Source organism: Lotus japonicus, chromosome 3, assembly GCF_012489685.1.
Source record: "Lotus japonicus ecotype B-129 chromosome 3, LjGifu_v1.2".
NCBI lineage: Eukaryota > Viridiplantae > Streptophyta > Magnoliopsida > Fabales > Fabaceae > Lotus > Lotus japonicus.
The window spans coordinates 92427942-92568757 of NC_080043.1; the positions used below are offsets into that span (position 1 = coordinate 92427942).

At 35.8% G+C, this 140816-nt stretch overlaps 16 protein-coding genes, 1 long non-coding RNA gene, 2 other non-coding genes and 1 pseudogene across 25 annotated transcripts; 8 read left to right on the forward strand and 12 right to left on the reverse strand.

The window, feature by feature from the left end:
• Nucleotides 1-2327: 2327 nt before the first annotated feature.
• Nucleotides 2328-4463, reverse strand: LOC130747453 (BURP domain-containing protein BNM2A-like; annotated as a pseudogene).
• A 2418-nt stretch (nt 4464-6881) lies between these two features.
• On the reverse strand, nt 6882-8078 carry LOC130747455 (uncharacterized). The gene is made up of 2 exons (XR_009022390.1): nt 7819-8078; nt 6882-7346 (listed from the first exon to the last, which is right to left on the reverse strand). It is a non-coding gene; the product is annotated as an uncharacterized LOC130747455 (long non-coding RNA).
• Nucleotides 8079-11436: 3358 nt separating this feature from the next.
• On the reverse strand, nt 11437-12926 carry LOC130747456 (BURP domain-containing protein BNM2A-like). Of its 2 annotated transcripts, none has more exons than XM_057600398.1 (2): nt 12764-12926; nt 11437-12653 (listed from the first exon to the last, which is right to left on the reverse strand). In XM_057600398.1, the coding sequence occupies exons 1-2, from the start codon at nt 12815-12817 to the stop codon at nt 11829-11831; spliced, it is 879 nt and encodes a 292-aa protein (XP_057456381.1). In that variant the 5' UTR covers nt 12818-12926; the 3' UTR covers nt 11437-11828. The 2 variants fall into 2 exon arrangements, with proteins under 2 accessions (XP_057456381.1, XP_057456382.1); XM_057600399.1 differs by having other exon boundaries at nt 12773-12924.
• A 5698-nt stretch (nt 12927-18624) lies between these two features.
• Nucleotides 18625-20200, forward strand: LOC130747457 (organ-specific protein P4-like). The gene is made up of 2 exons (XM_057600400.1): nt 18625-18780; nt 19351-20200. Exons 1-2 carry the CDS (start codon nt 18736-18738, stop codon nt 20002-20004), a joined length of 699 nt encoding a protein of 232 aa, XP_057456383.1. The 5' UTR covers nt 18625-18735; the 3' UTR covers nt 20005-20200.
• A 2888-nt stretch (nt 20201-23088) lies between these two features.
• LOC130747458 (SWI/SNF complex subunit SWI3D) lies at nt 23089-30392 on the forward strand. Its single transcript, XM_057600401.1, has 8 exons — nt 23089-23705; nt 24705-25240; nt 26277-26921; nt 27297-27460; nt 27555-28315; nt 28483-28679; nt 28769-29212; nt 29913-30392. Exons 1-7 carry the CDS (start codon nt 23246-23248, stop codon nt 29141-29143), a joined length of 3138 nt encoding a protein of 1045 aa, XP_057456384.1. The 5' UTR covers nt 23089-23245; the 3' UTR covers nt 29144-29212; nt 29913-30392.
• Nucleotides 30393-31838: 1446 nt separating this feature from the next.
• LOC130747459 (ras-related protein Rab7) lies at nt 31839-34972 on the reverse strand. Its single transcript, XM_057600402.1, has 7 exons — nt 34760-34972; nt 34529-34555; nt 34322-34421; nt 33213-33359; nt 33028-33108; nt 32759-32904; nt 31839-32144 (listed from the first exon to the last, which is right to left on the reverse strand). The coding sequence occupies exons 1-7, from the start codon at nt 34810-34812 to the stop codon at nt 32078-32080; spliced, it is 621 nt and encodes a 206-aa protein (XP_057456385.1). The 5' UTR covers nt 34813-34972; the 3' UTR covers nt 31839-32077.
• A 1171-nt stretch (nt 34973-36143) lies between these two features.
• LOC130747461 (coatomer subunit gamma) lies at nt 36144-43497 on the forward strand. Its single transcript, XM_057600403.1, has 18 exons — nt 36144-36365; nt 36849-36946; nt 37037-37087; nt 37210-37323; nt 37428-37628; nt 37710-37811; nt 39332-39439; nt 39519-39752; nt 39989-40239; nt 40341-40512; nt 40594-40749; nt 40849-40899; nt 41035-41169; nt 41248-41445; nt 41546-41677; nt 41767-41940; nt 42144-42383; nt 42992-43497. Exons 1-18 carry the CDS (start codon nt 36320-36322, stop codon nt 43184-43186), a joined length of 2658 nt encoding a protein of 885 aa, XP_057456386.1. The 5' UTR covers nt 36144-36319; the 3' UTR covers nt 43187-43497.
• Nucleotides 43498-44189: 692 nt separating this feature from the next.
• Nucleotides 44190-48130, reverse strand: LOC130747462 (guanine nucleotide-binding protein subunit beta-1-like). Its single transcript, XM_057600404.1, has 6 exons — nt 47804-48130; nt 47588-47682; nt 46654-47078; nt 45470-45824; nt 45235-45348; nt 44190-44499 (listed from the first exon to the last, which is right to left on the reverse strand). The coding sequence occupies exons 1-6, from the start codon at nt 47907-47909 to the stop codon at nt 44467-44469; spliced, it is 1128 nt and encodes a 375-aa protein (XP_057456387.1). The 5' UTR covers nt 47910-48130; the 3' UTR covers nt 44190-44466.
• Nucleotides 48131-49637: 1507 nt separating this feature from the next.
• On the reverse strand, nt 49638-49709 carry TRNAE-UUC (transfer RNA glutamic acid (anticodon UUC)). Its single transcript has one exon. It is a non-coding gene; the product is annotated as a tRNA-Glu (tRNA).
• A 1351-nt stretch (nt 49710-51060) lies between these two features.
• Nucleotides 51061-54426, reverse strand: LOC130747466 (probable receptor-like serine/threonine-protein kinase At4g34500). Its single transcript, XM_057600409.1, has 7 exons — nt 53732-54426; nt 52583-52687; nt 52357-52479; nt 52031-52201; nt 51805-51934; nt 51497-51706; nt 51061-51396 (listed from the first exon to the last, which is right to left on the reverse strand). The coding sequence occupies exons 1-7, from the start codon at nt 54247-54249 to the stop codon at nt 51301-51303; spliced, it is 1353 nt and encodes a 450-aa protein (XP_057456392.1). The 5' UTR covers nt 54250-54426; the 3' UTR covers nt 51061-51300.
• An 8653-nt stretch (nt 54427-63079) lies between these two features.
• LOC130747464 (BTB/POZ domain-containing protein At3g05675-like) lies at nt 63080-66740 on the forward strand. The gene is made up of 2 exons (XM_057600407.1): nt 63080-64316; nt 66131-66740. The coding sequence occupies exons 1-2, from the start codon at nt 63150-63152 to the stop codon at nt 66413-66415; spliced, it is 1452 nt and encodes a 483-aa protein (XP_057456390.1). The 5' UTR covers nt 63080-63149; the 3' UTR covers nt 66416-66740.
• Nucleotides 66741-68158: 1418 nt separating this feature from the next.
• On the reverse strand, nt 68159-71866 carry LOC130747467 (uncharacterized protein At1g01500-like). Of its 3 annotated transcripts, XM_057600411.1 has the most exons (4): nt 71313-71866; nt 70916-71053; nt 69680-70482; nt 68159-68639 (listed from the first exon to the last, which is right to left on the reverse strand). In XM_057600411.1, the coding sequence occupies exons 3-4, from the start codon at nt 70379-70381 to the stop codon at nt 68412-68414; spliced, it is 930 nt and encodes a 309-aa protein (XP_057456394.1). In that variant the 5' UTR covers nt 70382-70482; nt 70916-71053; nt 71313-71866; the 3' UTR covers nt 68159-68411. The 3 variants fall into 3 exon arrangements, with proteins under 3 accessions (XP_057456394.1, XP_057456395.1, XP_057456393.1); XM_057600412.1 differs by lacking the exon at nt 70916-71053 and having other exon boundaries at nt 71422-71866; XM_057600410.1 differs by lacking the exon at nt 70916-71053.
• Nucleotides 71867-73615: 1749 nt separating this feature from the next.
• LOC130747468 (protein NONRESPONDING TO OXYLIPINS 2, mitochondrial) lies at nt 73616-75670 on the reverse strand. 4 transcript variants are annotated; one of them, XM_057600414.1, is made up of 3 exons: nt 75488-75670; nt 75277-75395; nt 73616-74030 (listed from the first exon to the last, which is right to left on the reverse strand). In XM_057600414.1, the coding sequence occupies exons 1-3, from the start codon at nt 75625-75627 to the stop codon at nt 74011-74013; spliced, it is 279 nt and encodes a 92-aa protein (XP_057456397.1). In that variant the 5' UTR covers nt 75628-75670; the 3' UTR covers nt 73616-74010. The 4 variants fall into 4 exon arrangements, with proteins under 4 accessions (XP_057456397.1, XP_057456399.1, XP_057456398.1 ...); XM_057600416.1 differs by having other exon boundaries at nt 75270-75395; XM_057600415.1 differs by lacking the exon at nt 73616-74030 and adding an exon at nt 74255-74621 and having other exon boundaries at nt 75270-75395.
• Nucleotides 75671-76503: 833 nt separating this feature from the next.
• Nucleotides 76504-82653, forward strand: LOC130747465 (phenylalanine--tRNA ligase alpha subunit, cytoplasmic-like). The gene is made up of 18 exons (XM_057600408.1): nt 76504-76722; nt 76822-76944; nt 77048-77140; nt 77812-77868; nt 78687-78742; nt 78857-78949; nt 79085-79175; nt 79414-79451; nt 79547-79585; nt 80349-80425; nt 80508-80592; nt 80755-80851; nt 81154-81250; nt 81519-81590; nt 81756-81822; nt 81913-82038; nt 82209-82263; nt 82395-82653. Exons 1-18 carry the CDS (start codon nt 76576-76578, stop codon nt 82446-82448), a joined length of 1467 nt encoding a protein of 488 aa, XP_057456391.1. The 5' UTR covers nt 76504-76575; the 3' UTR covers nt 82449-82653.
• A 308-nt stretch (nt 82654-82961) lies between these two features.
• Nucleotides 82962-87196, reverse strand: LOC130747463 (transcription termination factor MTERF2, chloroplastic). Its single transcript, XM_057600405.1, has 8 exons — nt 86410-87196; nt 85805-86213; nt 85358-85573; nt 84987-85094; nt 84301-84575; nt 83901-84183; nt 83599-83793; nt 82962-83477 (listed from the first exon to the last, which is right to left on the reverse strand). Exons 1-6 carry the CDS (start codon nt 87054-87056, stop codon nt 83952-83954), a joined length of 1887 nt encoding a protein of 628 aa, XP_057456388.1. The 5' UTR covers nt 87057-87196; the 3' UTR covers nt 82962-83477; nt 83599-83793; nt 83901-83951.
• Nucleotides 87197-92597: 5401 nt separating this feature from the next.
• On the forward strand, nt 92598-92669 carry TRNAQ-CUG (transfer RNA glutamine (anticodon CUG)). The gene has a single exon. It is a non-coding gene; the product is annotated as a tRNA-Gln (tRNA).
• A 250-nt stretch (nt 92670-92919) lies between these two features.
• Nucleotides 92920-99027, reverse strand: LOC130747470 (probable LRR receptor-like serine/threonine-protein kinase At2g16250). The gene is made up of 5 exons (XM_057600417.1): nt 98514-99027; nt 96411-98307; nt 95366-95494; nt 94389-94411; nt 92920-94152 (listed from the first exon to the last, which is right to left on the reverse strand). The coding sequence occupies exons 2-5, from the start codon at nt 98213-98215 to the stop codon at nt 93536-93538; spliced, it is 2574 nt and encodes an 857-aa protein (XP_057456400.1). The 5' UTR covers nt 98216-98307; nt 98514-99027; the 3' UTR covers nt 92920-93535.
• A 7566-nt stretch (nt 99028-106593) lies between these two features.
• Nucleotides 106594-107589, forward strand: LOC130747473 (glycine-rich RNA-binding, abscisic acid-inducible protein-like). The gene is made up of 2 exons (XM_057600421.1): nt 106594-106781; nt 107064-107589. Exons 1-2 carry the CDS (start codon nt 106668-106670, stop codon nt 107436-107438), a joined length of 489 nt encoding a protein of 162 aa, XP_057456404.1. The 5' UTR covers nt 106594-106667; the 3' UTR covers nt 107439-107589.
• Nucleotides 107590-114558: 6969 nt separating this feature from the next.
• On the reverse strand, nt 114559-116953 carry LOC130747471 (subtilisin-like protease SBT1.7). The gene has a single exon (XM_057600418.1). It carries the CDS (start codon nt 116951-116953, stop codon nt 114728-114730), a length of 2226 nt encoding a protein of 741 aa, XP_057456401.1. The 3' UTR covers nt 114559-114727.
• A 3543-nt stretch (nt 116954-120496) lies between these two features.
• LOC130747472 (glycine-rich RNA-binding protein-like) lies at nt 120497-121515 on the forward strand. The gene is made up of 2 exons (XM_057600420.1): nt 120497-120690; nt 120969-121515. Exons 1-2 carry the CDS (start codon nt 120583-120585, stop codon nt 121353-121355), a joined length of 495 nt encoding a protein of 164 aa, XP_057456403.1. The 5' UTR covers nt 120497-120582; the 3' UTR covers nt 121356-121515.
• Nucleotides 121516-140816: the final 19301 nt, after the last annotated feature.

The following is a 140816-nucleotide window of genomic DNA, read 5'->3' on the forward strand; positions in this document are numbered from 1 at the left end:
TTACCGAATAAATATAAAAAAGAAAATGATGACCTATATCAGGTTCAAATTGGGAAGTTAGTTAATACATTATGTTTTCTTGCATTAATTTATAAAAGGAAAATGATTAATTATTCCTTGCCTAAATCAACTTTAAATCAAGGGAAAAACTTTAGGCATTAATGTTTGATTGATTCCAAGTTCAAAATAAAAGAATTTCGTTATTCAATGTGAGATTTTTGATAAATAATCACTATTTCCTTAATGAGATACAAATTTTCGTTTTTTTATATTTTATAAAAAAACTGAATTAACACATTTTTTTATTCAAAATCAAATATCAATATTATTTGTTTCAAGTTAAAAAAAATCGGAAAAATTCTATATCAGAGCTTCACTAAGGAAAATCAATGTGTCAAGTTAAAAAAAGTTTTATACATGAGTATGACGTTAAAAATATACACTCAATATTTTACTTAATTTTTTTTTAACAACATATTGAGTGTTGGGATAAAATCTACACTATTAACTTAAATAAGGAAATTAAATTAAATAAGAAAATTAAATTAAGTGAGAAATATTGAGTTTTTCTTTTTCATTTTGAGAAATAAAATGCATTTACTTAACTTTAATTTTTTCAGACTTACCAAATTTTGATAATCAAATTTGGAATGTTTTTAAAAAATTGTAGTATTTTTAACGTAATCAATCATTGCCCATTCAATAAACATAATCACCTTAATTATCATTTAACATTAATTAGTTAATTTTTTTTAAAAAAATATTGATTGTTGAGTTAAATAAGGAAATTAAATTAAATGAGGAAATTAAATTAAATGAGGAAATTAAATTAAATATGGAAATTTAATTTAATTTAACTTACTTTTTTTTAAGTAAGGAAATTAAAATAAATAAGGAAGTTAAATTAAATACGGAAAATAATTATAAATTTGTGATTTTTAATTATAAATTTTTATTTATTATTTGATATTACTTTGGATGTTATCAATAAACCTTCCTTTAATGTGTATATACAAAAAATCCGCCTATAATGTGTTCAATATATGTTTTTATAAATTGGGAAAAAACGCCTAAATTAAAAATGGGTGGAACCAATAGATCAAGGAAAAAATATTTACTTTCAATATGTTCTATTCAATAAAAAATGTGTGATCATTCAATATTAACATAATCATTTACTATATTCAATGTATATAAATTTTAAAAATATAAACTACAATTATATGCATTAATATCGTTGACTGATTTGTTAAAAATCATGATACAAATTACATTTGCTGCATTAATTACAATCATTTAATTGTTTAAGTATTGATTAGTTTTGCATTAATTAAGTGTAATAACCATAATAAAGCATATATAAACCGAAATCATATAATGCATAAAAAAGTACGAATCACTTGATTTTAATGTTTGACTTTTTTTATACAATTAATTTATAAAAATTAATTCATATCATAATTTTGCCAAAATTACTTTAATGCATTAATGAAATGAATATACCTTATTTCGCGGCAACATCATTTTTAAATGTTGTAATTAGCCAAAATCTGCGTAAAAAGTCATTTTCACCTATATTTAAATATGAAGGTATCTAATTCATTTAATATAATTTGTAATTAATGCATTTAAGAAATCCGTTTTTCACATAATGTTAATTTGTATCATGATTTTTAAAAATTCACTCAACGTAATTAATTTATTAAATTTCGTTGGAAATAAAATTACATTAAATGTTGGTGGTCAATACCTTTATACTCTTTTGTCCAATAACAATAAATAAATCAAAATGATAGTGGTTAATGCATTTAGCCTATTTTATGTATAAAGAGAATTTTTAGCAAAATATCACGTGATTTTTAATTTATTTCCATTTTAAAAAAAAGAAACGGTTGTACGTACCAATTTTTTTTTAACTATGTACCTATATTGATTATGGAGATTTGATTTTTGTGGTACTGAATAAAACTGTTTTAATTCCCCATATTTTTGTTTTTAAAGCTTGACTTTTTAGTCATTTAAATTTAAACTAATAACCATAAAATTGAAGGAATGAAAATCAGCAAAAAGTGTTCCTCAAATTTGACTTCTGGCATGACTCTTATAAGTTATAAAACCGGAATTATTCAAATGAATTAATTTAATTTATTTTGATTAGATCTGTCTTAATTCTCCAAAATAAACATTATTTAACATTTTGTTTTTGCAAGCAATTCGTAAAAACTTGGATTTATTTTACTGTTCATGTGTTGACATTGGTGGGTTATACAACATTTATTATTTAACATTTTTAAGTTGGTATATTCACATACATATTTGAACCTATTCTCTGTTATACAACTATTCTACATATATATCTACACAATAAACTTAATCGCCGTGCAACGCACGGGGTAAAAACGCTAGTATTTATAAAATGAGAGAAAAATACAATAATAATGTTTCACACATAATTATTATGTGACATGAGAGAATCTTGATGATAGCTGAAATCACATGGTTGAAAGACCATGAGCTTGCAATTTGGGAACCCAAATGAGATTATCTGCTGGGAAAAAGTGGCACACAGAAGAGCTTCCAGGTGTAACCCCAAGAATTTGAAAAGAAACATGACCAGAACCCCAGTGAGAGGTATCCAAATGACAAACAACCATAGCTTCCACCTTATCCCCATTATCACCAACAAGTGAAACCTTATATACCCTGTTCTCACTCTCTTGGCTGTGGCAGTAAAAAACAGCATAAGGGACGTAAGGCATGGTGTGACAAGCCACCATCTTAGGAGCTGAAATTCTCATGATGTTTTCTAAGATTGTGTAGTTCTGGAAAGTGACACTGGATTTGGTTAGGTGTGAAGTAGCAAAAACTTGAAGATCATCAGATTCCAATCCAAGAATGCTATGAGTGAAGTCAAGCATGTATTCTAAATAGGTAGCACAGAATTTTACCTCTCCTTTAATGGGTTTGCTCTCACTTTCCTTCAGTGTATCTTCCATGGCTTTGGCTGGGGGAGAAATTGGAAGGAAAGAGAATTTATTTAGAAGGTTTGGAAGTTGGTTCAGTGAGAAAGGAACTGAAACAGCTTCTTCTCTTGGCCAGAACTTTGGGGAAATAAATTGGCATTCTTTTCCCAACCTTCAAGTCTTTTAAGGTGAAGAACACCATCACAGAAGAGTCTACATGTGAGTGATGATGATGGTGTGTGTGTACTGTTTGATGATCTTCATCAGAGATTGTTACTTGGAGTTTGTTTTCTGTTCCACCATAGGAACTCTGCAAAAGTGAAATAAATTAGTAATATTAATATCTCTACAAATTGCTTGTTAATTAAGGAATTTAAAAGAGAAGCAAAAATTCAAGAATAAATTGAATACTTAATGTACCATGATTACTAGCAGATGAAGAAAGAGGATCCAAGATACAAGTTTTTCACCCATGTTTCTGCTTGCATGCACTGAACACTTCTGTTCACCTTGTCTACAAGAACAGAGAGCTCAATTGAACACCGTGGTGGTTCATAAGAATTAATTAATAGTGCATAACGTTCGAATCCAATATTTAATCCACACATTATACATAATTTTCAGCAGGAATGGATTTTACACATTGGAACCGAAATATTTTGTTGTCAAATTTTTTTCCACCAAATAAAATTGTGTTATGTTAATTATAATCTGATTATACCAAACAAAGAGCTAGCACCAAGAGAGGATACTGTTGATATCCATATCCGTGATGCTGCACCAGTAAACATAATTGTACAACACGCCCAGAGGATCAGAACAAGAGCAGTAGACCCCAGTATCATCAACTTAGCTTTATGAGATTGCAATTTTTGGATTTCCACTACCCTTTACACAAGATACCAACGCACAACCTGACCCACTTCCAACCAGCGAAGCTTAGCTACCTCAGGCTCAAATGGACAGCATCCTCAATTTTCCAATAATGGATCTTCCCCAACTCGCAAAGCAACATGCTGCATCATTACAATTACATCCACCAATTAATGCCAAGCACTATTGACCTCACAATCTCCCAATGAAATTTCCTCACAGTTAAAACATTGCAACCCTCCTGATCCACACCTGACACTTGCAGTAGGAACGACAAAGGCAAGGCCACTGCCACTGCCAACCCATCGTGGATTCCAATTACAGAAGGAAGATAACAGACTCAGCATGGGCATGTGGATGCAGAATGTAGATAAAGGCCAGAAACTACAAACCACCCCTTAGAATGACTTATCAGCAGGACACTGTAATGGGGTAGGCCCTTCATACTGTGAAAGCAAGCAAGGCAGAGGGTTAATGACTTAATGGACTACTTAAGGTGGATTCGTCAAAGTTCTTGGATTTCGCCTTCTAGTCAAATTTGAATTTAATCTTTCGGAGGAGAGACATAGGTTGTTAGGATGTGTACTCACACATTTTTTGGTCTAAGGCGAAAAATGTAATGTTATAGTGATTTTTTTTATAAGAATATTAAAGAGACTTATTATATCATGTAGATTATCATTTTTTATATTAATTTTCTAGTTTTTTGAGCTGTGAAACCGTTTATCAGAGTTTTATAATCAAGCAATTCTAATATTTTGCTTTCAATTGATATATAAGATAACCTACTCATTCAATCTATCTTGTGATATTGTTGACCTAAGGATTAAAGCAATTTTAATTTTAAGAAACTTATTTTCAATTTCTCTTTTTTTTCTTCGAATTTTCAAAATCAGATTCATATTTTTTATTTGACATTTTTTCTTGCAGAGAAAGAGAATAATAAAATATAAATTAAATAGTACCGTAAAAAAAATAAAAAGTGAGAACCTAAAACGTAAGAAATGAAACAATGAGAGATTTTGCAACATTTTGGAAGCTAAGGCCGCTGATGAAGTTTGCTAATTTGCTACTGGTTTGCTAAGAATTTGATGTGGCTTTGCTATCAAAACTTTGGTAGCTAATCCACATATTTCTTGTTGTACGACAACACTTTTTAAGTTTTTATCATAAGCGCTTTAGTGTTGCTTACTGGTCGATGATCCCCTACATCAATTTAAAAAATCCTTTTAAAGCCCGCCTTTTTTTTGTATTTTAAAGTGCTAAATCTCCGAAGCTTTCCAGTTTCCATGTATGAGTGGTCCCATGACCTTGGTGCTTGCTTAGAGGCATTGAAATGAGATTTTATGTACATGAGGGTTAGGGTCATATAGTGCTCGGTGGCGTGACTTCTGTACGAGTACTATATGGTTGTGGTGGCATGCGCTCTTGTGGTTCTGCATCATTCACATCAAATGCTAGGGTTCTCACATGAACGGTAGCTGTTTTAATAAATTAAAAGGGATATGCATGGCTGCAATTGTTGAGTACAAGCATAAGTGTATGCATTTCGTGCTAGTCTTATGGCAGAGGAATCTGGTGTGTAATGGTGTTTTGATCTTTTTTGCAGCTGCGTGTGCATTAGTTGTTAAGTCTTATTATCTTTGTGCTTTATTTCTTTTTATAATGGGTTGAAGTACCTCTTCTACGTACTATATTTTCAATATATATTTGACTTACAAAATAAATCGACTAGGAAGCAAATTTAAAGATATACATATGAACAGGAAAGGAAAAGACCATCCATTATTATTAATATATACATCAGCCATGATTTTACATATATTATTGAGAAACACAATACATTACACCAAATCAATTATTGGATACACTCACACAACACACAACTTACTTGGAACTGCATTAATTGATGTAGATGCATTCTTGTTCTAATTCACTTTGTCATTATATTTGGTAATGCTTGGCCTGGGTTCAAACTCACTATTCACTTGTGGTTTCTCACTTTTATGAGCATCTTCAATATATGCTGTGATAGGTTTTTGTACCCAAATGGTATAGTTTATTTTGGAAATTACAGCTTTGGGGTACTTTTTTTTATATTTACTAAACTAGTCTAAATCGCCACTGTCAGTGGCGATTTTTTTTTTTCGTTTTTTAAATAAATCGCCAACCATGTTGGCGTTTTCCTTTCTTTTTTTCTTCTTAAAATCGCCAACACAGTTGGCGTTTTCTTTTTATTTATTTTTTCTTAAAATCGCCAACACAGTTGACGCTTTCTACTTTTTGTTTTTTTTATTTTTTTTTAAATAGTAATTAAAATGGTATTTAATCAATTGATACTCACACACAATTTTGTGTCATTACTCAATTTTACAACACTTTGATCATAAATATTTGAACCGATATTTAAAGATAAACATATGCATTACATCATTTAGTTCAAGAGAAAATTATTTTTTATTCTGGAGTCGAGCAGCAATGGATTTTTTTCCGCAAACGTTGGGGTCGTTGCCTTCGAGGTTCTTCCAGCACTTAAAGTTGGAAGAATCGTTGATTATCCTCCTTATTTTATGTGCATCATATGGTGTTCATATGAATTGTTTATACAATTTTAAAACGTTATTACAAGTTATTAACAAATAAAACATTATTACAACTTTAAATTGAATTCACAAACCTCATTTATTACAGGGAACCTTGAAGGCAACGACCCCAACGTGTCCGGGAAAAAATTCATTGCTGCTCGACTCCACAATAAAAAACAATTTTCTCTTGAACTAAATTATGTAATGCATATGTTTATCTTTAAATATCGGTTCAAATATTTATGATCAAAGTGTTGCAAAAGTGAGTAATGGCACAACATTGTGTGTGAGTATCAATTGATTAAATACCATTTTAATTACTATTTTAAAAAAAATTAAAAAAACAAAAAGTAGAAAAAGCCAACTGTGTTGGCGATTTTAAGAAGAAAAAAAAAATAAAAAATAAGAAAACGCCAACACAGTTGGCGATTTTAAGAAAAAAAATTAAGAAAAGAAAACGTCAACATGGTTGGCGATTTATTAAAAAAACGAAAAAAACAAAAACAAAAACGCCAATAGCATTGGCGATTCTTTAAAAAAATTAAAAAAACAAGTAGAATCGCCACTGACAGTGGCGATTTATACTAGTTTGGTAAATAAAAAAAAAAGTACCCCAAAGTTGTAATTTCCAAAATAAACTATACCACTTGGGTACAAAAGCCGTTGTGATACTAGGTCTTGGCTCAAAGGTTTTCACGATTTCTTCACTATATGCAGTGATACTTGGCCTAGGTTCCAAATCCTCCACGTACTTCTTATTTCCCTTTGTATCAACATGGTCATCATCATCGCATTTGTGTTCAGAATTCTTTGCTGGTTTCAATTGAAGAAGGCCTTGAATTCCTTCTGGAATTTCTTGATCTTTCATGATCATTTTCCAATATTCTCCTTGATCTTTTCTTGATTCTATAGTACCAGCGAATAACTTCTCCAAATAGTATTAATAAGAAATTAAAGAAAAAAAGAAAAAGAAAAATGGTGGTTAGTCAATGAAGAAATACAATCACTTCATAAAGGTCTTTGAAATATATATATTTTTTTTTATCAATTTTGTCTTTAATTAACATTGTTGTTTGACTCTATCTACCATAGACCAATAAAAATTGATTCGCAAATTTAATTGCAAATTTATTTTTACATTAAAGTGCATATTGAAAATATCATATTTTATAATAACACAAACATAATTTATAAGTGGATTAATAACAACGCGGTAGAATTGGACACCCTAGTTTACTTCTTCTTTTTTCTTCATCTGAAAACTACACACGCTAGTTTACTGAGCTGATTTTACGGGCACATGCATGTTTAGAAATTTATTAGATAAAAACAACTAATTGTGACTAAGAAAGAACGTTTCATAAAACTGCTGAGACTAATAGAAAATTAAAACATACCACGAAAAGGAAGAGCAAAGGAAGCAATGCAAGAACAGGTCTCATTTTCTACTTCGAAGGAAAGGCTCAGTTTCTCTTTGTGGTCTGTTATGGATGGTATTTCGCTATGTAATTTATCGCCAAATAATTAACATGTAGTTAGTACCCCAAATTATTTGTCAATTAAATTTTGTTGCATTATTGGTTATTGGCGTCCAATAATTAACATGCAGCTCGCCATATCTGCATGCACGGATTTTGTTACAATGAGCATATTCTGGTTCTGCAAGCGACACCCGCTAAAGTTTGATTTACACGTCTAGATATGTATTTATTATATAATTAATTCGGGGGAATAAATAATACGACTATAATAATAATTAGAATGATATTCATATTGATGTCATGGTACTAATAGACAAGATTTTGGGATATGATCTCATAAAAGCAGGGCAATCATAGCTGGACAGTATTTATAACTTATTCGCTGTTATTTAGACGTTTAATTACAAATGTTAGAATTAACTTTTCATTATCAAATAATTTTTTGATGTTTAAGTATTTTGTTTATAATTAATTTCATATTCAAAATCAATTTCCTTCACATTTCAAAAAAAAAATCAATTTCCTTTAAAATAATTGATTTTGCTATTATGTTAAAAAAAATGGGGTTGTCTAAATGACACATGATGAAGTTTGGGTTAAATAACTCATCATCCGATCACATTGAAGATAAGTAACTTGGAAATAAATTAATAAATAAAATATAGAAATTACAACTCACTTATCTTCAATGTGATTGGATCGATGATGGGTTATTTAACCCCAAACTTTGTTTGGGTCATTTAGACAACCCCTAAAAAATTAGATAAATCACGACTGTTAGATCTAATTATCAATGGTCAAGATTAAAACACAAAATTATGTAATTTTAATTTGTCATATGATATTTTTAAGTGGTCATTGGACCCAGGGACGGACCCAGGCTTGCGGAAAAGGGGTGACCGCCCCCTGCTGATCTGAAAGAGTTTTTAATACCCATACTAAATATCAAGACTAGCCCCCCACCCCTAAAGTGAACCATCCCCTATCACAAAAGATAAAATTACAAAAGGTTAATCCTCTCATCAAATAGAAGACTATGAAAAGTGAATCCTAAAATATGTTAAACATGATTTTCAAAATAATGTAAGTTTTGTACATTTGTCTTCAACAACCTAGTGAGTCAACCTTATCTTTTGACTTCTTATATGTTAAATATAAGTGTAAAATAAAATATGTGAAGAGGCATACCCATACAGAAGAGTGAAATTACTCTCCAAAAGTTTTGAAAAACATCACTTTTCTTCCATTGCCTCTTCGCCTATTCCTACCTAATGTCTTCCATGTGTGGGCAATTGATGTTGTTCAACAAAGCCATTCATCTTCCCAGTTGCAGTTTGTTTTTGTGTCTTTAAGCACTAAGCACCTTTTTTTTTTATCACTGTTAATTAGCAACTTTTTTCCTTTCATTTCAAATTCAAAGCCCACTAATTTAGCATTTATATGTTTTAGATCTATTTAAGATTTATATACAGTGTATTCCCTTCATCGTAAACTATAAGTTGTTTAAGGTTATACACAGATATTACAAACCCATCATTTGATAAATAATTTGACTTAAACACCCCTACATATTTAGTTGAGTTATATTAAGGAAAGAAAAATGTGATTATTGTTTAAGTGCGTAGTGAAAGTTGTGATAAGTGAACATTGAAGTAGGTAAGAGATATACCAATATTAAATGAGGGTGTACAAGGAAGAAAATGAGAAACAATGCTTTAAATTTGAAAAATAACATGTATTTTTAAACCTAGTACAAATGCTAAAACAACACAACATATATTTTGGATGAGAGAGTAATACATTAGGGAAGAGTTATCAAATTAAGAATCATAGAAGAACAAAGTTCGGATGATTGAAATGAGGTGCACATTTTTTGTAGGTGTTTTCTTTATGTCAAAATTTGTCTTGTTTGGTTTTATAAAATATATGCTATTTTGTATGAACTTTTATATCATTGCTAATAGCAAAATTAGTCACATTGGATTTTGTTTAGAATGCATTAAATTTTTGCCCCCCTTACTATATTTTCCTGGTTCCGTCCTTGATTGGACCATTAAATTATTTTAATATTGATCATTTTTTTTGAACGAATATTGATCATTAATCATAATTAGATTTAACAATAATGATTTATTCTCATATAAAAACTTTATTCTCATAAGATACATCTTCTTGTACTGAAAATAATTAATTGTAGTTTTTTACAATATTATCCTACAAAAATTATTTTCTTTATAAAATATTAATTTAATTTTTTCTCACATTTAGTCCACATATTTTCAAAATTAAACAAAAATGGTCCTAATCTGGCAAGGAGGCGTCATTTTAATTTATTCTATTTGCACACCATTTAATTTTTTAAACTTACTTTTATACCTCCTTTTCAAACAAATTCAATTTTCAAATTTAATTGTCTCAAACTTTGTCTTACCTAACTCTAATTAAATAAATGTTATAAAATTTAAATAGTAGTAAGCTATTATAACCGGTGATGTTCTAAAATCCCATGAGATTTCAAAATGGTCAAATATAATTTTGACAATTCCCAACACTTATCACTTATGTGGCCGAAATGTACATAGTATCATGGCATGAATTAATAAAAATGTTAGGGATAAAAGCAGTGGAGAGTTTTGATAAACATTTAGGGTTACCTATAATTATTGGTAGTCAAAATCTCTTTTTTTTTCCAGCTTTGTTAGAGTCAGAGATCGTGTTTGGAACCCAAGGCAAGTAGAGAGATGAAGTGTTTCAACCTATATAATGAATGAAGTGTTTTCTGCTTTCTAATTCTCTGTATGCCCAAATTGAGCAAATGATTAACAATTTTTTTTGGGAGGATATATGTCATCAAAGAAGATCCACCGGATGAGATAAAAAATATTGGCAAGGTCCAAAAGGCATGGCAGTTTGGGTTTCACAATGTTTAAATCTTTTAATCTAACTTATTTACCAAGAGAAGCTGACCGAAGCCACATATTTACCAAAATCCTAAAGCGTTGGGTATATTAGTCACATCTCTTATAAAATACATATTTCAGTATTTCACTCATATTTAACCATTGTGAGATTTCAACTCACACTAAAATTCTTGACAATAAAAATAGTAGAATTCTTCAAATTTCCTCTATCACTATGATTGAGCGGAAATTAATTATTTGCACGAGCTCAATCCACTCACTTCACAATGTTTTAAATTAATATTTATGTATGATTCTTAAAAGATTCTTGATATAAGTCATATAAGATTTTTAATTTTCAACATACTACACAAATTACAACATCGTGATAAAAAATCATATGATGCTCAATTATAAAAATTTGCTGAATCAATACTTTATTATTCAAATATGAACTTTGAGTCTTGTAAGTATATTTTGTCCTGTGTTTTCATCGTACTCGATCAAAATTCATGTCAAAAGCTGTTCAGCACCTTGCAACTCCAAATCCTAAATTAAATGCATGGCGGATTCAAAGCAATTGAAATCCTTAAGTTAGCACCATTTGTTGAAGATAACATAACATAAGCATCAATTAGGCTAGCAGGAGAAATCATGTATTCTGAAATACAAGCCTGTAGTTTGCCCCCTTTATGGTGAGCTTATTGTTTATACAAGACATCACAAGCAAACACTAAAATGCACCCACAAGAAATTTTACATATTTTTTAGATCTATAGATGGTACCTTATTCAACAATCAAAGTAAAACCCAAACCAGACAACTCTGAGTTACACATGTCAGCATAATAGTATTAAAGTCACGGATCACAATCCTCTCATGTGTAAACTTTACATGACACTGTCATGTTAAATTATGTGTCTATCTCTACCTTCATAAGTATTAAATAAATGAGACTCTCAAAATAATTATAGAGATAGAGATAAACACAATATTTCACTTGACATTAGGATGTTGATGCTGAAATCACATGGTTGAAAGACCATGAGCTTGCAATTTGGGAGCCCAAATGAGATTATCTGCTGGGAAAAAGTGGCACACAGACGAGCTTCCAGGTGTAACCCCAAGAATTTGAAAAGAAACATGACCAGAACCCCAGTGAGAGGTATCCAAATGACAAACAACCATAGCTTCCACCTTATCCCCATTATCACCAACAAGTGAAACCTTATATACCCTGTTCTCACTCTCTTGGCTGTGGCAGTAAAAAACAGCATAAGGGTAAGGCATGGTGTGACAAGCCACCATCTTAGGAGCTGAGATTCTCATGATGTTTTCTAAGATAGTGTAGTTCTGGAAAGTGACACTGGATTTGGTTAGGTGTGAAGTAGCAAATACTTGAAGATCATCAGATTCCAACCCAAGAATGCTATGAGTGAAGTCAAGCATGGATTCTAAAGAGGTAGCACAGAATTTTACCTCACCTTGGATGGGTTTGCTCTCGCATTCCTTCAGGGTATCTTCCATGGCTTTGGCTGGAGGAGAATCTGGAGAGAAAGAGAAAAAATTGAGAAGGTTTGGTAGTTGGTTCAGTGAGAAAGGAACTGAATCTGCTTTTTCTCTTGGCCAGAACTTAGGGGAAGTTGCAGGGTCTCTTTTGGGGAAATAAATTGGCATTCTTTTCCCAACCTTCAAGTCTTTTAAGGTGAAGAACACCATCACAGAAGGGTCTACATGGGAATGATGATGATGGTGTGTGTGTGCTGTTTGATGTTCATCATCAGCAGAGATTGCTTGGAGTTTGTTTTCTGTTCCAGCCAATTCCCTTGCTCTGCTTCCACCATAGGAACTCTGCAACAGTGAAAGAAAATTATACCATTTCTCAACAAATTGGTTGTGAATTAAAGAACCTGAAAGAGAAACAGAGATTCAAGAAGAAATTGAGCGCTTAATTAATGTACCATGATTACTAGCAGATGAAGAAAGAGGATCCAAGATACAAGTTTTTCACCCATGTTTCTGCTCTCAGGGATTGAACTCTTTTGTCCACCTTTTGTCTACAAGAACAAAGACCCCAATTGAACACCTTGGTGGCCCATAAGGAGTAAGAGTACATAACATAATGTTAGAATCCAACATCACTTAGTGAATAATTCAATATTTAATCCACACATTATACATAATTTACAGCAGGAATGGATTTTACACATTGGAACCGAAATATTTTGTCTCATTCGTTGTGTAATTTTTCCCATCAATTAAATTGTGTTATGTTAAATAATAGACATTTCTTTTCAGTTGACGCTCAATCAACATATATTTTAGTGGGGTTTTAACCACCGACACTTCACTTATCAATATCAATGTTCTAACTTCAAATGAATATTGTAATTATAAACTTCCTTGTTTATAATAAGAAAATAATTTCTTCACACTTAAATTTCACCTCGACGATAAAGAGAGGAATAGAAAAGACCTAAATAAGAGAAATGATAGTGAAAAAAATGTGCGCCTGAATGACGAAGGTTTAAAGATCAATTGTGTATGCTTTTAACTCATCTGGCCACGATTGATTATGAAACGTCTCCAAGTTTGTTTCTCTATTATTCACCTCTATTCAAGCAATCACATATGCATGATGGTTGCAACTGGGTAGTGTCCTTGTGTAGGTAGTTTGGTATAGCATAGTGGCTTATTGGCATTTGAGAAGTATATTAGAATCGCATGGGAGTCTTAAGTAGCCTACATAAATTTACGGGGATATGATTCAATTACTTAGCAATCCCAAGATTTCTTTTATCTTTTTTTTTACATGGAAAAGATAAATTGCAGCCTCCAGCAATTGTTCACTGAACCGCCTCCACCCAACCTATATGTCCCCTAGCTTTTATCTGATACATTAATCTTATTTCATTAATTTTTTTAGTTATTTTACTTGCATGATCGCAACAAATTAACCGATATTTGATTGCCTCAACAATGAGATCCCCTATGAAGTTAGACTTCATGTCTTACTCTCTTGGGTTTGATAAGTTAAACTTGACTCCCATATACATTACTTTTGTGATAAAGTAGATTTGCTCTTTTTCGTGTGTATTTGAAATGCAATAACTAACTCTTCCAATAATATTTTTTCCATATACAAAACTCAAATTTATATTACTTAAAAGAATGAAATATGGTTATAAAAAGTTTATTATAATTTACTTTTTTTGATAATTAGTGATTGATAAATTTGAATTCAGTTAACTTGTAACAAAACTTTATCAAACATAACTTATTTAATTGGAGTTAAAAAACATGTTTTAGTGTCTAAAATTTCATTTGAAGTGCTAAGGTAAACGACATATGGCTCAATCAATGTATGTTGCCATTCATTTTGATTGTCGAGTACATGTCTTTAGTTATTGTCATGATGCATTATTGCATATGCCTGTTCTTCGTTTAATTATACATGAATGGCCCATTTTGATCTTATGATCGCCAATTTTTGTCCTGTTATTTGTTAGCAGGTATATAGATTTACCTTCCCCCAATAATAAATAATATATATCTTTTCACCTATTATTTTAGTTTTAATCTAATAAACAGCCTATGCGACATGAAATCCTTAATGAAACGTTTAAAGTCTGCTTAACATCTCAATGGTGGTCAACATCATATCGTATTATTTTTTCATGTTGCTGCTCTGCCTCTATTAACTTTTGCATTATTAAACATTTTCTTCAATAAAAAAATCAATGATGACTTCAATATAGTACACCTACTTTCATTTCCTCATGTAACAAAAAATATATAGTACACCTGCTGCATTAAAAAATGTCAGCTACTAATTATAGTGTTAGTTTAAAATTTATTTAAGCTCGCGTTTAAGTTAAAAAAAAGCGTCCTCAATCAATGAATTGGTTTTGTATACTTGATTGTCCAATATAAATGATTTTTTTATGTAGGAAACATAAATTGTATCCGTCAGAAATCAATCCCTAGAACTTCCCCTATCCAATCCATATGTCATCCCAACTCCTACCACTTGAGCTATCCTACGGGGACAAATGATTTATTTTATGTCCATGGTGCTATATAATTTGTATAATTATATTGTATAAAACGTCCCACTTGAATCTAATGATTCCCCAGCAGACTAGCTAGCTAGACAAGGAGCGGCCTCCTTAGACCTTGGCTTTAGGGAGCTTGTTAATTCTAGACCGGAGCTGGACCTCCTCCTTTTGAAGGACCGCCTAGCGGTTCCTTAGTTTTGTTTTCTTTCTATTAGTTGTCAATTTTCCGATGTATCAAAAAAAAGAAGCAAGTACGTCCAAGTTTTTCAAATCAAGCACGGCCTCCGGAACTTCCTCCACCCATACTTGAACCGCATAGGTGAAGGCGTTCTTAGCCAGAAAATCCGCTACCAAATTACCAGAACGTCTAAGAAAAGACAATAAAAAATTAAAAACAAATTAAAAGAAGAAACAAAAGAGTGACAATCTTTAATAATATTATCCAGATAGCACCACCCACCACATCCTTCTCCCACCACTAATAATAACTGCAAATACTTAAAGTGAGAAAGAATGTTAAAGAAGAATAATTAATGTATGTAATGTGATAAAAATATAAAATTGGAAATTTAATAATGAGGTATACCGTATATGTTTTTTTTTTATAAGTCATAAGAAATATATTGAATAGAAGTACAAGGGTACTTCAACCCAATACAAAGAGAAAGAAGTAGATAGAAAGAGACAAGCTACAAGCTAACTTGAGCAAGAGCAAGGATCCTAAGGAAAACGAAACTACCCCACCTAATACCTCAATGAAAATAGACTAAACAAAACGAGCCTCATTAAAACCTTGATAGGATAAAACCCCCTTGGGAAAACCTATCAAGGAAAAAGAGTACCAATTTTGAAGAGTCAAGAGTAAATTTTCAAAGAGGTTTAAAAAAAAATCTAACAACCCACCCCACACCCTGCTACCAATCCTTGCAAAATTTAAATCACCAATTAACGAACAAGTCCATAAAAATATTAGATCAAGATTGCCAATCAAACAAATAGCTTCTCCAAAAAACCGACTCAGAATGCAGACTCTGTGATGCCCTTCACGCCTCATGCCTTCAAAATCAATGCAAAACCAAGCCTTCTAGATATTGGAACAGGTAAGAATAAGATGCACCCAATACAGCTTCCATCCAATGCAGTTTTTATGTTGAAACCATATAAATGGCATCACCCAACCAACACGAACAGTACTAAATCACAAGAAAAAGCCAGCAAACTACTCCAAGCAACAAAAATATTCCAAAACTTCAAAAGCCAATATGAGGCCCCAGTACACGTGTAATGTGTATAATTATTTATAGACTCAATTTTAAAAAATTGCAAGCGCAACCACAATTACAACCACTACTTTCACTTACACTATGTTTGGTAAAGAAGAAAGAGTAAAGAAGAGAGAAGATGAGTAGAGAAAAATATGTGAGAAATAAAGTGGAAAAGAGGAATATTGATGTAAAATCTCTCTCCTTTCATTTGGTTGAATAGAGAAAGAGAAGTGAGAATATTATTTTATCACAAAAGACAAACTTACCCATTAGTATAAAAATATAAAAAAATAACCAAAAGCATTAATTGAAGTTGGTGAGGGGTGTTAGTCTAAATTTAAAAAAGCATGCACACTCTCTCCCAAATTCTTCTCAAAAAGAAAAGATGAGAAAAAGCTATGGGTCCCACGTAATAATCAATCTCTCTTCTCTCTCACTTGGCAACCAAATGGAGGTAGTTCTCTCAACTTCTCTCTCCCTTATTTCTCTCTTCTCCATCTCTTGTATACCAAACAAAGTGTTACTGTGAATAAAACGTGTTTTTTTTTATACATCGGAAAATCGTGTTCTTTTTTTCTTGAATAATAATGGACCTCCTGCAAAAAAAGTAATAATGGACCTGATAATTCTGGGCGGGGTCTACATGGGCAAGAACAGTTCTCCAATCAAGCATATTTCCTAAATTACACTATCCTATTTATAAAATGCGGTTTTTTGGAATCCAAATATATTACATTAAATATAATAAAAATGGAAGAGTTTAAGCTCAGGAATATGACAATGAGGATACAAAAACAAAAAAAACTCCGTAATCCACCAATATACACAGTCACTCAACCATCCTAAAGGTATAAACAACAAGAACCTCCCTAAACAAAAAAAATCAAAGGAATAAAAAACGAAGACATAAACCATAACTAAAGACAAACACCAAGAGTAGTATCAACACTTAAGGAGGCCACCACTCCTCCACTTCTTGTGTCAGGTCGCGGATAGCCGTTTCATCCCCATCGTTAAAAGTACACCCCAAGCTTGCCAACCATCCACACCTTCTTAGCTCGCGTCTAGTAACGACCACCTGGAATGTTCCCTGAATCCAACGGAGCAGCACAAACCAAAGGCATGATCTCACTTGAGGAGGGACCTCCTCCATCAACCGCAACCGAACCCACACAAGTCGTCGGGGGCACCTGACGGAGCTTACATCAGGAACAAAGACATCCAAAGACGACGCATCCAAATGAACTGCCATATCAAAGAGCTGGCGTTGAGTGACCTCACCATCTTCAAACAGAACCAGACACTCGACCCTAGGAGGAAGAAACCCAAGCACATCATCAGTAAAGCTAGGAAGAATCGAGTCAAACCCGTTCAAACTTTAAAATTGAGAAATAAAACTTAAGCATGCTATATTTATGAATTTAATTTATATAACATTGAAAGTATAAATAGTTTTATAAGTACATTTTTTTGTTGTTGCGTAAAGATGATAAGTACATTCAATTATATTTTAAATGTTTCTTCTTTTATATTTTTATTTAAAATTGTGGTTGTACTTTTAGTCCTCATTTATATCTTTTGTGTGCAAAAATGATCCATAACAAAAAAAAAAGACTAGGTTTGATCCTGCACATTTACCCAAGCTTGCAGTTTTGATTTTTCGTCAGCTTTCCGTCTAAAAATTAATATTTTTAAGGATGTGACATTTTTTATTTATATTTTAATTAAACATTTGTTTATTAAATAACGTTGGGTCGATCTGTTGCACTTTTTGTCCACACTATCACAACCTAGCAGCCACCATATCCTCTCTGTCTACTACCATTACTCCTCCTCCTTCCTCACTCAGAAACCAAATTCTTATTAAGAGAAAAAGAAAATTTAAAAAGAGAGAACAAAGGAGGTGATCATAAACCCCTTTCTTACAATCAACTTATCAATCTCGATGGCTTCTTTCGCTTTCACGGCGGAGCTGACATCCATCTTCTTCAGCGCTGCTTATCGAAATCCCAAACACTTCCTTCCCCTCCAAACTACCCCTAATTCCTCTTGTCTGCACCACCACCAAAATTAAAACAATAACCCACTTCTTTTCCACAACAATCGCTCGCAAAGCCTTCATCGTTGCCGCTTCCACCACAACACTACCTAACTTTGAATTTTTCGATGTCTCCACCGCGATTCCGCTTTCACCGACTTTCTCGGTTTCGACAATGTATCTTATTTCCTCATCCTCATCTTCTTCTTCCTCTTAGCAAACCTGAAGTTATTTTCTCTCTTTGATTTTTCATTCTATTTTACCTTCTTTTTTACTTAATTAAACAACTCAAAATGACCTCATTTTTAGTCTATATTCTTTTTTCTTATATTTTTCACTTATATTATATTCTTTCCTCTCATTATCACATGCATCCAAACAAATCATAAAAGTGGTATTTGAGATACAAAATTGTTGACAAACGGTTTTTCTAAGTAAAACATGTTTTACCCTTAATGTATAGAAATGATATAATATATGCTATCTTACATTGGCTAAAACGGCTATAAATAGATAGTGAAATTCCAATATCCATACAAACAAATAAGCAGAAGTGAGACTTCATATTCAAAATGAGACCTGCTTTACCTTTGCTTCCTTTCCTCTTCCTTTTTTTGGTATGTTGTAATTTTCATAGTTTCACCATTCTTAGTTATACCACTTTTTAAATTTTATACTTTTGTGGAATATTTTTGTTCAGAAAAAACTAGAGGATCTACAAAATTCTCGAGCACGTACACTTCCAACTTACATTTTACCAGATTTTTTAACCACTACAAATGTTTGTGGAGGTTAAAAACCACTACTAATATATATGTCAAATGAATATTAGGAAAACTCAGTATATCTATTTGTCATTACTTTTTTTTCAGCTCATGACAAACTCTACATAATTCTTGGTCATCCTTCAAATTTACATATTAGCAGAATTCTCGTGCACGCGCATCTAACCACATCCTTATTTCATCATGACACGCATCAAAATGATATTTTTGTGGCATATCATTAATTTAAATTTATGAAGTATGATTAAATGTATATAATTGAGTGGTAGTGTGTAAACTTAAGATAATAAATTGATTAATATAATCAATATTTGTATTTTTTTGGATTAATTAAATAGAGAGTTTATATGTTAAGCTAACCACCATTTTTTTTTCTTTTCTTCCCACTACAATCCGGAGAAGATTGCTGCTACCGTGGAATCAAGAAAAGATCAAGGAGAATATTGGAAAATGATCATGAAAGATGAGGAAATGCCCGAAGGAATTCAAGGCCTTCTTCAATTGAAGTCTGAGATCAAACCAGGAAAGAATTCCGAACACAAATGTGATGAAGAGCATGTGGTTACAAACAATGAATATATCATAGAGAAAAAGGTGTTCACTGAAGAATTGGAGCCAAGACCCAACATTTCAGCTTATGATGATGACCATGTTGATACAAAGGCAAATAAGAAATACATGGAGGATTTGGAACCTAGGCCAAACATTTCAGCTTATGATGATGACCACGTTGATACAAAGGGGAATAGGAAATACATGGAAGATTTGGAGCCTAGGCCAAGTGTCACAGCATATAGTGAAGAAATCGTGAAAACCTTTGAGCCAAGGCCTAGTGTCACAGCATATATTGAACATGATCATAAAGGTGAGAAGCTAGCGTTGAACAGTGAGTTTGAACCCAGACCAAGTGTCACATCATATCGTGAACAAATTGTGAAAACCTTTGAGCCGAGACCTAGTGTCACAGCATATATCAAAGATGGTCATAAAGGTGAGAAGCTGATGGTGGCTAATGAGTTTGAACCAAGACCAAGCGCTACCAAGTATAATGACTAAACGTAGAACAGTAATGTAACAGTCTTCCCAATGTATTTTTTTTTAAAGCGTGGTGTGATGTATTAGTCTTTAAATAAATGCATGTAAAATAATGGGTGTTCTAAAAGAATAATAAGGGAGGGGTGCTCTTTAGTTGTTATTATTCGTGTCTTTTCACTATTGAATGAAAGATTATATATTGCCATGTTTTTCTATAGTTTTCCGATGCATAAAAAGAAATGACATCTTTTTTTATAGTCTATCTATTGATGCTTTTAGCAATTTTAAATCGTGAATACTTAACTCATTCAAACAAACTCATCTTTGTTTTTTCATTCATATGTAATTAAAAGGAATTTTAAATAATTAGGTAACTAAGATACGAAAGTTTGATTTGAACGATGGTCCCATGTGTTTGAAGAATGAGATTGAGTTGTTGACAACATATTTACCAAAAGTGATGATTAAAAGGAAAGTGGAAAGAATAAAATTGATATAAAAAGTGTAAGTGGAGTGATAATGTGTTTGGAGGAAGAGAGAGAGGAAGAAGGGAAATGGAAGGAGAATGACAAAAAATGATTAAAAAATTAGAGTCCTAATCGCATCCGGATTCGATTTAGTCTAATGATATTCTCTTTTGTTTTTACTCATATATCTGTTCGGACATTCTACGATTGATTTTCTAATGGAATCTCATTTTATTGTTAAAAAAAAAAGTTACACCACACAACCACCACACAACCAGTTGCAATTAAGCTTACTCATTTGCTAGATCAATAGGTGTTTTTGAGTTTGTTTTTGTCAAAAGGTATATTTGAGTTTTTTTTTTTTTTGCCTTTCAAAAAAAAATCTACTATTTTTTTTTTCAGAATTTTTATTCGTTGTTAAGCTTGTTTTTTATTTCTTGAGCCCAATGTTATGCTTATGCGTGAACATGTTTTGCTCCTTTCTTGGATTCCGTAATAACCGAGGCCCATGACAACCAATGCAATAGTAGATTTTGGGAGAACGAATATTGTGGGTTTGTCCACTCCTTTTGGGCTTTGGCTCACTATCAATGAACCTTATTTGTTTGACCAAAAAAAAAAAAGAATAAGCTAATTTGGCGTAATATACTACTCCAAATTTATTATTGTGTTTATCATTTTTTAATTGTTATCGTAAATAATAAGCTCCCACCATTTTATTTTCAGGGTTATCTAAATCAGTCATATAAAATTTGATTGAACGTAATTATAAGTGGACGTGGACCAATATAATTTAAGAAAAGTGTGTTAACTTTTTTCTTTATTTTTTTATAATCTCCCACCATTTTGCTTATGTTTTGTCTCTTTTGTCTTCTCTTTTTTTTTTTCATTTCAATCTACTAAAAAAAAGGTTAGGTCTCCAACAGAGTTTATCAAACTCATAACCGCTAACCAATATGCGCAGGAGTTGGTCTTCCTGTGAATATGTCGGAAGAAGATACTCCAAGAGCAAGAGGGAATAGAGAAGATTTCTGTTAAGATCAAATCCAAAGGAGGAGACGCATCCAACAAATCACATTCACAAGTGATCTTACAAAATCTCCTATCCAAAGCCAAAAGATGTCTATACGTAATCACCAACAACTTAACATGTAAAGAACTGAACTTGAAAAACCCACAACCTAATAAACTCTTTTTGAAAGGACGCCCTAAACACCCATGAGAATAGTGCTCTCCCGGAAACTCTAATTTGCATTAGTATTAGCAATGATGACCCTGTGAACTTTATTTTACTCAAAATCCACCAACAAATTAAAATAATATATTTCATATAATTTGGTTTAGAAAAATTTGAACTCCCCCTCTTCAAATCACAAAGCTCAATTTCATTTCTTATAAAATCATTCAAATTCAATATTTTTTCACTAAATCTTTTATATTTAGGCTTTCAAATTTATATTATGTATATGAATTTGACAAATGGACTGAATATGCTTTGTTTATAAAGTTCGATTGAAAAGAGTTATACAAATAAAAATCATGCAAAGTCTAGACTAGAAGTAGTAAAATCATTAGCTAATTGGTTGGCTAGTGTGGCGTTACATTTTAGTTTTAGTACTAATGTTTTTTTTTCTCCATTTTGGGGGTTGTCATCACTTCCTTTAGTTCCTTATACTAGATTGTGGTAGTTAGTGTACTTTTCTTTCTCTGAGGCTGTCATGTTACTAAAGAAAATACACCCACACACACGAGAGATATTGTATGAAAGAAAATTCATGGGAGAAAAATGAAAAATATGGTATAAAAAAATTGTGTGTGTATATTAAGAAATATGCTAGCAATAACTCTTCTCTTTTCAACATTTTTTTATTCATTGATGAAAGCTGCTATATCGTACGAAGCGAAACAGCCGATAGTGTTTAGGTGGCTTTTAAAAAAATTAATAATAAAAAAATAATAATTTCATTAATTTGTGTAACTACATCAAAAAACCAGATTTGGAACACTCTCACTTCCCACTCCAAACCCTCATCCATCATAACCACCGCTCTTCCTCTCGCAAGACCATCCTCTTCTAGCCACCTCAACATCGAACGTCCACACCACGTTTCACGCCGCTACCAGTCGACCACCACCCCCATCCCTTCTCTTCCCACCCTCTTCATCACAATCAAACTGCTCACATCTCAACCCTCATCGTCATCTCATCCAACCACAATAATCATAACCGTGCCGCCAACCTCCACCCACCCAACCACTGTATCCACACACAAATTGCCTACGACATCGCTCCACTGAACCACCAAACACCCACTTCCACACAGAGTAGCGAAGACATGGCCAACAAAGTCCAAGCAATTAGATGGCCAATGGAAACAAAAATAAGTACACGTGACATAACCTTTTTATTCTTACCTTTCGTAAAACTTATCCTTCGTAAGATTTAGCATTTTCCTTAAAATTCATTTGGAGTCTACTAAAAATATTAATTTCACTTTCAATCTAGTTGAACTCACATGAATTTTAACCGATCAATCTGTTAATACTATCCATTTTGAGAACATATACTCACAAACACAAAGATCAAACTTGACTTAAAGGGAGTTTTGAGTTTTGCAGTTTCACCCACACTCATGTTGTGTTCCATCTTATTTCTCATTTTCCTTTTTCTTTTTTTCATCTCTCTTTCTAGAGTGTGGAAATAGAGGGATTGTGATGACGTATATGTAGGAAGCAAACCACAGTTTCAGTGAACAACAACAACACGAACCCTTTCCCTTCTTCTCCTACTCTCGATGGAGGAGAAACGCCGCGAAACCGCATCTCAACCTCCATCAACCACCGATTCACCGGCATCGGAACCCGTTCCACCACGCCGCCGCGCCGGAGGCAACAAGAGGAAGGCCAGCGCCTCCAATTCCTCTTCCATACCCTCCAAACGCGCCACGCGCGAGAAGGCCTCGCCTATTCACTTTCCTCCTCTCCACAATGGCCCTCTCACCAGGGCTCGCCAAATCCCTAGCAATCTCTCCTCCGCCGCGGCATCGGAAGGCGGAGGTTTCGCATCTGCTCCCGCTGCTGTGAAACACTCGGAACGCGCATCGCAGGGACAAGGCTTGGGCGGAGAGTCGTCGGCTCTGGCGGAGATGCTCAAGAAGGAGAGCGAGTGGGAGTCTCTGGAAGCTGCAATTGAAGCTGAATTCGAAGCTATCAGATCTCGTGGTGCCAATGCTCACGTTGTTCCTACTCATTGCGGTGAGATTCTGTGCCTATTATGGAACCCTAATTGGTGTTCCGCGGAATTCAGCTGCGCTGGTGTATCATGAATTATGCCATTTTCTTTATTTCTTTCTAATTTTACAGTTATTCACAATTTATGTAGTTGCTTTTTCCAATTTTCATTGCAGTAGTGTTAGAATTGGTGAAGGAAATTGTGTGTGTTTGTTCTTAATTCTGAATTTTGATTAGTCTAAGGGAACCTGATGTTACATTGCAACACAATTGATGGAAACTGAGACTCATTGCATTCTGTTTTAGGTCTACTCATAAATTATCTTTTTCATGTTTTTTTTCCCACCTTAATGTTGTAGATTTAGTCGCCCGTTTATTGTTGTTTCGATCCTTTTCTTGAGATTTTGTCTTGATAGTCTTTAGAATGTGTAGGCTTCTGTAGATAATTGTAAAGAAGACAAGTAAGAACTGTATGTATACTTATTGAGTATTTATGTTTAGTTTATAAGAACTTTCTTAAGTATGAAAAAAGAGAAGGTAATTGTTTTTCCCACCCCCGCTCATCTAGTTACACCTCCCCCCTTTTAAGTGCGTTAACATCGCACTTTCAAGTACGTGAACATCACACTTTCAAGTGCGTGTAAAAAAAGGGAGGTGGAACTAGATGAGAGGGGGGCGGGAATAACAATTACCAAAAGAGAAACCATACTGCATATTGTGTTGGAGCAGGTATACTGCAAAACCTAAAGGGAATGTTATAAAAATTAATTGCATTTGTTTTTATCATATTGTTGTAAGGATAATGCTTCTGCTATCCAACTATATATTTGTAATTGTAAGACAATTATGCAAATCCCTGGTGACCCCGGTGTCCCTTCGGATCACCCCAAATTTAGAAAAATAATTCATCTGGTTGATTTTCCATTATTTCAATATTTAATTGCAGTAAGCGTATTCAAGTTGACTCAAAGGTCAAAGCTTCGTTCCTGAGTTATCCATTTTATCTTTGAAATTGAATTTCAGGTTGGTTTCATTGGTCTAATATCCATCCGATTGAGAAGCGTATGTTGCCTTCTTTCTTTAATGGCAAAAGTGAAAATCGGACTCCGGATATATACATGGAGGTACGAAATTGGATAATGAAGAAATTTCATTCAAATCCAAATGTACAAATTGAATCGAAAGATTTGTCAGATCTTGATGTTGGAGAATTGGATGCTAGGCAAGAGATAATGGAGTTTCTGGACTATTGGGGTTTAATTAACTTCCACCCATTCCCTTCGACGGGTTCTGCGGTGCCCACCTCCAGTGATGACGGGGAATCAGAAAAGAATTCCTTGCTTGAAAAATTGTATCACTTTGAAACTCTCCAGTTAAGTCCACCTATTGTTCAAAAGACTAGCCTAATGACTCCAGCTATGACCTCTGGTTTGTTTCCAGAGTCTACAATTTCTGAAGAGTTGGTGAAACAAGAGGGCCCTGCAGTTGAGATGCTTGAGTACCATTGCAACTCTTGTTCCGCTGATTGTTCTCGCAAACGTTACCATTGCCAGAAGCAGGTTATTTATTTATAACTAAATAAATCATTGTAGTTCGTTATTTAAAGGTTTATTGAAGATTTGGCTTATCTGAAACAGTTGTTTATGGTTTATTGTGTATTACTCAAAATTCTATGCCATCGCAAACCTGGTGTTCTTGTAAAAGCTGTAGCTGTAGTTGGTAGAATTGAACAATTCAATTCAATTTGGCAAGCTAGTGATTAATATTATACGGTTAATCATAGATGACAATGAATTGTGTAGTACATATATAATCAGTGTGATTCCATCTATATGAACCACATGATTTAACCATTCATTTTTTAATTTTATTTTTTTGTTTCTCTTTCACCAACTCCTGTCAAAGAAATGGTAAATCTAACATGTTTAAATTGTGAAATGTAAAAATACTGAAAACACACTACTAAACGTACCCTATTAGATTATTCTACTGCTCTGTTTTTTATTTTCTGAACCTGGGACTTCACACTCACTCACTCCATTCACCTTACTTCACTGCTCTATTACTCGATTTTCATTCTTCTAAAATAGAGGCTTCTCACAGTCACTTGCTCACCCTATCTGCACCTTATTTGACTTTATCCCTTGCAGCATTATTTCCCTTGTTTGGTGCATTAATAGTTTAGTTCCCTCCATCAGTGAGGAGTTAAGGTGTTTTCACATTTTGCTTCTAGGAATCTTATTTGGTAACTTTTATTTATGATGTCTCCAAGAAGAAATTACCATTGTGGCTTTATGACAGAATCAGTTACAATCTTATATGAACTAAATTAGATATTTCAAAAGTTTTTTTATTAGTTTGAAGTAACATTTCTGGAGTAGTAGAACAACTGAATTTAATTTGTGAAACGTGTGTACTTCAAATTACACATGAATGCATTCATCAAGAGAGGCCACGTGTTAGCTGATTTAAAAGGTCAATTTCCTTGTTTTTTGTCTGCAATTCAGCTAGTAACAAGCCGGTTAACTATTTCACTGTTGGTTGAATCATCACCAATTATGTTGTATATTTTATCAACTCTGTTATGTCTACCAGGCAGATTTTGATCTCTGTACGGACTGCTTTAGTAATGGAAGATTTGGCTCTGGCATGTCTTCGTCAGATTTTATAGTCATGGAACCAGCTGAAGTTGCTGGGGTTAGTGGTGGAAACTGGACTGATCAGGAGACCCTTCTGCTCCTTGAAGCATTAGAACTTTATAAAGAAAATTGGAATGAAATTGCAGAGCATGTTGGAACAAAATCAAAAGCTCAGTGCATATTGCACTTTGTTCAAATGCCAATTGAGGATGCCTTTGTTGATTGTGATGATGATGTTGATGCTAGATGCAAAGAAACTGCAGATCCAGCTGCAACAGTCGATGCATCTGTAGACAAAGGTGCTTCAGAAGCTGTGGAAAATGACACTAGTCATAGCAGCAAAGGCCATGATGAAAGTCCTGACACTGAAGATGTTAAAGTTAATCAGGAGGAGACTCCAAAGTTACAAGATGCTACTGATGTGAAAACTAGTGAGGGAACTTCTAAATCAGAAGATGCTGTTAATGTAAAATTTGGTCAAAAAGTAGGCAATGATCGTGCTCTAAATGCTCTTAAGGAAGCATTTGAAGCTGTTGGTTACTCTTCAGAGCCCGTAGGCCCTTCTTCACTTGCTGAAGTGGGTAATCCTGTCATGGCATTGGTAAGTTGAATGCTTTCCTGTATGAATGGTAGCTTGTTTTTTAATCTTTTGAGGTTTGGATACAAGTATCTAGTAAGTTATGTAATGGAAGACTCTTCTCTTCAGAACTATAATCTTGAATTAATTATCATATTTAACTGTAACTGCTGGCGCTGACCCTCTTGCTTGTGCACTGTGTCATGTCTATTGCTTGCAGATGAGAAACCTTACAAAATTGCTTGTGTTTATTATGCTATCAAATACTCGTGTTTACTAAATTATAGGCAACGTTTTCCTTTCCTTTCATTGTATCATGTCATGCCATCTATATGTTTCACATGTTTTTAGCCTTGTGGATCCCATCTTGCTGATTAATGTCATGTTGCTCTTCTGCAGGCAGCTTTTCTTGCACAATTGGTGGGTTCCGATGTAGCTGTTGCTTCAGCCCATAGCTCCATAAAATCCATGTCTGGAAATTCTCCTGGAACTGAGCTTGCTGCAAGGTGTTGCTTTATTCTAGAAGATCCACCAGATCATAAGGAACCAACTTGTTCTGAGAGGTATGTGATTTATATGGAGAGTTTGTTATTAGGCAGTTCCATAGCTATTCCAATTGTTTTTTATTGGGACTTACAATTATGTGTATGATCGTAGGGATTCTGAAAGTAAGGGAGTTCAGGATGACACCAATGAAAAACAGGATAAACTGATGTCAGATGATAAAGCTTTAGCAAATGATCACAAGGACATGGAAATTGAAATTAACGCTTCAGAAGACCAGAGACAGCTGAGCTCTACAGATGATGGTGCCTTGAAAGATCCTAGTTCTTCAAAGGAGCAAGCAATGATTGATCATGAGTCTGAGCTTGACAATTGTAATGATCCCACCAATTCAAAGACACCAAATGATAAAGTTCCAGGCACTCTGCAGGATTCAGATGGTTCAACATCCAAGAGTGAAATTCCACCTAATTCAGAGGAGGTTCGGGAGGGAACTTTAACTGAAGAACCTTGCCATCTTGTGGAGGAACTAAAGGACGGACCTGTGTCTGAATCAAGTCCGTCAGAAAAGAAAGAAGTTCAGCAGTCAATTAAATCCAATTTACCAGGAGAGCATTCAAAGCCAGTAGATACACCAAAGTCTGCTGAGATGGTTTCTGATTCTATATCTTTAGATAAGAACCAACCTCAAACCCCATTATCTACAAATCCAGTTCTCGAGTCTGGGAAAATGAAGGACTCTGAAATGGATGTTGATATTGGTTCTAATTCGTTGCCATCAGAAAAGATTGACTCTCAGCCACCATTTACACCAATATCATCCCAATATAATGGGGCAGAAAAGGATGTAGATATGATATCGTCTTCGCATCCAATTAAATCAAATTCTGGTGCTGAAAATGATGCAACTACAGGTCTCTCTCTCTCTCTCATCCACAAACATACACATAAAAAAGGAATGCAGTAGTTATTCATGTACTAAGAAATGCACTGGAATAAATAGGGTCTCAGTAATTGAGGAGTCTGTCATTAATTCATTTTACAAATTTAATCCATGAAAATGAATAAAATCTGCGTACAGGGACAGGTGAAGATCATGTGGAAAATGCTACGAAAGTGAAAGATGATGGTGCAAAAACTAATTTGGATAACAATTTTGAAAAATTGAAACGTGCTGCAGTTTCTACACTTGCTGCAGCAGCTGTAAAGGCAAAACTTCTAGCAGATCAGGAAGAAGATGAAATCCGACAACTAACTTCTTCGTTGATAGAAAAGCAGGTAATCTCATGGCCTTGTAAACCTTTTCATTGAATTATATGTACATGCTTTGTTCTTCTAACTTTGTTGGTAAATCTATCAACTTGCAGTTGCATAAGTTGGAAACAAAGTTGGCTTTCTTCAATGGTATGGAGAATGTGGTGATGAGGGTGAGGGAGCATTTAGATCGATCACGGCACAAGCTTTATCATGAGCGTGCTCTGATAATTGCATCCCGGCTAGGTTTACCAGCTTCCTCATCCAGAGGTGTACCACCATCTGTACAAACCAATAGAATTCCTATGAATTTTGCAAACTCACTTCCCAGACCTCAAATCGCCATGAATCCCCAAAGACAAATGATATCTAGACCTGTGGGCACTGCGGCTTCGACTCTTCCAAACCCCTTTGCATCTGCAAATCCAGCAGGAAATTCAGTTCGGCCATCCAGCCAGGAAAATCTTTCTTCTGTTGGGACAAAATAAATGTTGAGTACGCATGAAAAAAGGTTCATGTCTTCTTACTTACCGATCACCTGCCACCATTTTGACAATGTGAGTATGCATCTTCTTTTGGTGGATTAGTCTGTTTTTGTAGAAATTGTACTTATCTGTTCTCTTTTTTCATTATACGTATACACATGCTCTAGATAAGAGTTAAGTTCTTTGTGGCAAAGGAGTACCTTTGTTTTCACTGAGCCGCTAACCTAGTTTATGGTTGGCTAATAGGCAAATAAAAAATCTGATGTGACTTCCATCTTTATTTATTTTACATATATATATATATTGATGAAAATTGTTTGGTTGCCCTTATATAATGCCAAATAGTACTGATCAGTGTTGTGAAATAATTTGCTCCCCAAATTGCTTATTTGTTTCCTTCACTTAACTGTATCATTATTTCAACAATTAAAATGGACAATGAGGACCCGATTGAGAACAATTATATATTTTGTATAAGAACCCGAGTTGAAAATGAGTGACATGGGCAGGGACTAAAAGTGAAGTTGGATACTTGTTAGAAATGGGAAAATAACACTTCCTGAAGTAGTAGTAGTAGTAGTAGCACTAGCTACTACTTCACAGCTTCAACAAAAAATGTCCGGGATGTGTTATTGTCTCATTTTCATAGTTCCTAACGAGTGTCCAAACGAGCATAAAAGTATATTCCTAGTTTAAATGCTTGTTTCTAGTCTTACTAGATCTTGTTATATAATAGCTTGCAGTATTAATCTGTGGTTATTGTTTGATCCAGAAAATTCTTTTGAAGATCATCAAGTGCTGTTTAGGACTAACTCGAAATTGACAACTATTTGGAATTCAGTGGCCAGAAGCCCAGAATAGTGCCAGAGATGTGAGGATGGAAGTTTAGTAATATATTTAAAGTTGTAGAGCGGTTGCAGTTGTTTAAAATTTTGAGGTGTTTAACTTAAAACAAGTGGATAGTTGTTCAATCTTGTAACTCAATACTATTCACTACTTCATATTGAAATGTGGATGGCTTTTTATAAAAGGATATATAGCTATTACTAGTGCTTTGTTTGGATCTGACAAGAAGTGGGAAGGAAATATGTAGGAGACGAGAATTTGAGTAGAAAGTGATTTGATTTTCAAGTTGTTTGGAGAGAGAGAAAAAAAAGAATGAAGGAGGAAAGGGTATTTGATACATAGAGGTATTTATCCATGTATGAAATATTACTTACATCCCATTTGGTTTGATGTTTATTTTGGCTTATTTTGATTGTTATTTCACAATACTAACGAACAATTAGATGGTTTTGGGTTAAATCTGTTCTAATCTCATGTGAAATACGCATCATTTGATTTTAGTCTATGACTTTAATATATATATTTATCATTTTGATCATTCATTTTTTTGTCAAGGTCATTCATTTTCCGAAACAATTCATTTTAAACCTTGAGATCAATAAAATAAGAGTGATACCATGTCATATTTTTTTGAACTCCCACACACCTCATTTGTCTATTTTCGAACTAGTCAAATATGTCTTCCACTTATTAAAACTGTGTCGAGTTTTTTAAAAAATAGACCAATGATATTAAGTGGATGTGAGTGTGTTCAGAATGGTATAACTTACATTTTTTGTGTGGATTAAATTTTATTTTAAACATCAAACAGAATGGGATGGAGTGTGCTTTATATATGAAGAACTACATCTTGTTATCAAATACCATATTTCCTTTCCTTTTCATCTAATTAATTAACATGAGAGATTAAGAAAACAAAAAATGCATTATAATTTATAGTAAAACTAAAATAGTCTTTTATAAATGAAAAATGCCACAATCATTTTTTTTTGGTACATTAGAAATATAAATTACACAAATTACACCCTCCAGCCTCCAGGGATACGCCACAATATTAATTTCGAACAAATGGGGTAGTATATATGAAAATGTGGGAAAAGCAAGGGAGTAAAGTTGATACTTTAAAGATTGTCTTTGACTGGGCACACCAATTTTCTTCATTCTTTTAACATAATAACATCTCACCAACTCAAAACGAGTGAAGTGCTGAGGTCCAGTGCCACTTTATTTCTTCGCTAGTTTTATTGTGCCCACTTCATGCGAAATATAAGATAGCTTCCCCTTGTTGACCGGGGTGGAAAAAAAAAAGCTCTCTTTCCCCTGCTCTTCCCACCTCTACTCTAAAGTTAAGAAATCATACTTGTCATTGGAGTCTTTATCTTTAGCAGCTTAAAAAGGTTCAGATTGTTGATGTTCGTTTTCTCAAAATTAAGGATGTTTGGTTTCGTTTTTACATGATTGGAATTTGTTTGAATTGCGTTGGCAAAACTTCACACTTACTAAGCTATTGTGCCACCTTGTTTCCACTTCACCACCACGGTGAATTGACAATTTTAATCCTCCAGTCATCAAGCATGATTCCATTTCCACGCTCTTGGAGCATTCTCTTGGACTAATGCTCGATGGTGATTTTGTTCCTCCGGGGTCGCAATTGAGGTTCTCCGATGATGTTGGCACCAAGTACTCGGATTTGATCATGCAAGGGATTCACCAGTGTTGGAAGAGAATGGGTGCATTTCTTTACTTCAACGTTCAAGCCACACTAATGTAAAGCGACAATAACCACAATGGATACACATGAGTTTGTTGTATAGTGATGAAGAATAGACTTACAAATTATTGTTTATGCAGGTTAAGAAAAATAGGCAATGAAATAAATAACTTCGGAATGGTCTCACACAGTTACTTCACAATAACGGAACACCTTACAAGATTGATGAACACAAACCAAACATGCACCCAACAGATAACATAGGACCAATTTGTTTCTTGAGGAATGTACAATGAAAGCCTCATAGACAGCAATGTCTAGACGGAATCACATTTAAGTAATATAACTTATTTTTTGTATTGAAAAGAAAATCTATACATTCAGCACTCGCATCCTGATGCCCGCTGTTGACTGCTGTTTCCAACATCAATAGTGTCTGGCAGATATCTTCAATAAGCACCAATTACCACATGGGGAAAAAAACCAAAAAAACATGTATCAGTAACATAGGAACAAATCAACTTTCAAGCAATAAAGAGACCCATAATCTGAGTAGCTATCAAATAATACTGCAATTGAAATATAAACTGATACCCATTCACAGGGCACAATTCTAAGATCAGTTGTTATAGTATCACATTGAGTAGTGAGATTATTGGAAAAAAAAAAACTGTTCAATTACTCTTCCTATTATATGTACTGTTTTGTTGCAGAACCTACAAGGCTCAAGAAAGCTGCTCAATGACAACCAAAATTTATGATGCCAATGCCAATTGCCAACAAAAAAAAGCAGAAGCACGCACTTCACAAATAATATCAGCTAGCAACTAATAATGTATGCCAAAGCAAATGGTTTGTCAGCATAACTTAACATTAATCATACACATATGTTCAGATTCAAAGAGACAACATATATAATGTAAGAACACTAATAGGACCAACTATGCTCCCCCAATCCGATGAACACCATTACATAATGAGAGATATCATTTTATGTATTTGTACCGCATTGATTTAACATATATGAATGAAAGAAAAGATGTGCATGTTCAAGAACTTACAGTTCTTCCTCTTCCCCACTTTTCAGGGCATTCTTCGCTATGCATTGGAATGCTTCTTCAACATTAATACCTTCTTTGGCAGATGTCTCAAAATAAGGGATATTTCCTTTTGATGCACACCAAGCACGAGCCTTCTTTTCTGAAACCTGCGCACAAGAACATATTTGTGTTCATTGTTCAACGGTATATGTCTAGGTATTTTACAAGTGAGTGCATCTGATGCATAAAAGCTTTTGAGAGATAGCAAACGTAAGGGGTAGAACACATACCACTCTACTGTTCCCACCATCAATATCTATCTTGTTTCCTATAACAACAAAAGGAAAATTCTCTGGATCGGAAGGACTAGCCTGTCAAAACGATCACGGATTTCGTAAATTATAAAATGTCTACAACATAGCTTGTAATGATAGATAAAATAGAGACATCTATGTAGAGAGAAGCACAAACATACTTGAATGAGAAATTCTTCCCTCCAGTTGTTAAGGTTGTCAAATGATTTCATTGAATTAACATCATATACAAGAACACAGCAATCAGCACCACGATAGAAAGCAACTCCTAGGCTTTGGAATCTTTCCTGGCCAGCTGTATCCCAAATCTGTAAAGGTTAAAACTATTAATAATCAAAATGAAAGAAAAGAAACCTTCAACTATTGCAACTTAATACTTTCAATATAAAACAGAGATTGATATGAGATGTAGAATAGGAAAAACATAATAACTCCACAAGGAACAGAGTTACATAGAGAGCTCAGTCACTGCAAAGTGTGTAATATGCTGACACATGAATCCACTCATAGTGTAATACCCAGAAAACTAAAACAGCCAACTCAGTACTAGTCTTCCACCGTATAGACTCTCTAGAGGCTCTTATGAGAGAAACAGAAAGATTTGACCATTAATCACTCAGAATATAGTTATTATTTAAATAGATTTCGTTCTCTATCCCATCAGATTCAATGTATACATCACAAATGCTTAAGTTTAAAATTCATTAAAGCCATGTATCAGATTTCCATACAGTGTACACGAATACTATAGAGTCCACATTGAGATAACTGGTGAAAAATGCACTTCATTTGAAAGTAACATGTCCAACAAATTCTATCATAATCTGAAATCAACAGGGGAATAAATGATTTCTCAGACATGATAGGAATCACCATCTTGCACTACCTAACATCTGGTGCACGTGCCCGTATTAGAAAAAAAAGGTTTCAAGACACTTTGAATTTTACGCTTTCAGACATTAAAAGAAGCACATAGTAAATAAACTTAACCCAAGACACCACTAGGCATGTGCATGTGATGCATTTGTAACTAGATGCTCTGCTCTACAGGCAATCAACACTATCCAACTTCAACTAGTTCAACATTATTCACTTCAGAGGTTAAGATTTACGACCTAAGAACGCTTCAGCATAAGCAGCATATATCAGAAAGATAATACTCCAACATCAACAACAACAACAACAACAAAAATACGCTTTGCTAATTTTAAATCTGGCCTGTGATTGCAAAAACAAGCTAAGCACAACACAGCGTGATCGATTCACAAACCTGCAAGGTGAAAAGCCTATCTTCAAACTGCACTTCTTTGGTTAAGAAATCGGCTCCAATGGTAGCCTTGTACTGATTGCTAAACTTCCTATTCACATATCTAAAATACACAGGTCAAGGGAAAACACACACAAAGTCCACACATAATCAAAGCATAAACCCTAATTGCGAAGAATAAGGAGTTTCTGAAGAAGAAACCAAGGATACTGGTTCATCAAAGAAGTCTTCCCAACCCTGCAAATCATCAACAACGATAAATCTCAGTAACTGAAAATGAACTAAGCATGATTTGAAGTGAATTACGCTACGATTGACATGATCCAAACAAAAACAAGCAGAAGAGGGAAAATTCATGTGAGGAATTGAGTGATTGGAGTGAAGCATAAAGGGATCTGCAGCGGAAACCCTAGAATTGGAAGGGGATTTGAATTGAATTACCCGCTGTCACCGAGAATGATGACTTTCAACAAGGTTCTTCTCCGGGAAGGCATGGTCGTGCAGATCGGAGGAGGAGAAAGGAAGAGTTAACCGCTTTTCTTTAGTGTTCAACGCCGGCGAAACCAACCTCTTTCTCTCTTTTCGAGTTTCGAGTCTACTCTTGTTCCTCGCTCGCTCTAACTTTCTTTGTATGCACTGCGGAATATTCCAATGCTGACAGCTGTAATTGATGCACATCAGGCCCAATAATAGGATTCGCTTTTCATAATTGTTACATTACATTACACACATTTTTTATTTCTCACTCATTTTTTAATTTTCTTATATTTTTCCTTTATCTATTTTCTATTTCTACTTTTTTTTTTCTGGAAGTCGGTGTATTTGTAATGTGAATAAATTTTATTAATAATTTCGTCAAATATTTGTATTGTTAATTAAATAATTTTATTGAAAAATTATGCAAAGAAAAAGGGTGACTTGTGAAGAATTCTTATGACATCCTCAATTCATGAGTTAGTTTCTGACAAAAAAAAATAAACCATATTTATGTTTCTTGATCAGGAGCCATCACTCGTATAATTAAACTTATGATTATGTTCTAATGAAGTTGTTTTGCTTCATTATGTTTCATCACGTTCGATTCAGTCGTCAAACACTGCCCAAGACTTTTGTACGATGAGCAATCCTTGGGTACTAAGTGGAGGCAGTGGTGGAAGGTATGGGGGTGGCAATGACGGTGGAGGATGAATGGTTGTGGTAATGATGAAGGGTTCCATTTGATTGTGGGAGGTATTGAGCGATAGTGGCAATGGTGGTGGAAAGTTTTAGGCACCGTAGATGAATTTATGGATGGATGTTGTTGAGAGGCGATGACAACACCATCAATGTATCAAATGGTGGTGTCGGACAGTACAATATGATGATAATAGTGGAGGTGTTGGGCAGTTATGATAGTGATATGTGCTAGACAATTACAATGTCGGTCAAGGGTGAGAATGTGATGACGATGATTAACGGTGATGGTGGTTGAGGCGGAGGATGTCAAGTGATGGTAGAAGGTGTTGAGCGGATGGCAATAACATAGAGTGCCAAAGGGGTGCTGAGCTGACAGTGGTGGAAAAAAGTCGAGTGACAATAACAAAGGTAAAAGATAAGATGCACGAAAATAAATAGAGATGAAACTTTTACGCGTTTAAAACTAAAAATCATAATCACACCTTTCAATTTCTTTTTTTAAAAATAGAGTAAAATAATTTTAATAATAGTGGATCACTAGATCACCCTATACTATAGGCCTATATACCTTGAGAAGGAGCACCGTAGTCTATTGTAGAGTACCACATCCGATTTCGTACGATATCACATCTACAAGGGGCAAAGACCCTTTTATTTCGTCCGTTTACACATAACATAACTAGAGCAATTTTCTACTTGTTGTTCGTCGTTCTTTCCTCCTCTGTAAACTTCACTGGTGCACTCTCAGAGGCACCTAACAAATCAAAAAAACACAGAGAGATTGCGTAGTAGCTTCTAGATCTCACAGATTCACCTGCTCCGCCGATGGCTCAACCGCTCGTGAAGAAGGACGATGACCGCGACGACGAAGGTAATCCCTTCCTCCTCATCCCCACCAATTCCCCATCCCATTCGATCTGCCCTCTGTTACGCTTGTTCTCGCCATTTTCGTTTCCGCTTGTTGCCACTGCTGGATCACCGTGTCTCGGTTCCAGATCCAATGTTTAATTTCCGTTTCGAATTGCTCAATGCGCTAGTAGATCACGATACTCACTCGGATTCGATTCGTGCCTTGTTGAACTGTCACTTGCCTCTAGTTTGATGTGATTTCGATTCTTCCTCCCTGTAGAGACTTGAATTGATTAAATTATAATAATCTGCAATGCACATCGTTAATTGCCTGCAATTGCTTGTTTGATTGAAAAGGTTTATGGTGATTAGTTGATACTTGATAGATAGTTTAGATTTTCATTTCACTCTTTGTATTCTGATGAATGCTACATATATTATGATGAATTGATGATATAGTACTCGTATTTCAGAATTAATTATGATCTTTTTGGTTGTTTAACAGCTGACTATTCCCCATTTTTGGGAATTGAGAAGGGGGCTGTTCTTCAGGAGGCCAGGGTTTTTAACGATCCGCAACTAGATGCTAGGAGATGTTCACAGGTGTGTGTGTGTTTTTCCCCTTAATAATGTTTTCTTTGTGTTATTCAGTGATTGCATTTTGACATGGTATTGTTTGTTATGCTTTTCCAGGTTATCACAAAACTCTTATACCTACTGAATCAGGGAGAGTCATTTACAAAGGTCAAGAGGTTTTCCTAACCATTTTTCTTTGTTACATATCGTTGCTTATTTGTAGATTGACTTTACGGAATTATGTTAGAGTTATCCTTTTTCATTAATTTGTTCTTGCTGCAATTTCATAGGTCGAAGCCACGGAAGTTTTCTTTGCTGTGACCAAGCTTTTCCAGTCTCGAGATCTTGGGTTGAGGAGAATGGTCTACCTTATGATAAAGGAACTCTCCCCCTGTGCAGATGAGGTTACTACTTCTCATGAAATTTTTACTACTTGTCAGATTCATGACTATGGTCTGTGTATTACTAACTTAAATTCTGACTGTTCTATCTCCTTTTTTTTTTAAAGGTAATTATCGTCACAAGCTCTCTCATGAAGGACATGAATAGCAAGACTGATATGTATAGGGCAAATGCCATTCGTGTGCTCTGTCGTATTACGGATGGAACTCTCCTTACCCAAATTGAGAGATATTTGAAACAAGCAATTGTAGATAAGAATCCAGTTGTTGCAAGTGCAGCCCTAGTCAGTGGCATTCATATACTCCAGGTATTGTTAATATCTATTTGTAATTCCTTATAACTGTAAATTCCGTTTTGCCGCTTTCTCATTTAATGTCCCCCATTTCAGACCAATCCTGAGATTGTAAAGAGGTGGAGCAATGAGGTTCAGGAAGCTGTTCAATCAAGAGCAGCTCTTGTCCAATTTCATGCACTGGCTTTGCTACATCAGGTACGCTGGACGAATGGTTTCATAATCTACAATTTCTTGGTGTATTAAAATAAATTCTACTTTTCCATAAACTATTTTAAAACTTCATAGAAATAAGTTGAAAATAGATTATAAATAAGCATAAGTTCTTTTTCATAAGCTATTCTGAAGAAAAATAAGCTCAAAACGGCTTATAGGTAGGTCATATGTTATTTACATAATCTCTCCCAAACACTCGCATAAGCGCTTATGCTGTAAGATGAGCTCAAATAAGCTCTTCCATACGGGGCCTATGCCATTCTCGTAGTTCATTTAGTAAACCAGTGCTGTTGTATAATTCATCATTTATGTATAGCAAGAACACTTTCTTACATGGTCAGTTTTTTGCTCGTGACAGTTAAAATTCATTAAAGAGTCAGTATGAGCTAGTGTTTCATTTTATTTTTAATCCTATTAGATATGAGAAATCACTCATGTGCCTTCACCTAAGTCCTAATAGCTTAAGCTTTCGAGATGCTTAATTTATGATCTAATATCAGTCTCTCTATGACCAATAGTGTGTTTCAAAACTCGTTTGGAATGGACTTCGAGGCACATCTGTCCATAAGCTACAAGTAGTAGCTTTTTAAGTGGTCTCCTTGTTATCCCCATTTTTCTAACTAAAAAGTTCAATTTCAATACAAGGTAGATCCTTGTAACCTGTGCAGTGTTCATTGTCTATACTTGGACGTCAAAAGACTTTTCCATAAGGGGCATGTTAGATACAAAAATCATTTATATGGCCTAAACCACTTAAGCTTTTGGGATAATTAGTTCATGTCAAAATCTTTCACCGATTTACAAATGAAATGAATTTTTCCGAGGGATTTGACTTTTGTACAAGCTTATCAAGGAAATGATTTTACCGCAATAAAAGGAAGCAAAACTACTTGAGGTGCAACTGCAGAAGTTGATAACTGCAGAAGTTGATATTTAATTGCTTGGTTTGTAGACTACCTTACGATATTTTGTCACCTACTGCATACTCCTGTTAATAATCTTGCTGCAACTTACAAGTGGCTGCATTCTGTGGCACTGTGAAAAGTTTTCAAAACATCCTTGTGTGGCTGAATGTGGCAAAGTTTGTATATGCTCTTAACCTCTTGTGGTAAATTAGTAGAAACTTTCCTACATTGATTGTATATGATTGTCATCTGTAGATATTGTGTGAGCATGATCATGATGGAAATTCTATTTCATTAATTTATATTACTCTAAAGTCCTCCTATGAGTTTAGGGTTTACTCTAAAGTCCTCCTATGAATTTAGGGTTTAAACCCTAAACCATGATGGAAATTCTGTAGATACCGTGTGAGCATGATCATGATGGTGATGGAAATTATATTTCATTAATTTATATTACTCTAAAGTCCTCCTATGAATTTCTACACCATGTAATTTTGATTTGACATTCTGAGTATCATACTTTGTTAATCACATAAAACAAATAAATTATAAAATATAAACACAGTTATTGACACATGGTGGCTTAAAACATTGCAGATACGACAGAATGATCGGCTAGCTGTTAGCAAGCTGGTTACCAGCTTGACAAGAGGAAGTGTTCGCTCTCCTTTGGCCCAATGCCTTTTGATCCGCTATACAAGTCAGGTGTGTGATCCTCTTCTTATACAGCTGCCACTGACATGGTGTTTATTTGCATTATATTTATGTATCATAATATCTGCAGGTTATACGGGAGGCAGGAAATAATACACAAGCAGGAGACCGCCCCTTCTTTGATTTTCTTGAGAGTTGCCTTCGTCACAAGTCCGAGATGGTGATTTTTGAAGCTGCTAAGGCAATTACAGAGCTCAACGGTGTAACTAGCAGAGAATTAACTCCAGCAATTACTGTTCTCCAGCTCTTCTTAAGCTCTTCTAAGCCAGTCTTGAGATTTGCTGCTGTCCGCACCTTAAACAAGGTTGACCTTCCTTAATTCCATAAATTTCAGTAGAAACGTCTATGCTTAAGAAAGGATCTATCGGAATTCCCTTTCTGTGGGAAGTGAGCATTTTGCTTTTCTTCGTGCTATGGTTTTGGGGGAATCGAAAAAAATCGTAAAATTTTGTCAAGCTTCTAATTATTGCTAATTTTTAATGGTTAAACTTTATCTTTATTTTTATTTATTTTTGTTGAATACTGTTTTGAACTCGGCAGGTGGCAATGACACATCCAATGGCAGTCACTAACTGCAATATCGATATGGAAAGTTTAATCTCTGACCAGAATAGAAGCATAGCCACACTGGCTATTACTACTCTTCTAAAGACAGGAAATGAATCAAGTGTAGAACGTCTTATGAAGCAGATTACAAATTTCATGTCTGATATTGCTGATGAGTTCAAAATTGTTGTTGTTGAAGCAATAAGATCATTGTGCTTGAAGTTTCCGTTAAAATACAGATCCCTGTGAGTATATGTGTCATTTTATAGGTTTCTTTCTCCCAGGTGTTGTCTTTCATTTGAATGGTGTTCCTAGATATTGGTCTAAATTACTGCTTTCTGTTCAGGATGAACTTCCTGAGTAGCATTCTTAGAGAAGAAGGTGGTTTCGAGTACAAGAAAGCAATTGTTGATTCAATTGTAATTCTGATTAGAGATATCCCTGATGCTAAGGAGAGCGGGTTGCTTCATCTTTGTGAGTTCATTGAAGATTGTGAATTCACTTATTTGTCCACACAGGTTGTTTTCGCTCTTTGTCATTTACTGTTTGTGTTTTTGAATTTACTTTATGTTGTTAATTTTCTTCCCCTTGTAATTTAGATACTTCACTTCCTGGGAGTTGAAGGACCCAAAACATCAGATCCCAGCAAATATATACGTTATATTTATAACAGAGTACATCTTGAGAATGCAACTGTTAGGGCCAGTGCTGTGAGCACACTTGCTGGGTTTGGTGCTGCAGTTGATGCTTTAAAGGTATTAGTTGTCCCTGTTTATTATTTAATTTCCCTAGTAGATTTAACTAATATATTTTTTTTGGTGACAGTATTAATATTTCATAATTTCTCTTTTCAGCCCCGCATATTTGTTCTGCTAAGGCGATGTCTTTTTGACAGTGATGATGAGGTTGATTTCTCTATCATATCTTCCATTGCATTTCTATAATTATGTGATTTATGAGATCTTGCAATTTTGCAACTCTGGAAGTGTAAACCTATACTTGCTTTGATTAATATTTGGATGCTTTTGATTTTTTTGCAGGTTCGTGATAGAGCAACACTTTATCTGAACACCCTTGGAGGTGATGGACTTGGGACTGAGAATGATCGGAAGGACTTCCTCTTTGGGTCACTTGATGTCCCACTTGTCAATCTGGAGACTAGTTTGAAAAACTATGTAAGTTCTCTAAATTTTTCTTGTTTTTCATTAGTGGAGGACATACCTCATCGTCTCATATCTTTAATGTTAATGCAGGAGCCTTCGGAAGAGGCTTTTGATATTAATTCAGTGCCAAAGGAGGTCAAGTCTCAGCCCCTTGCAGAAAAGAAAGCTCCTGGTAAGAAGCCAACTGGTTTGGGTGCTCCTCCCAGTGGCCCCCCATCTACTGCAGATTCATATGAAAGGCTACTTCTTTCCATTCCTGAGTTTGCAAACTTTGGGAAGTTATTTAAGGTTCTGTTACTCGATTCTTCTCTCACAGTTCTATAATTTTATATTTTTCTTTCCATTTCTCATGAGATTATATGTATTCTGATGTTATATTTCTTACCAGTCCTCAGCACCTGTGGAGCTTACTGAAGCTGAGACAGAATATGCAGTTAATGTTGTTAAACACATTTTTGATAGGCATATTGTGTTTCAGTACAACTGCACAAACACAATACCGGAACAACTATTGGAAGATGTAAGGGCTGATATAGATACTGTATGATTTCACACAATAATGCAACTCCAGGTTTTTCTGTATAACCTTTCCTCTTCCTCCTATTTCAGGTTAATGTAATTGTGGACGCTTCAGAAGCAGAAGAATTTTCTGAGTTGTTCTCCAAGCCTCTCAGATCTCTTCCTTATGATTCACCCGGGCAGACTTTTGTGGCATTTGAGAAGCCTGAGGGATTGCCAACCACCGGAAAATTTTCTAACACTCTGAAATTTATTGTGAAAGAGGTACTTGTCCCCTTTATCCTTTGGGAAGCTCTGTGGTTTGATTTTTGTTCGTCTCAGACCCCCAATGTATTTATCATGATGTGTATATTTCAAGCATGAAGCTTGTTTTGTTTTTCTTCGCCATGGAATTTGTGGAGAATAAAACCTATGAAGAGTTTTTTGTGGAAACTTCTTCATTGCTTCATAAATTGAATATTGACCAGGTTGACCCAACCACTGGTGAGGCTGAAGATGATGGCGTTGAAGATGAATATCAGCTGGAGGATCTGGAGGTTGTTTCAGCTGATTACATAGTGAAAGTAGGGGTGTCTAATTTCAGGAATGCATGGGAAAGCATGGGCCCTGATTGTGAACGAGTGGATGAATATGGTCTTGGCGCAAGGGAAAGCTTGGCTGAGGCTGTAAATACCGTCATCAATCTTCTTGGCCTGCAGCCTTGTGAGGTAAGCCAATGATATGAATTGTTGCTCTAGTAAATGTCCGTTGTTATTAAACCCATCTCTATTAAACTGGTTATGACCTGTTTGTACGAATTTTTTTTCTGCAACATAAGGTACTGTTCTGCTTGTTATATGCCTGCCAAGAGACCAATATAATGTTGATAGCATTACAGATTCAGTTCCCGCATATATTAGAGAGCACAGACAAAAACTTGGCATTTTCTCATAATTTTAGGTCTAATATTACTCAAAGGTGCATATACAGTTGATGCATATAAAGACTTCAATTCTTGCAATTAGCTTACTTCATTTAAAATATTTGAACTTGAACTGTTTGCCAAACTCAAGCATGTATGCATCTAAAATGCTGTTGTTTGGACGGAATGCTTTTGTCTTCATGTGCATGCACACATGTGCACATGATGTTAAATCTGATATGATGTTAGTTCTGACATCATCTAGAATTCTAAACATTTGGCTTATACCTTACCATTGAGCAAGTGATTTTTCTAACTCCGTGATACCTTGGAACTTCTCGTAAGAGGAGAGCGTCTTTCATTAGTGCCTGTTGACGACATCTTTCTTATTAGTTTATTGTTCACTACTTGCAGGGCACAGAGGCAGTACCACCCAATTCAAGGTCGCACACATGCTTATTGTCAGGTGTATTCATAGGGAATGTGAAGGTACTTGTGCGGTTGTCTTTCGGACTTGATGGTCCAAAGGATGTTGCCATGAAACTGTCTGTCAGATCCGACGATGAAACTGTCAGCGATGCCATCCATGAGATTGTGGCAAGTGGTTAGTTCACTTAAGTCAAGAAAACTCGGCCTGTGTTTTTTGTTGAGAAAATTGGTGTGAGACAGCCACTTAGATTAGATAGGTGTGTGTAAAGAGTTTCAGAACTGTATGCTTGGATTTAGTATATGCAATTTATTTGTTACTCACAGCAAACTTGTTAGACTAGCAACGATACACATCAAGTATCATGTTGGGTTTATTGGAGTAAACTTCCATAGTCATTATTATACTTCATTTTCTTTGTAGCAAAATGTAATATGAATTTTGAAGATTTTTCATTATATTTGTTTTGTCAATGAATTGGATATTTTTTAAATTGTAATTGTTTAGCCCAAAAGGTACGCCTCTTTTATTTGCCATAAGCCTGCCTTTTCTGTTTCATGATAAGGATGCGTTATGGTTCACTGACGTTGATGTGCTGCCCGTTAAAGCTTTATGCAAATGGTTCAGAAGTCAATTAAACATCAGATTATTCAACTCACATTACAATTTACATAACTTACAGGACTTAAAGTATTTACTAGAAGATATGCATCAGACCTCTTTCCTTATGATCGATTTTGCTCTCTGGTTGCATTCAACGATAACACCTATGTAGAATCACTAGTTTATTTGAGACTCAACAGTCCAAGTCCAAGCTAAATCAACTAAGTAGAATCATAATCAATTCTTATACCTAAACCCTATTCACAGAAGATTCTCCTCAGACTTTATATTATCTTCATATCAAATATAAAAAGATTTTCAGACATGCACTTAATTACTCAACTTACATGTACACAAGTTGTATCTAAGATTTACGACAAAAATGTGAGTCCTTTTCTGTTTCTAGCTTATAATAAAGCAAACTCCGATAGCAGATTCTCTCTTAAGTTTTGCAACCGCTTGGGTACGGTTATTTCTGGTAAAATCTATGATGTCATTTTGTTGAAATCGTAATGATAAAGTATAACAGCATGACAAATTTGACATTTAATTTACTTAGTTCTGGACAATTTGAAGCAGGTCTTTTAAGTAGAATCATTGTCATATTTAAAAAAGATTGGCATTTGGCACACTGTGCTACACTGACGACACAAGGAAAATAGTTCTTATTTTCGTTCCAGGTATAGTTACAATGGAAAAAGTACTAGATCACACAAGTGGGTAAACAGATATGAGGATAAACAAATTGCTGCATAAGTTTCAGGGCTACAAAGTTTAAACTTTGCATTCCACGCAATTTGTCTCGATTCATGTTGGATTGTGAGGAACCATAGGACAAGTGTTTGCCTCCCTCCTTGGCTCAAGTTCTTCTATGCCCTCCAAATGCCCATATCTGCATCCCCCAAGTAGTTAGTTCATATGTTATAGTCATGAACAAGAGCTATCTCCATGTAACAAAGTAACATACCACACCTGCTCTTAATATGAAGTTAATCCCTAAGCTTTTCTAAGTGATAGATGACACTCAGAAAATAGCATATCCAATGGAATCCGTAGGCCGTAGCACCCACATTGTCACCACTGGACACAGTTGATATATCATACGAGAGAAATACTTGTAACACTCTTTATCATTAGCCTATTTTTTAAAAATCAACCCATTTGCCTCACCAATTTATTACTTTTCAAAGTGTTCTTTTTTAAATAATAGACCGATTATAAAGAGTGTGTTGCTAACATACTTGCCTGGCTCAACATGGGTCTTGCCAGTGCCTCAGATAATATGTTCTAGTATATGTCCATAAGTTTGACTTCTATAAGTTACAAACGTATTAAATCTCTACTAACTCAGACATGATTTGAAGAATCCTAAAGAACCATGATTTGAAGCCCCAAGCCTGTGTGCTTGTTGTTAATACCCTATAAAATCATAAGCAATCTACCAACATGCCACTTTTGTTTTGGGCCTAAATTATTTCAACATTAATTTTTAGAAGAATGGAAGCTTATCAGTTCAGTTGCTTTAGTGTTTTTCATTCTATAATCTAGTCAGCAATAAAATAAGACAGCACCCTATTGTGTATCAGATAACCCAAAATTATTCAATAAGGCCAAAATGCATGCTCACCTTCAGGTTTGTGTCCCAACCTCCTGTACACAAGGCGCTTCCATCAGCTGACAAACCTAAACAGCTGATCCTGCCCTCATGAGAGTCTTGGAGAGATCCTATATTCAAGACCACCTGCAAAAAAAAAAGTAAGCAAGCAAATGTTCTTTTAGAAAGCTAGCCAGCTTTAGTCAAGGTGTGACCAGAACGAAAGCAATCTTCAGCAGTCATATGTATCACTAAAGCACCCAAGTACCTTTGCCAATAAAGTGTCCCAAACATAGCAATCTCCATTTGCATATCCAGCAAAAAGAAGTCTTCCTGATATGGAGAATGCAATTGAGGTCACAGGTGGGATGTCGTCACCGTGTTGCTGATAATACACTTGAAGTTGGTGTCCAGTCCTAATGTCAAACAATCTGCAAGTTCCATCTTCTGAGCCAGTTCCAAATCTATTTCCATCTGGGAAGAACTTGATGGCATTAACATCTCCCTCATGCCCATGAAATGTCCGCACCGCTCGACTTGCCACGCGAGTATCCCACAATCGAGCAGTTGCATCACAAGAACCAGATGCAAACATTCTTGAGTTGGACCCATTAATGGAGATGCTGAGATGACAAAGTATAAGATATTTCAAAGAAAGGCTTCAGTACTGACAAATTTATATGGAAATAAAACATGTTACTTATGCAGAAATTGATCACCAACAAGACTCATAACTTTATCAATATGCATGTAGAAGTAAAAAAATTAATTTATGCAGATGCTTTGCATTTTGAAGCTGGAGTAGCCATTCTTTTGCAGACTAGTTTATTCAACAGATTAACAGCAACAAGAGTAAGTTAATATCCCTTTGTATTTTGCATCTACAAGACTACAACTATACCAGACATCTTCTCTATTATCAAAACCAGCACATAACTCCATTGTATCCATAAAGATGCTGAAACTGAAACTAAATCCAATATGCTACAATGCCTAACACATTCTTTAACTGAGATATCTCACTAATGTCTTTTGGTATAATGCCATTCCTAGTTTCTACCCTTTTTCATGCCTGTGTATTGAGAAAAGATAAGAGCATCTTGATTCACCGTAGATGAATCTTTAATCGAATGGCTTCAAAACTAAGACATATACTCAATTGACTTGCACCACCAAATGAATGTGCTCTTGCCTATTTCTCAACTGTAAGGCTGAGCAATCATATTTTAGTTTGATCACAGAACATCTAACAGTTCCTCTAGACCTGACAGCATTTTAGAGTTAGCTGTAATGTTTTTCGTTTAGATGCAGGAGTTTGCTTCCTCTTTTTTTTTTTTTGGTAGGTTTTCATAATAGAGTGGACCTAGGCAAACACAAAATACTACAGAAGAGGGGATGGTAATTTGCTCAAACAACATATTGGCTCAAAATAATTCAGCAATCAATTAATACCTAAGAACATCTGCAGCATGGCCAGACTGAAATTCACCTCCAAAGACAGATGTTTTAAGACCAGTGGTAACATCCCATAAAACACATGTCTGGTCACCAGAACCAGTGATTAAGTGAGCGGCTTCATCTGGAACATACTGACAAGAGGAAACATAACCTTTATGTCCGCTAAGCATCCGGGTAACAGGTACATTTCCATCCTTATCAGTGGGGGAACTAAGATTGAAAATAGAGCACACACTGTCAAGACCACCGCACGCAACAGACTGACCAGTTGGCGAGAAAGCACAGCTCATGACCCATGCACAAGGCAGCTTTATGGCATGAATTTTCTGCCTTGTTAGAGCATTCCACACTATTAACCGGCCATCCTGGGACGCACTAACAATCTGATTCCTCTCAGAAGTCCAATCCAATGAATACACCTGCATAGTTGGAATGACTATCAAGTTAACCTAAATCTGCAAATTTGATGGTTAGAAACCTACAAGTCACACAACGAAGACTGTCCATATCACAAAGTAAATCAAAAGCACGACTGCTGTATATGATAACAATATGGAGCCCGTTTGGATAGGGGCTTATTAGAGCTTATTGGAGCTTATCTACTAAAAAATGCACTAAATAAACTCCAATAAATGCTCTTTGATTTGCATTCAACCAGGTAGCAACTAGTAAGCCTATCTCACAAAAAAATGTCCAATTTCAACATTCACATCAACTAGATTTCATATGGACCAATCACCAATATCAATAACACTATTGCAGCTATCATTTAGAATTGGAAACACAACACCTAGGAATGGTTTCATAAGTTATATAGTGGTTTCCATAATCTTTTGACTACTTACTAATAGATAAGTGATCAGTGAAATTGTAACAAGCTCCACATTGCATTTTACAAATGAAAGGGGGTAAAGATAAGAAAGAGTACCTTTCCAGTATGACCCTGTAAAGTTCTACAGCAAACTAGATCCGTGGGTCCAAAGCTCACAGGAGTTCTACCCTGAGACCGAGCATACCCAGAAACTGAAAAATTCCCATCAAACAGTGAGCTCAACTAGATCTAAAACCAACTACATGAACAAGACTTAAACTTCAATCACAAAAATAGCATTTTCTGAAAAGAAAAAAAAATTGAAAACTTTACTATCAGTATCAAGCAAAGAAAGGCGTTTCTGCTTCAACCGGTCCCTGAGATTGTTGACAGTGTCGGTGGTAGCTGAGTGACACTCCTTGAGCTCCGTAACAGACATTTCAGCTCAGTGACAGTGAATTCTATTGTTTATTCAATGAAGAAATGGTGGTGCTGCATTGTGGGGGAGAGTGCAAGATGTGAAATTTAAGAGGTAGAAATGATGGGAATGGGGAATAGTGAAATGGGTTTGGTTCAATTTTGCTCGTGATCTTCCTCACTTTTGGTTTGGAGAAGAAGAAGAAGAAGCAAGAGCAAGTGGTGGTTTCTGACACTGTAGTGTAAGAAAGAAAGCAAGCACTTTGTAAGGAAATTGCTGACCTGGCAACTGTTGTCTCACTCACATTCCTGGGCCCACTTTTGTCCATCTGTATTTTTATTTTTATTTTTTTATTTTTTAACAACTTCTAGAAAGTTTTAAATATAAGTTTAAGAAGAGAAAACTGTCAGCTTAATGAGACCAACAAGTGATTGAATCTACTAGTAGAGGTTTGAACGTGCGACTGCTCTAGAAAGTTGAATTGAAACATCTTTAGGCACCCATTGCATATCAAAATTTTCAATTTTTCATATAGAATTTTTGCTGATGAATCATCGGTTAAATAATGTTTTATGGTTGATTAATAATTACCAATCCTTTATTAACTTGTCAATAACAAACTTCACTAACTAACTCTAGCTACCAGATTTTGTCAAGTGAAGTATGGATATATGATTATTTGGCATGTTTGGATTTGCACCATATTAGTAAAAATTGATTCTCTTGTATAGAAATTAAGGGAGTAGCTTCTCATTTTAGGCTTTATTTCATAATCAATTCTACTCAAACATAGGAACTTCTTAAGTTCCAAACATGTAGAATTTATAGTGTTCAACAATTTATAGGTTTAAATTTCAAAAATCCAATAATTAATGTTTTTAAAAGATGATATTTGAACTTTAGAGAATTATATTTTATTTCGCACATTTTTCTTTTTTACTTTTTTTTATCATATCATATGTTATATCTCTCAATTTGGTATATTTTATTTCTATCTCTCACTAAAAATAGAGGTAGAATGAACTTAATTTTTTTCCCCTGATTTGAATAATGTTTCCTTAATAGCAAAACTTCATGTACCAAAAAACAAGTGATTTTAACTAATATAGTTCTTTAATCAATGATTAAGACTATTGAGAAGACACACAAACACCAAAATAAAGACACTATTGATAAGGTAAAAATAATATGAACATTTTAGATTGAAGGAGACAATTTCCATTTTTCTTATAGAACAAGAAGTGAGTCTTAGCAAGAGCAATTTAAAAAGTGAGAAGTTCTGAATTGTAATATGCAAGAGAATGCAACATAGAAAAAATGAACGTGAAGGCTGAATTGCAGGTTCAACTTTGCCCCAAGCATTTAACTCATCAAGAAGAGGAAAGGTTTAGAATGTTGCTTCTTTGGCTGACTTTTCTTTCAACTTGCATCCTCCAATTTCAAGCACAAATAAGGATAAGAACTGGAGTGAATGGAATATTCAAAAACTGCTCAACATGAGCTGTGAAATGAGAATTTCTCGTCTAAAACGTCAAAAACTTTCCTACCAATATTATATTAGGGTTGACCTCGTATGATCTCATCTTTGATTTGTTTGTGAATAGACCAGATAATTATCCCCTCTTCAATATATTTTTAGTGGCTTTCATCATCTACCGGGTATTGTATTATCAGAAAAAGACAATTTTCAATTGAGGTTTCTTCATGCATGCTGCCTGCGTATATTCTAAAAAACAAGAAATAAAAAAGTTCCATTGCCGGGAATCGAACCCGGGTCTCCTGGGTGAAAGCCAGATATCCTAACCGCTGGACGACAATGGATGTTGTTGACAATTATTAGACTTTTTATCTAATGTTACTACATAAAATTGACGATATTGCCTAAGTATCATGAATTTTCTTAACAAAAAATGCTAACAACAATTCTCTCTTCTATTGATTGAAAATTATATAGGGTCCACTAAAAATGTGGGTTTCGTTTCCAATTGAACATATATGAATTTTAATCAATAAAATAGAGTGTTGAAAAGTGAGTGTTAAAGTGAGTGTTGGTAGCACTTCTTTCAACTTAAATTTAGGAAAATAAGAGTTACATGTTAACTTTTGCATTTGCAAATTCTAAACTATGATTTAAGTGTGAATTAGTCTCATAATATGTCCCAACTAATGATAAGGGTGTAAACCCTTAATCCTAATTTGAGTAATTTCATTGCTAATATAAGAGTATTATATTTCATCCTAATTTTACCTAGTAGACTCTTATCACCGATCATTGTTGGATCTCCTATGATTGGTTTTTTTACCCAAACGAGATCTTGATTCGCTGTAGACATTTTTTTGGCACAGGTCATTGCAGTCACTCAATATGAGTCATTGAATTTAGATCAAACCGTTAATAAATACATGTTAAAAACATGATCCATCTGATTTTAATGAAGCAAACTGCATTTGCGACTGCAGTGCTAGTACCTCAGCAAATCCTATTCCCTGATCTTGATATTCACTTTTAAACATTTCTTCTCCTATGAACACGTGCATGTTTCTGTTTCCATCAAAATCCTTATACTAAGACATGTACACGTTCAATGCTATAAATATTTGGTGGTGTTATGTCTTTCTTATAAAGCCATACTATCATATCTTACCAACTAGTCAGTTGTCACTTACCAAAATATAACTCAGAAGATAAATACCAGACCCTACAACTCATGCATTGTATACCATAGCTAGAAAGGCAATTCTTTTTCTTGTTACAGCAACTTGCCATGAAGCATGCTTGCAGTGGCAGTAAAGCCATGAAAGTGAATTATACCTTGATTCGTAATTTGTGTTCCATATTAAAAGTGGTAGAGCTACCACTGTTGCATGTTGAGATCACTATCTGTTTGTGAATTTACAAGTGGGGAACAGAAAAAAAGGGAAGACTTATTATTGGTTGCTTTTGCAGGGAGAGTTGGCAGGGAAGATTCACCTACATGATTCTCTAATTTTATCAAGCATGAATCAACCTGTTCTGTTTTGGACATTAAGACTATGTTTGGTTATCCGTTTACATCGGGGCTTGCACGCATTCAAGATAAAAAAGTGAACGGAACTCTTCTTTTACGTTGAGATAAAAGCGAGTTCACGCAATAGAGCACTCAACTGGTGTCCAAACACACAATAACACATATATGTCAACATGTAGACAGCAGATAAAATTGCTATATAGAGAATTCATATTTACAAGCCTCACCTCTTCCTTCCCATTTCCCATGACAATGCTATTACAAATGGTGTAAAAAGACACTGAAGGAAGTAACTACTAGGCTGTGTAAGCTATGCACAATGACTCATAACTTGTTCATATCATAACGAAAATCATAAGAACAAAAAACTCGAATACTATAGTTGCATGACCAATTAAAAACAATCATCTTCGTGTTGATTCTGCATCCTTTGGTGGAACTTTCATGGAAACATCTGCATGAGAAGGCACATGATCTTTGTCCCTAATTGTACGCAGCTCCTGTGCAATAAATAAAAAAGTTAGTCATTTAAGGAAGTTGAAGTTCCATTTTAAGTTTCAGAAAGTGTTGTATTTTATAACAGAGGGATCTAGAGCTTACAGAACGAAAGGGGAAATCATCTGACTCAAGCATATGAACAATTTGACCCATTTTCGGCCGCTTAATGACATCCAAGTCTATACAACGCAGACAAACCAGTAGAGCTCTCTTCAGAGATCGTGGAGAGGGCTTAATCTCAATCAAAGGATCAACTAGTTCATCACTGCGGCGACTTGCTACCATTGCTTTGAACCAATCAACCAAATTCATCTGAAGCACATCAATGATTAAACAAATACAAAGGTAAGAAAGACTCCAAGGTGTTATAAGAATACACAAATGAAAACATGCTCAAAACCCAGAATCACCTCTGCAGGTGCTCTTGAATAATCAATGGGGCTTCTTCCTGTAATTATCTCCATGAGTAGAACTCCAAAGCTATACACATCGCTGCGCTCATTCAGCATCCCCGTGCTTGCGTACTCAGGTGAAACATATCTGCAGAAAATTAGCACAGAGAATAGTTATCTTCCATCTCTATATAAAAATAGATGTTGAAAATAACTCAGATCCTTGAGAGAAAAAACTAATTACCCAAATGTTCCCATTACACGAGTAGTTACATGGCTTTTCTCAGATCCTAAGAGCTTGGCAAGTCCAAAATCTGATACTTTAGCATTCCACTTTTTATCTAAAAGAATGTTACTGGATTTTACATCTCGGTGCACAACTTTGGGTTCTAAGCCTTCATGCAAATAGGCCAGCCTGTTTCATATCGAAGAGAAACATCAATTGTCATGGAAGATCTTATCATTCATCTACAAGAATTTGATGTGATCCTATGCAGGGGAAGGAAACTCCATAAACATAAACATGTTACTATGAAAGGAGACATAAAATTCAATAAACATTGAACACACCCTTTTGCAGTCCCAAGCGCAATCTTCATTCGGACATCCCATGTTAAGGGGCTAACAGGTCCTACATCACCATGCAGCCACTGCTCCAAATTTCCATTGTCAACATATTCATAAACAAGCATCCTGAATTATCAGTAAAAGTTCCATTAAAAGAATTTAGAGGAATACTGAACCTTCATCATCTGAAAAAACTTAAAGAATAACATCCATGTGAACAGAAGAGTACCTTCGAGCTCCTTCTGCACAATATCCGACTAAACGAACCAGATTCTTATGCCTTACTTTCCCAATGGCTTCAACCTCCACCTTAAACTCCTTCTCAGCTTGTCCCCTAGTCACCACACAATAATTGAACATGAATTTTCAATAGGACGGGATGTGACAGAAAGATTTTACAGTAAAACAACATACACACGATGATGTTGTGTTGCAATGTCTGGAGAAACTAGACATAAATTTGCAAAGTTTCAACTGTGAAAAACAAACCTTGTGTGCCCTGCCGTTGCAATAACTCTTACAAATATATTATGGACAACACAGGTGTTTGGCTAAAGATAACTTTAATTTTCAAGTAACAAGGGCGAGACATTGCACAATGAATGGACTAATATGAAATATTTGTTATTTACTAGTATTTCTCTTCTTTAAATGGCAAATCATACATTTTACAAATTCCGAAACACAGGCAAATCGAGTTATAGTTTATGTAACTCATACCAAGACAAAGTAATTACTATTTTCCCTATTTGTTAAGTTAAAGGCTTCTCGGGATTAAGATAGTATCTTATCTTGTGTAAAGACAAAGTTAAAACAGCAACTAATAAAGCAGATTAACGAAAAGAAAAAGTAAAGAGAAAAGCAAGATTACCTAGGCCAGAATAAAATAAAATACCATCTACTCTTCTTAACACAGCAATTATAAACAACAAAATGGAAGGTAAAAGAACAAAGAGAAGAAGTAACATTATTTATAGCATGTTGGGATAATCTCTTCAATCATAATCAATTTTATTCTGGATTCAGAATCACTTGTAGATGAGTTTCCATATATGTGCCTACTAACTCTCCTTAACACAGTTCAAAACAAACATAGATGAAAAATTCCACCCCCGTTGATTCATTTCTAATTTTCCATATTTGTCCATAAGAATCAAGACTTAAGATTTCAAGAGCTGCAACCAATTTCATAGTTAAAACAAAATGAGTTAGAGTAAGTAGCCTAAAATTGTTCTACAACTCCTAGATGTTCACACTTCACACAGCTAGAACAAGTGCAGTAAACAGAAAAATTGCAGCAGAGTAAACATAACAAAGAAATTCTTAAAGAGTCAAATTCTGATACAAAATTAGAAAGAAAATTTTAATTTTGACATACTTGTTGTTGTGAAGATTCTTGACAGCCACCACAGAACCATCTTGCAAAACTCCTCTGTACACAACCCCATACCCTCCTTCTCCAATCACATTCCTCTCTGCAAATCCACGCGTTGCAAGCTCCACTTCATTCAGCGTATACCACCTTCCCCACCCTATATCAGGATCCTCCACCAGCGTACCACCACCACCACCACAACCGGAAGCGTCACTCTTCCTCCCCAAACTCCCAACCTCCACCTTGATCTTCGGATCCATGACGTCAGCATCACCTTCAACCTCAATCCGCGTCTGGTTGAGAGCGAGATCCAAGGCTCTGACCACTGCGATCTCCTTGGAAACCAGTGGGATAGTGCCGGAGCTGTGCTTGACAAGCAACTTGCGCTTCTTCTTGCAGGTTCCGCGGAAGCAGAGGAAGATCAGGAGCACGATTATCACCACAACGATGAGGAAAATTCCGGCGAGGACGATGACCTTCAAGCTCACGAGTGGGGTGGAGTCGGTTTTTCCGGAAGCCATTGGTGTGATGTGAGAATATTGTACTGGAAGAGTGTGAAGAAGGATTTAGGGTTGTTCAGAGGAAGTTATAGTGGAGTGACATGGTTGCAGTTTGGAACTTTGAAGCGTTGAAAGCGGAAGAAAAAGATGGGGGAGAAGGGTGGCGTTGCAGTGGGATTTCAACGGATACAAATTGGGAAACATAACATAACGAAAGTTGTTTTTCACTCTCACTCTATTAAGGCCCAGTTTGGAAGAGCTTATTTGAGCTTATCTGACAGCATAAGCTCTTATGCCAGTGTTTGGGAGGGCTTATGCAAATAGCTTATGACCTGTCATAAGCTATTTTCAGCTTATTTTCATAAGCTACTCAGGATAGCTTATGAAAAACAGCTTATGCTTATATACAACTTATTTTTAATTTATTTTAATAAATTTGTAAAAATAGCTTATGAATAAGCATTTATGTCATAAGCACTTATGATCATAAGTGCTTAATTAAGCTGTTTTTCCAAACGGGGCCTAAGAGTAGGGACATTTGTTGTTGTAATTTATATCGTCAAACTTCGGATGCTGACTATTCTAGATTCAAACTCAGATGCACCTAAGGCTCTTTCGCGCTGATTGGCTCAATTGGTTAGAACGCATATGTCCATCTCAAAAGATTGCGTGTATGATGTGGATTGTGTTGGTAAAAGCTCGGATGTTGACTATTTCAGATTCAAACTTGAATACACCTAAGACTATTTCCCGCTGATTGACTCTGACTCAGTTGGTTAGAAGGAATGCCTCCTTCTCGAGAGATTGCGTGTTTGATGAGGATTTTGTTGGTAAATGCTCTATAAGTATCTTTGTAATTAACTATAGTCCAAAAGATATGTCTTGATTCGTAGTGGTAATTAGAGTTGAACTCATCCAGACTTTTATTTTGTTGAAAGAAAAAAAACTTAAGGCTTTTTCCATACATTATGTTTGTGTTGTCAACTGAGGTACTCTTAGACGGTTTAAAAGTGGTGATTTAATTACTGTAATGCCACTCACTCTATTGTTTGTTTTGTTTTATGTGTTGGGGCGGTGACGGAGGAGGAGCATGGAGGATCCGTTCCAACGTTAATTGAGAATGTGTGACAGTGGGGTTGGGAACTGTTGGGAAATGGGAGACCTCATTATTATTGGTTAATGATCTGCATATGTGTATGTCTGTTTTATTTGGCTTTGGTCCTTTAAAGTGAATATATATTTTTTCTAGTCGTTGTGGTTAAATAACTTTTGTTAAAGTGATAATATGAGAAACACTCAATTTTTTTTTAATTAGAAACACTCAATTTGGTACCATGACTTATATATTAGAAATATTGATTTGGTTTCTTAGATGGTTGGTTAGTCATTTGAGTTTGTTATTGCTGTTGTGTTGCATAAATAATGCTCGGAGTGTAGCATTTCACTAAATATTTCCTAGTCTACACTCTTTTAAGAATTCTATATTTCTTAGAGTTCCACGGCAGAAAATCTATATTTTGGTCACTAATATTCCTCCTAAACTTAAAAGTGCACTATCAGACATATAATCAATGAAATATTTTAAAGTTCCACGGCAGAAAATCTAAAAGATAAAAATGTGTCAAATGAACAGTGAGTGGAAGCACATTCTAGTGTGTACTGTGGAGGCCCCTAGTACTAGTATCCTGATATTCTGGTACGTATTATGTTTAATGAATATTATTTTTCTAATCTATTGTTTTATATTTATTTCCTAAAGCGATTTTTTTGACATACTTGCAAGTTTCTTGAGAAATATTGTATTATATTGGATTTTGTGTATCTATTTGAGTATGACTATGACTTCTATTTGTATTAAAAACAAATGAGATTCGAAACGAGACAATGCTAGAGGTTAAGCTTGGAATGCATGTAACCCATGCGTCTTCATATTTTGATTCCGTGTTGACCAATGAACACCTTTCTTGGATCCTAATCTGCCATCACCATTTACTCCCAATTGGATTTATGTATATGTCGAATGAAATTGACCCTGAGATTCCGCGCTAGCGTGATTATAAAGTGTAACCTAACTCACCACCAAACGATTAGTTTATTGTTTATTTTTTATGGTAGTCATTATTCCTTCAATAAATTATTGCATGTTTTTTAATAAATACTAGTACTTTTACCCGTGCAGGGAGATTTTAATTCTTATTTATTGTACGAAAATTTTAAATTTGTGTTATGTTTATTTAAAAATAATTTATGAATTAAAAAGACAAAAATAATTTTGATTATAAAAAAACACAAATTTTTAATTGTTTTCAATGAAGAATGTGTTTGCTTTTATTTTGTAGAAGAACAACTATTTTATTTATTCTTGGCCTTTGTGTTTAATGTTGCACTATCTAATTTAGTTTCTTAGAGGAAAAAATTTCTTTTGTTTCCCTGCGTTGCACGGGGTATTCTTTATGTTTATTGAGTTAAAATTTAATAAAGTAATGTTATCTTTATTAGGTTTATAAAAATAAAGTTATGAATTAAAAAATTAAAATTAATTTTAGATGTAAGTTAACTTAAATGTTGTAGTGTTTTTTTGTGTGTCACATGTGTTTGTATTTGTTTTGTAGTAATGTAATAATTATACTAATTTATGTTTTTTGCGTTTATTTTAATGTTGAACTTTTTTTTTGATAGGAAAATGTTAGTTGTTAATTGTTAGTAAATTAGTTCTTTCATCAGGGTTTGCTTCTAGCCCTTCACCCTTCAATACCCATCATTTTCCTTAGCTCACCAAGTGAGCTACCCATCCCACCCCAATGTTGAACTATTTAATTTGGTCTTTTATATAACAATTTAATTTTTTATTTTAGTGAGATAAAATGTTATATGAGTTTAATGGATGTGCATTTTCAATGTTACCCAATTATTGTATGCCACGTGGGATAAATGATTATATTTTTCATTTATTTTAATAAAATTACAATTATAGTTTCTGATGTGACAGAAAACAATTGAATGTTTGTGTAAAAAAATGTTTACACCAACGGTGTATCTTCCATTTTCTCATATTATATATGAGCTGATAAAAGAAATTGAATAAGTAATGATTATACTAATATTTTTTTGCAAATAAAATGATTACAACATTGAGAATGTAACTTGACATTTTGATTGACCCTCTGGCTTTCCCGAAATATAAGAAAAAAATAGAATAAGACAATAATTAGTATAATGGGATAAATATATTTGGATTTGTTTTATATTTATTAATTTAATTTTCTCATTCATTAACTACATGGATTAGGAAGGTTACAACTCTTTTTGTTGTAACAATTTTTTTATAGATTAATAATAATAATATTATTTATTATATTCTATAATCCTAATAAAATTATAATACATATTCTATGGATTTCCGTAACTGATATTAAACATTTTAATTAGTATGTAAATAATATTAACTAAACACCAATAAAATATCTTATGAAATTCATATCAAATTTAATTTTAAAATTTCAAAATTAATTGCTAAAGAATAATATTAATATTTATTTATGTATTGTATAAATTTGATAATAATTTTCGACGTCTTGTGAAATTCCGTAACCGATATTATAATCCTCAAGAAAATTTATCATGTCTTTTGGAATTTCTTAACTAATATTTTATTTTTATCTGATGTGTAAATAATATTAACTAAACAGTTACCAAAAAACTAAGTGGAAGCGCAAGGGTTAGTAAATTTTTTATTGTTGCATGTGCATTGATTTATTAAATTCCCATCTTACCCTCAAAGTTGCAAAAACTTCACTTTTATATAGTTTATTGATAGATAGATGTTACAATAGAAAAATACTAAATTTTTATTAGGGTACGATGTACTATTCTTGTTTTCCGATGAAGCAAAAAGAGTATCTTTTATCTTCAAACATCAAATTAATTTAACCACTCTATCCTTATAATTAACCATAAACTAATACCATTTAACCAACTAATTAATCACTTATAAAAAATGATATAATTTACCGTTATCCTCTTAGAGTATGATAAAATCTGTCTTTCAATTTATAAAAAACAAATCTCTCTTCAATAATAAAGTTGTATCTTTGTCTATTCACCATGAATAACGCAATTAATATTGAATATAATTGATAAATTGTAATGTTGGCTAGACAAAAATTGAGAAAGCTTAAACTTTCTGATGCAATAACATGATGTTCATAGCATACCCTTAAATTAAGTATAGCAAACAACACTTGAAAACAACATATCAAGAAAGTTGAGGAAAAAAAAAAGTCATTTACGACACTATTGTTGTCCTACTGCTCAGAATCATCCTTTTCTTCTTCTTCCTCTTCAAACTCTTCCCCCATCTTCGTCCTCTTCAATAGGCGTTGTACCACCTGACTTAGGTCTTTCCCTTTCTCACTCTTGTCAATATATGCATTCAACAATAAAATCAACTTGTGTATTGAATGGCCACAAATAGAGAAGAAAAATAGTTAGACTTATAAGAGAGTTAGTGGAAAGTTAGTACTTGTAATTGTTGTAGTGGAAAGGGTTAGTGGAAAGTTTTTATTGGCATTGATGTCAAATTTAATGTTTAAACTGTCAACTTATTTAGGATTAATGTCTTGTATATATCCTAACTAACTAATCATGCCCTCTGGAATTCCCTAACTGACATTAATTACTAATATGTAACCACTAAATTCCTCAATAACCACATATAAATGAAAAAGATGTCACATTTGACCTTATTAGAGAGCTCTTCCAAAATGAGGGCATTGAAACTTGTAAATGTATGAGTGGCAATTCTTGGCCATAAAAAATTAAAATGAATATCTTTTTAATAGAAAGTAGAAGAGATGTTTAGTAAATAATTAGGAGAGAATCAATTGAGATAAAAGTATGAGGAGAGAATAAAATGAATTATAATATTGAGGAACTTCTTGAGCCCGGGGATACTTCATTTTTGAAATCCACTGCACCCATATGAGGAATAAAATAAAGAAGATAGCAACCTAATGTGAAAAAAATTTAATTGAGGAATAAAGGCTGTATCTTAATGGAGTGGAAGAGGAGAAATGAGAATAAAGAAGACAACAACCTAATGTGAAAAATAAATTGTAGAAAAATAAGTCTGATCTCTGAAGTCAAAGTGCAGAAAGAAGGGAAAAAAAAAAGAAAAAGGTTCTTACCACAGTTGGAGAGAACGATCTTGCTCTTTGTGGATCTCTTCCCTCTCGCTTCGTTTTCCACAAAACAAATGGTAGAAAAATTAGAAGAATGGTTCTTACCACAGTTGGAGAGAGCGAGCTTGCCCTTCACCGTTTTCTTCCTTTTCGCTTCGTTTTCTCGAGACGGATATGTTGGGAGACAAAACCTCTGCTTCCTCCCCGCAATCAACAGCAGAAAGTAAAATAAAATTGTGCTTACCTAAAGAGTCATTTTTAGGAGACAATGAAACAATAAAAAAGTACATAAAATGCAAGAAACTTACATTTATTCAAGATAGTACATTGGAAGAATGGAAACAATAGAGGCAAAATCTGAAAGAAGAACAAATTGAAACGAAATCAGTTACATATAAAAGGAGAACAAAGGCTACAATGTATTAGATTAGATGAAAAGACAATCATTTGGTTGATTTAGTTGATAGTAAAACAATGAAAATTAAAAAGCACGAAACTTACATTAACTGAAGTAAATTAAAATGGGACGACTTTAACAGTTTATTGTTACCAATGGAAGTAAAGGAAGTTTACTTTAAAAATGGAATAGAAGAAAAGAAAAGATCATAATAATGTTAATAATTCATAGAATAAGAACAAAACATGCATCAATGACAAAAGTACAGTAAAATGGGTAATTTCTACCGATTGAATTAGTGATAACAGTATGCATATCACGAATAAACACTGAATCTTATCGCAGTGGAAGATGAGGAAGGAGAAGAATAAATGGAAAAATGAAGATCAGTTGAGAAGAATGTAGCTTGAGAACGAAATGTGAAGAAGAAATGATTATGAAATCATAATAAATAAATCAAAAGGGAGATAAAAGGAGAAAAGTGGGCTCTTACCGGATGGACGATGATGATGGAGAAGAACATTAACGCCTAAGAATTAAAAATGATGAAGAAGAAGTGGTTGATGAAGAAGAATTTTTTCTAACCTGATGGAAGATCTTCTTGCGCAGAAATGGTGCTGTTGGAGAATCCAGAGGGAGAGATTTCTTGCATATAAATAGAGGTTAGGGAGATCAAGATGGGAAAGATGAAAAGATTTTGAAAGGAAATGGAAAGACTCAAAACTTAATAAAATTTATGGGAGAAAAATGAAGAGATTCTTGCTGATATTTGTAACCACAATCAAGAGTTACAAAAGTAACAAAAAAAAAAACCAAGAATATGAAAGGGTTACTCAAAGTGTTTCATAAGAAAATGATGCAAGGCTAGGATTAGAAGCAATCAACGGTCAAGATTGATTTCATAATTAATTACTTTCAAATTTACATATATGCCCATGGAAAAATATTCACTCATGTGCATTGATTTATTGAATTCCCATCTTACCCTCAAAGTTGCAAAAACTTCACTTTTATATAGTTTATAGATATTTACTGCAATTTAAACTTATGTTTTAATTCTTACGATAGGGTTGTCCATCATGAATCAGACTCGATAAAACCGAGTTGTTTTATGTGAATTCAATCCTGTTGGGCCAGTTCACGGGTCCAGTGGATGAAATAAACCGAATTTTTTTAGGTTTATTTTGGTCGGTTTCAGTTTGAGCTTAAGCCCGACCGAAGTAACTTTAATATAAAAGAAAAACCAAGCCAATCAACTCAGGGCCACTTTCTCAACCCTAGGTTTAAAACCCTCACACTACCAAACCATAGCAGACCCAACCGTTACACACCTTTCTTCTTTTCTTCCCCACCACGAACCACTACCACCTCTTTCCCACCCCGAGCCACCACTACTATGAGCCGCCACCACCTCTTACCAACCGTGAGCCACCACCACGCACAACCACCATGCATCCACTATTCCTTCTCTTTATCTCTAATCGTCGTGTTTCACCACGCCCCACCACCATCTCCTTTTCCTTCTCTAAGGTTTCTTGTGCCTTCACCGTGACCTATGGAGATCTAGCCCTGCCACAACCATTTCCTTTTGAGGTCCAACGCTGCCTCCGTTGACAACCACGACGGAGGTTGAAACCTCATATTCTTTCTTGTAAGTATACAATTTGGATTCCCGTTGAACTCAATGTAGATCCACAGTGAAGCTAATGTGTCAAAATTTTGGTTCTTCGGTCCACATTAAATTCAGCGTGACAAATTCTAATTTCTTCATTTGTGCCTTGAGATACTTGAAATTGCGTTTGTATTGACTTTAATGCCAAACCAATCATACACTAAGCCAAGGAGTGCATGACATCTAAGATTAGAGATGTCAAAATTACCCGCACCTACGGGTATTCATGAATTTATTTAATGAATATTTTCATTATCATTTATTAATGGAGCGGGTACGCATATTAATGTATCCATACCCATGGATATCCGCACGATACATAAAGTGATAAATACCATATATATATATATATACATTAAATATAATATCTAATGAATTTGTGTTTAAGTTATAGTTATCTTTCAAGTAAACTTGTACAATGCTACTGGTGAAAAGAATCCCTTAATTAGACCAAAAAATGGGAAAGAAAAAAAGTATTTGTCTTTAACCGTGAAGTTTAACCTTAAATTTTATTTTCATTTGAACAAATATATGTGAATCCATATATGTTAATGGGTGCTCATGAATATCTACAAATATTTTATAATCCGATTAAAACTTACCTAATGGATATCCATGTGGGTATGAAGCGAATACGAATATAAATTTTTACTAGCGGAGTGAGTGATGAATATATACTATGATTACTATCCATGTCTACCGGTACCCATTAATATTTCTATATAAGATGGTTGGTCTCATTTCTAGGGCTTTTAGTTTATTTTTTGACAGATTGGGCTCTTATTTATTTCTCACTTAACAAGGCTAATGTACTAGTTTGCTTTGGTAGCTAAGTCCACAGGGTTTGGTTTTTGGCCATATATGAATGTCAGGCCCAAGAAAAGTTCACTAATTGGGACCCACTGGCATTATAATACTCATCAACTCAACTTTAATTCAACCTTATCCAGACCACACTACTAGAATTCAATCCTAAAGTTTTTTTTGAAAAGCATTCAATCCTAAAGTTAATTAAATCCTAATGGGGACCCATTCTATAGTATAGTCTACCTTTAATTTTTTTTGAACACAAATAACCAAATCAATTAAGAAGAAGCAGACGGCACAGAGGCCAGTACATTAGATTGGACAATGTCAATAAGTTGAGAAGGAACCTCCTCAATCCACACAACCTCACCAAAAGAAAAAGATAAAGAAGCTAAGGTAAAGAGAACACCTCAAAGTTTGAAAGCAAAAAATTACAATCTCTAACAATAAAATCTAAAAAAGAGCAACCACCAGTCCGTTTCCATGCTTCAACTAACGGTAAGCAATCTGATTCAAATTCAACCCTCCGAAAACCAAGATCCCTCGCCAACGTCATGGACCACCGCATGGATAAAGCTTCAGCCACTATAGGGGTCATAACCGGGCCATAGTCTACCTTTAATTCAATCCTATAGTTATCCACAAATTTACATATTTCTTTTTTCTAAACTTAGAAAAATAAAATACAATTTATTTTCTCAAGAATTAGAAAATGGATAATGTACAAAAAAATCTAATCCATTCTGATGATGTTGACATCGTTGTGGCCCCCGCATTGTGTTATTCTATTTTCCATTTCGATTTCCATTCTCCCAAACACACAAAAATCGTTTCATTTTCCCTCACATTTCTATTATTCCCAGAAATGATTCCGACCACCGGCGTTCCCAAGAAGAGGCAGCGCACCGCCGCTACCCGCCATTCCTTCACCGCCGCCACCACCACCAACAACAAAACATTCACCCGAAACTCTCCAAGCACCACCACCGGCGACGCCCTCTACTTTAACGACGCATCCACCGCCGACATCATCCTCCGCCTTTTCATCGACACTGCCGATTCCCCGCTGGAATCCTCCCCCTCCGTCGAGGACTCCGACCTCCACGTATACCTCCACTCCACCATTCTCCGCCGCGCCAAATACTTCTCCGCCCTATTGTCCGACCGCTGGATCGGCCTCGTCCATCCTCATACGTCTTCGCCGGAAAACTCCTCCTCCTCCGGTTCCGATCGCGGCGAACTATTCCGCCTCAACCTCGGAGTTTCTCCCACTCCAGGCTCGATCCAGAACCACCTCACCGTGCTGGAGCTTCTCTACACGAGCGATTTCGCCAACACCGTCAATAACGCCTCCACCGCGCTGGATCTGCTCCCGGTGGCGCTGGAATTGCTGTTCGAGGAGTGCGTTCGCTGGTGTGTAGCGTTTCTGGAAGCGGTGCCGTGGACGGAGGAGGAAGAGAACAGGGTGGTGAGCTTGATCCCTTTCCTGAACGAGGAAGAATCGAAGGAGCTCGTGGCTAGGGTTTCTCCTGTCGGTGAAGATGCATGCGAAGCGATGCTCGAAGGTCTGATCTCTTCGGCGATGAACAATTACCAGAACACGGCGTTCGTGAAGGCGTTTGTGGGGAAGATACTGAGGGATTTGTCGTCGAGGGAAACGGCGAAGAGGGTGTTGGAGAGCGCGTTCAGGAGGAGCTTGAAGACGGTGAAGGAGTCGCTGGAGGATTATTCGAGCCCTGTGTTCAGAGGGGACCATAATGAGACGGAAGCGATTCAGAGGTTGAATCTGCATAAGGCTTCGACGAATGGGAAGCATCTTCTGTGGTTGGTGGAGAGGATGATTGAGCTGAGGGTGGCGGATGTGGCGGTGCGTGAGTGGAGTGAGCAAGCTCCGTTCACCGCTGATTTGCAGAGGGCTTTCCGTGATGATGCCTGGAGGAACATTGTGCCTGGTCTTCCTGCTGTTATTCTTCGCTGCACCTCTAAGCTTGCTAATGCTGTTTGTGCTGGTACAATTTTGGCTTCTACTCAGGTACCTACTTGCTCATTGTTATTGTTTTTCTGTGTTGTTTCTGATACCTGTGTGTGCTTGAGTGGAGAGTGTGGGGATTGGGGGAATTGGATTTGAATGTTAAAATAATTTGAATGTTAAGGAATAACTATTTCCAATTACTGGCCTCCTGGGATTGGTTTTGAAAAGTGAACATTTCTTTTATGGTTTGAGACACTGTAAGTTATTATAGGCTTGACTATCTGAGTTGAGCCGGTAGGGCATTGCCTATGTTTGGACATTGAAAGGGTAGTAGAAGAAAATAGAATATAGGATGGAATGAGTGGAGTGGAGTGAAATGGAGCGGAATAGAATTGTTGTGGTTAGGATCTTGGAAGTATGAACTATCCTATTCCGATAAGACAACTTGAGATTGGATAAACTGGATCGGTTACAATGAAGAGTGGTGGTGTACCTGCATAAAACACTCTGACATGCTTAGTTAAGAGTTTTGGTGCGATTATTATAGAATGATTAAGTATACCTCAATGGGTTAGTTTGATAGATATTCCAGGTTGTTCATACAGTTTCTCATGCGCTAGGCAGTTAAGCTTGACATGACTGTCTAGCACGTGCGTGATTCTGTGGTGGCTAACCGCCTGGGAATCTTGGCAAAATGTTATATGCTTACGTGTCATTCTTAGTGCGAGCTTGTTAGGGAAGATAACTTATTGGGCTTTGGATTTATGTTGTGGCCTGTTTTGTAGTCTGGGCCTCGAATTCGCGTAGTTGGATCCCGGTCAGGAATAAATTTATCATCGACATTATTTGAACTTTAATATCAGTTATGCTATATGGTATGAGTGTATTCTGAACGAATTGTGCAAATTTGATGATGTGTGTGTGCGTTTTAACAAGCAGTCCATCCTAAGAAGGTAATAGATATTACAGTCTCATCACCCGCTTCGCCGGAAAACATTTGTGTCACAACTCACAACCCTCTGTGCTAAAGTGCTCTCCAATCTCAAAATTTGGAATGAGGCGCATCATCTTTTTCTCTCCAGTCAATGGTTATAGCTTGTTTCATTCATTGAATTGTAATTGATGCAATAGTTGTGATTTCCATTTCAAGTTTAGTACTTGGAAGAGATCGTGGAGTTGATATCTCGTATCTGTACTTAGTTCTTTATGAACCTTATTTTCTTTACATGTGTGCTGGTGGTTTGCATATCTATAAGCTTTTATTGCAGAATCCACGCCATTAAAAATTCAGCGGTGATTGCATTTGTTCATCCTAAAAGGGATTTGTTCAATGCTGGTGCTCAATTTCTTCTCTTTGCAAAAAATCCAAAAATAGGCTGCTTAATTTATTCATTCACAAACATATACCTTTTGTAAGGTGAATTGAATTCCTTATGACTACAACATTTTAGTGCATACTTGTTTACGGTTTATACAAAATTCAAAGCTATGTTAGCACAAAAGTAACAAAGAGCTGCTGCGGGAGTAGGGGAACGTTGCTAAACCACAAACATACTATTATTTTTATTACCAATATTATGCTTGAGTAGATTGCTTATATACCTCATTAATGCACAATATCCAAATATTGATTGTTTTCTTCTTTTTCTAATGGTCTTTCCTTTCACAAATGCCCTAGCCCCCGATGCCTTTTTTTTATTTTGAATGAAAGGTTCTGTATGTTTCCTTTTCATTTGAGATTGATTTTTCATTATGTGATTTTGATGCCTTTATTTTGTAATTTGGTATGCTACCTGCGGCCATATAGTTTGCCCCCCATTTGAAGATTTTCATTTTCATCAATCCTGATTCATGCTTATTTCTGTTCTGTTCAGGTGAGAAGGAAGCTTGTAGAAGAATGGCTTCCGGTTTTGGTTGTATGCAAAGACAATGTTTCACCAGTATCACCCAGCAACAAGTCATTATATCTAGAGCTGGAAGAAACATTTTTACGAATCATCTCCACCTTGCCCATGTCAGATGCTCAAGAATTATTGCAGCGGTGCCTCAGCTTTTCAACCCGAAATGTCGAAGATTGTCCTCACTTGGTGTCAGCATTCAACACCTGGTTCCGGCGGGCAGCTCAACCCCTGAAACCAGATTGTCTCTTTGATCAGTGAGATATCTGTTCAGTTCTGTTGCACCATTGTTGGTTGGCTTCACAAATATTGTGCATATGTTTATATACTAACTCTGTTCAGAAAGCTGTAGTTTAACATTGTACAGATGCCTGTCTTTCTAGGACAAACAACAACCCAGATACTTAGATCTTGTTTTGAGGTCTCTGGTTGTTGGCAATGGCTAGTTGGTTCCCTGAAATGCAAGATTTTAGTTGCTTGTATTTCTTAGTTGAAACTTTAAACGATGGTTTGGGAATCAGAGGTCAAAATGAATATACCAGCTTTGATTCGACCCTTTTTCAAATAAAATAGTTCATTCTAAAAATTCTTTTCTTATAAATAAGGTTATCATATGTAACACATGATAGTAAAAAAAATGATCATATGTATAAGTAATATTTGATATCTTAGCTTCACAATATAGTAAATATAAGTAATAGGAAAACATGACATTATACTTGATTCAATTGTTATACTTAATCCTACACGCTTCTATGGCTCAATAATATTAAAAAAATTGGCTTCTTGTTACGAGAATGCGAAAGATGAAACGCAAGAAAGTCCAAGATTATCTTAATTTTCTAAAGCTTGAATTCTCACAAGTTTGACAATAAGTTCCTTGCAATTTAACTTGTTTTTGTGTCCCACGATCATACCTTAATGAAGCTTTAAGAGTTCAACTTGAGAGCTTTGAAAACCATGATTACGAGATAGCTTAACATACTGCCTTGTTGACCACATTCAAATCTGCGTTGTTTTTTTTTTTAATGGTAAAATGGGGACGAAATACCTCTTGACTACCGGACAAACAGGGACAGGGCGCAGTGGCATGTTGAGGAATACCAGCAGAGGACTGCTCCTAAATAAGAATTAAGAGCATCAAGTGATCTTCTTGAAGAGTTACCCAACGATTGAGATTTTATAACGCAGTGGAGTTTAAACCTTTAGCCTATGGATAGATGGAAGTTAAACCCGAAACCTATACTCAGTTGCGCCATCTAAGTGGTCATTATTTACAAGGTAGCAGATTTTAAGAAGATCATGTCAAACATAACCAAATATATCAAAAGAAATATTCATAACATTCAATATTTTAACTTCTAATAATGTAAATAAAAGTAATCAAGAAAACATGACAGTATACTTCATTCAATTGCTATATTATACTTTATCCTGCACAACTATAGCTCAAGAATACATAAAAAAGTTATGGCGAAAACATAAAATTTAGTTCATGTTTGGAAATTCTCATATTCTCCTTGTTCGAAAATTCTCCAACAATTGATTCTAAAGTCAATTAATTTTGGATATAAGCTTCCATGAATAGCTTGTGTGTTAGAATTGATTCAAAGGAAAAATAAGCTTGATACAAACGTGCTATTATTCATGAACCACACCTTTTTTGGCAGAATAGAGGCAATTCAACTAGAGCAAGGTTGACAGGCCACATGAAGTGTTGAAACCCCAAATCAACTTTCAATTGAAAATTAGTTGAAGAAAACTCTGACATTCAGTTATGAGATAAGGTTGAATGTTTGATCCCCATAGCCAATATACATGCCTTCTTCATGATGTTTGGTCACTTTTTTGAGTGAAGCTCAAGCAATTGATAAAGAGATTCAATATGTTTCTATTGTAAGGTACCCCCTGCTTTGGACTAGAAAGAAGGGAAGTCAAAACTGAACATGTTTCCCCCTTACTTCAATGAATGTGGATTATTATGATCACTAGGAAAATCGAAACTGAAACTTAACTCCCCCTTAAATCAAACCATGTTATTTCCACCTCAGTAAGTGGAGAAAATAATTGAAAACTTTTTGTTTTACTCAAGATCACAACTAGTATAAAGGCACTAAACATATATTACATACAGCAAACAAAATAAATAAATAAAAATCTTGCACTCAGTTGAACAAGATATTAACACATTGTCTTTGTATAGAGATGGACAAAAAGAAGAGAGCTTGAAGGTTAAATAAGACTATAAGAGCACCGATTAGAATGGCCGTCTTCTGAACTGTCGAGTGGTGCCTTGGTAGGTTTTAACTAGCACGCCAACTCCAATGCCAATTCCAAGACAAACACTGAGTCCAATACCAACACCCACCCTAACACCAGCATTAAACCATGAAAGTTCTCCATCTTCGCCCTCAGCATATGCTGTTCTTGAGTATAGGGTATTATAATCCTCATCTTCATGTTTGTTGTAAAGGTAATCTGGGGCCTGCAGCATTGCATATAAATATCAGGTGAGTGTTTGGATCAGCGTTGCCATAATTGATTTTGGATAAAATTGATTATAGTAAGAGTGAGTTGAAAGAATGTTGTTTTTGTAGATTAATTGTGTTATGAAAAAAAAAGTTGTTTTTGTAGGGTAATGTTGTGAAATACAGTTGTAAAATCTCACAATTAATTATGTTCAACGCAGAAGCAACTACTAACTCTAGCTTCTAATCAATTCTCTGAAATGACTCTCAACCATCTATATTGTCATGCAAATTTAATACAATTAGTGTATCAGAATTGATTCAGAGGTTCCCAACAAGGAACCAAACACACTCTAAGGATGCTTTATAAATTGTGAAGAAAAGAGATCATCTACATATTCCACATCATGTCAAGGCAATTAATTTAAACCCTAGTGGGCATGTGATGTTAACTTTCCATCTGAATGTGTTCAAGGGGGGCCAAAATTCTTAAATGAAGGACGGGACATGAATGAGATTCTTTTCAGTAATGATACTTAGACACCCCACAGCCAACCCATTTTTCTACCCCAGATCTCTCTCCTGTTATCACATCATATCATATAACGCGTCCATTACTTGAATAACCTTTTTATAAGGATTATTTTTGTCCAAATCATTTGCTTCATGTTTTTGAATTTTGACCCATGATTCTGGATAAGTTGCTCTAAATAGCTTCTGGTTATTTAAAAAACTTGTACAGACATCTTAGTAATTCTTAAAAGTGGTTTTTTTATACAAAACAAGTGATAGTATTACGTTCCATCTTCTACTCTAAGAGGTCCTGGCATCCATCAGATAGAAATGCTTATATATCTGTTAAACCATCTCATGTTTCACATGACTCAACGAAAGTGCATTGTGGCAGTAAAAAAAAGTCAAGCAAGGCATAAACAAGCATAAAGTTAACCTAGGCTGAGGAACTGGCCTAACAAAAAATGAGAGATGCACACCAACAAAAGTCTTATCCTACTATGAGAGATAAGCACAGCAAAAACATAACCGAGCGAGCAATTACCTGCAGAGCAAGTTCTGAAGAAGGATCTCTCCCATCTTCAGTTGCTTCATGCTCCGGAATTGCATCCAATACCCCCTTCCTCGCATGCCTTTTCTGTGAACTAAGCTGCAGGGTTTTTGTCAAGATAATCGGAGTACCCGAGAAGGACCCCGCAATGTAGACCTCAACTGTGGGGAGCTTCGAGTCCGGCAACAAAAGTTGCTTTCCTTTAAAGAAGCTGGTGCCATGAGTTATATTTGACTCACAGTTCATGCTCCACCTTTGTCCATTATAACTTGATTCCCCAACATCACCATTGCTATGACATAACTCTAAAGCCCCAGAAAGCAGTAGAATATCTTTATCGAACACCTCAAATTTCACACTACCACTCATCCTTATGCTATCAGTGCTCACGAATGTCACTTCTTCTGATTTCCTATCTATCCTGTCTCTTTTAAGAAGGGTTGAGATCCCATCAGAGTATATACTAGTACGAACGCCATTAACTTCGAGAAGGGTATCAGGATTTAAAGGAACATGGCTCAGTGTAAGAATCTCAGGAGTGGAGTCATCAAGCTCACACTTGCAAACTCTTACATAAAACACCCTAATGTCGAGCCAAGGTAATGATCCCTTTATGGAGGGTTGATAAGAGTGCCTTGCAACAGAGTATCCATTATCAGTTGGTCCATTTCCATTCGCCTTGTGAGAATTCTCCATTGCCAGAGATTCCAAATTCTCTTCTTCTCAGTGAAACTCTTTCATTTCAATTGAACCACTGACTTGTGCCAACACAAATCCTTTAAATTAAGCACACAAGCCTGTAGCAGCAAAGTGGATTCAGCTCAATTTACAGAAGAAAATTCAGAAATTTGGAGCACTAAACAAAGGCAATCACCAAAAGTTTATATATCAAGATAAGAACAAGGAACAAGGAAGGGGGTTAATCTAACATAAGGAAAATAATCCCCCTTTTGCCTAGAGAACTGAACTAGATTTGCGAATGAAACCAAACCAAGTAAAAACAATTAAGCTCACTGCTAGTATGCTACAATTAGACTCAAACAAGATATTTTCTGGAGGAGACAGAACTAGTTGAGGATTACAGAGAAGATGAGAGCAAACCTCAGTCAATCAGTTGAGAAAACCATGAATACAGTAAACCAAAAATGAAAGAGATCTAAACCAAAAACATATATAGTATAAATGAAATAAAGAATGGAATTAAAAAGTGAGTAGAAAATGAAACAGTACCCTGGAGCTGAAAAGCAGAGAAAAAGAGGATAAGAGGGAGTGAAGGAGATAAATCTAGAAACTCCTCGAATATATCATCATCTATTCGGTGACCAAATCTACAGCAACAACAAGTAGATAGCGTCTCTCTTCTGTAATCTGATTCATACCATTGAACATGACACAATCCACCAATTTGCCAAGGAAAAAAAACAAGAAAATCTAAGAATTCAACAACATGCAGAGACAGAGTGAACCAACACGGATCAAAGCAACAGAACTAATCAAAATGAAACTCTGAATAGAAAAAATTGAGAAATTAGCCGGCAAAACACGACAGAGAGGAACCCGACAAAAACCGTGACCAGGATGAATGAATGAATGACGCAAAATTGCAATATATAAAAACCGCACTCACCACAAAAATATCTCGTGGCTTCAACTTTCGCTTTGCCAAAAAGGAGAAAATAAAATAAAAACGGAATCTGGATTATTATTTGAACAAAAGAAGGCTTTTTGAATCAGACCCAGAATCTATTGGAGCTCAGAGACGAAACCCATGTCGGAAACAATCTCATCAACGAAGATTCGGGCTTGTTTCATGTCGGGATCAATGAAAACCAAACCGGAATAACAGAACAACCCAGATTCTAAAGTGAATGATAATCCTTTGAAACAAATCATGTGTTCTTCTTCTTCTTCTTCTTCTTCTTCTTCTTCTTCTTCTCCAACAAACAATGTGGTGAGGTGCAGAGAGAAGAAGGTGTGGATATTGTTAATTTAATGGAAGATGTGGGTCCCTCTGTATCTGATATTCTCAGGATCTTATCAAAAACAGAGAGTGTATGTGTGTAATGTGAATGAAATTGTGGAGATGAAAAGGATGTTTTGTGTCTTCAAGGTTTGCAATCGCAGGCTTTTCCTCTCCTTCGAGTGGATAACTTGCGAGGCTGGATTTGCAAAGTACGATTTGTGTGATTCGGATTTGGTTAAATTTTCATATATCATGTAATTAAGTCAAAGTTTTCATTTTTATATAAAATTGGTAAGGTAGGTTTCATGTGGGCTTTTTTTAAAACGAAGGAAACATGCATAATTCGCTAAAAAAGGGCATGATGTCATTAAGACCCTCAAACATACACAAATCGCTAAAAGGGCGTAAGACACTAGAACCGCCGGGTGTGGGATCGTCAAGACTCTCAAATCGTCACAAGGATGTGAAGTTGCCAAGACCCCCCACCCCCATCTTATGGTCTTTGTGAGCTCGCCAATAAGCCTTGATTTTCGTTGGTCACCGTAAGTGAATTGAGGCTCAATTCTTCTAACACGTCCATCAGTTATTGAGGTCCAAATGAGGTGACTATTAGCTTGGGTCGCCGTATTTCAGTCCACAAGACATCTTGCCTGAAGCATGAAGGTAAAGTGTGTCTTCATTAAGCACTCGCCATAGCGCCACCTCACCAAGCTAGTTCATCGGTCCAGGTCCTCAAGGCATTGAGCTTGAAACCATGAAGGCAAAATGTGTCTTCAGTAAGCACTCGTCATAGAACCATTTCGCTAGCCCAATCCAAAACACATTGATGGGGTGGCGGGGGTGATAGCGACGATTGTAGTAGTGACAACTATGAAGACTAAAACAAAAAATCAAAACAAACATATTTTCTAAGTTTGAAATTTTTAAAATTGAAAACATAAAATATTTTCTCAAACCAAACAAACCATAAGCTATTGGGTAAATGCAATATGACTGGTTCTATATTATTGTTTTTAACACGTTTTTCAAGCAAGAACAATTTTAACACATTCTCTCATACAAGAACATGTTTGAGCTTGAAGCATAGACAAAGCACATGCTCACCTGTCATGTTTTGATATTCAACTTTTTACTAGCAAAATCGGAGGCGCAAACTCTAGACTATTTGATGATAGATGTTTTAATACTATGTTAAACAACCAACTATCCCAAAAACTTAAACTAGGATTAAAAAAAATGTATATTATTATTTTCAACAAACAGGAGGAATATAAAAGTCAAAAAAAAGAAAATTTTACAATCTCATGCAATTAAAAGTTTAGAACTAAAAATAATTGTTGTGATAATTTGCAACCCATGTTTGATTGCATGTGAGAGTAGTAAAAGATGATCAAATATTGTGGCTCCCCCATTTTGCAAAGAAACGTGAAGAGGAGGAGGGGGGCCATGCTTTTTTTTTCTTCAAAATATGCCCGCATCTTCTTCGATACTCTATCTTATGCGTTTATTTCGATTCGATGGTTGAGCAAAAAATGTCACTTGACTTAAAAAGTGATTTCTGCCTTTATTTCTCTATTTAATCAAATGAAATAGAGAAGACTCGCCTAATTCTCTCTCCTATTTGTCCTTTACTTCTATATCATATTAGATGACTTATAAAATCTTTTTTTCTTTCTCACATTGTTTTCTCTATTCACTTTTTATTTACACATTTTCCTCATGAACCAATTAGAATAAACAAGTTTTATATTAGCTATCCCAACGCATTACTGTTGGTGGGTCAACCTGCTCCACTTAAGGCGGGTTGAAAGTGGGTAAAGTTAGGGGTTGATCAATGTTATCACTTAAATACATTTCATCGTTTTATTGCATGATGCGATTCGACACTTCCCTAATGGACAAAAAACACCGCATTATTTTATAAAAATTTACCCAAATAACATTTAAAGTATTAAAAAAAACTAGAATTCAAAAGACTGGGAAGTGAGAGATGACTAATCAAATTTGAGGAATCATTACCTTGTATCACAATGTTTTGTGAATAGAAAGGTTTACATTACAAAAAGAATAGTATTAGTTTCTAAAAGAGATTGTGATCCTGAATGATAGGAATCCAAATGAGCAAATGCATGTTTGAAATATCTTCTATGATTGATTCTTAAACAAAAATCAATTTTAGGGAGAAACTTCTGTGAGTAGTTTCTGGGTTCCATAATTGACTGTAAGCAAAGAGAAGCAGGTCCAAACATGCTACAAATCATGAGACAGACATGAGGGAAAAAGGCCAAGAGTAGGATTGGAACTAACATGAACTGTAATGCAACCCGACTAGGATCGAAATGATTGAATCCTTTAGTCTTTGTCACCGAGGAACTGCAAAGTCTAGGACAGCGAAAAATATGGATTACAATCAGCAAGAGGAAGTAAATCTAGGGAATTAAGTTTCAAGGAATTTTCTTTCTTCTCCCAGTATAAGTGTGAAGGAAAAAAATTCAGCAAAGGGAAAAATCAGGACAGTATCTAATTTAAGGGGAAGATGACCACATTATGTCCTCAGTGAAAAACTATTGAACACAATCCCTAGATTCATTTGTACAGCCAAGCAATAAAAACTGATATGGTCAATAAACACAAGAACATCAAATGAACAGGCATGAATCAAAACTATTACATCCCTTGAGGCATCATTTTAACATCCCTAAGGAAACTTACATCTTAATCCTACCAAATCCATTCATGAAAAATTTGCAAAGTGTAATTATTAGCACATTGGTCATCTATTCCCAGGCAAATAAGGAAATTCAATGATACAAGATTGCAGTAGGCGCACAATACAGTGACCAAAATTTTAATGTTTCAAGTTCTTTTCTCTTCCTAGAGTAACACAAAAGAAAGCCTGTGATTCTTTCTCTAATCATTTTATCTTTCATCTCGAATGAATCCAGCAGGCATGTCACAATGTTTTTTCAAGTCCTATGCAACAAAGTAAAAGAAGATGTCAGGATGAGCATAAAGAAGACAAAGGTTATTACCATATTGGATGCCCATCTAATAGTGAGACCACTAATATGAAGGTATTTGGCCTATTCTTATTTTAACACCAGTAAGTAAATCAACCAGGAATCTTTCATCTCTACATTTATAATGTTAATGTCAAAGAAAAATGGGAATGTAGGATATTCAAGGGACTTGAATATCCTACATTGTTTGTATCCAAGGTGTTAAGTTATGTTGCTTTGATATTTCTATACAAATTAGTCCTTGAATTGATAACTTCAAAACCAATTAATTCCTCCACTGGTCAGTGTTGGTGACACATAACAGAAATACTCATGAAGAAGATTAAGTACAAATGTGCAACATTACTTGTCCACTAGATTGGTTACTTTGTACATTGGAAACTCATATAAATTGACCAACAAAGCTCATCTTTCAGGATTTCTTATTTATAATTCCAATTGTTAACCGTGGCCGACTCGAAAATGGTGTTATTAGTTTTCCAATTTGGGGCAACTTAAGGACATAAGATCATACAAATTTGTCAGCTAAACAATGCCGTGAATAACCATGGCGCCGCAATTATCACATTTAATTATGGAAAATTGAGTAAAACAGACTCACTAGGTACCTTGAGAAAGCATGCTCCAGCAGGTGGAATCACAGGCCATGTTGGATGTGAGCCTCGCATTAGCAATTGCGCTGTGAAGTGGCATCGTAGATTGAACACTTCCAATTGCAGACAAAACCCTTCAATCAAAAACAGAAATGACACAGATTAACACCAAAATGCAAGTCCACAACTGCAAAAAAAAACCCAAAGCGCGTTCATTGTGATGTACCTTGATGCACGAGAAATGCCGGCGGAGGAAGGTGAAGAGAACAGAGACGGAATCGACGATTTCTGAGCGAAGGTTCTGGAACGATTTGTGAGGGACCTGGAAGCTACCCTCAAAGCTGAGTTGCAGAACATGGAAGCCATTTCTGATTTCTGAGCTTGAAATGAACTGAACCCTAACTAACTGGAGGTAAAACCTTTCCAATATTCTTTTTTATTGGGCCGACCAAAACAAATTGGGTTAGGGGCAGGGGCCCAATATCTTATTGGGTTTTGAGCTTAAACTTCAAGTACTCTGGATTGTTTTGGCACTCTCTCTCTCCCCTTTGATTCTTCATTCCCCTTACTATGTTAGGATTCTTTAAGGTGAGTAAGAAATTAAAAATAAAAAAAATGATACACACATTGACCGAAAATGTGAGTATTGAATAATATATAAGTGAAATGATTAATGTACTCGAGGTCTTAAGTTTTTTTGTTGAAAGATGAGGTGGTGTATGTCACTAATGTGGTTTACTCTTTACCAAATTAAGAATTTTTATCTATTAAAGTCAAGAGAATAATATTATACAACATGGCTGGTTATAATAACTGCAAATGTGATGTGAATCTTCACGTGGAGGCTCTAGTGTTGCGAAAAATTAGTGTAGCTTGGATCCCTTGAGGTGGAAATGCTGCGTCGGATTGACTTGCTAGGAAATGAGTTCGTAGTCGGCTGGCGATCATCAGAGTGATTGATCGACCTGATGTTGAGTTTGGAAATGATCATGTTGAAGGACTCATTGGCGGTTCCGTAGTTTTTTTTTTGTCTCTTATTTGTTTTCCAAAGGAGAAAAAAATTAGAATGATATTAATTATTCCTAAATCAGTATTACATTTAAAATCAGGATCTAGGGTTTCTGTCTTGATTTGCTCAGTTGTTTTTTTTTTTTGAAAATATGATTGCTCAGGTTACTGGGCCTTTTTTTGGGTTCAGCCCTTTTCAATGAATATATTTCACTGTTTCGACCCAAAAAAACAAAACAACTCATCTTGTGTTCTTCTGTTTCTTCTTCAGCTGCCAGTGTCGCAACGCAAGAGAGGAGGGTGACAATGGCGGAAGAAGCCGTTCTGGGTTACCTACAAAACAACGACGAGATTAGAGATTCCGGCGAGTTTGCAGCTGAACGCGGCATCGACCACAATGAGATAGTGAACATCATCAAGAGCCTCCATGGTTTCCGATACGTCGATGCTGAAGTGGGTAAACCGTATCTCATCTTCTTCTTCAGGTAACCTCAATTGCAAATTGAAAACTCGGTGTTGTTGAAATGTGTGGTTTTATTTTTTTATGGACAGGAAATTAAGCGTGAGTCATGGATGCTCACTGATGAGGGGAAGACGTATGCTACTGTGGGATCCCCTGAAATGCAGCTCATGTTGGCAATTCCACCCGAGGGTATCTCAAAAGATGAACTTCAGGTCATATTGCAACACCCATTTTCTTTGTTTCATTCATTTTGTACTTAATTTGGGATGAATGTAATTTTGTTGAGGTTCTCTTCTTTTTTTTACCTGATTGTAGAAAAAGCTGGATCCCTCGACTTTCAAGATAGCTTGTGCTCAGGCTGCAAAGAACAAATGGGTTGAGATGGGAAAACAACTCATAACTAGGAAGGTATGTAATGAATCTAATGATTCAGTGTTGCCATTATATAAGATGAGATGAGATACTATGCTGTTTTGGTCATTGATTATAGAATATTATGTTAAGATAATTGAGTGTTAGAAGATTTTGATTTGGGTGTTTGATTGAGCTGAGCTCAATTGGCTTAAGTAGTAATGAGTCATTACTCATTAGTGATACTCGTTGTTGTTGGAAATTTAAGTGTAGGTGATGAAGTCAGACATAGGTTAAAAATGAGTATTAAGTGTAATGTTCGGATTGACTCTGAGATAACACCTGAGGGGGAGAATATTGGAAATTCTAGTTGGAGTAATGAAATCCCACATAGGTATAGAATAAATTCTCCGTTCTTCTCGGGTTACCCCTCATACTCTAACAAAGTAACAATTAGTCAATTACTCATTAAGAAATTTGGTTTCCCAAATTTACTTGCATTCTCATTATGTGCATGCACATGCCCTTGGAAGCAAACTGCATATCCATGCTTGTCTTTTTTCTTTATTTTTTCACTAACTGTGGGTTTTCACTTTTCAGTATTTTGTTTAATGCATATTTGCATGTAATTGAAACAGTTATCTTGATGTTCAGCGTACTCTCCCATTTGAGATGAGAATGGCTTTATGATTTATGAATATTTCTTATAAGTCAGATCCTTGCTGCAGGTCGAGCACGTGGATGACAGGGTTAAAGACCTCCTTCTTCAAGTTCAGCAGGGACAGGTGTGTACTAGTATGAATATTTTGATCAGTAAATTTCTTATGTGTGTTGTGTTAAGAGAAGGCATATGGAGGAGGAATGCAGGTCCTTCTTTTTTGGGTTGGGGGGCCTGTCACTATTAAATGTTTTGTTTTTGCTAGGATGAGTTTTGTTGAAAATTGAGATGACATGCTGTGATATTCAACTATGATAATTCCAAAATCAGATAATAAAGAATGCATCGTGAAGTGTCATGTATTATTATAGTCAATCGCCAAAACCTTTTTTATATTCGACTAATAAATTCTTCTCATGCCTTTTTGGGATCTCCTATTAACGTATTCTTTCAGCATAAATTCAATAGGAAACTATGAGCTCATTTCTTCCAGTCTTATACTTCACACACACATCCATCTGGTAACATGCACTTGCTGATTGGGGCTGATGACAGGGTAGTTACATTAGATGATATCAACTTCTTCTTAGGCTACAGATTGGGTTTGCAATGATACCTTGGGGAAAATCGCAAGGTTTTGTATGGAGCACAGATTCAACATAACACATGAGACAGTTATAGGAAGTGGAAAGGGGCCAAGGGGGGATTTTGAGATGTTTCATTTCCATTTAGTTATGAGGTGTACCTGCACTTTTGTCCATAAGTGGGTGGGTGATGGCTAAACAGTTCTATGAACAACTATTTGTTTGGAGGGACTGTTGTTCTTGACCTTTTTGTTTCCTCCTTATGTTATTCTTTTATGGGTCACTTATCGTTTTCTAAATCAGTTTTCCTTGTGAAATTCCCAGATCTTGTTAGAAACTTTACCATATGTTGTAAATGCAGGGCATTGGCTCAGATGATATCAAAGCACTCAAAGCAAGAAAGCTTATTGTTCCACAGTAAGAACAATTTCACCTGATTGTGCAGAAGAGTTTTGTAGAGATGCTGAATATGCTGTAAATGACTTGACTGTTTTTCATTACTAAAATTCTTCTTGATATCTTGTGATCTAGGACATGGAAAGGTTACTCGGTTAAAAAAGGTCCTAATTATGCTCCAAAAAGAAAGAAGGTTGTCACAGATTTGACGCGAGATAATTTTCAGAGGTATTTTTTTTTGCTTAAACTGAAAAGTAAACTGGAAAATAGGGGGGGGGGGGGGGGTTAAACCTTTTGTATTTTTTGTGGATCTGTTGCATCATATCCAAAGAACTCTAACTGTAATGCATTACTTTATGGCAGTGGTGAGTGGAAGGCGTTAGAGTTCAAAGAGTACAATTACAGCGCTAAAGGTCAGCCTCTAGAGGGTGGCCATCTTCATCCATTGCTGAAGGCAAGCAAATATATAACCTGCCCCTTCTTCCTCCTCTCCCCAAATCAAATGAATATCAAAGTAGTACACCATAGAAACTCCGTGACAATTAAGAAAAAGAAAATCCATATTCAGGAAATATAAGAGAAAGTATATTGTGTTTTTGTCGCTGTTGATTATTTTTCTTAAAAAAAAAAAAGAAGTTCGACCATTGCTGATACTATGTATTTAATAATTTTGGATATCTCTTTATTTTCAGGTACGGGCTCAACTGAAACAAATTTTCCTCTGCATGGGGTGAGTGCGATCTTTGTTTTGCTGGAACCTGATATCTTTTTTGGTAAATGTTTGTTTCAAACTTAACATTTTGTGATGATATTCTGCTGCTGCAGGTTTGAGGAGATGCCGACAAATAATTTTGTTGAGAGCAGGTAATTGTTGTTTCCAAATCAATACCTTTCTATTGTCTCTGATTGAGATGCAGATGCTCTACCTTAAGGTTCTGATCCCTTTCCTACCATATCAAATGACTAGTGGAATCTGTTGTATACTTTAGTAAGTAAAGAAATACTCACGGAATGTATAAATAAGTATAAATAACGATAAACTTAATGATGTTATAGAATCGACTAATAACAGTTGAAATATGAAAAGAAAAGAAAAAAGACTGTCAAAATCTCAATGATTAAGCTTTCTAACCCCCCCCCCCCCCCCTCCCCAAAAAAAGAGGCTCTGGGCTCTCTAATGCTGCTTTCAAGCAAGCAGGTGAAAATGTGTGACTCGAATATGTGAGAAGGAGCAATGCACAAGATCAGACCTAGGGGAGAGAGCATAAGAAAGAGATCCCACCTAGTAACTAACTGCCTAGCTAGTAGTAGAGACAAGAGCACGAGGGGGTTGATTGTAGCGGAGGGTAAACATTTAGGGAGGAGGAATGGAGAGAGGAGTCTGGAATTTGGCTTGGAGTTGGGAGAGATTAGGCTCTCTCGAACTGTCTAGGGACTTTACATTTCCTTTTTTTCTTTCTGCATTTGTACACAAACTATACCTGCCACCTGAATTCCTTTGAGTCAGGCTTGCTACTTGAAATAAATTACAGATATTCTTCTCTGTTTCATTTACTTGTGTATTTGGATAGTAGCAGGACATGACCACTTCGCTTTAAACATCACATCTAAATCTTTTATTTGGCAGCTTCTGGAACTTTGATGCCTTGTTCCAGCCCCAGCAACACCCAGCCCGCGATTCGCATGACACATTTTTTTTGGAAGGTTAGTAAAACCTTGATATCTTCTATGCTATTCTAATCTTCTGTGTTTCCATTTTGACTACATGTGACACATACATCTACAGCTCCTTCAACAACACAGGAACTTCCTGAGGATTATGTTCAGCGCGTAAAGCAAGTTCATGAATCTGGTGGTTATGGGTCTAAGGGGTATGAGCTTTAACACCCTCAATGCAAGTAGCATAGGCTATTTATTGATCAGGAATGCTACCAATATTCAATATTTAGTGTTGGTAGTATTTCTTTTTGCTGATAGACAAATAAATTGCAAACTGTTTTCTGAGGGAAACCTGACAATTTATTACTTGGTAGTTATGCATATAAATGGAAAAGAGAGGAAGCAAATAAAAACCTCCTGCGGACCCACACAACTGCTGTTTCTTCCAGGATGCTTTACCAGCTGGCACAGGTTTGCATCTATATCTGAATTTGTACGTATAATGTTCTTGTGGGTGCATTTGATTGTGTGATGTTTGGTGCCATTGGGCTTCCTACTATTCAAATTTTCCTGTATGAATCGCATTGAATGATTGAAGTTTCTGACTGATGTATTTTTATGTGTTTTAGCTGGATTGAGCTATTTTATTGTGTTTCTATATTTTACTTTTTACTCACCCCTCCTTCCACACTATTCAGTGATTATACTTTCCAAGTTCTTGCTATGAGTTATCGTTTATATCATTCTATTTCCCCATTTTAATGATTCTGCAGAAACCATTTTCTCCAAAAAAATATTTCTCTATAGATCGTGTATTCAGAAATGAAGCAGTTGATCGAACACATCTTGCTGAGTTTCACCAGATAGAAGGTATGTGAGAGCTAGTAACTTACCAGGGTTGGGATTTTAGTTCTTTTCAAATTGTTTTACAAATGAAAACATTTCACATTTGATGGTCCTCTTACACTTTTCATTTCATGTCGTGGTAAATAGGGGTTGGGGGTATTACTGGTATAGATTACATGTGATAATTCAGCTTCTTTTTTGGTTTGATCCACCAGGGGTTTTAATCTCAACTGAAATTTGTCAAAAATATATACTGGATTTTGTGATTCTCATGTTTTGCATTTTGACTCAGGCCTTGTATGCGATAGAGGACTCACACTGTGTGACTTAATAGGAGTTCTACATGATTTTTTCAAACGCATGGGTAATGCTCTCTTATACCAATTACCAAAATACTATATGATTTAAATGTTGAATGCAAGTTGGAAACTTAAATGAACAGCCCAAAGCCAAGCTTATTAAGGACAAGCTTTAGTAGAACAATTAATATGTTATTTATCTTAGCGGAAAATTTTGTTCTTGAGTTCAGGCATGACAAAGCTGAAGTTCAAACCTGCTTACAATCCATATACCGAACCTAGCATGGAGATTTTCAGGTGATTCTTTCTGTAAATGATTATTTGAAATGTCATTCATTATCTTGATATCCTGAGATGTATTGATAGTTGATCAAGTACTCTTAACAGTTATCATGAAGGCTTTAAGAAATGGGTAGAGGTTGGAAACTCTGGCATGTTTAGACCTGAAATGTTGCAACCAATGGGACTTCCTGAAGATGTCCAAGTTATTGCATGGGGCCTTTCCCTTGAAAGGTGAGAAAAAAATGAGAACACCGTAGTTATTTAGTTACTGCTGAGAATAAAATGAATTGTTTTGTTAAATGAAAAATTTATGTTCAAATCTAATGAAACTATGGGGGAAGTTCAGTACAACATATTGATGGACATCACAGATTTTAACTTGTTTTTTTACTTGGAAACAGGCCAACAATGATTCTGTATGGGATAGATAACATCAGGGATCTCTTTGGACACAAGGTATCGTTAAGGGATAATTGTAGCAACTCTTTTTAATTATTATTCTTATTATAATAATAATAGTTATTTTATTATTATTTTGAGTTAATGAAGTGATATTATCCTAAGCTTGTATTTTTAATGTTTTGCAGGTGGATCTTGGCCTTATGAAGAAAAATCCAATATGTCGTCTTGGAATTGACTAAAATGATTCATTCATGTCTATCATTTATAAATTTTTGGCTCTTAAGATAAACTAGTGGACTAGTTCAATTTCTGTATGAAGAATTTTGATATGTAACAAGAAAAAAAGAGGTTCCTTGTGGTAATAGCATTTTTTTTACTGTTGAATTATGATATAACCTACAGGATAAACCTGTCAAATTGTGATAAGCCTCCATTTTTTTTTCCCTTTGGTCCTCACCTGAGCAATGGTTTACATACTATTTATACATCACATACTATGGAGAAAACTAAGCCTTGTAATGATGTGTTTTGATCTTCACCAATTGAATAAACACTAGTTAAAAGTGGGGAGGCAATCCAATACATATTCAAGTGTTTTCTTTTGTTAGGCTACATTTGTGCAAGTCACACAAAATGTGAGTCACGCTTACGATAAGGACTTGCTTGGATTTTCCGTGCACTCACTTGTGCAAGAGTCTTAAAAGTTGACCAAATGAATAGAGTAAGGATTACTATGATAGCGATAATAGATAGTAGTTCAAAAGGCTTATCCAAAATCATTTGTTGGCAGTCTTCAATTTCACTGGTACGGGCAGTGAAATCAAGGACTCGTCCAAGGATTCTACACAACTCATAGGAAAATGTCACTTCTACTGTCATAATGCTAGTGACACAGAATTATTACACGCATTGGAACAATACATGATTGATAAAATAGCTTAAAGACAAAAAACGAGACATAATAACTGCAACCATGTTATTTATGAATACTAACTGATTTATATTTACAAAAAATATCTCAAGGGCTGGAAATATTTGTTATGCCTTGGAATGATATCTTGTCCTCAAAGAGCATGCAACAATGCTGCTGTTAACAGAAATGCTGATCAAGATAGATTTAACTGGGTTTTGTATATAAATTTGAGTCTTGATATTCCATAAGGGAAAAGTTTGGTGTTCAGCTCCTCTCTAGCGCAAGAATGGCGACCATGATTACATGTTCAGACAGATTATTCAATTGCACAACAGTCAAATGTTTTCCTGCTCTCCTGTTGGGGGAAAATCAGGTCAAAAATTAAGATAAAATGAAGAAAGAGCAAAACCGACATGTGACAAAAATGAACATAGTAACAAGTAGTAGAAGTACATTTGTGTGTTGTGAGCATATACCTCAAATCATTGCAAGAAGTACATAGGTCAGGTCTCCAAAACTCTATTCTGCAGTGGTATGTTTCATTAGCACACTCTACAGCAGTTCTATCTTTACAAGTGATGCCGTGGATGATAAATTGCAAGCTTCTTTTTGTTTACTAAGACACAGGAGTTCCTTTTCCTCCACTAAGGTGTTTCTGCTGCTCTTGTCATCTGTTACAGAATCATTTAGCACCTCCATCTTTGAGAAGAACAATCATGATTTTCTGATACTTGTCTGACTGGTGAAGACAGTAAAAATAGTATATGGTTTTACTTACCAAAAACTGAATTACCATTTGGCTATCCACAGAGCCATTTATTGTTTTTTTTCATGTCTCGAGTGTTGTAATCTCACTGGTAATAACTGATTGTGGATGATTAGCATCCTCCTCCATGACAGAAGATTGAAATTTCTGGCGTTTTCTAACCATAGTCTTGACCATTTTGTTAAACTCTTCATCACTGCAAGCCAACATGTATCTTAGCTTCACATTAATCTGATTCTCCACCAGAACCTTGTGCCTTGGGATAATTCGGCCATCAAGAGAATAGCTTAAAAACCTGTTAACAGCAAGGGAGTTGGATAGTTGAAGGCAACCATGCAATTGAATAAAAAATGTTAAGAATCAAACAAGATTTTTACAAATTATCTCTGGTCAAAATATCATTCTACAATACCTTGGAAACTCGATGAGATCTTGCAAAGTCCGGACCATGGTTCTCCGCAAATAACTATACTTAGGTCGAAGGACATCTATATTGTATCTGAGCAGCATTGGAAAATCCGCAATCATTTCACCCAATTGCGGAAGGCGTATGCCAAGAGACAAAAAATATTTCACATTTACGTCAAGCTTATGTACTATGCTGCATCCCAAGAGCTCAGGTCCAAGAGCTACAACCTTGCCAATATCTTTGTCCCTGACTCCAGCCTTGGTCAACAAGAATATGACCTATACAACAAGAATATTTCAGCAGATGAGACAAATGAGGTCTCTATATCAGTCAGTTTATTGATATATGATTATTGTGATTTATTATGTCTGAATAGAAATCACTGCTACGTGACAGGAAGAACATGTTAGTAGCACTTGCTGCTTGAGTTCTCATTTGCAACCCACCAGTTTATCATTTGTGGAGATAGTTTCATGTGCGTATAAGGTATGAGATTGGTTACTGACATACTTTTATCACAGCATTGAAATGTAAAACTGAGGGGCCCCAATCACATCGTAGCCGGTTTTCTTCAACATTATTATGCAGACTATTCTTTTAATATTAAAAAAAACACTATTAAAACAGTGAATCTTTGGAAAAATAACTTAATAGTAACAAATTTTGTAGCTGTGAAGTAAAGGACATACCACTGGCCTAATCTTCTTGAGCAGGCTGTAAGTGAGTAGAGTAGGAAATTTTACAAGCATGTTGCCAATTGCTTCATTTCGAACCCCTATGTCCTGAAAAAATTGTACCTTCATGATAAAATAAGCAACAAATTGTCAGAATTATCATCAGAAATCAAGACAAACACCATCGGAAATTTTAGTTTCTGAATCTATTAAACATCATATTTACGAATACATTAACATCTAGATTTCAGGAGCTGGAGGAATGAAAATGATGATAATAAAATGGAACCCCAGTATGAAATACTACTAGATTGTACCAGCTTCCACCTTAACCACAAGCCTCACACAACTGATAAGGGAAACAAATAAAAACGGTGTTTGCATACCTTTGGCACAATAGTCATCTGCAAGTCAGCACAAAAGACCATTGGTTTAAGGGTAAGCATTCTCTTCATACCATCTCGGGTGATCCCATAATAGTAGAGATACTTAACAAGAGGTTTCCATTGTTCTTCAATGCTGCACGCCATCAGTTGTGGTCTAACTGCAAGCAATTTGCCAACATCCTTACTTTCAAGCCCAAATTCTTTTAAGTAATCAACCTGAAATTTATAATTGCACAATCACACTTTATTGTACATCTACATATCAGAAACAATTACCAGCATGCATATCAAAATAAAGTATATCTTTAAGCTGGCAAACTTGCTTTATGTTCGACTTGGATGCTACTAAAACTGAATAAACTGGTAAAGTATGGGAGAAGAAAATGAGGATATATTGCCAGATGACTTTGAGTTTGAGACTTGAAAGTTTGTTAAAAACTTATGTACCTTTTGGTTCATTTCCTCCAGAGTATAGAAACCAAGTGCTTTAGGAAATTCAAAAACCATTGTGCCAAAATCCTTCTCATCCAAACCCATATCTCGATAGAAATGGACACGTGCCTTCACTTCTTCTATGCTGTAAGACAACAATTGAGGACATCTACTCATGACATAACCCCTCCAATCCCTCCTGACTCCATTAGATTCTAAATACCCAACAATCTCATCCAGCTCCTCATTGCTGCGCTGCAAAATATTATCTCCAGCCTTCAACATTGCTTCCCCGATAAAGTCTCCTTTCACAAGCACCGACTTCAACCACTCAACACGGTTCCTTATCAACTCAAGGTTTCCTCTTGACATCAAAATGAGCTTTGCTATCTGAGGATATGACATTGCATTATGCTTCAACCATCTAGAGAATTGAAGAAACACAATCAAACACAATCATTTAAAGCTAAAATCCTACACATGTAACCCCATTAAGAAACAACTAGCACACATGAAATCACCAAACACACAATTCAGTTTCACAATTCACACAAACAATTAAACAAACAGCTTACAAACAACTTCAAATGGCAACAAACTTACATCAATCTAGTTCATACCTGACAAGTGACACAACCTGAGAGTCATCAATGACGGTTATAGCGCGTAGATTGAAGGTGGATTGAGAATACTCCGGCAACCTTTTCAAATTAGCAGCTTCAATCATGATGAAATCAATGAAACCACCCAACCTGCGAGTCAAATTGTTGACATACGTGATTCCAAATTTCCCCTTTTTCTCCATCACTTCCTTGAAAATCTCTTCTGTAACCTTCCTACGAATCTGAAGCGCGCGCATGATCATCTCCTCTTCCTCACCCTTATCTTCACCATCACTTGACCGAAACAGAGTACGCAGAGGGGGAAGAGAAGAACCCACATCAGGGTCACTGGGAGATTGAGCATAGATTGAGCCAGGGAATCGAGGGGTTCTCTTCCTAACGAGTGAAAGTTCCAAGAGCTTCACCTTTTCTTCATGGGGTGTTGTGTCTTGAAGCTCAGAGAGTGAAGGGTGATCGTCGTCTTCCTTGAGGGAAAGGTTGTGGAGGAGAAAGGAGGAGGACTTGGAGTTGTGTGTGCGGATAATGGGGTGGTGCTCGTTTTGGTTTTGGCAACTGACAATGGTGGATGATGGGTTGGAGAAGTTGGAGGAGGAGGAGGAGCATGGAAGGTAAAGGTTGTAGAATTTTTGACATGAAAGAAGCATCTCTGGTTCTTCTTGTTAGCTGAAGGAAGCTAAAGGTGGTTATGAATGGAAGAGATGGTAATGGATAAGAGTTTGCAGTTAACAGTGACCACTCTTCATTTCGAGATTTCGTTTGTTCTGGTTAACAAGAACATCATAAACTTGGATATCTCCTAGATAGGAGACAGACAAAGATATTTTGCATTTTACTTTTTTCAAAAATTAGTACAAATAGAGAGATGAAAAATAAAAATAAAAATAGTGGATTTCATAATATGATTGATCTTGAGTTAGCTTGTTTGATCAAAATATAAATATTTGTTAAGGAGAATAATGATTTGTACAATATAGAAAGCAAATGACTATATTAGTCCGATGAAACTCCATCTTAAAACTGCGATTTCATCAAATTATTAATATTTCATAACATAGTAATTGTGAAGCGCGTAATGTAGCGCTGCCAAATCATCATTCTTATTCTCACATAAATTTGCCACATCAGACTTTTTAATTACGTGTCATACTCTTGCATCTCCTACCATTTTACACAGCATATTATCAAATATCAACTGAACCCTTGCCATTTCTATGCTTCGTTTTTTTGCGTTCTTCTATTTTCCCCTCTCTTGCAGATCGAGCAATTATTCAAGACTATTTTTTTAGGGGACGCGCTGATATAGAATGCCACCTCCTCTTAGCTTGCGGCGCTGCCGCCGCCACTTCCATTCTCTCACAAACTGAGCTACAACCACCAAATCGCTTTCACAACCGCACTCCTCTCTCTTTCCAAATCGTGCTCCCTGCAACCTCGCGCTGTCACCTTCACCCAGCGCTGCCTTCGTTCGTCCAGCGCCGTCGCCGCCTACTCTCGCTAGGACAAAAACCACCGCCGTTCACGCATCTGGTTTGCTTCCTCTTTGACGTTTTATCTCTTCCTTCTCTGTTTCAAAATGATTTCACCTGCTGATGAACAAATTGTTATTGTTATTCTTTTGTTAGTATGTTGTCTATTACCATTATGCAGAGTGATGCTCTGAGATGCTTGCCAGTTTTGATACAATTAATTTAATTTGGAAATTTCACTTTCATTTTATAATTTTTCTAATCTTATACTATTATCATCTTGATCCCTCATCGGATTTTGTATACATTTTTTTCCATAAATAAATTTGCAGTCATTTGAAAAGAGTCTTGCAATTCAAGATGGTGATTATTGCACTCAAGATGGTTATTATACATCAATCTTTTATACACTTTCTAAATGGTTTCTTGCACTAATTTTAATTTCTAGATGTACATATGTCTATGCTTTCAATTTATGAATTTTCATTTCAAAAACCCTCAGGTTGTGTTTGGATGAGGGATTGTAGAAATTCGAGGGATTTTAAATGCTAGGGAATTCAAATGATTCAATTGAATTCCCTTGAATTTCAAATTTTATTGTTTGGATAAAATGTTGAAATTCGCTCAATTGTAAAATTCTTTGTTTGGGTAATATAAATGAATTTCCTTCATTTAATTGTTTTTATCTTAATATAATCGGCCGAAAACCCTAAAAATCAGCCCGACTCTCAAAAATAGACCGAAACCTTAAAAGTCGGCACAAAACCCTAAAAATCAACCCGACGCTCAAAAATTGACCGAAAAACCTAAAACCCGACCTTTCGGGTTTTCGGCCGATTTTTAGGGTTTTGTGCCGAATTTCGAGTTTTCGGCCGATTTTTTAGAATCGAGCCCATTTTTAGGGTTTTGGGTCAACTTTCAGGTTTTCGGCCGATATTTAGGGTTTTGTTCCGATTTTTGAGTTTTCAGCCGATTTTTAGGGTTTTGGGCCGATTTTTGAGTTTTCGGCCGATTTTAGGGTTTTGGGTTGATTTTTGAGTTTCGGCCAAACTTTCACGTTTTCGGCCGATTCTTAGGGTTATCGGCCAAATTTTAGGGTTATGGGCCGATTTTGGGTTTTCGGTCAATTTTTGTGTGTCGGGCCGATTTTTAGGGTTTTGTGCCGATTTTTGAGTTTTTTGCTGATTTTTAAGGTTTTGGGCCGATTTTTGAGTTTTCGGCCGAGTTTAGGGTTTTGGGTCAATTTTTGAGTTTCATGCCGACTTTCACGTTTTCTGCCGATTCTTAGGGTTATCGGCAAATTTTTAGGGTTTTGTGCTGACTTTCGAGTTTTCAGCCGATTTTTGATAGTCGGATCGATTTTTAGGGTTTTGGACCATCTTTCTGTTTTCGGCCGATTTTTGAGTGTCAGGCCAATTTTTAGGGTTTTGGGCCGATTTTTGAGTTTTTGGTTGACTTTCGAGTTTATGGCCGATTTTAAGGTTTTTAGCCGAGATTAATTTTTTTTACTGAATTTAGATAGGGTTAAGGGAGAGATGAAGAATTTGAAATTCCTCCTATTTTGAGGTGATTTCAATTACCCTAAATCCTATTGAGTAAAATACCTCATTTAATTACTAGTAATTTGAGAATTCTCCACATTAGATATCCAAACAAGGTATTTTAATTGAAGGGATTTAAAATACCCTCTAAAATTACATTCCCCTCAAATATTCCCCCATCCAAACACAACCTCAGAGAATCAAGGTGGAGGAGGTAAGTCTAAAAGGGTTCAGTTGAGTGAGCTTATGTTTAGGATTTGTGGATGCAGAATAGAATCTGTGTCTATGTTAAATTGGGTATCCATTGCCAAATCCCAAATAAAAACTGTCTAAATAGCATAGACTATGCCCTCATGCTTTATTGTTTTGCTATTTTTCTGTTCACTCTCTATTTACTGATTCAAGCTTTTCATATTTCTATTTTTTTTCCTGATCTCTATATATAGCAGAATCTTGAACTTTCCTTTTTTACAGTAGGACTCAACTTTCTTTTCCTGCCAAGGTCTTCTATTGCCAGGCAAAATCTACTGAGCATTTTCTTTTTCAAGAAACAAGGTTTGAGCAACGAGGTTGCAACAAGAACCATCAGCAGTCAGATATTTTTATTGATCATTAGTATTGAAATTTAGTGTTACTTTATAGTTGTGTCTAAACAATTTTTTCCTCCAACTCTTCAGGTTTACATGTTGGCAGAATGGTACAAACCTGGATCCTGTCTTGAGTACCAGACTACTAGCTTTCTCGGACACCAGCTATTGTTGATGGTCTTGTAGGAGAAGAGAAGTTTTGCGAACAGATTTCTCTTCAAAGTCATCTTGAGAAGATCGTTGTCATAGATATGACTTTACCTTGAAGATATGATGGTATTCAAGAAAGTAGCTTTGCCTAAATGGTATCTCTTTAAGCAGAAAACCTTCATTTTTTTCATAATTTTTATATTATTATAAAAATAAGGTGACGTGTCTCTATCTTCCTTATCTTCCAACTTTGCATCAAATTTTTTATGCCCCATGTTATGATAGAGTAGAGTAGTTGCTTACAAAATAAGTTTATTAAATTGTTCTCTAAAGAGTTTATTTTTTTAATACAGTCATCCTCACCAGTTTATGATTACTTGTATTCACACTGACATTCTTGATCAACTCATGAGAGATGGGGACCTTAAGTATAAACTTAATGATAAATAGATAATTGATCAAATAATCACATTCTTATACTCAAGTTATGAAACTGTATCAGCGTGCTACTGCAATGATGGTTGTCAAGTATCTCCATGATAATGATGGAGTTCTTGAAGAAGTCAGGGCGAACCAATGTATAACTAATTTCAAATATGTTTTCTTCTTCTAGCAAGTTGGAGGAAATTAATGGTGTCAAGATGCCAACTTTAATTTCGATGAAACTCGTGCATGCAGGTTTCAAGTTCAAATGTAGTCTTTAGGAAATGTTCTAAGATGCAATTTGATGTTGAAAGGAAAGGGGATATCTTTAATCTCTCATGTCCTGAAGTGAAGTTGAGAAAACAAGAAATTGCCAAATATGATCAGTATTATGACACCTTAGCTTCATGTCTAGAGACATGTATAACAGTTTATACATGTACCATGTCATTCTTAATAAGAACTTATGATGTAATCCTTTTTACTTTTCTGAATACTAAACCATGTAATATTCAGGTTACTTGTGAATGTCACGATGTAGAAATCTAGATTGACATTAAGAAACTTGGATAAAAGTTTTAGTTCCCATCTTAAATTGAAAAAGGAAAGCTCAAACTTCCTTTTATATCTGTGTTTGTATTGCTATATATGTTTGTACTGCCACGACTTAGAAACCCACATGCTTGCTACATATATGTGTTTGTACTGCCATGAAATTTCCTTAAAAACCAATGCTTGGCTAAGGAATTGCAATATAAGAGCCAAAAACATCTACTATAGGAGCAAACAAAATGCAAGGAAGGGCAAAAGTGCAAAGAAGGCCTCACCATAACATACAATAGGACATAACATTAATTAACTGTCATTTTTGTAATTTACACATTTTAACTTTTGAATGTTGCACATCTCATCTTCTACCACCTTACAAAGGTTGAAATTCAAATTCCCTTTCAATGAAGTATTTGCTCTTTTTTACTGTCTTCATATCATATCTTATTAGTTAAATGAAAAATTATTCCATTCAATACATGTACAAAGTCATTTAATTTGTTTAGGGTTTAGGGTTTAGTCATTTAATTTATGATAAAATGAAAATTTGTTTCAAAGTCATTTAATTTTCTTACTTCTAATATATTAAGATTAACTAAAGTATAGCTATATTTACAAGACTGCATGACTATTTCATATAAAGTATCACTTTTGACTCTAACAAGAAAAATAATTCATTTCATCCACCGCGCATCGCGCGGGTCTTAGTCTAGTTAATAACTTAATTGTTCAATCTGATTTGGAATTGTGATCAGGGCTATGAATCTTCAATGTGGTCCCCTTATATAAAGGTTGCATTGTCATATAGGATTGTGGATCTTTAGCTTTAAACTTGTTCTTAATTTTCTTTTCTCATGTGAGACACCATGTCAATGGTGTTGCTCATTCTATAGCTTCTCTTGCTTGTAGTTTTCCTTCTCACTTGTGGGTGGAATGATCCTTAGCTTCTCTTGCTTGTAGTTTTCCTTCTCATTTGTGGTGGAATGATCCACCCTCTTGTGTTCAACATGTTTTTTCAAGATACAACTTTTTCAGTTTAATATTATGAGTTTTACTTAAAAAAAAAAGGTGAAACTATAGTATTTGCTTTAATCATATAGTTTAATCACTTTATATCACTTTGATTTATGTTAAAATAATTGAGAAAGAGCTGATACCTCGTTTCCTGAATAAATTTTTTAAATTTATAATATAGATGTAAATTCAAAATTAAGTTAAAAACTAAAATTATAATGAAAAATATATTTGTATTGTAAGTACAAATTAAATAAGCATATCCTTTCTAGCATTTTAAATTTATCAAGTATTTAGAATTTCATACTTTTGTTAAAATTAATTTGTCAGCTTTAATGTACTTATTACTTTTTTGTATTTTTCCAAACATAACTAGAAGTGAAAAGCTAGGGAGCGGCGAGGAAATTTAAAATTAATAGTTGTAATATATTTATACGAGACTAAACAAACAACAAGGTCCTATGGTCTAGTGGTCAGGACATTGGACTCTGAATCCAGTAACCCGAGTTCAAATCTCGGTAGGACCTCTTTTTTGATAACTTTGTGATTTTTTTTTAGAATTGCAGTTCTTTTGGCGTTACTTACCCATACAAATTTGATGAGGACATAAACAGTTAAAAGTAAATTTAAACTGGTTAATTTATGTTCAAGGTCAAATTGAGATTTGCCAAAAATAAAATAACCATAAACTTATGGGGAAAGAGCAGAATAACTGATTGCATACTCACATGACTGAATTCACAACAAAGTTTGGTCACTGCTCTTAATTCAATAAGCCAACAAATTGATTCAGAGCCAAAAGAATCTGTATAACATTTCTTTATGCTGTCCCTTTTTTCCAGAATAACAACAAATAGGATCATCCAAATTTACATTCCAAGACAAGACTCTAGAGTCTGACAATGGAGTTAATCAAATAAAAAATCAATTACAAGAGGAAAAATTTGTGGCTTGTTTGTTTCTAACAAGCAGCCGAAGTGTTCTAATCTACTATAGCACTCTGCCTTCTGGCTCTCTATATCTGTCAATACACCCAAGTTTGTGTGTCCAAAACTCACTTATAAAGAAATACAAGTATCCTTTGAATAGGGACAAGTTCAAGAAATCTGAATGCAACTTTGACCACAGAAATGTACACTATGCACCTTCCACTTCCAATACACAAGCAATGCCCAAAACAAATAATAGCATGTTTGGATCAACTTCTTTTTCCTCAGAATTAATTCTGACACCTTGAAGCTACTCACATAAGCTTCTCCCCTTAGTTGATTTTACCTTGAAGTTTATTTGTAAGAAGATTTCCAAACATGTACTAAAGAGCATGTGGTATTAGCAAACAGCAATGGGAATGGAAATCCTGCTGTAACATGTTACTGAACAATGTTTACTTCAGTTACTCCAGCTCCTGCCTCTCAACATCATCAGCTCCAGGTGGTTCTGGGAATATCTCCCTCGAGTGCCGCCCGCGAGGTGATGACACGTCACCTCCAGTGTTCGGGAAGCTACCCTGCGAGCCGGTAGTACCGGAACGCTTTAAACTGCTTCCTCCTTCTACTCGTGTACCAGAGGCTGGTGGAATCACTGTCACATCCGATGAGCTATGGCGCCAACTACCAAACAATGCAGCATTCCAAGAGCTTCTAGAAGAGGTTGTTCTGAGCCGCGATGAGCTGAAACTTTCTTCCCTCACAACTCTGAGAGGGTTTTCCAAAGCCCTGAGAACATATTTCATAGGGGGTCTTCTTGAAGATTTGGGATTTAGGCAAGACTTGGCAACAATCGCCATTGCCCACACTTCCTCTAAGAGATCATCATCCACCATCAGAGACGGATCCACTATTTTTGTCAAGAGCTCCTTGTCATAAATATGAATGTGAGGTAGCACCTGATCCAACCATTGTTTTTCTTCAGCAACACTGGAGGCACTAATTCCTAGCTTGCCGGTCACCAGTTCAAGTAACACTTTCCCAAAGCAATACACGTCATAGGCACAAACTGATGTTGATGTACCTGGTTTCAAGTACACAAACTTTGTCAAAAATTCATAGAAAAAAATCAACTCTTCTATTCACTCAAGTATCAACACAATCACAACTTCAAATGATATTAAAATATAACATGTACCGAAACAAATCATAACAACAAGTGTCAAGTAAGAAAGAAAATAATAAGAGGTAAAGTCAAGAGTCAAGACATAGAACTAACTACAAATCTGTGCCAAAAAATATTCATGATTTTCTACTTACCAGTTGTGGCTTGTTCAGAGGGCCTGCATATTAACATGAGAAATAAGATATTAGATATACATTTTTATGAGTAATAATACGCATTTGCAAATAAGATGATATGCACACATCAATATAAATTAATGCAAATGAACCACAAAGCAATAGAGGAAGAAAATGAAAAGGAAACGAAAACTACTATAGTAAACTGCTACATGGTATTAAGAAAAGTATCATCTTTGCCGGGGTAAGTAAGACACAAGACACCGAGATGCAGAAATTTGAACAGATTTCATGGTTTTACTGAGAATAACTTTGCAAGGACCACAAAGGTTTTAAGGAATCAGCTTTTGATAATCCAAACCAACAGTACTAACTAGCCCCCAGTACACAGGGCTCAGAACAAGAATTCTTGAAGAGCAAAAATCAAGGAAACTAACATGTTACAGTCAGATGCAGATTTTGAAAACATGCTAACATTATACACTAAGGTAGATTCTAGGTAAAATAAACCTATTCAGAATAATGCATTAATTTGGTCCAAATAAGTTAGTTAAATTTATTTTATGCGGTGAATTAGGAAAACCAAGTAAGTGGTTTCTATTATTAGAAGAGGAATGGTAGCAACACACTATTGAACATTCTCTCACACACTTCCTATGATTAGTCTATTCTCAAAATAGTCAACATATTTCTCTCACTTATCAAAATTGTGTTGACTTTTTAAAAAATAAATCAATCACATGAAGTGTGTTGAAGAGTGTATTGCTAGCATTTCACTTATTAAAAAGCAGCAAAAGGATGTTATAACCATAAATAACACTAAAAGCAATAGACCACATCAATCAAAACATTAGCCTTTATCAATTAATAGTTTAAAGGATAAGCCTAAAGGAAGCACAATTTGATCATATGTTAATGCATGATAAATTGTTAAATGCCCATCAAACATCATTTTCAAGAGTTTCATCAAATGCAGGTGTAAGTGGTGTACTTACTGAGGCAACCGCAGCAACCGAGTGATTTTACTTTGATGTGCATCCCCATCTTGAGGGCATGCTTCACTTAGACTCCCTAACCGAACTTCATACTTATCATCTAAAAGAATACTGCTTGCTTGGATATCTCTGCAATAATTAAAAGATGGAGTTGTCACTACAACCACACCATTTAGCTTAAACTTTTGTTCGGTAAACTTGTGAGTTATTCATTTCATACAGGCTAACAATATATTGATTGAATTTGTTCCTTATCTCCATATCTTTCTTAGTTACACAATAAAAGTAATAATTGTCTAAAAAGCAGAACTTATACTTTAGAACCTAAGATTTAGAAACAATAAACATCTGCTGGTATTCATTACAGCAACCTTGATGATATGCAGAAAACTACTGATATGGACATAAGATTTATTTAAAGAGGAGTGCCAACACACTCCTTAAAACATGCTCTCCAAGACTCCAACACACTTAATGTGATTGGTTAACTTTTTAAAAAGTCAATATATTTGACTCAGTTTTATAAAAATGTGTTGAATTTTTAAAATATAAATCAATGACATAAATCAATCACACAGCCCCTGCCAACCAATGACTTTATCGTGCTATAATTTAACTAGATAGGAGTAAAAACTTCCGCATTAATCATCAAGCCTTTGTATCAAAAGTACATAAATAAAATCGCTTAACAAAGAGTTGCATTGCAGTAAATAAGTGCTAATGAAATATACTTTTTCCTTTTGTCTCCAACCCCCCCCCCCCCCCCCCCCCCTCCCCGCCCAATACTACAAATTCTGCCCAAATTAGTGGTAATTATCAATTTCCCTAAATCATCCAGGGAGTTTGGAATAATCCATCAAGTCAGAATTCTAGTTTACACTATATTCAACAAACTGACAATATAGGCACTAAATTACAGAGAGGAGGATATAGGAAACCTATGCATCATATGAGGTTTGTTTCATAATAGAATAGCTTGTTCAAAAGAAGGAACTAAATGTAGAAAAAATCTTCAAAATTGAGGAAGAAGGAAGTTTGGAGATACCTGTGAACAATGGGTGGATTACATTCATGGTGCAGATAAGATAGGGCCTCTGCTGCTCCAATGGCAATTTTCAACCTTGTTATCCAGTCCAATGACTTCAAAGTATCATCTTCAGATTGCGTTTTTTTGTAGTACAGGCTATTTGACAAGTCCATATTTGGCATATGTTTGTAAACCAGGAACTTCTCATTCTCATTTTCTAAGTAATGACCCAACAGGGGAACAAATCTTGGATGAGAAACCTTATTGAAAAAATCCAATTCCAACAAGTCATCATCCTTTTTAGTCGAACGAATGTCAATCCTTTTGATAACTACATGAATCCCATTTTCCAAAACACCATTGAAGAGATCCCCAGTATGCCCATGTTTGATAAGATTTTCATCCTTGAATTCACCTGTGGCCTGGAGCAACTGATGATATGTAAATGAGTCTCCAACATTTGAGTAGTTGATTGGTACACCAGGATGTGGAGGACTGCTACCAGGAGGAGCGGGGCCGACACCATTTCCCCTTTGATTTGTATTACTTCTCCTGCGAATGCATAGAAGCAGCAGTACTAGTAACAACAATACTGCAATCAAGCCCACCCCGCCCAACACTGCTGCCAAGATTATCTTGTTTTTATTGCTCTTCCCAGAGCCTTTTGCTTCTGGAGCTCCTGATGAATTTGGTCGTCCGAAATTATCAAATGTTAGGCCCCTGTCAGCATAAAATGATGCACATTCCACTGGTGTCCTCTGATAAGTTGCATTTTGGAGGCAATTGCTATCTAGATATACATCAATCTTGAAGTCTAGAACCCTTCCCTCGAAATAATTGTTTGACACATCAATGGAACTGAACCTTCTAAGCAGAGGACTGAGGCTTCCATAAAACATATTATGAGAAATATTGAGCTCCCTAGCAGTAGAATTAAAAATTGAACTAGAATTAGGAAGTGGACCGGTGAAGTTATTGCTCGAGACATCCAGGAAGCTCAATCTCGGCAGAGACCACAACTGTTCTGGCAAAGCACCAGAGAAGGAATTCTCACTAAGATCAAGGTCAACCAAGCCACTAAGGTTGACCAATTCTGCAGGTACAGAAGAAGTTAGGCCATTATTGGAAAGATTCAAGTATTGCAACTTGGAGAGTGCCCCAATGGTAGTGGGAATGGACCCGGATAAATAATTATCAGAAATATCAAGGGAAGAAAGGTTCACAAGAGAGACAATTGATGATGGCAGGGACCCACTAAGAGCATTTCTGGAAAGATTAAGCACTGAAAGTGCTAAGAGTTGACCAAGACTAACAGGAAGCACCCCAGTAAGATTGTTATCAGAAAGATAGAGCCTAGTGAGGCTTGTTAAATTCCCAAAACTTGAAGGAATAGCACCATTGATTGAACTTGAACGAAGATCTAGCACTGTAAGTGAAGGTAGCCCCTGACCAAACCAATCAGGGATAGCACCAGGGAGAAGAAAATTGGAGGCATTGAAAAACTCCAAGAGGGTGAGATTGGCTAAGGCTTCCACAGAAAATTTTGGGTTTTGCTTCCCAAGCCTGGTTCTTCTAAAGCCAGAGATGTTGATGCCAACAACACTACCATTCTGGCAACTCACACCACTCCAGATAAAACAAGGGTCACCCTTTATTGGCCATTCCTTGCTCCTCAAGCCCAAAGAGGATCGAAGCTGGAGCAGCGCAGCTCGCTCCGCGGTTGAACTCAGTGGCTCAACAACAACCTGCTCCAATGTGAACTCAAAGTTAAACAGCAACAAGAACAAGAGTCCAAACCACACCATGCCTAGCAGATTCACCATGTCTTATTACAAGCGCTGACCAAAGGATCCAAACATTAGTACCATCTGACTCCCAAATACGTATGCAAATTTGTATCTACCAATGTCTGTAACTGTAATAAACACACAATTGGAGAATAGAGTTATACAATAGACCAACACAATTGGAGAACAAGAAGAACAACAACAAAAACAACAACAACAACAACACTGTTGTATTTATTTATTTATTTGGTTATTCAATTGTTTTCTCTCTCTGTGAAAAGTCTTGTACTTTCACTTTCCAACAAGGAAAAGAAAAATAAACGAGTTACGTTACCTTAATCACGAGGCTTTGATTGTTCAAACTTTGCGGTGACAAATCTTTGACGCTTTCAGTGCTGCTACTCATCATCTTCTCCTCCTTCTTCTCATCTCTATGTCTTGGAAAACCAATGATTCTTCAACAATTAAAGGAAGGGTATGGTATGGTATTGAATGAGTGAGAGTGTTGTGGAACTGGTGGGAGGGAGAGAGAGAGAAGAGAATACGGCACCGGTTGGGTTGTATGGCGGGTTTGACCGCCGGAAATCCCGCCTTGTCCAGCTAAGAGTGTGCATAAACAAAACTACTGCTTCCCTCCCACCACCAACATCACTCCTTTTATTATGTTCTTCACTCTCTCTCTCTATTTCTTCAGTTGTCACTTTCTCTCTTTCTATGTAAAATGTAAACAGTGAAGAGTAAACTTGTGTTTCTGCTGCATCTTGAACTTGAAGGTTGTCTGTCTCAGGTGTCACTGTCTAGTATTAGTTACGACAGGAAAATGGCTTTGTATTTAGGTTCTTACATTACACTACTCTGCTTTGGATGCGGATCAAACACATGGAAAGTGTATATTATATTGAAATAAATAAATGGTAGATACCGGATCCGTATGTATACTATTTAGTATTTAACCTATTTAGTATTTACACATGGAGGAAGTGATTGGTAAAATAGTAGTAAGATGGAAAGAAAAAGAATTACATGGACAGTCAATCAAAATTCACTAACAAGTTCAAGGGGAAATCTTGAATAAAAAGGAAGTTTGAAGACAGTCTCGTTCTAGCTTTGGCTAAAAATTATGTGCAATGTGCATGCACTCCTTTCATGAGAGTATGAACCAAACGAACCTCCTATACATTGCCTATTAAGTAAGTCTCTAATATCTAGATTAAGACAATGGTGTAGTTATGAAGACTCGAAGGAGGTCTCAAAACCAACGAAGTTGCATCAAGGGAATTAGAGTAGCAAACCGCTTGTCCCTACCCCTTGTCCCAAGCGACATTCTGGCCATGAAAGATGGCTAATGGTTCATGTGGAGGATGTAAAAAAAATTCACTAATTGGACACTTTATAAAAAATAGAATAAATATTATGAAAAACATGATACGATGTATCCGAGTTTATGTATATAACTCTTTACACTAACATAATTTCAGTAAGAATATGGGTTGAGGTTGGAAATATATTATGTATGAATTCATATCCATATAATTTGAACATCAATAGATAGAGAAAATAAAATCTTGGATTATTGTTCAAAAAAAATTTGTTAGATTATTTATGTTAGTTTTCTTTATCCATTATACTAATATTTTAAGGATACAAGTAACTCTAACGTTATTCAAGAAAATAATATTTTAAGGATACAAGTAACTCTAATAATTTGATCGCGACATTAATAAAAATGGTTGTCATGAAATACGCTACACTAGATATTATACCCGTGCGTTGCACGGGTTTATTTACAATATTTTTTATTATTATATGAAAATTACTATAGAGTAATTATATAAAATTATAAATAAAAAATATTAAAATATTTCTTAAATATAAATATAATAGAAAAATAATATCGTGTTTAGACATATAAATAGAGAGTATTAGAGTTTTTTTATGCATTAAAATTCTTGTATTAGAGTTCTCTTTATGTAAATAAATGATATTACTCAAATTTAATAAATTTTTGGGTTAATGATCAAATTAGTCACTGAGTTTGTAAGCGAGTTTGATTTTAGTCCCTTTGAAGAAAAATTACGTTTAGTGGTAGTCATTTTTACAATCACTGACAGTTTTTTACTGCCACTAAACGTCATTTATCATCAGAGGGACTAAAATCAAACACGCTTACAAACTCAGGGACTAATTTGATAATTAACCCTAAATTGTTTTGAAAAGGAAAATATTTTTAATAACATAAGAAAACTTGAGAAAATATTTTTAATACTATATAATAGGTCAAAAAACACATTTGAAAGTATTTTTCAAATAAGACACGCATGCGATATATTTAATAGTAAATATCTTATAGAGACATTTATTTAATTTTTAAAATATTTTTATCGAGTGTTCATTTTGTCTAGACTACTATTTAATTTAAATTATTAGTATTTTCTACATATAAATATATTTCTTTATTCTTCCCTCAATTTATGATTGATAGCTAATATTCAAACTATTGTTAAAAACTACTTAATAAATTATTCTTTTGTATAAGAAACTGAAAAGTTGACAATTAATAGTTAATAAAGTTAATAACATCAAATATTCATCAATAATTTATTATTATCATTTTAAGAAAAATAACAAGTAAATTAAAAAAAAAAAATGAATCAAACATTTTTTTTTGGTACAAAAACATATTTTTTTAAAATAACACGTAACCACATTATAGTTAATTTAAACAACATACAAAATCATTTCATATTTTAAATGTAAATTTCAAAATATATATTTACAAAAAGCATTCAACCATTAACTAATTTTAATATCTAACTTGTTTATCTTATTTAAAAGATATTAGTTTGTGCTATTTTTGTATCTTTTATTTTTTTTCAACCTTAGGTTGATAATTAATTGAAATGAAAATGAAAATTAATTAATCTTGCCACAAGTCAAATATTATATATATATATATATATAACTTATTAATATGATATCTAACTTTAGTATTTACATTAAAAAAACTTTAGTATTTAATTTGTCATTTATACATAAAAAGTAGTAATAAGTTTTATTAGTTAATTTTTAAAATTCATCAACTTATGATTAATAATTAAAATTAAAATAATAATTTTAATTTTAACATATAAGAATTTGAAATTTTTTACAATTAGTTATAAATGACAAAGTTATTTTTACTACAAATTTTTATTAATCTAAAGGAAGTCAATTTAAATTATTAATATTATTAAAATTTCGTCCTTAAGTTATAATTAATAATTAAAATTTAATTAATATTAAAAATTATTTTAAAATATGGGAAATTGAAAAGTTTAACAATTATTAATTTATATAATGAATAATAAAGTAGATGTTTTTTTTTAGTTTTGTATTTAATTATAAAATGTATTTAATACAAAGGTAAAGTAATCAATGCAAAAGTTCAAGTGTGCTTTACATATATATATAGATTCTTTTAGACTATGATTGAACTCACAACCTCATGATTAAGAAACGAAGTGAGCTAATTACCAAATCACACCTCGTGATTAACTCTTATTAAGAGCCCAAGTACCCACATCCCAAAGGCCAAAACACACCACATATTTTTTAATAAAAATTCTAAAAATACCTTTATCATTTTATTTTATGCGTAACCTCCACACACCACCCTCTTCCTCTACTAGATTCTCACTCTTCCTTCTTCCCCTATATCTTCCTCACCCTTTCTTCCAGATTCTCACTCATCTCTTTTCCCCTCCGGTTTCTCTTCCTCACACTCCATTCATCTTCACGAAGCTGTTTGCCATAGACGAAGTTTTGTCTTGTTGGATCTTTAATTGCGGTATTTGGATATAGTACTAGATTTTAGAATATCGTAGTTTGTCTTGAATTTAAAACAAAACACCATATTCCATAATCTGGAAGCTTAAATTGTATTCCAAATTTTAAAATCTGATCACTATTGATAAAGTGTGATATTGATAGTATAATATTTGTTGGTGTTTGACATTTCCATGATTAAGGCATCATGTCATGCGAGAGTCTTGACCAGTGCGTGGTTAATGTAGTGAGTCTAACAATTTGGTGAGCCAAATCATATCATTATAATAATATAATAGCTTAATTAGGCCCTAATTTGACTAATTTCAGATTACAATAATAGAATATAATATGCGAATCTCGCCAGTGAATAGTAATTATTCATCCTTTTTTCACCAATCAGCCCCCTATATAGGTGCATGCTAGCTTTTGCTAAAGTGATCATGTGTATATGTAACTAAATTATTTCGTTATGTTGTGGCATATAAGGGACTTAATAAATTATGTGGAGTAACTTGTAAAGCGAATCAGTATTCTATCGCTCCTTTAGCGAGTGCCCACTTTTCCTTTATCACCTTTTGCCAATGAAGAGATACCTAAGCATATAGAGTTATACAAATATTTCTCTTCATAATGAGATAATTAAAAATGTCTATTCCATCTCTCTGGAATATATGGATGGCAGGAAAAAAATTGGGAGTGTTGAACTAAATGAGACAAAATATATTCTATCATGTTCCGTCTATTCAATTTTATTTTAAACAATTCAAATAACATTCCATATCACTCCATTACATAATATTCCTTTGTATCCGTTCAAATACAACTCATTTTCTATAGCCTAGAATTGAATGAATCAAACTTAAATCGATTAGTATCATCTCTAAAAGTCGTCATGAATAAGTATCTTAAAAAAATAAAGCTCCATTTTGTGAAGACAATAAAAGCACAAAATATACCATGCATCAAGAAACAGCAGATATAAGTTAGAAATGTAACGCGTTTGGAGCACTTTAATTTGCTCAAAGATTTAAACAAAAATTACAACTATTACTAAAATAAAATGGATGATACCAACATATGCTGACTCAATTGATAAGATTGATATATTACTCGTTAAAAAATTGTGTATTTAATTCTTACTACCAATGTAATTGTGAGGGATAAGTTGATGGATCCGAAAGTACTTATGTAAGTGAATGTATTCCTAAAACATGCATTAATCTATAGTGACGACCAGCTAGGTCTCAACTCATCCAAAATTCTTTGTACCAAAAAAACATAAAATGGATGATTACTAATCTAGCATTCACTCACACTCACAAGAAGAAGAATTAGGGGGGAAAGAACGCGAGATCAAGTAGTTAGGGGTAGTTAACCAACACAGCTGTCATAATCTAACTAGTGGTCAAATTGCATAGCTTGTTGCTTGTTGGTTGTTGCTTGTTGAATTGAACCTTATCTCTACTAATTCTAAAGTAAACTTTTGACTTCAATTATTTGGGCTCTCTTTAATTAATATCCATAGTTCCAATCACGTAAAGTCGCAGGTCGCCGCCAAAAATATATCAAAGCCGTTAAACAGTTGGGAATATGATAAATTGACAACAAATATAATATTCAGGAATGAAAAAATATTTGTTAAAAATTATACTACTGTTTCGAAAGAACATTTTAATAAATTTCTCCATTTTACTACTACTTATCAAAACCCAAATCCAAAAGTGATGATCTTTTTTTTGGTCGAACAAAAGTGATGATATATGGTCATGGGAAAAGAAAAATGGGCCGTAGATGTAAGTTTTTTTTTTGGGGCCATATAATCAGTCTTTTGCTGACTGCTACTATCTTAATAAAGCCATACGGTATTTTGATTGTAAGCTATATTACTACTGTTGACAAAAAAAAAGTAAGGCGGTTTGCAATGAGTTGTGTTGATGGAAGCAATATGTAAAAATGATGATGAAATTTTCTTTTTGCTCAAGAGCCAATTGACTTTTCTACTAATTTAATGATTTTTCTGAGGATTTTATACGACTTTAAGGGTTTTTACATCATATTTTAGTTGAGCATTAAGCGTGTGTTTGATACAAGTAATACTTTGAACATAAAAGTTGCCAAGAGAGTTTTAACTTTCAAGAGATGGAATGGAAGTGACCAACCACGTTTGGAACCAAATATTGTAGCACAAAAGGAGTGTTTGTGTGAGATTCGTACACTTGTTGGAAGTTTCACAATTTGCAAAGTAAGACGGCTACTGTTTTTTCTTTTACTATATCTTATGATTGTCGGGCAAAGACCGCCAAAAATTCATTTATTGACTACAAGTAATTGTTGATGTTAGGCATTATAGTCTTAACAAAATTTTTTCAATTTTTCATTATTCACCTCATTCATACTAAATAACTTGTAAAATCTACTTTATTTATCAATTTTTTTTCTCTACTCATTTTCGTTCTTCTATCTTTATCAATTTAACCAAAGAAAACATAACTTGTTAGCTTGAGTGGGTATGGTTGTCCTCCTTTTGATTCTGTATTTCCATTGTCATCCTCACATATTATAAGTGTTGTTGGGCAACAACTTTGTGATTCCAAACATCTTTGACAAAAATTATTCAAACATATAATAACATTTTTAATAGATCAATGATTGTGTTTGGGTTGGAACCATTTCTTTAGGGATATCTCCCACCACTTCTTTTGTCCAATTTTTGTTCTTGTTGATGCCAATATTGATTTTCACACCCCAAATATCATTGTCAATCGGCCCAGGCCCTGAAATTGAATTATTAGAGATCGAGCCCAATAATCGACAAAATATTCTTGTTCTGTTTGACCAAACGGTCTCTTGCTGAAAGAAAGGTAGTTAGTATGAGATATTTTGTTGGCACCTTGACAGTAAGCGTGAGATATTTTGGAGGGACAAATATGTACTTCCAACGTATGAGATATTTTGTTGGAACTGGTGAGAGTAACGTCAGATATTTTTGAGGCAGAATCAACGATCTGACAGATTCTCAGGCTTTTACCGCTGCACCACGTGACGTGGGGTCCCGTCTCATTTTCCTACAACGTGCAATCTCCTGACACCTGTTTTCCTTTATTCAATTCTTCATCGCAATCAACATGTACCCTAGTGCCAGTACCATTTAATATGCACATTGGATTCAACACTCTAATTTTTTTATTACATCACTCTTTTTAAATAATTTTAAATTTAAATTTAGTAATTTTAAAAAATAATTAAATTTAGTTAGGATATAAAAAAAGGAGAAGGTTTACTAGTTGCAGTGTACAAATATTCAATTAATTCGTCACAATAAAACATTTTTTTAAACTAAAAAATAGAAATTTACAATATCAATCATTTTGCCCATTTTGTGATGTTTTTTTTGGTTTCTTTGAGGTATTGTGGATTGTTTCAAAGGCATATTAGACAATGGGGTACTCTTTTCCCTCGATAGGATTTTTCTCAATGAGTTTTTTATTGTAAGATTATAATGAGGCTCATTTTTATGTTTTTTTTATTAGTCATATATATTAGATTGAAGTGAAGCACAAGACGTACTTCAACCCTATACAAATAGTAAAAGATGAGAAAAGAAAACTAAAAGTAGTAAATTTACAAGACAACATCAAGGGGTGAAATGATGCGTATGATTTTGCCATATTTCATGAGATAGTTGTTCTCATGTGCTTTATTCATCCAATAAGATATTTTTGTTGTAAAAAAAAATAACAATCATTTTCTCATAACTATTTAGTGAGACATTACATAGTTTAATTTTGTTTCAGTTTTACACTGTTTACGCTGGTAATGCATAAAATTTATGCTTTATGAAAATTCAATTGGTTCTAATTGAATGATTGACAATTTAAAAAAAAAAAAAATTGAATGATTGACTAAATTTTGATACACAAAAACGAGATTTAATCTCATTATACCTTATGCCCTTTATGCAGATATCTAATTGTTTCTTTCACATGATGAATTAAAATTAAATTAATTTAAATAAGGGCGTTGCTTCGGTACCCATTAAAAATAAGAGGGTACAATACCCTTTAATTCATTTTTTACCAGACAAAAGACGCATTTATAAATTTTAAAAAGTTTACCATGGAGGAAACATGACTAAAAGGTATGGAACCCTCCACTTTTGCAAGGGTACCAATCTTTTCTTCTAATGGAAAAATTCAAAAAAAAAATCACCAATTGTGCATACAAATTAATATGTGCTTTCATTTCTCGATAATAGCTTAAGTGTTAAAGAGTTGAGAACGTATATATTGGTAAGGAGAAGATCCAAAGATCAATTCTTCATTCTTCGCATAATTAATTGATGTAAATAAAATTATACTCTTTCAAAAGTACTCAGTTGTCAAATACAATAAAAAAAAGTGTACAATAAATAGAATAAACTTTATTTACATAAATATTTAATTGATTTTTAAAAAATGGAGAAAAAATGGCATATCGGTAAAGACGGAATAATCCACACGTAACTAAAACCTACAACCAAACACAGCGGCACAACCCTAAATTAACCCTGGTTCAACCCACTCAATTAACCCTAGTTACAAATCTCCACCTATATAATAACCACCTCTCGATCAGTGAAAAATCATCACCCTCCGTTCTCTTTTACCTCACTCCCAAATTCTAGGTTTCGCGATTTTCAGCCATGGCTTCTGCAGATGTTGAGTACCGTTGCTTCGTTGGTGGGCTCGCCTGGGCCACTGACAGCGAAGGCTTGGAGAAAGCTTTCTCTACCTATGGCGAAATTGTTGATTCGAAGGTCCGTTTGTTGCCAGGGTTCGCAATCGGATCCGAAAACGATTCTGATCCGTGATCTCTGATCTCTGATCTGTTGTTTGCGTTACTTGATACCTTGTTACTGTTACTTGTGTTACTCTGTTACTATATGATTCTTGTTTTTACTACTCACTCACGCCAATAGGTACGTTCCTTCTTCTTCCTTTCAAAGGCGAAGATCGATCGGTTACTATTCGGTTCTGGATTCGTTGTTTTCGTGCTTAATTTCGTTAGATCTGATGCGGATTTCGGTTTTTGTGTGCAGGTTGTGAACGATCGTGAGACTGGAAGATCTAGGGGATTCGGATTCGTGACGTTCGCGTCGGAGCAGTCGATGAAGGATGCGATCGAGGGGATGAACGGCCAGGACATTGACGGCCGTAATGTTACCGTGAATGAAGCCCAGGCTCGCGGCCGTGGAGGCGGCGGCGGTGGTGGTGGATACGGCGGTGGTCGTCGTGAAGGTGGATACGGTGGTGGTGGTGGTAGCCGTTATAGCGGTGGTGGCGGTGGAGGCTATGGTGGTAGCGGAGGAGGAGGATACGGCGGTCGTCGTGAAGGTGGTGGTGGTGGTTATGGTGGCAGTCGCGAAGGCGGCGGTGGATCTCGCTACTCTAGCGGTGGAAGCTGGAGGGATTAGAGTTTTATGATATTTTTAGTTTCTATAATGTACTGGTTTTAAGTTTGGGTTTCTGTTATGGTTTCGTTTTCATGTGGTTCTCGTTTAATACTCTATGAATCTGGTTGTGTATGAACGCTCAATTGAATGGTTAATCAGAATTCATTAGCAATGATCTTTGTTCATACGCTCCTTAAAGTCTGTATGGATTTTGAACTTTTGAATGAGGAAAATTAAAAAAAAAATGTCCATCTAACAAGTTGAATGATTAATTTGTGATCATTGTGATTCCACATCGAAATAAAATATAAAAATCTAAAATCGGCCATAAAATATAAAAATTGGCCGAATACCCAAAAATTGACTTTAAACCCAAAAGTCGACCGAGAGAACCTAAAATCAGCTGAAAACCCTAATATCGATCATAAACTTCAAAAATCGGCCGAAAATCCTAAAATTGACTTTAAACCCGAAAGTCGGCCAAAAAACCTAAAATCGGCCATAAACACTAAAATTGGTTGAAAAACCTAAAATACGCAATAAACCAAAAAATCAAGGAATTTGAAATTAGGTTGATTTTAGTGTTTAAGGTTGATTTTAGGTCTTTTGGCTGATTTTAAGGTTCAAGTCGACTTTTGTGTCGATTTTACGTTTTTCGGTCATTTTTCGGTCAATTTTGGTGTTTAAAGATGATATTTATTTGAGTTTTGGACTTGTTATAGAGAGATGTCGAATTTGAAATTCCTTCTATTTTGGGGTCTCAATTCCCTTAAATCTAGTTAGTTAAAATATCTAGTTAAATTTCCTTGAATTTAGAATTCCTTACAAAAATATATTCAAACAAGATATTTTATAGCAAAGCATTTCAAATACCCTAAAAAATTACATTCCCCCAAATTACCTCATCCAAATACAACCTTAGGGCGTGTTTGATTTACGGATTGGACAAGGATGCACAGTAAAATTAAGAGTAAGCATTTCAAATACCCTAAAAAATTACATTCCCCCAAAAATTACCTCATGTTTGATTTACAGATTGGAAAAGGATGCACAGTAAAATTAAGAGTAATTGTCATAAGAAAGAGTTATGATATACACAAATTTCCACTCTTCTTTCACCTTCATTTTTCTTTCTATCAATCAAATCACTAGGTGTGAAGTTATAATTATTCGGAAGATCGAATGAATTGAATTTACACTTTTGGTGTCTCAACTTTGCCCTTCTTGCGAAAATCGTTCCCGAAAACTAATTTTTTCTGGGTAAAAAAATTAAAAATCTAGATATTCATAGTTTTCATCATTTTCAACAATCTTCATCGGCAATTCATCATCTTCATTTAAAACCCATAAAATCTTCCCACTCCTACGTCTTCCTCTACTCCCTTTAACTCATTAGCCTCACACTCGTATCCCACAAATACAATCCAGTAACCCAAAACTACCATCCCCAACCCAAACCTGGCCACAATCAAAGAGGAGACCTCTGAGTAGAGGTTAAGATCACCCCACGTCCCCACCCTCACCGTCCAGAACCACCCTCACCATCTTGAACCACCTCAAAACTGAGAGAGCGAGAGGGATTCAGATAAAATAGGAGATCGAGGGGGACCCAGAGCATACATCGAAGAAAGAGAGGTGAGGATTGAAATCGCAACCCAGAATCTTCAAATCGAAACCTAGAAGCTTCGAATCGCAACCAGAAAGCTTCAGATCTCACGATTTTGGGATTGAGTTTCTCGGGTTTACATTTTCTCTCTTCACTCAGTTTCAGTGATACCCACTTTTGGACATTTCTTCTTCCTTATTCTTCCTCTTCATCTCTCTTTCCCTGTATTGGCAGCGACTGGATGAATGTTGCGAGAAAAGGGAAGGAGCTTGAGTTGTTGTTCTCAACCAAGAAGGAAAAGGCGAACATGAAGATGGGTTTAGCGGTGAGTGGCAGAGGTTGTGGTGGTGGGTGGTGGTGGGAAGAAGGGCTTCAATACCTGGAGATCTGTCGGCTTGAGTGTTAATGCTTCGAACCGGTTGTTGTTTAGTTGTGGTGTTGGGTTGAAAAAGTTTGTGTTATGATGATGTCACCAAGGTTTTGTAATGTCTATTGTTTAGAGGTGTTGTGCCTTTGTATTGGACTAGTAAATGTGTACTCTTTTTTCTTTACTATGATTTTTTTCATTGAATTTTTCCTAGTAAGATTTTAATGAGGCACATTGGCTATGTCGTTGTTCATAGTAGTTGGTCTGTTGGTTGTTGTGGGTGTCTGTTTTGTTGTATTGTCTTTCTCAAGAGAGAATTGTACTCTAGAGTTTTAGAGATTACAGGAGGTAATAGGGGAGTAAGAGGTTGAAGGGGGATCAGAGGTGCTAACAAAGGAGAGGAGGGAGGTTTTGGAAGCTTTGTGGCGGGCTTACAGAGAGGAGGAAAGAACCTGGCTTCAGAAGTCACAGGTACGGTGGTTGAAGGAAGGGGAAAAAACACAAAATATTTTCATCGAGTGTGTAAGGCACGCACGGTGAAGAAGACTATCACACAAATCAGATATGGAGGAAGGTTGTTAACTACACCAGATGATATAAAAGCTGCTATGCGAAATCACTTTCACAACTTCTTCCGGAAGGATAATGTCTCTAGGCCTTGGTTTACCAATATTAAATTTAAAAAGTTGTCTGTTGCAGAAAATCAATTACTGGAAGCACCTTTTTCACAAGAGGAAATATGGGACGTGGTGAAAAATTTTGATGGCAATAAAGCTCCGGGGCCTGATGGTTTTAGTATGGATTTCTTCAAAAAAATTATGGAATTTAGTGAAGGAGGATTTGCTTAATTTTTTTAATGATTTTTATCTTACAGGACGGCTGGTTAAAGGTCTAAATTCTACCTTTATAGCTCTTATTCCCAAAGGAGGTCAGCAGGAGGAGATTTCTGATTACAGGCCTATCAGTTTGATTGGAAATATCTACAAATTGTTGTCAAAAGTGCTTTTTGTTCGCTTGAGTATCGTGCTTCCAAGTTTGTTAAGTCAGAATCAATTTGCTTTCACAGCAGGACGTCAGATTGCAGATTGCTCTTTAATTGCTAATGAACTTCTTCATACCATGGCATCAAGGCAAGAAGGAGGTTTGCTATTTAAAATTGATTTTGCAAAAGCTTATGATGATGTTGAATGGGATTTTATGCTTGAGCTTTTACAGGAGATGAGTTTTGGTGAGAAATGGATTAGATGGATGCAGGTCTGTGTTTCAACAGCAACTTTGGCGGTTCTGGTTAATGGATCACCTTCTGATTTTTTTAACATTCACAAGGGACTCCGCCAGGGTGATCCTCTTTATCCCCTGCTCTTTAATATTGTGGCGAATGGGATGTCTTGTATGCTTAATCAGTTGTTAGAGGGTGATTCACCATGTGGAGTGGAGTTGGCCCCGGGACTCCGTCTAAATCATTTACAGTTTGCAGATGATTCTCTGTTGTTTTCAGATTGTGATGAGAATCGGTTTCAGTTACTGGCTATGGCGGTGGAAGCTTTTCTCTACAGTTCAGATTTAAAAGTTAATTTTAGCAAATCAGTGGTGTATGGAGTAAATGCCCCTCTCTCCTTGGTACAAGAAGCTGCATCATGGTGGAATTTTAAAATAGGATCATTACCTTTCATGTACCTTGGATCCCCACTTGGTGGTAATCCGAGGAAGTTGTCTTTCTGGAATCTTGTCCTAGAAAAAACGACTGCAAAATTGGGTGTATGGAGTTCTCGCTTTTTGTCTTTAAGTGGGAGATTGGTTCTTGTGAAATCTGTCCTTAATGCAATCCCATTATATTATATGGCCCTGTATAGAGCTCCAAAGGGTGTAATTCAGCGCTTTGAGAAAATAATGAGGCGTTTCTTGTGGGGAGGAGCTGCTAGTGAGAACAAAATAATGTGGGTTGCATGGGAAAAATTGTGTAAAGGAACCCGGTTTGGTGGATTAGGGGTTGGATTTCTTGAATGGAAAAATAAGGCCATGTTATTGAAGTGGGTGTTGCATTTTGGACGTGAGAGGGAGGCATTATGGAGGGTGGAGGTGTGCAAAAAATATGGGTTACCAATGCAGCTTATTTCTTTTAATCTAGACCCATTTGATTTGAAAAAATTATCCAAGCCTATGGCGGATGTGTATGGTGTCTGGCGTGAGGGTGGTCTAGTGGGGAGCATTTTCAGGGATGGAATAGCTTGTCAGGTGGGGAGAGGGGGTGGTGTATTTTTCTGGTTGGACCATTGGGTAGGAGCAGCGCCTCTCTGCCTTACTTTCCCTAGAGTGTTTGCATTGGCAGTACACAAGCGGGCTACGGTGATGGAATACAGTGTGGTTGCAGGTCATCAATGGGTGTGGAACATAGCTTTTTCACGTGATTTTTTGGGCTGGGAACGACAACAGTATCTTGATTTACAGTCCCTACTCCAGAGTTTGGTACCGAAACATGGAGAGAGGGCGGATCCAGAAAACCTGATTTGGAAGCATGATAATATGGGGTTATACAATGTTAAATCATGATGTGCAGTAGTGGAAGCTAAATGTTTCACAGAGGACGGCTGGTCAGTTCCTAAATTATTGCGACCAATTTTACCTTCAAAAATTACTTTATTTTTTTGGCAGGTACAAAAAAACAGAATAGCTAAAAAGGATAATTTGGAGCACCGGGGAGTGGTATTAGAAGATGGTGCAACATGTCTTTTTTGTTTGTGTGCACCAGAGACGGTGGATCATCTATTTTTGCATTGTTCGAAGATTTGGGGGTTATGGGCTGAAGTTTTAAACATGGAGGGCAGATGTTGGAGTGTTCCAAAATCAATTCCGGGTTGTTTAGAAGAATGGAGCTTCATGCAAAAAAGCACCTCCAAAGTTCTGTGGGAGTTGATTCCTTATGCCATATGTTGGGTAGTTTGGATGGCTCGTAATGATGTGATTTTTAATAATAAGCTATTTGATGCAGAAGCTCTTTGGGAGTCTCACATGTTCTAGTTATTCACTTAGATAAAAGCTTGGTGGAAAGAATGCCCTTATGGTTTTGATCAGTTTGAAAGAGTGTACACAAAAATAGCTTTGGATGCTAAGGCTAACTCTCGGCCTATCTTGCCTTGGAAACCTCCTCATGGTATGACTTTGAAATTTAATGTGGATGGTTCTTTTCAAGCTGGCAAAGCTGGTATTGGGGGAATTTTGAGGAATAATGTGGGTAAAGTGTTGGGGAAATTTTCCAGAAGGGTGGAGGCTCGGAGGGCGGATGAGGCGGAGGTTTTGGCTATCTTATATGCCTTGTTGTTTTGTCAACACTTCATGGTCCGCATTGTAGAAATTGAGAGTGACTCACTTCTTGCTGTGGGATGGGTGTGTGGGGAGAAGAGTAGACCTTGGAACCTAACAAACGAGCTGAATATGATAGACTATTTATTTCCTTTGGTAGCCTGTACTGGGGTGAACCATATTATAAGGGAAGGAAATGCGGAGGCGGATGAATTGGCTAAGGAGGGATGTTTCCGTGAGGAACAAGTTTGGTCTTTTGAGGGCCAAGGATGATTGCTGACATTATTTGGCTGCTGTTTGGTGTTGTATATTTTTATGCAGGATATGAGAAACGTTTGGGCGCTGCTGCATATTTTACCTGCTGATGTTTTGCTGAGATTTCGAAATTTGCTAATTGTTGATAGAAGCTTGCTCTTTTTATTGCTGTTGTATGTTGGTGCTGATGTTGTTTCTGTCGCTGATGTTGTTGTTGTTGCTGATATCGTTGTTGCTGTCGTTGCTGTTTGCTGTTGATGTTGTTGTTGTCTTTGTTTGTTGTTGCTGATATTTGTCTTGCTGCTGATATTGCTGTTGCTGTCGTTGCTATGTTGTTGCTGTTGTTGCTGTCATTGTTCTTTGTTGTTGCTGATAACTGTTTTACGGCTGCTGTTGTTTTCCTTGCTGCTGATGCATTCCGCTGCTGTTTGGTTTATGTTGTTTTACCTGCTTGGTTTTGGAGTTGTTTTACTGATGACTATTTCAAGTCTGCTATGGTCCACGACTTTGCAAAGGTATATTTACAGCTTCAGCATCAAATACGAGCCTAATTAATTAGTTTTGGTTTAGTTGTAGTTTGGCTTTCCCAAGTTGGTGGTACTCTTTTTCCTTGCTAGGTTTTTATCCCATTGAGTTTTTCCTGATTAATTAGTTTTGGATTAGTTGCAGTTTGGTTTTTCCAAGTTGGTGGTACTCTTTTTCCTTGCTAGATTTTTATCCCATTGGGTTTTTCCTAACAAGGTTTTAATGAGGGTCCTTCTTGAGATTTTGTTACATGTCATTCTGTGGATTGGTGGTGGGTTTGTGCATTTTCAAATTGCACCTTTGCTATTGTAATGATCCTTCTTGGACATCTTGTACTTCCTTCAGTCTTGGGTCATATTTTAGGCTCAGGTTTTATTATTAATAATATACATTTCACTTTCAAAAAAAAAAAATCATTATGTTTTGCTTTAAAAAAAAAAACTTGTAGCATAATAATAAAAACTGAAGAGGGAGACCATACTGCCTCATGGAAACCAACACACAAAGACCACACAAGTGAAGATACACACACACACACACACACACACACACATATATAAAGAGCCAAGTCTGTTGGCATGACCTTCCCGAGTAGTGATGAAGAGGTTATGCGAGGGTTGGCAACAGTTATTAAAGAAAATTTTCCTTCTAGGGGTTAGGGTGGTTGTTTCTTTTATCTATTGGGTGGTTTTTCTATTTGCTTCTTGTTAGGCTTGGCGGGTTTCTCTGCCCTTTTTGGATTGTTTCATCTTTATATATATATATATATATATATAGCTATTATTCAGCTAAAAGAGCATTGTTCAAGAAAAATGGTTGTTATTAATCTAACACGGGTAAAAGAAAATACAGAACAAAAATCTAAACAACATTACCATTGAAGTATTAAACAAATCCTTGTTAAACAAAAAAAGCTAGACCCTTAGTGCTTTAATTTTATTTCCAATGCTGAAAATCGAATTACTTCTCTACAAGCTAGCTAGAGGCTTTCAACAATTCAATAGCAACAATATCAAACTTATCATATCCGATAAATTGATTAATTAAAAGGAAATTGACTATCATATATCATAGGAGTAAAACGTTGTAACAAAAAAAAAACCTTTTCATTAACCTCGAGCTATATAGTACAAGATCTTTTGTTATTTGAGATTCAAATGTATTACTCTAGTTATAACCATAACCATTAGCCAACCAAGACGCTCTTCCTTCAGTTAGTAAAGTGGCTTTGGTCGTCAAGCTTCATGAGGCTTTCAGTCATTGGTCCCAACTAAATACGATAGGACTTCGAACAATGTTCTTTCCATTAGACCACTCCAAATGTCCAAAACCTGGAGTTTGCTGCTGCTTCACACCTGATGCAGTGAATGTAATAGTATAGGATTTTTTCTCATTTACCCCGAAACTCAACACTTCCGGTTCAACTATGATCTTGACGCCTGGGATATCTGTCTGAACTGATACCTTGTACGTTCCCGCAGCACCCACATTAGTGAGAGTTCGCATTTGCTTAACCTGTGTATCATTGTTACCAGCTTCAAAAATCACAACAAATGAAGGGTAATTAAAGTAGTGTATCTTTCCATCGCACACGTATTTTCTCTTCGCCACGAGTTCAATCATTTCGGGTGTGTAGTTTAACGAACAGAGAAAATCCAGATGATCATTTGCAGTCAAATCATAAATAAGCCCTGGATTAAGTGCAGAAACAGGGTCCACATGTCCTGCACCAAAATCAAACGGTGTCCCTGGTTTTCCAGTTGCACTATCCAACAATGGCTTACCATTCTTGTAGGTTGAATAAGCTGTTGTCATCAGCGCAGACCGAATGGCGGCAGGGCTCCAATCTGGATGAACCGACTTGATCAGAGCCGCAATCCCACTCACATGAGGGCATGACATGGACGTTCCTGACAAGATGTTGAAATCCACTCTCCTTTCATCAAAATCTAAAGAACTTGGACTCACATTCCTGGAAAATGAAGCTAAGATGTTGACACCTGGCGCGATCAAATCAGGCTTCAATATTTTGTTGGTGATAGGATTTGGGCCCCTAGAGCTGAACCGTGCAACAATAGGGGAAGGCTCGATCCCGACCTTTGTTCCCTCAAACACAATCGTTGCTATCGGTTTCGGATCAGAAGTCAAGTACTGCTTGATGGCTTCGCCTGCTTTTGCGTCCACCATAAGTCCTGGCAAAACAAATGGATCTGCCTTCAGATTCCCTGTATTAGCTGCGTCGTTGGCCAACACCATACCTAAACCACCTGCGAATTTCAGCTTTATTGATTTAAACACCATATCGTTTAATCCGCGATCACACACCACAATATTTCCCTTGACTTTTTGCTTCAAAAAGCTTTCTGACTCACACTCCCCGCCAAAGATGAGTGGCAAAACAGGTTTATCTGGCAATTTTTTGCCACCGTAAAGGGACACACCAGAATAGTTTTTTCCATTTCCGAGGCTAACGTAAGCAGGGAAATCTCGATCGATTGTGCCTGCTCCCACCGTGATAATCCAAGGTGCCACATTAGTGATAGAAGAGGGTTCAGGACCATTGTTCCCGCCGGAGCAAGACACAACAATCCCATGCTCCATTGCCGAAAATGCTCCAATCGCAAGGCTATCATGGGAGTAATCAGACGAATCGCCTCCGAGCGACAAAGAAAGGACATTCACGTTGTCAATGATGGCTTGGTCTATCGCAGCCAATACGTCAGATATAGCACAACCATCCTTCCAACAAACCTTGTAGACGGCAACTCTAGCGCGCGGGGCCATGCCACGCGCCGTTCCAGCAGCGTAACCGAAGAGGCTCGCGTTTTGCACAGGAGAGCCCGCAATAGTGCTGGTAGTGTGGGTGCCGTGACCATTATCGTCGCGCGGAGAGAGAAACTCCATAGAACCGGCGCCACTATTATAGAACCTGGCACCGATTAGTTTCTTGTTGCAGTTGGCGGTTGTGAAATTTGCACCTACCTCGCATTTTCCTTTCCAGGTGCTGGGGATGGGTTCGTACCCGGTGTCGTCAAAGCTCTTGCTCTCAGGCCAAACACCTGTGTCTATGACTCCGATGATGACATCACTATGTCCTATATTGGATTGGGTGGATATGCTTGCAGCGATTTTATCGAGCCCGAGGAAAAGTGGGGTTCGAGTTGTATGGAGCTTGTAGATTTCATCTGGCAGCACCTTTAGAATCTCGTTTTTGCTTTGCAAGAAACGAGCTTCCTCTGGTGTTAACCTTGTTGAGAATCCATGAATAGCTTTCTCATAGGTGTAAATCATTTTCGCTGAGTCAGAAACTGACTTCAAAGTTGATTCGAACCAAGCCGAGTGGTGACCGAAGCTTTTTGGCATTTGGGATTTTGCAACATGTACTATGTAAGTACTCTTTTGGTTTTGATTTGATGTGGTCTTCACATTTCTCGCCAGAGACACATCACAGAGAATAAGAAACAAAAAATAGAGAATGATCATATCGAGAGATTTCTTAAAAGTCCCCATGATATAATAGATTGTAGTGAGATTGTGCGAGAAAAGAATAGAAAACTCAGCTTTATAAAAGGCTCATTGTGTTCGTAATCGATTTGTTGTTTTATTTACAATATTTTTTATTATTATATAAAAATTATAATTATTGTTTAGTTTTAGCAATAGAAAATTATTAATAACTAGTTAAAGTCAATTTCCTTATTTTTATTTAAAATGTTTTCTCAAGTTGGGATAAATATTAGAAATTGAGAAGGTTTACAATTAGGAATTAATGTAATGAATAATATAAAAAGTTATTAATAACTAATTAATATTATCGTTAATGTAAAGGTCAAGTCAATTTTACTTTTACTTATTTTTTTATATTTTTCTAAATTTTAATAATGAGAAATGGAAAAGTTGTACAATTAGTAATTAATAAAATAATTATTATAAAAGTTTATTAGTGAATAATTAATATTGTTACTAATATGAAGATCAAGTGAATTTTACTGTCAATATTTACAATTTTTCAAGAGTATAGAAAATTATTCTAGTTTATGTAAATAAATGAATATTAAAACATCTTTAATTATTAAATATAATAAAATCAAATTAATTGTGTCCTGATATTTGGATAAATGGTTAATATTACTGAAAATTTGTAATTTTAATATTTAATAATTAACATTGAAGTTATTTTAATAATTAGCAATTTATATATTTAATACTATAAAAAATAATGAAGTAAATAAGTTTTAATATCATCAAATAAGTTTTAATAAAAAAAAGTATACTTATCAACAATGAAGTAATTTTTCATTTTAAAATTACAAGAAATTATAACTTTAATATATAATATATATATATATATATGGGGAATGCTAATGCACACCCACTCTTTTTTTAGAAGGTGTGCATTAGCAACACACACCTTTTTCTTTTGACAAAAAACCCAGCTTTCACTTTTTAAGTTAAGTTACTTTATAAGGGCACCAAAGTAATTTTGCAATCTACCCTCTCTCTCCAATCCAAACTTTGCAGAATTCTCTCTCTCCCACTCAACATTTTCCGATGATCTGCACTCTTCCTTCCATTGCAGCACCATCTCTGTCAACCTTCTCCCTTAATTTGAGGAATTTGGATATTGGGTATTTACACATTTGGAAAATTTGGGTATTTACTACTAAAACTACTAATAATTTGAATAATTTGAGTTTTGATTCTTTACTACTAAAACTGGTCCTGGAAGTTGTGGAATCCCTTCTTGTAGTTTTCTGATATAAAGCCAAAAGCTAGCGCGTTATCAAATCTTAAACATTTGGCTCTAGTCCTGGCATTATTAAGAAAATATCATGGTTGATTGTTTTATATGAACACAACATTTTCCAAGTACCTTTCCTAAAATTAAAAAATGATGCCTTTATTTGGCTCTGTTGCAGATACCAATCCAAGTTCAGTGGTGTTGTATTATGCATAAACTAGGTACACCTTTTGATTCTATTAAAAATTCAAATATAGAATCACAATCTTCAGTATAGTGACGAAGCTTCCTGCTTTGCTGCTCTCTGAAATTAGTGAGTGCGAGAGGGATTGCGAAATTACAATGAGTAAGAGAGTGGTGATTGGTGAAGCTTCCTGTAGTTTTAGTAGTAAATACCCAATAACTAATACCCAAATTTTCCAAACGGATAAATACCCAATATCCAAAATTACTCAAATCAGGGGAGAAGGATTGGCAGAGATGAAGACGTGAGGAGGTTATGGTGCTGCAATGGAAGGTTGAGTGGGCGAGAGAGAGTTCTGCAAAGTTTGGATTGGAGAGAGAGGGTAGATTGCAAAATTACTTTGGTGCCCTTATAAAGTAACTTAACTTAAAAAGTGAAAGCTGGGTTTTTTGTCAAAAGAAAAAGGTGTGTTGCTAATGCACACCTTCTAAAAAAAGAGTGGGTGTGCATTAGCATTCCCCTATATATATATATATATATATATATATATATATATATATATATATATATATATATATATATCCTAAAATATTATTTAGTAGATTTGAATTTATTCAATATTGGTCATAGTTCTGATCCCCTCACATACCCATGTCCCATGGCTTTAACACTTAAACTATCCTTTTAATCTTTAATTTAAAGATATAGTCAATTTCACTCAAGGCAAAAAAGTTTTGAAAATAGTAATTAATATAAAATGTTAGCAATAGCCAAAAAAATACATATGCTATTATTATTATTTAATTTTTTTCTTGAAGTTATGACTAATGAAAGTTTAAATGATATAAATATTTTATTTTGAAAAGAAAAAATTGAAATTTTTTGCAATTAGTAAATAATAGTATGAATAATAATAAAAATTATTAATGATTGATTATTATTTTTATTAATAATAGGGTTAATGGTCATATTAGTACCTGTGTTTGTAAAAGTGTTTGATTGTTGTCCCTTAGCAAAAAAATAATGTTTAGTGGCAGTTTGTTTTACAGTTACTAACGGTTTATAAATTAGTTATTGACGATTTTTTTACTGAGGGACCAAAATCAAACATTTTTACAAACAAAGGGAATAATATGACCTCTAACATCAAGTGAATTTTCATTTTTTTTTTAATTTTTTCCTCAAGTTGTAATTAGTAATTAAATATAAATATATATATATATATATATATATATATATGTAGACACATAGGCTATTATTATTCTAAAGGTCAAGTTAATTTTTCTTAAAATTATGATTACTATTATTGTAATTATTTAAATTTTTTTCTTGAAGTGTTGACTAACAATTAACATTTAAATGATAATATTTGTTTTCAAAAAAACATTTAAATAATATGAATATTTAATTTTGAAAAAAAGAAATTGAAAATTTCCAATTACTAATGATTATAATGAATAATATTAAATTTTATTTATGACTAATCAATAATTTTACTTTTGTGGAGATTTCCTAAAGCTGTAACTAGTAATTTATTTTCAATCAGTATTAATATTTAATTCTGTAAATTAGAAATTTATTTTCATAATTAGTACCTAATATAATGAATAATACAAAGTTATTTTTTTGGATCAATATAAAATTTAATTAAATCTAGTTAATATTTTTACTAATGTATAATTATAGTCAATTTTACTTGTATATATGTATATGTATCTTTCTATTTTTATATATATATAATTTTATTTTTAAAAATATTTCCTCATATTCTTATTAATGGAAATGTTAACTCATTATAATTTGTAATATATCTACCAAAAAAAATATGATTTGTAATATCACATTAAATATTTAAAATAAATTCAATTTAAAATTAGAGATAAGATCACAATTATGATTACAGTATTTTGAAAAATTGTTAAATTCAATAACAAATAAAGAGAAAAAAAAAGTCAAGAGAAAATATCTATGAACTCTCGGCGGCACAAACTACATAGCTAAACCCTAGAAGCAAACAAGGCGGCACAAAACCCTAAATTAACTCTGGTTAAACCCACCAACGTAACCCTAGTTAGATTTCACCCCCTATATAACAACGACTCACTCGGTGTATCAAATCACTCAGCTTCGTGCTACCACTTTTCACTCTCTCTTTTTCCCCAATTTCTAGGGTTTTCAGATTCCGCCATGGCCGATGTTGAGTACCGTTGCTTCGTCGGTGGTCTTGCCTGGACCACCGATAGCCATACCCTTGAGCAAGCTTTCTCCTCCTACGGCGAAATCATTGATTCTAAGGTCCGTTGTTTGTTGCCAGGGTTCGCATCCGGATCTGACACGATTCTTCTGATTCTGTGATCTCTGATCTGTTTGCGTTACTTGATCTCATCCCTTGTTACTGTTACTGTTACTTCTGTTACTATATGATTCTTGTTTTTTCTCACTCACGCCAATAGGTACGTTCCTTCTTCTTCCTTTCAAAGGCGAAGATCGATCGGTTACTATTCGGTTCTGGATCTGTTGTTTTTCTTCAATTTTTCCTCAGATCTGATGTGAATTTTGGTTTTTATATGCAGGTTGTCAACGATCGTGAGACTGGAAGGTCAAGGGGATTTGGATTCGTGACCTTCACTTCTGAGGAGGCTATGAGGAGCGCGATCGAGGGGATGAACGGCAATGAGCTTGACGGCCGTAACATCACTGTGAATGAAGCCCAGGCTCGCGGCGGAGGCGGCGGCGGTGGCGGTCGTGGAGGAGGTGGATATGGAGGCGGCGGCGGTCGTCGTGAAGGTGGATATGGCGGTGGCGGTGGATCTCGCGGCTATGGAGGCGGTGGCGGTGGATATGGAGGAGGAGGCGGCGGTGGTTATGGTGGTCGTCGTGAAGGTGGATATGGTGGTGATGGTGGTGGCTCCCGCTATGGCAGCGGCGGTGGTGGCGGCGGTGGAAACTGGAGGAGCTAGATTGTTTGTTTACCCTAGGGTTTATGAATTATGATTATGTCAGTTGATTAGTTTGATTTTGAGTATCGTTTATGGTTCCTTGTTATTGTGGTGCTTAATTCGAATGTGGTTGTTTATAAACCATATATTGAAAAGATAATCAGATCTTAGTTTTGTCAAATTTCTACTGTTTTTGTTGTTTTCGTATTTATCGTTTTTCAACTAGAATAATTAGGGATCATCTAAAGTGAAATGCAAAATTAAAATTAGATTGGTTTTTATCATCATAGCAATAGGTTGTCTTTGTCAGTGTACTCGTTTCAATGATGAATTATAAATTCTCTGAACTCAATTATTTCTATGCCAACTTGGTAGTAAGTGGTGTGAGAACTGAGAAGAGATATTAAATTATTATGAGCAAAAAGATAAAGGTGAAGATTTTCTTTAGGATAGGATATACCTTAAACAAAAAGGAATCTTTTAGTGTTCATGTACTTATTATAAAATATAAATGATGAGAAGTGTCATTTGTGCATTATGATTATCAATTATTTGAATTTCTGAACGGTAGAACAAGTGGAATCAATAGATAAAATCTTGTAACCCCTTAATTGAGGAGAAAACCAACGGTGTCGGTGATCAGTCAATTGTGAAGATTCAATGAATTGGTAGGTGACTAATTAGTGCATGTTGGGTTTCAATGATTTAATAAATTGGTAGGAGACAAATTTGTTTTGACCTAAAATATGAATAGTTGAATATTAAGTTAGAATTGTTTTTCAAGATTTAAGATTTTCTTTTTGGTTTTTGAAAGATAATTGAAAAATACGTTTTATTCAATAAATTAGTTTTTAAATGTGCACTTTGTCACTGAAAGGAGAACTTACAAGATTTGACACAACTATATATAAAGTATAGACTGATTTATTCATTTTTCACGTTTTTTTCTTTTAAATTTTCATCTTTGAGCCTAACAACATATCTTTCAAAGGTGAAAATGGCACTTTATGCTTTATGTGATGAACATTCTTCTTGCATGATAATACTGTATCTATAGTGTGAGATTCTTTTTGCTTGAGAATACTGTATCCAACATTCATATCTAATGGTTTGGTTATATGTTTTAGGCTATGTTTGGTTGGGAAAGAAAAGTGAGAGAAAAGAAAGGAAAATAAAAGAAAGGGAAAGGAAAAGAAAAGAGTGGAAAGTGAGATGATTCTTTAGGTTGTTTGTTATGAGAGAATGGAAAAGAAAAAGTGAAAGGAAAGAAAAGAAGTATGATGAATAATTACTATTTTACCCATTGACATATAAATTGTTATCAACAAATAAAAATCACATTGTATTATTGTAATATACATGTATATTTTTATATTTACTATATTATTACAATTATTATTTAACAACTAACAAGAATAACAAAATCAAAGAGTTAGTCTGTTAAAAAACAAAAAAAACAAAAAACAAAAAACAAATAGCAACCGAAAAGTTTAGAAAAAGAAAAGCTAATAGAACGAATATTTTAATATTTGAATTAGAGATATTATAAATTTATATATTTGACTAAGTATTTTATTATTACGAATGTTCAATAAAATAATAAACTAGTGTTACGTAAACAAGGTTACAATTCGTTATAAAAAAATGGTTACAAGTCATTTTTTTTTTGAGCAAATGGTTACAAGTCATTATTAAAACAAGAAAGTACTTGTATAATAAATAAGTGAGGGGGGCTATTGGTCATTTCCAACAAAACTTTTGCAATTATCAACTTTCTTCCCGTTTTGGAGAGAAAGCATATCTGCGTGGGTCCCATGTGTTTTTTTCCTTTCCGTCCACAGTAACATCAGAACCAAACTAAGAAGGCACGTTTTTCAATAATGTTTTCACTCCCTTTCCTTTCTTTTCCCTCCCCTTCCATCAAAACAAACAGACCCTTAGGCTTAATATAATGGAAAAAATACAATTTTTCTGTAATCATTTAAAAGTGAAGGAGTCTCAAATATTTTGCCTTGTGTCATGCTTATTTTCATGTTAAATTTTTATAATTTGTAATCTAGTATTTTATTATAAATCACGAACTAAAGGGTGGCAAATCCTCCCGTTTTTAATGGGTGCAGGAGAACTCCCTAGAAAAAATGGATATAATGTAATGAAGATTAGAAGGAGATAGAGCATGGTAAGAAAGGAACAGCTATATCAACTGCAGTTACTTAAAAGTTATAAAAGTATACATGGCTATGTATAGAAGTTGGGTTTCATGGACATCATATATAAAAGGGGTAGTTTTACATGAGGTAGAAGAGAAATGTTGTCTATGATGTTTTTTCCATGACAAAAATCTAATTCTCTTGTTACCAGACTATACAAAATGATGTTGGTGATGAATTTGATGCAATACACTGAGAGATGGGTGTCCTAATAAAAGACCCCAAATATAAGAAAATGGAGCAATGAATGAATTTTCAAATTAAGCTACTAGTCCTGGACTCAATAGGAAATGCAAGGTAAGATTTCGGCCCAAAACATAGACAATCATTACAAAGACCTAGCAAAAAACAGGTCAACTATGGGAAAATAACAGAAAAAAAAACCCTCAAACCACCCTTTAATTTAAGGAAAAAATAACCCAAGTTACCCAATCCTCTACCACCCTGTACTAGAGAGCAAAAGCTAAAAACCAAAACTAAAACAAGCTAAAACCAAACACTTATACCAGAACCAAAACCAAAATTAACAAGAAGAAAAACCATTTCTTATGATCCTCTTGTCTTGTGATGAGGCATTCGATGATGTTGATTATGTGCTCCTTCAGTAACCACATAATTAATTACAACTGATAAGGAGTTGTATCAAAAGTTTAATGGTGGAACAGAATACCAGTCACAATTTGGGGTCACAAGATTTCAATTGCTATTGTTCACTCCACTTGACTCAGCCAAAATTAGCCAAAACTTTTGGTTCTCCAAATATACTGCCATGCTTTTCCTGTTATAGAACTAGGGAATAGGTAATGGCTTCACGAGGAGAACCTGAGGCTGAGTCTAAATGGTAGAGAATATTCTATTGAGTCCTTTGAGAAAATAGGTCACATACTCACATGTTCAGCATTGAGATCTAAATGCAATTGTGAGTCCCTTCTTTTTTGTAATTCGGACTTAGGGTTGAGAATATACCTTACAGGACCTTACTTCCTAAGTTAATAAAGATATTTTCACTGGAATGGTGCTTAATATATTTCTACTTAGGAAATTATTAGGGGGTGGACTGGGCGGGATATAAGTATCCCTTATTCCCGCCCAAATCAAGCATTTAGATGAACGAAAGCAGCCATGGCGGGATTATGGAACAACGTCGAAGCCCGCCCGTCTTCTGGATGGGTCCACGCGCCAGCTGGAAGATTCCTTTAGTTTTGTCTTATATGTATAGAGGCTTGGGCTCCGGTTGTCAGGCCCAAGTACAGTGACAGTCCATGTTATGATCATTCCCTCTATAAAAGGAGAGGTCAACCCCTTGTAAAAGGTACCTTTCAAACATTTAATAAGAATATTCCTTTTGTGATATTTTTAGTACTCTGCTAGGGTTTACTTTCTGTCAGTTTACGACGTCAGAACTCCCTAGTACGGAACATTGGCGCCGTCTGTGGGTCTTACTTCGATCTACTACTTGACATAGAGGGTGCGTTTTAAGATCCATGGAAACTCGTTCGTGTGGTGTGGGCCGCCGCGATCATCGCCGGAGGGGTGGTCGTCACGGCGGCCGCGGCGGTGGACGGTACAACAACCGCGAAGTACCTCAAGAGCCGGAGCAGGAGGCTTCTTCGGCGGGGGTTCACTCGGTGGCGCAGTCACCGGTCTCGTTGGTGAATGCAGCTCCAGGAAGACCTTCAGATCTGATAGCTAGATCAGATCCAGGAGTCAGGCGACGATCAGCGCCGCCTGAGTATGTAAATCTAGATGACCTCAAAACCAGCGTTCCGAGAAAAGCGCCAGAGGTGGTGACGGGGATCACTCCGGCAGCCTTGCAACAAATGTTGGACACTTTGCAAAAAGTACAAAGCCAGAACGAGCAGTTGCAAGCCCAGGTGCAGTACTTAACTCAGCGACAAGACTATAAGCAAGAACAACGGCTCGAGGCCGAAGACGTTGTTGAATTCCAGCCTTTTGTTCCCGCCATCACACGGGTGGGCATACCAAAACATCTGCAAACGATGGCGTTGGACGCCTTTTCAGGCGACTCAGACCCCATGGAACACTTGCGTTATTTTAACACGAAAATGGTTATTGGAGGAGCAACAGATGAGGTGAAGTGTAGGTTGTTACCATCAACATTCAAGGGGATGGCGATGCAATGGTTCATCCGTCAACCGCCCTTCTCCATTGACAATTTTACTGATTTGTCCACAAAGTTCTTAACTCAATTCTCCGCCAATAAAACTACCAAGGCAACCATGTTTGATCTTATCAGCATACATCAACAGCCAGGGGAGAAGCTCAAGAACTACATGGCGCGATTTAGTAAAATGGCGGTTCAACTGGAGGAGGGCAATCCGGATGTTTGCCTTGCGTCTTTCAAAAATGGTCTTCGGGCGGGTGACTTGAATCGGGACTTGACGAGGCGACCAGCAAAAGACATGATGGACCTTCGTGCTCGTGTTCAGGAATTCATATTAATTGAGCAGGATGATCAGAAAAAACAAGAAAGAGAGGAAGGACGCAAGCAAGCCCATTCCGGCGGGGTTTCGCAGGATAAACCTAAGGCAGGGAAGGAAACCAGGGTAGCACAAACCCCCCGTGTACCAAGACCGGGACCATATCAAAACTCCAAACCAGGATTTCAAAATACATGGCACCGTAATTCTCAAGGTCCCGCTGCAGCCACAACTGGTCAGCATGGTACTGCGCCAGCTCCAGTTCCACTTACAAAGTTAAATGCGCCTTTAAGCACCATTTTAAGGGTCGTTGGGCAAACGAATGTTGTGCAGTACCCGCCACCCCCGCGGCGACCGCCAGCTAATGTAGATACCAATAGGTGGTGCGAGTACCACAAAGCGTTGGGGCATACGACGGATAATTGTTGGAATTTGAGGCGGGAAATTGATCGATTGATTAAGGCTGGTCATCTGGCAAACTTCGTTAAAGACACAGCAACGCCAGAAGTCGCTAGGATCACCCAAGGAGACAAAGGCAAAGGCAAGGAGATAGTGGAAGAGTTGGGCGATCCTGTTGGGGAATGTTCATCTATTGCAGGAGGATTTGGCGGGGGTGCAATTTCAAGTAAGGCTAGAAAGCGCTATGTGGCGGCAGTACACTCAGTACATGAGGCAAGCGAAAGCGAGTGTTGGGTGAATCACTCCCCTATCATATTCACTCCTCAGGATTTTGCGCACGTGATTCCCCATGACAACGACCCAATTGTGGTAACAATCAGGGTTAACAATTATGTCACGAAGAAAGTATTTTTAGACCAGGGGTCTTCGGCGGATATCATTTATGGAGATGCCTTTGATCGCCTGGGGCTAAAAGAGTCAGACTTGAGGCCGTATAAAGGAACCTTGGTAGGGTTTACAGGGGACCGTGTCACTGTTCGAGGATATGTGGAAATACCAACTGTTTTTGGCGAAGGAGAGTTTGTAAAGAAATTTCAAGTGAAGTACTTAGTCCTGGCGTGCAGAGCCAACTACAATGTACTCTTGGGACGAGACACCCTCAACAAGCTATGTGCGGTCGTTTCAACAGCTCATTTGACTGTTAAATATCCAGCCTGCAATGGAAAGGTTGGGGTATTACATGTGGACCAAAATGCAGCAAGAGAATGTTATTTAAGAAGTGTGGCGCTTTATGGGCGTAAGGCCGCCAAAGAAAGTCACAGAATCACAGAAATCTTTCCGCAAGAGGGATTCAGTTTGGATCCAAGAGACGATGCTGATGATTTCCGCCCACAACCTCTGGAAGAAACCAAGCAAGTGCAAATTAAGGATAAAGTTTTAAAGATTGGCAGCAGTTTGACAAAGGAACAAGAGGAAAGGTTGATCACGCTGCTGGGTGATAATTTGGATCTCTTTGCATGGACCATCAATGATGTACCAGGGATTGACCCCAATGTGATCACTCACAAATTGGCTATTCGACCAGGGGCGACCCCAGTCATCCAGCCAAGGCGGAGAATGAGTGATGAAAAGAATAAGGCAGTACAATTAGAGACTGAGAAACTAATCAAGGCTCGCTTCATCCGTGAGGTGCAGTACCCGACATGGCTCGCCAATGTTGTGATGGTCAAAAAATCCAATGGGAAGTGGCGAATGTGCACGGACTACACAAGCTTGAACAAAGTATGTCCTAAAGATTCATATCCACTTCCCAATGTCGATAAGCTTGTGGATGGAGCGTCGGGGAATGAACTTTTAAGTCTCATGGATGCTTATTCGGGCTACAATCAAATCATGATGCATCCATCGGATGAAGAGAGTACAACATTTATGACCAATCAGGCGAATTACTGTTACAAGACAATGTCTTTTGGATTGAAGAATGCAGGAGCTACGTACCAACGGCTCATGGATAAAATCTTTTCAAAACAAGTGGGCAGGAATATGGAGGTATATGTGGACGACATGATCGTAAAGTCTGCCAGGGCTAGTGATCATGGCGGCGATCTTAAGGAAGCGTTTACTCAATTAAGAACATATCAAATGAAGTTAAATCCTGAGAAGTGTTCTTTTGGGATCCAGGGAGGAAAGTTCTTGGGATTCATGTTGACATCGAGAGGAATAGAAGTGAATCCTGATAAGGGAAGGGCGATCTTAGAGATGAAAAGCCCAACAAGTGTCAAAGAAGTTCAGCGTTTGACAGGACGAATGGCCGCCTTGTCACGTTTCTTGCCAATGGCGGGTGACAAAGCGGCCCCATTCTTCACACGCTTAAAAAAGAATTCAAAGTTTCAGTGGACAGAGGAATGCGAACAAGCTTTTACCAAATTAAAGGAATCATTGGCCACATTGCCAGTCCTTTCCAAGCCAACACCAGGCTTTCCATTAGTGCTCTATCTAGCAGTTACTAACAAGGCGGTGAGTACAGTTTTGCTCCAGGAAGAGGGAAAAAAGCAGAAAGTTATATATTTCGTGAGCCATACTTTACAGGGGGCAGAGTTGCGGTACCAAAAAATTGAAAAGGCTGCATTGGCGATTTTGAAAACTGCGAGGCGCCTTAGGCCTTATTTCCAAAGTTTCCAAGTTAAAGTTAAAATTGATGTCCCCTTAAGACAAGTACTTCAGAAGCCCGATTTGTCAGGGCGATTGATTAGCTGGTCAGTGGAATTGTCAGAATATGATATACAATATGAGCCAAGGGGCCAAGTCACAGTTCAAAGTTTGATCGACTTCGTGGCGGAATTAACACCCACGGAAGGCGAGAAGACTCGAGGAGAATGAGTCCTATCTGTGGATGGATCCTCTAATCAGACTGGAAGTGGGGCTGGGATAACAATTGAAAGTCCAGACAGAATGATCATTGAACAGTCTCTAAAGTTCGAGTTCAAGGCGAGCAACAATCAATCTGAGTATGAGGCTTTGATTGCCGGCTTAAGGCTAGCCATTGAGCTGGGGGTCCAAAAGTTATTTATCAAGGGAGATTCGCAGTTAGTGGTTAAACAGGTGAAAGGCGAGTACCAAGTAAAGGATCCGCAACTTTCCAAATACTTGGAAGTGGTACACAGATTGATGATGGAGGTCAAAGAAATTAAGATAGAACATGTCCCGAGGGGCCAAAATGAGAGGGCAGATGTGTTAGCAAAATTGGCGAGCACAGGGAGATTGGGCAATTACCAAACAGTCATTCAGGAAACCTTGCCTCGCCCGAGCATTGATTTGGTAGAAATAAAGTTGAAAGCGGTCAAGTCAGTAATTGAAGGCGAGCCTTCTTGGATGGAGTCAATCAAAATCTTCCTAGAAAACCCTCCAAAGGATGACGATGTGAACACAAGAGCGAAACGAAGGGAAGCCAGTTTTTACACAGTGGTGGATGGCGAGTTGTATCGGCGGGGAATTATGTCCCCTATGCTCAAATGCGTTGACACCAAGAACGCCCATGGAATAATGGCGGAAGTCCATGAAGGTGTTTGTTCAAGCCATATAGGCGGGAAATCCTTGGCGGTGAAAATCGTGAGAGCTGGATTTTATTGGCCGACAATGAAGAAGGACTGTCTTGAATATGTTAAGAAATGTGAAAAATGCCAAGTCTTCTCTGACTTGCACAAGGCTCCGCCAGAAGAGTTAACAACCATGATGGCGCCTTGGCCATTTGCTATGTGGGGGGTAGACATTTTGGGACCATTCCCAGTAGCGAAGGCACAAATGAAGTATATCATCGTGGCGGTTGATTACTTCACTAAATGGATAGAAGCCGAGGCGGTGGCAACTATCACGGCTGCCAAGGTCAGGAGCTTCTTGTGGCGAAGGATTGTTTGTAGATTTGGGGTCCCCAGGGCGTTAGTAATGGATAATGGAACACAATTCACAAGTAATGTTACCCGGGAATTTTGTACAGAAATGGGAATCGAGATGCGATTCGCCTCTGTAGAACATCCACAAACCAATGGGCAGGCTGAATCGGCTAACAAGGTTATCCTGAAAGGTTTAAAGAAGAAACTGGATGAAGCAAAAGGGCTTTGGGCGGAGGAACTACCAGGCGTTCTTTGGGCATACAACACCACTGAACAGTCAAGCACAAAGGAAACCCCGTATCGTTTAACTTATGGGACTGACGCCATGCTCCCAGTTGAAATTGAAAATCAAAATTGGCGAGTGGTTCGGTTTAATGAGAATGACAACGGGGAAAATTTAATAGCAAATCTAATCATGCTGCCCGAGGAACAACGTGAGGCTCACATAAGGAATGAGGCGGGAAAAGTGAAGGTTGCAAGAAAATTCTCAACGAAAGTAGTGCCTAGAAAAATGAGGGTAGGAGACTTAGTGCTCCGAAAAAATACAATACCCGATAAACACAACAAACTTTCACCCAACTGGGGCGGGCCTTACAGGATTATAGGCGATGTTGGAGGAGGAGCTTATAAGTTGGAACAACTAAATGGTCAAAAGGTTCCACGAACATGGAACGCCTCTCATCTCAAGCAGTATTTTAGTTAATAGAAACAACCAAGGGTGAATGAAGTCGCACTCTTTTTTCCTTTCTTTGGAGAGGTTTTTAATGAGGCGGCATGTAAGAAGAATGAGACAATTGTTCTCATGTGAAAGAAAATTAATGAAAATGTTATTTCAACAAAATTGCCTGTATTTTTTAATTCAATATAATTTATATTACGAGTTCATGCAATGCAAATCGTATCAAAGTATGCAATACTGCGAGTAAACCTTTCGGAATAAGAAAGTGTCGCCATCAAATGTTAAAAGCCTTGGCAATTCTAGTGGCCACTAGAAACCAAGCCTCGTCGAAAAATCGACTAAGGTATGCAAACCAAAGTAACAACAAAAGTTAGTAACAACTCAAAGTAACAACAAAAGTTAGCAACAACTCAAGGTAACAACGAATGAACTTAAAATGGTATTCATTAAAAGTAAGGCAAAGGGGGCGACGCCCGTACATAATTTGGAATGATGATAAAAGACAGGGCAATGCCCAAAGCAAAATTCTAACTTCATGAAATAAAAAAAAAAAGAAATTCAAGCCAGGTTCTCATTGTTGGCGTTGTTGCCCTGGCTTGTCCCAGTTTGAGGGTCTTCCTTCTCATGATCCTCGTTCTTGTGCTGCTCATTCCCATCCTCGCCACCTTCTTCAGGCTCACTTTCATCATCGAATTGGGGAAGGAGGTCGAGGCTAATGTCATCATCACCAACTACTTGACCATCTTTGATCTCCTTCAGCCACCCAATACGGGAAAGATCAAAGCCCGGCTCAACCACACTAATCTGCTCTTTGGCCGCCAGAAAGCCTTGAGCAAACTGGAGAGAAGCACGCCCCAAGATGGAAGCGCTTAGGCGTTCGTACTTCTTTTCCAGTTTTTGGCACTTGGCCTGAACAGCAGTGTGTTTGTCGTTGATAGTTTCTTTCAGAGATTTGGTCTTTTGGAGAAGCAAGTCAGAAGCCGCCAAGTCATCAGTTAACTTAGCACACCTCTCCTCAGCAGCCTTCAGGTTTTTGTTGGTGTGAGACCCAAGTTTTTGAGTTGGAATAAACCGAATAAAATTTCTTTTCACGATTAATTTGATGTAACGTGAAGGGAAAACCTGAACAAGGGGTAAATGGATGGAATGAATTTGTGAAGGAGAAAGTTCAAGAAAAGCTAAAGATTGTATCAAAGTCGATAAGAGTTATAGCACGACTAATATTCGCATTTAAAACCTAGGACAAGAACTTTAGGAAACAAAACTATGTTCCAGCTTTGGAACACTATAGGAATATAATTTCCAACAAACTTCCAGCTTTGGAACACTATAGGAAATTTTCCAAAAATCTTCTAGAGGAAAATAAGACTTTCTCTTATTCCTTTCCAAAACGAGCGTTTCGATACGAAACTCTAGGATGTACGAACGTCTGATTCCGATACTCGGAAGTTTGCCGAAACGGAATCCCTGATAGTTCACAAACCCTAAAATCGACGGACGATGGAGACTTTTCTACTCGGGGCTTCAAATAAAGATTTCATCCGCGAACGCTCACTCTAATCGACGTTCCAAATCTTTCTTCAGAAGGAAGTTTCTGCATCCGAGGTCAATATCATAAAGTGCATAAAGTGCATTTTTAATGCCGGTAAGCATTAAAAACAAGCCTCGAAAACCAAAAATCATACTGATATTTCTTTGAAGAATTAGAAGATTCAGCGGGAAGAATATTGTGTCTAAAATACGTTGGAATCAGTAGGAAAAATCGGAATCGCGAAATTTTCATTTTTCCGCGTTTTCAATTTCCTATATATAGTATGAAAAATGAAAAAAAAAACAAAAAAATTGCCATTTGGAGAGGGAGTGGCCGAGAGCTTGGAGGAGAGAAAGAGGAGAAGTGATTTTCGCCGTTTCTTGCCCGATTGCTTCACCGTTCGTTGCTAATCGAAGACATCGAGGTATAGTTACTATCTCTCACTTCTGATCGTCAGATCTGTCGACTTCTTCTATGTCTTTCTGTGCTCAAAGTTTTGAGCTTTTTGTAAAACTGTTCAAATAAGCTGATTTCAGTGTCTAAACTTATTCCCTGCATGCTTCTGAGCGTGTTCTGCGGATTAGATTTTGTCAGATGTCGACGAAATGCCGCCGGAATCAATTTTTGCATCAAATACCCATTTCTGGGCAAAGTTTCGTTCTTTACGCTTAAAACTGACGATTGAGCTTAGTGCTAGTAGGATTAGTCGTCATAAACGTCGTTGTTGACATTCCCATCCAATTTGTTTTTCGAAAATTCAGTTTTGAAATTCTGAGCTAAAAATATTGACCAAAATACCCCTGCGACAGTTTTTAACCCGATAATTTTTCTGAGAGTTTCCCTGGCCTAGATATCGCCTAAGAATACCTAGGAATTGATTTAGATCGAAGAAAAAGTTCGAAAACCCTATTTTCCATAGTGGCCGAAACCTATTTGCTTGGGTACCGTGTCCAAAAATAATTTTTGGGTCTCTATGACCTGAGCCATTGCGTAGCTCTTTCAATTGTCGAAATTTTGGCGCCGGTTTCGTGTCATTCCGAGTTCTGTAGCTCGAGTTATGCACGTTTTAGCGAATAAAGTGTTTTTGCACAAAACTTGAATCGAGTCAAAACTCATCCATTCGGGGAAAGCCCTTTCATTCGTGCCTAAGTGTTGTACTCTGAAGTTTCTTGAGCTTTGTCTAACTCTAGTTAGTATTGTTTCGATTATGTCGACTTAATTTGATTGATTTCTGCTTTGTTTGCTCTAAGGTTCGTTTGTGGAAACCTTGGGCTTGACTGAACAAGCTTGTGAGCGAGACCTGCACCGCGAGACTAGAACAACTCGAGGTTAGGGCAACTTACTTACTAGCTATTTCCTTGTAGGCGTCGATCAATTCGACTGGGTTATTGTGTTGATATTGAATATTGCTTGGATATTGTTTATCGCTTTATGGAAAAATGTTTTCTGAGAGGCTTCGGCCGTTTGCTGGTTAATCTAGGATGTGTTGGAATATGCTGTTTATGCTTACTGATTGCGCTGATTTAGTTATGCTATTCCACTTATATCTGTGATACTGATGAGTGAGGATAACGGGCAAGTCATGCCGAATTTTATGAGATTTTTGAGAGAGTTCGAAAGGACGAACGGAGTTCGGACCTTGTTATGTTTTAATGGATCGAGACCTTCTCAAGGAATTGTTTGGGATTATGGGATCCCTGAAACTTATAGGAAGTATTATAAGATTAAAAGAAACCTATTTTCTCAAGGAAAACTCATAAGACATTAATCAATCTCTAAAACCATTGAATAATGGTAACAACCTTAGATAAGAGCTTGGAGCTTGAATATTAGTTTGAAAGATGAGAAGGGTCGCCGAGTCCAAGTTTAGAAGAAACTTACAAGTTTCCGAGTATGTTGATACTCTTTTGCTCGATGAGCAGTTTATTGTTTGGCTATCTAAAGTTTAGCCGGAAATTATAAGTTTCCAAGTATTTCGGTACTCTTCGCTCGATGAGCAGTTTATTGTTTGGCTATCTAAAGTTTAGCCGGGAACTATGAGTTCCAAGTTCATTCTTTCTTCTTTTGATTAATTCATTTTGTCGCATAATCGACATTATCTTCGGCTTAACGGGCGCGAATCCTTATGTTCAACCCGACGGGTTGGACCGATTCGGCAATAATCGTTTGACACGCGTGAATCCTTATATTCAATCCGAGGGATTGGATCGATTCGGCGGTAGTCACTCGGGCACGCGTGAATCCTTATATTCAATCCGATGGATTGGATCGATTCAGCCATCGCCATATAAACTCGCGTGAGTCCGTGAGTTCAATCCGAGAGATTGGACCGATTCAGCGATAATATTTCGACACGTGCGGATCCTTATATTCAATCCGAGGGATTGGATCGATTCGGCGATAGTCATTAATAGCGCGCAACGTCTGTATGTTCGACTCTAATGAGAGAACCGACTTGGCGTTGTCATTTACTGCGTGTGCGAGTCCTTGTGTTCGACCCAATGGGTTGGATCGACTTGACATGCCTATTTTTGGGATCAACGTTTGAATTGACATTGCATGCATACATGCGCCCAATATGGAATTGTTGAGATAATGCTTATTGTATTGTTGAGATATTATTCATTGAATTGTTATTAGAGCCTTGATAACATGCTAAGTATATACCTTAGGGTAGGCAATACAGAACATATAAATATATATATACAACATATATATATACATACCCCCTTATTCTTCACATGCTGTTTGTATTATCTACTATATTCCGTGAGTTGACCCTAGCGCCGTGGCTTTGTTTGTATGTTTGTGTTTGGGCGGTCGGCCTGCTGCCAGACGTTCAACAGATGATTCAAGAAGGTTCGTCGTTCGGGGAGGACCCGGAGCGAAATGACTACTACTGAGCCTTCGACGTGGACCCGGACTTCATGGAAGATCAGATGAGGGTCGAAGATAGTGGTGTAGGATATGGGTGGTTAGAGTTACTGATTTTGGTTGTCATGGTCATAGCTCTGATTCATCAGTTGTATTTTGGGGTAGGGTAGGTTCCCGACTATTAGCTTTTTGTGTGATTCTCTTCCATGAGGATCACAGGGAGTTTGTCGGGCGTAGGAAGTCTTTTGGAGGCCGTTTGGGGCTAATTTATTTTCTTGGAGGACTGTAGTTATAAAGCTTGTGACTCTGACTATGAGCCGCACTTATTTGCCCGCGGGCACTACTTTCAATTACTTAATATTACTTTCCGTCACTTGAGGACACTCGTGACGATGTTTTTAGTTGCAGCAAGGGCTGTGCTTATTTTGTATATTAATCGCTGTTAATTGCGATTGGGTTGAGACCTTATTTCGACAAGTCTTTTTATTTGAACAAAACAAAAAAAAAAAAAACCTGCTTTTCCGCTTTATTTTATTTTTGAGTTACTAAAGTGACGCCACCGAAATCGGGGTGCTACAGTTGGCGGTCTCACCATCGGCTTTTGCTTGCTCATAGGCAGTCTTATAGTCAGCCACCTTCTTTTCATAACGGTTCTTGGTTGCTATCAACTCCTTCACGCACTGAGCCATTCCCGCCACAGTACTGGCGGCAGAGAGCGCATGATGGATCGCCACAGAAGCAATGTTGGGAGGGCCTTGACCGGAAACATCCTTGTGAATCCGGTTGTCAAAGGTACGATTCATAAAATCCAATCCGTTGAAGCGAGGATCAGATAGGTTAGGTTCAGCAAAGGGGGAGGAGCCTCGCCACCAATAGCTGAGCTAGGGCCAGCTTGGACGAATGGAGTTGAAGGGTGGTTGATCAGTGCGCCTGAATCCGCTTGATGTGGCGGGACATTGTCATGCCCCTTCTTTTTCTCAGTCGGACGACCTTTTGGGTCAAGAGTTGATTGGTGAAGAGGTTTAACACCAGCAGCGCTCGAAGTTTTTTGGCGCTTTGGGTCCCTGACGTTATCAGAGCCCGAAGTACCTTCATTCTTTTTCTTTTGCTCAGTCTCGGCGGCCCTTTTCTTCGCCGCCGCAGCAGACTGGGCGAGGTATTCCTTCATCTTGAGGGGGTTGGCATCAACCTTGCTTTTTCCCATCGTGGCTGCATGGAAAACATCAATTAGGCGAGGTACATAAACAAAAAGAAAAACAAGTTGTGCAAAAATTATAAACTTACTAAAAAATTGATTTAAAGTGCCGGATTTCGACGCTTCAATCAAGTCATGACCAGAGATCACTGGTAAGGTGCGGAGGTAATCGGCGACGGCTTGCTCGGATTCATCCAAGGCGTCGTATGAAACGGATATTTTTCGGCGAGGGTTTTTTGTCCAGTAAAAGGGGAAAAGAGGGTGGTTATTGGAATCTCGAAACAAGTTATTCATTTCAGGCGACTCCATGACTTTGAAAAGACGTAACTCCTCGAGACGCACAACTGCATTTATGGCAAATGATGGCAAAATCCCGGAAAAGAAGGATACGTGCGTCAGTTGAAAAGACGTGTTTGACAGGTGTGATAACGGCGAGATATCGACAAAGATAAAGAATGGCGACATATAAAGGAGCATGAAAATGGCGAGAATTCATAAGCAAGAATGTGACGACAGACCCATGACTACAAAGAATGGCGATACACTGTAAAGACGTCTCGACTCAAGGAACCTAAGTCTCATGTCTTGGGGGGGCATGTGGACTGGGCGGGACACCTACACAAGTGAAAGAACGGCGACACAATTATCAGAAGAACGAAGTAAATGATAAAGGTAGGCGACGAAGCAACGTATAAAGACATTTCGACTCAACTTACTTAAGCCTCATGTCTTGGGGGCATGTGGACTGGGCGGGATATAAGTATCCCTTATTCCCGCCCAAATCAAGCATTTAGATGAACGAAAGCAGCCATGGCGGGATTATGGAACAACGTCGAAGCCCGCCCGTCTTCTGGATGAGTCCACGCGCCAGCTGGAAGATTCCTTTAGTTTTGTCTTATATGTATAGAGGCTTGGGCCCCGGTTATCAGGCCCAAGTACAGTGACAGTCCATGTTATGATCATTCCCTCTATAAAAGGAGAGGTCAACCCCTTGTAAAAGGTACCTTTCAAACATTTAATGAGAATATTCCTTTTGTGATATTTTTAGTACTCTGCTAGGGTTTACTTTCTGTCAGTTTCCGACGTCAGAACTCCCTAGTACGGAACAGGGGGGAACTTTCATCCATTCATTATTTTTTTTGGTCAACATTAATGTTATTTTACAGGACAACAGACCAACATATGCATACATCTTAAAAAAATGGGCCTTAAGCCCGAACGAAGTTATTACTTTGTACAAACTAACTACAACATTGTACAAAAACAAAAATTAACTACTGCAATTAACTTTTATGATCATTTCAAAAAAAAAAACTATTATGACAAGGGAGAACCTGTAAATTGCCTATCAAATGAGAGGAAATGACAGGCTATGTAATCTCATTATTTGTTTTGTTTGCTTTTGTTTTATCAGTTTGTGACTCTCGTCACTTGATGAGTTGATGGCTTATTAGTAATAGGAAGGGTAGGACACTTATGTTTGAAACTTTCTCTGCTTACTCTTTTTTCAATAATGATATATACACACCTCAATTTTTAAACACTTTATTTCTGCCTCTTTTTATTTCTATATATCTCATTTTATTATCCATCACATATCATATTTTATCTCTCTTATTTTTTTTCTTTTCTTCCTATCTCTCTCCTCATCCCACATCTCTCCACCTCAAATAGAAGTGTGAATGAAACATTATTCTTCTTTTTTATGTATAAAGATCCTTGTGCTTTTTATTAATTTAATTTTGGCATATAATTTTTTGAGTTTAATTTCTATGCACCGACAATGTAAAGTTCTTTTACACCGTCAACAAATCAGATTTCAAGGATATGAGAAAATCTATTTTTTATTTAATTTAAGATACATACTTTCAATCTGATTTATTAACGGTGTAAAAAAAATTTACACTGTCAGTGTATCATTCTTTTTCTCTAATTTTTTTTCTAATCTAATCTTATAATTTTCACTTGTTTACGAAGTTTAGTCTCCTTTATAAACAAGTAATCTCATTTTATAACTATGTCTGATAGTTGCTTACTCACAAAATCCGTGTCTTATTTGAGCAAAATAATGATATATATACATCTCATTTTTTAAATACTTCATTTCCATATATTTTTGTTTCTTTCTCTTTACTCTTATCATTTATCACATATCATACTTTCTTTCTCTTACTTTTTCTTTTCTTTCTATCTCTCACCTCATTTCACCTCTATTAGAGGTGTGAAAGAAACAATATTACTTATTTGAGTGTACTAGAGATAGAGAGAGATATGAAAAGGGACAATAACTTATGTCGTGATTACCTAGAAAGAAAATTAAAAACACAACTGAGCTCTTTGTTTCAAGAGAGCTACAAAAAACTCTGATATCATAACAAACTATTGAAACTTGGAGAAATAAAATGAGACTTGTGTATTGAGTTAATGATCAGTAACGATTTAATTAGTTTTTATATACAATTAATGACGAAGTGTGTATATAATAGAAAAACAGAAGGTAAACTAAGTATAACTATTAACTAACTTTAGCCTCTTGTATCAAATTAACCAACTAACTCCTTCTTCATTATCATTCCTCTTATCTGTTCTTTTTTTCACATTTTTTTTTACAATAGAATACAAAGATAAATTAAATTACATTCTTCGGGGATTGAATCCTGGATTTCCCTCACCTAATTCATATATCACATAGCTTTTATCATTTGAGCTATCATTCGGAAACATATTCTATTTTATTTTGCCTCAGAGTCTTGTGACATGATTATTAACAAAATTAAGTAGCTTATTCAATTACTAGCGGATTTAACATGTCTATATTAGAGCTCACAATTGATGTTATATAAACGTGCTAGAAGTATGGTATGGTAGATTTGGCGCGTGGAACGCATGGGACACCATCAAATACACCCAAAAACATGGACGCATGAGGATGATTGAGTCTCGAATCATTGACTATCTATATGTACTTGAATTGTGATAATTTTAATATTTAATAAATTTTAGGCTTAAAGGGTTAAATGACTCCTGAAATTACAAAGGGAATCAGTTTTAGGACTTGAAAATTTTTTTCATCAAATTGGGTCCCTAAATTTTTTTTTTAATTCAATTAAGGTCAAATATTGTCAGCATTCAATGTGGCATTTCTATTTTTTTTAAATTGAAAAATTATAAAACTTTATTTTTTTAATTTCAACTCATTTATTTAACAGAAAAAATAAAATAAAATCACTAATTTAAATAAAAACCTAATCTAATCAATCCTAATCCCTAATATAATCATTCATCATTCATAATACATAAAAATGAATGCTTTTCCTACTGTAATATATCGAGCTCTCCGTTCTGTGACTTCTGTCTCCCCCCAATTCATCATCTCCCTCAATTCATCTACACAAATTGAAAAATTGTTTTTAATTTCCCCAATTCATCTAATTAGTGGTTCAAGTCCAACCAAATTTTAGTCAAAATATTTCCCCTAAATCTCACCATGCTTACACTTAACTATCACACCATCCATTCAACAACAAAAATGATGAAAAAGAGCATGCATAGCATCTCAACGCCATGGCTATGGCGACAGGGGATTTTGGGCAAGGGGTGGTGTGGATAAGGGGGTTTTCAAGGAAGAAGCTGAAGCTGAATGAATTTTCTCCATATCCACTTCATCTCTTTCTTCTGATGTTTGGTTTGCTGAGGGTGGGGTAGGTTTATGTGTTCGGTGGTGGCTTTGTTGAAGACTACCACCTCTTCTCCTTCCTCTCCTTCCATATCCAGATCCAAATCCCTAATTTTGTGTTCAACCTGCGAGCTCTTCGGAAGCAGCAACCCATGTTTCTGATCTGAGGGTTTGCTATTGTTCAACTTTGGAGTGGGTATCTGGGTTTGGTGGATCTTTCTTCTGGAATTGTTCTCTTGATTTTTGGGACCATTCATCATTTTTCTTCTTCTGGATTTTTTAGTTGATTGTTCTTCTTCTGGGTTTTTTGGTTTACACTACAGTTGTAAGACCAGGAACGAGAGTGTAACGTTTTCTTAAGAGCATACACAGGGAACAGAAGCCACTTTTTAGATGAAAATAAAAAAATGGAGGGAGAGGTTAAGAATCTGTACTCCTCGTTCTCGCTGCAGTCGTTGAAAGCGGAAGAAGATGATGAACCAGATGAGGGATCTTCGGTTTTTTTTCTTCTTTCGGTTACAGATCTTGGGTTTTTATTCATTAGGTTTAGGTGTTTTTTAGATTACTTTAGGTTTTTTTAAGGGGTTTGGGGTTATTTAGAGATTTTAATTTAAGGGTTTTGGGGTTAATTAGGCACTTAGGAATTTTAATTTAGTTTGGTGTTAGTGATTTGAAGATAAATGAGGATGAAGAGGAGGATAAATTTCTGAGTTTTCAATTTAGGGCAGAAGAGGGATGGGGATGAAAAGGGTTGAATTTGGGGCTGGAGGGGAATTAGATTATGTATTTGATATTGTTAGATTAGGGATTTGATTTTGTTTAGTTTAGGTTAATGTTTAGATTAGGGATTTTATTTAGATTAGAATTTTATTAAGTTTTTTTTCCTGCTTATATAACTGACTTGGAATTAAAATTTTAATTTTAATTAATTTTTATAATTAAAAAAAATAAAAAAAGCCACGTGGAAACGGTGACTAGGATAAAATTGAGCTGTGGCAACATTTGACCTTAATTGAATTAAAAAAAAAATTAGGGATCCAATTTAATTATTTGTCAGTGATACAAATTGTTCAAGGCATCATGATGAT

Excerpts from the sequence above, each read along its gene's own strand:
- LOC130747456 (XM_057600398.1), bottom strand. The coding sequence starts at position 12,817 with ATGGGTGAAAAACTTGTATCTTGGATCCTCTTTCTTCATCTGCTAGTA. Across the intron at positions 12,654-12,763 it reads TTCATCTGCTAGTAATCATG|AGTTCCTATGGTGGAAGCAG; the intron begins GTACATTAATTA and ends TCACTGTTGCAG.
- LOC130747457 (XM_057600400.1), top strand. The coding sequence starts at position 18,736 with ATGAGACCTGCTTTACCTTTGCTTCCTTTCCTCTTCCTTTTTTTG. Across the intron at positions 18,781-19,350 it reads CTTTCCTCTTCCTTTTTTTG|ATTGCTGCTACCGTGGAATC; the intron begins GTATGTTGTAAT and ends AATCCGGAGAAG.
- LOC130747458 (XM_057600401.1), top strand. The coding sequence starts at position 23,246 with ATGGAGGAGAAACGCCGCGAAACCGCATCTCAACCTCCATCAACCACC. Across the intron at positions 25,241-26,276 it reads GTTACCATTGCCAGAAGCAG|GCAGATTTTGATCTCTGTAC; the intron begins GTTATTTATTTA and ends TATGTCTACCAG. Across the intron at positions 28,680-28,768 it reads CTTCGTTGATAGAAAAGCAG|TTGCATAAGTTGGAAACAAA; the intron begins GTAATCTCATGG and ends ATCAACTTGCAG.
- LOC130747459 (XM_057600402.1), bottom strand. The coding sequence starts at position 34,812 with ATGCCTTCCCGGAGAAGAACCTTGTTGAAAGTCATCATTCTCGGTGAC. Across the intron at positions 33,360-34,321 it reads ATAGGCTTTTCACCTTGCAG|ATTTGGGATACAGCTGGCCA; the intron begins GTTTGTGAATCG and ends TAACCTTTACAG. Across the intron at positions 32,905-33,027 it reads ATGGTGGGAACAGTAGAGTG|GTTTCAGAAAAGAAGGCTCG; the intron begins GTATGTGTTCTA and ends TCTTGTGCGCAG.
- LOC130747461 (XM_057600403.1), top strand. The coding sequence starts at position 36,320 with ATGGCTCAACCGCTCGTGAAGAAGGACGATGACCGCGACGACGAAG. Across the intron at positions 40,240-40,340 it reads CCGTTAAAATACAGATCCCT|GATGAACTTCCTGAGTAGCA; the intron begins GTGAGTATATGT and ends CTTTCTGTTCAG. Across the intron at positions 40,900-41,034 it reads TTTTTGACAGTGATGATGAG|GTTCGTGATAGAGCAACACT; the intron begins GTTGATTTCTCT and ends ATTTTTTTGCAG.
- LOC130747462 (XM_057600404.1), bottom strand. The coding sequence starts at position 47,909 with ATGTCTGTTACGGAGCTCAAGGAGTGTCACTCAGCTACCACCGACACT. Across the intron at positions 45,825-46,653 it reads CATGCTGCAGATGTTCTTAG|CATCTCCATTAATGGGTCCA; the intron begins GTATTAATTGAT and ends TTGTCATCTCAG. Across the intron at positions 45,349-45,469 it reads GGGACACTTTATTGGCAAAG|GTGGTCTTGAATATAGGATC; the intron begins GTACTTGGGTGC and ends TTTTTTTTGCAG.
- LOC130747466 (XM_057600409.1), bottom strand. The coding sequence starts at position 54,249 with ATGGCTTCCGGAAAAACCGACTCCACCCCACTCGTGAGCTTGAAGGTC. Across the intron at positions 52,480-52,582 it reads TGTGCAGAAGGAGCTCGAAG|GATGCTTGTTTATGAATATG; the intron begins GTACTCTTCTGT and ends CTGATAATTCAG. Across the intron at positions 51,935-52,030 it reads CGTGTAATGGGAACATTTGG|ATATGTTTCACCTGAGTACG; the intron begins GTAATTAGTTTT and ends AATTTTCTGCAG.
- LOC130747464 (XM_057600407.1), top strand. The coding sequence starts at position 63,150 with ATGATTCCGACCACCGGCGTTCCCAAGAAGAGGCAGCGCACCGCCGCT. Across the intron at positions 64,317-66,130 it reads CAATTTTGGCTTCTACTCAG|GTGAGAAGGAAGCTTGTAGA; the intron begins GTACCTACTTGC and ends TGTTCTGTTCAG.
- LOC130747467 (XM_057600412.1), bottom strand. The coding sequence starts at position 70,381 with ATGGAGAATTCTCACAAGGCGAATGGAAATGGACCAACTGATAATGGA. Across the intron at positions 68,640-69,679 it reads CTTCAGAACTTGCTCTGCAG|GCCCCAGATTACCTTTACAA; the intron begins GTAATTGCTCGC and ends GCAATGCTGCAG.
- LOC130747468 (XM_057600414.1), bottom strand. The coding sequence starts at position 75,627 with ATGGCTTCCATGTTCTGCAACTCAGCTTTGAGGGTAGCTTCCAGGTCC. Across the intron at positions 75,396-75,487 it reads GGCATTTCTCGTGCATCAAG|GGTTTTGTCTGCAATTGGAA; the intron begins GTACATCACAAT and ends TTTTGATTGAAG. Across the intron at positions 74,031-75,276 it reads CTGGAGCATGCTTTCTCAAG|ACTTTGCAGTTCCTCGGTGA; the intron begins GTACCTAGTGAG and ends TCGCTGTCCTAG.
- LOC130747465 (XM_057600408.1), top strand. The coding sequence starts at position 76,576 with ATGGCGGAAGAAGCCGTTCTGGGTTACCTACAAAACAACGACGAGATT. Across the intron at positions 79,452-79,546 it reads CAAATTTTCCTCTGCATGGG|GTTTGAGGAGATGCCGACAA; the intron begins GTGAGTGCGATC and ends CTGCTGCTGCAG. Across the intron at positions 81,251-81,518 it reads TGAGTTTCACCAGATAGAAG|GCCTTGTATGCGATAGAGGA; the intron begins GTATGTGAGAGC and ends ATTTTGACTCAG.
- LOC130747463 (XM_057600405.1), bottom strand. The coding sequence starts at position 87,056 with ATGCTTCTTTCATGTCAAAAATTCTACAACCTTTACCTTCCATGCTCC. Across the intron at positions 86,214-86,409 it reads CAGGTTGTGTCACTTGTCAG|ATGGTTGAAGCATAATGCAA; the intron begins GTATGAACTAGA and ends TCAATTCTCTAG. Across the intron at positions 84,184-84,300 it reads GATCTCATCGAGTTTCCAAG|GTTTTTAAGCTATTCTCTTG; the intron begins GTATTGTAGAAT and ends TGCTGTTAACAG.
- LOC130747470 (XM_057600417.1), bottom strand. The coding sequence starts at position 98,215 with ATGGTGAATCTGCTAGGCATGGTGTGGTTTGGACTCTTGTTCTTGTTG. Across the intron at positions 95,495-96,410 it reads AATCCACCCATTGTTCACAG|AGATATCCAAGCAAGCAGTA; the intron begins GTATCTCCAAAC and ends TAATTATTGCAG. Across the intron at positions 94,412-95,365 it reads CGGTTGCTGCGGTTGCCTCA|GCCCTCTGAACAAGCCACAA; the intron begins GTAAGTACACCA and ends GTTAATATGCAG.
- LOC130747473 (XM_057600421.1), top strand. The coding sequence starts at position 106,668 with ATGGCTTCTGCAGATGTTGAGTACCGTTGCTTCGTTGGTGGGCTCGCC. Across the intron at positions 106,782-107,063 it reads GCGAAATTGTTGATTCGAAG|GTTGTGAACGATCGTGAGAC; the intron begins GTCCGTTTGTTG and ends TTTTGTGTGCAG.
- LOC130747471 (XM_057600418.1), bottom strand. The coding sequence starts at position 116,953 with ATGATCATTCTCTATTTTTTGTTTCTTATTCTCTGTGATGTGTCTCTG.
- LOC130747472 (XM_057600420.1), top strand. The coding sequence starts at position 120,583 with ATGGCCGATGTTGAGTACCGTTGCTTCGTCGGTGGTCTTGCCTGGACC. Across the intron at positions 120,691-120,968 it reads GCGAAATCATTGATTCTAAG|GTTGTCAACGATCGTGAGAC; the intron begins GTCCGTTGTTTG and ends TTTTATATGCAG.